Source organism: Lycorma delicatula, chromosome 1 (genome assembly GCF_047948215.1).
Source record: "Lycorma delicatula isolate Av1 chromosome 1, ASM4794821v1, whole genome shotgun sequence".
NCBI classification, from domain to species: Eukaryota; Metazoa; Arthropoda; class Insecta; order Hemiptera; family Fulgoridae; genus Lycorma; species Lycorma delicatula.
The window spans coordinates 179193662-179337840 of record NC_134455.1 but is presented as its reverse complement, the minus strand read 5'-3'; the positions used below and the strand labels follow the sequence as shown (position 1 = coordinate 179337840).

The 144179-nt window shown below is 32.6% G+C and overlaps 1 protein-coding gene across 2 annotated transcripts; it reads left to right on the top strand.

Moving 5' to 3' along the window:
• Nucleotides 1–41614: 41614 nt before the first annotated feature.
• Nucleotides 41615–135119, top strand: LOC142326011 (uncharacterized). 2 transcript variants are annotated; one of them, XM_075368074.1, is made up of 9 exons: nucleotides 41615–41701; nucleotides 44946–45164; nucleotides 75758–76034; nucleotides 103934–104183; nucleotides 111139–111312; nucleotides 116571–116774; nucleotides 119061–119231; nucleotides 126607–126796; nucleotides 133773–135119. In XM_075368074.1, the coding sequence occupies exons 1-9, from the start codon at nucleotides 41699–41701 to the stop codon at nucleotides 134331–134333; spliced, it is 2049 nt and encodes a 682-aa protein (XP_075224189.1). In that variant the 5' UTR covers nucleotides 41615–41698; the 3' UTR covers nucleotides 134334–135119. The 2 variants fall into 2 exon arrangements, with proteins under 2 accessions (XP_075224189.1, XP_075224180.1); XM_075368065.1 differs by lacking the exon at nucleotides 41615–41701 and adding an exon at nucleotides 41756–42120 and having other exon boundaries at nucleotides 133773–135108.
• Nucleotides 135120–144179: the final 9060 nt, after the last annotated feature.

The window sequence follows — 144179 nt, the reverse complement described above, 5'->3', positions numbered from 1 at the left end:
CAGGGTTGCCTGTATCTCAGGAAATGAAAGTGCAAATAAAGCCGTCAGAATGGCAACAAACGAAGAGCATACGGATACAATCCTTATTCGAGTGGCAGACGTCAAAAATTGTCGACCAATATTATCAAAAACACTTGATGTAATGTACGGTGAAGATTAAATACAGATTGAATGCAATCAAGATTACTCCATAAAAGCGATGCAAAACTAACTTGCCCGGAAGATGTGTCGTTGACAAGACTCAGCACCGGTCACCCAAAAATAAATACTGCTTCATATATACCGGCGTAAAAAGAATAATGTGTTTTGTATGTGACAAACCGCTCACTATTAAGTATCTCTTGAAGAGTACAATATATAAAAATTTCCGAAAGAAGTATGGGTTGAGAAATGATATTGGTGCTGTTATGGAAAAAAATAAGACGAAACAATAGTTACTTATCTTCATGTCAGCGGTTTGCGAAACAAAAAAATATTGTTTTCTTTGTTTTAGCAAAACACAGAAACCTTATGCTCAGATGTATAGCAATAGGGTTTTAGGTAGATTTCATAAGAAAGCTACCTACTGTAATGAGTACAATGATTCGACTTCCGGAAAATCTCGATGTCTGCGTATCACATCTCCCAACCACCAGTCAGTTCAAAATTTTATATATATATATATATATATATATATGTTTCATTTTCTTGTGGACACGATAACTGCTGTAATTTTGCGCCAATCACTTTCAAATTGATACATAAAATATAACGACCCAAAATTTCGGTCGAGTTAGTTAATGGGGAAAATCGGACGATGGGGATAGTAATGGGGAGGGTTTCGAAAAAAATATCGCTATAACTTAAAGTAAAATATCGAATTCGTTTAAAGTTTTCTTTGGATAAGGATCTAAAACTTATCTAAGTAAAATTTTTTGAAGGGTACTTTCAAAATTTATTGTATTACGTAACTAAGGGCCGTAAACATTCAAATAAATCTTAAAATTGGTATTGTGATAAAGTAAATAATATCAGTTGACGTAGCCAACTACTACGTTATTGTATATTATGGTGAAAGCTGTTATTAGTGTTTAGGACATTAATTCCAACATTAACTGTTTTTGTTATTGGATGCACTTCTGAAGGAAATACGAATTAAGTTACTCCGGGGCGTTACTACTTTACATAAAAATAATGTATCACACATGTTGTGATACATTAAAGAGTCCACTCTTGATTGGACATCCAATCGGGAAGTTAGAGGCAACCTGTTGGTCGAGGAATTCAAGGCGGTACAGGGCAGACCTGGCAGTTCTATTGCGATCTTGGTTGCAGCGCAGCAAAGTTTAGACAATCTTCTGGATTTTGTCGAGAGTTCCCGCAGCGTCAGTGCAGGAAGAAGCGCAGCATTTGGTCACGGCTACGGCATGTTAGAGGAGTTCTCTCTGCTTTGGCAGACTGTTTTGAAAAGTTGGCCTTCAAGTCCATGGAGGTCAAGATAGTTCAGGTTCCGGCGCCTGCTCCCAAACGCCGAAGCGTTACGCTGACGTTGTGCGGGGCAAGCGTGAAGCTATTCAAACCTCGAAGCAGCCCGAGGTGTTTTTTGTGAAAGGATCTAAAACTAGTAGACAATTCAAGGAAGATTTTCAGGTTACTCTTCGTAGTAACCGGGAAAAACTCAGATTAGGGACAAATTAGGGTCTGGTAGTGGTTGTGAATGACAAGGAGACAGTCAAGTCATCTCGGAGTCTCCTGAGGTAATGAAGCTCGAGGTTAAGTTCGATCCGAAGCGTAAACGTTGGTCCCGGGTCAGTGTCGTAGACAATGACCCGGCGGCGGCTATGCGATGAGGAAGTTCTGACTCTCGTCAGAGAGCAGAACACCGAAATGGATGAGGCGCTGGTCTCTTTAAGAGGTTTGTGTCTGAGGGTAGGTTGTGTGTCAATTTAACGTCCTGTAGGGTTAAGGAGTACGTGGATGTACAAAAGTACTTCAAGTGCTGTCGTTTTGCTACAGAGCCAAATTCTGAAGTATGCGTCGGTCTGCGCGCATTGTGGCGAGGAAGGTCACAATCGTGATGACTGACAGCTGAAAGCAAAGACTCCATCTTGCGTCAACTGTAAAAGGTTGCGCAAACAGTGCACACATTCAGTCAACAGTAAGGACTGTCTGTGGCTGTTGCTTTCGTGCGGTAGAATGGTTTCCAATTCCTTGGATAGTTAGTATCCTTCTTTGAAGCTTGATGTTTTGTACGTAGTGTTAGGAGAATTGGTGTTATGAGTCTCGGGGTTGCTTTTCGCAACGCCCATCAAAATCTGGGTGATTTACCAGGTCAAACGGTTTTAAAATTTTCTGTATTATTGTGGTCCATTCGCTGTTCGATGCGGAGGGCTTTAGGTTCTAGGTTTTTGTGCAATGCCAAATCGCTTCTTTGGCGGCAGTTAGGTGATGATGACTGAGCATTTCTTGTGGGCTGTTGACTGTGATTGCAGGGTCGCCTTTGCGTCGAACTCGAATGGATCTCTGCTTTTAGTTGCGTTAGTTTCAGTCTACGACTCAGTGCGGTAGTTTAATAGTTGTGAGAACTGGTAGAGTTTTTAATTTCCTTGCGGTTTTACCACTGTGCTTCCACTACGGATTATTAACTAGCTTACTTCTCTTAACCTGCGCTGGCGTATGTGGGTATTGTGTGTATGGTTAGTATCCCGGTTGGTTAGGGTTCCGTCTGGGCAGTTGGATTGGCCAGAGGTAGGATTGCTTGGCACCGTGGCTCGGTTAGAGTAGTTTCAAAGGTGGTCGTGCCCGGAGGGGGTGTTTCACTCTCACGGGTATGACTTTTATTGAATTAGCATAGCGTCTTGTTGAGTTTGAGTGCACACTTATTAAGGGACAAATAAATTAAATGTTGGTTGTGATCAATCTAGCTGCAAATCCAAGCGGTCCTCGAGGTTTGAGACTAAAGGTTATACTCAGCTCCTGAACAGATCAGACCTGAGGTTCTCTGGAACTATTTATTCTCACTGTTAGCACTCATTAATATCATTAATTATAACGATATGCCGTCGTGGCAATGAATTTTTGGCTGAATTTGATATGCTGTAGTGGAATGAACATTTTATTGCAATCGTTTTTTAAGGGATTACTTACGGTTGTAGGTGGTGATAGAAGTTGTAGAGTTAGGCGCTGGGTCTTTGATTTTTCACGTATAGCTTTTATCTTAGTTCTTGAGGGCTACGTGGTAGAGTTAGGTGTCTTCTTTGAAGGCAAACTTGACTAGAGCGGAATTTAACGATTTGAACCCCTACGGGGTTGGGGCAGCCGACCCCGTAGGGGGGAGACACCAACCTTGTGACGTTACCGGTAGCAGCATCACCTCCTCCGTTCCGAGCAAATCTGCATCAGTCCGTTGGAGGCCGGACTGATGATTGTGGAATGTGATCAGTTTGAGGGCAAGAAGATGACTTCGGATTAAGTCGCTCATGGCTAAGAACGAAGGGGTTGGTGTAGCGACCAGACACGCTACGAAGCGGGTTTTCTTCTCCCTCGGGTGGGGGGGGGGGATTGAGAAAACCCCGCGTAACTCTCCCACCAAAGCGGCGCTGCGGCCTCACCACTCGCAGGAGCCTATAATGCATAGAGAACGGCATAACGAATATTTATTTCTTTGCCGACAACGCCTGGAGAAGAAGCGGAAAAAGGAGAAGATGGAAGAAGAAAGAAGTTCCCTGGCCGGCTCAACATGGAACCTTCCGGCGGATGCAAACATCCATGCCGGAGCAGCAGGCTTGGCCGGCCCACCCAGAGAGTCGATGGGCGCAGACGCTACGTTCCCGTCCCAGCTTATCGGCCTTCAAGCGGCCGGTGGGCCTATCAGCTGGAGCGGGCTCAGGATGCCTTGGCCGCGCCGACGGAAGACGACTGGCCCAGACTGCCACTGCGGGGATCTGGGGGCCACCACTGCCACACTGTAGTGGAGGAGACCCAACTGCCGCTGAGAGGAAGCTCGGTCAGATTCCAACAGACGAGCCACAACAACCCGACTACGCCTAGCCGACATCGCTGGACCAGCTTCTGGACCCAACAGTCATTCTCAAGGCCACCTCACAAAATACAGAAACGGCTCTTATCAGGGCCATCACTTCAAAAACTTCGCGCGCCAAACACCCTTTTCAGGGCTTTCACAAGGTTTTTAAGGTGTTGTCGACGCCATTCAAAAAAAAAAATTAATTTGTAATTTCTTAGTCACAAAGTTTGTTTTGTAACCAGCAAAAAATTGTTTTTTTATCCCTTCAATACTGCATATGCTCTCCCCTATTACAAATGACAGCATTTTACTCAACATAACATCAGACTAGTGATTTGTAGATAACAGGATAAGTGTTGATATTTTTCAAATCCTTTGCAAGTCACTTGATTAGCTCCAGATTACATTGGAAACTGCATATTTTACAAGTACAAACTGACTAAATACAGACCTGAATCTAGTTAAATCTCACTAGAGAGGTAATATCTTTCTGCAGACATTACTCACCTTCCCTATATTTTATTTGAAAAACGTTTTTTCTAGAAAATGATCAAACTATGGTTTTCTTAATGCTTATAAACATTTCATTTTCTTTTTTACAGTTTAATATATTATCAGTATTCCTCTACAGTCAAAAGACCCCTCGAGTCACAGGGATTCATATTAATTTTAAACTCATCTTCCACTTTATTTACAATCTAATAATATTTAAATATTAAATAAAAAGAAGTGGACCCAGTGTTGACTCTATGGTACTCCTGGTCAGGTGTTATATACTTTTTTTGATATAACACCACTAAATCTTACAAAGAAATACCTCCCAAACAACTATGAGGAAATTTATTCAATTATAGGATATTAAGACTAAGTTTTAACTAGCAACAAGAGATGATGTCGATGATGAGGAGAACCAGGTATCTAAAGTCATCATGGATTGTGCCCTACCATCTGCCACAGAACGCAGCCATGGATCTCAGATTAGTGCCTGGACATGGTGGAAAAACGTAAACAAGCAAAATTGACTAACTATGAATACTATCAGCAATTAAACGAAGATATCTGATGGAAAATGAATATTGGACTTATTGGAATGAGATAGCAAATGACCTTGAAGAAGCCATATCCAAGCACAAATACCACACTCTGTACTGCACACTCAAGTTAAGCGGGAAGAGAAAATCGCCCATCGACAATTACATCGAAAAGTAGATGGATCTTTTGTGCCATCACCAAATGAACAGAAGGAGTTTTTCCAGGAACTCTACAACCACAATCCTCCACAAGGATCTCCCACAGCCCTGCCATAAATTGATTCACCAATGCTATTAAACCATGACCAACCAACGGTTGAAGTTAAAGCAGCAATAAGGTTGTTGAAGAACGGCAAACAAAGCACCTGGAGGGATGAGGTCACAGTTGAGGTGATCAAAGCTGGAGGAGATATTCTGCTTCACTGACTTCACACACTACTTCAGTTGATCTGGCTCACAGAGTATATACCTTCCACCTGGAAGAAAGCAATCATCATACCAATCCATAAAAAGGACAGTCAAGATTGCAAACACTACCACGGCATCAGCCTCCTTTCAATCATTGGCTTAGTGTTCATGAAAGTCATTGAACTGCGACTGCAGAAATATTGTGAAAATATTAAAAATAAAGGACCAAGAATACCTTGTAAGAATGAGAAAGTTTTATCAGAAGTAAATCGTTGGTTCTGAAATTCTTTGCAAAAATGTACATGTCTATTTGTCTTCCAACTAAAGCTAAAATTGAAATGCTACCAAATTTTCTTTGTTTTAGTTTAGGACAAAAATCAATACCTATGGTCTCCCTAAGTATTAAATCATGTTAGAAAAATTGATGAATTAAATGAAGAATTTGGCTTTAAGAGATCAGTCTTACTGGTACCAGTATATATTTGTTTCCTTTGAGGTGGTGAAGAAAACTTCCTCAGATGTTTTTTTTAATCTCAAGTAAAGTCTAATTATACTTGAAAGTTGTCAAACCAACATCATTGTTAACCAGAGGAGCAAAACTCTGACTGAGGAAACTTTTATCAGAGGCCTTTGCTAAAGAAAATGACTTAGGTTTTTTTTTTATCTAAAAGGCACTGAAACCACCTTACTAAATAAATTAACAGATATTTGGAAAGCGAAAAGTCATCACAAAAACCTTCACAGGACCATCAATTGAAATTTTATTTTTCTTCCAGAGGTCAGTCAGTTTACCATTAATTTTAGATACTCATTTGAATATAACATTCACTTACTACTTAAAACAGTGTCATGTAAACTATTCAAAGAACTATAATGACAATCACTGACATATTCAAAATACATTTTTTGTTGTAACTCTCGACCATGGGTATCCTTCAAACCAGAAACTCTTTCACTTATCACAAAAAATTTACTGTATTAACAGCTATCATAAGCAGTTTTATAAATAGCGCTTGTCAAAATATTATTAGTGTAAACATAAAACCTATTACTAAATTAAAAGTAAAAGAAAAGAAAAATATGAAATGAAAAACTTTGTGTGGTTTCAGTTATGTATTTACTGAAGAAGAAAAAATTGATAATTTTATACTTTTGGCTGAAGATGAGATATATTTTATACTTTTGGCTGACAGAGGATAGATAAATATTCACAAAATTTAAAACAGCGCATTATTCAAATCCTTGAACATAAATTAACCAACATCATGTACTAGTCCTCAGAATTAAGTAATAGTTAAGAAATGCAATGCTTAAAAAATTAAATGCATTTTAATTTTGATGAATGTTCCCAAGAGCAATATTGATGAGATATTACAATACTGAAATTAAGAGTTTTTAGGATTTTCTTAGAAAATTAAAATTATTAAATTTTGAGAAAACATATCTGCAATGATCCAAGCATAAACAATTATTAATTAAATATTTATTGACAATATATTTTTTTGCTCTCTTAAGTTGTCAGAAAAAGTAAAAATGCACAAAACCTCTCCATCAAAATGGATATGTAAGGATATTAAATTACAATTAATGGAGATGATTGTTAATAGAAATAATTGAATAATAATATTTTAATTAAAAGAAAAACAAATAATATTTTGGAAAAGTTATGATTTGTGAATTTCAATTCATTTGCCTCTCAAAATGAACTGGATTAAAGATGGTTAATAAAGTTTCTTCATATCACTGATATTTTTCTTTTAACATGCATATGTGCTTTTTCTTTGGGGGACATCTTTACATACTTAAGGAAATAATACTATTTATTTAACAGAAAATACTTTGCAAAAGATTTGAGGAGAATAGCCTTCACCATTGCTCTTTACTAATCTAATGTCTTCAATGGCTGAATAGGGAAAATGACAAGGCATAGAAGAAAAATCTTATCAAATTTTAGGCAGCTGCAGTTGATTACCTGTAGGTGTAGAATACTCAAATGATTCTTGCTTTAAAAACAAAGCCTCATGTAATTTGCTATCATAATGAAATGTAAATATTAATTTTACTATGTAAATTATTTATTTATTACCACTATGTGTGCAATAGATTGTAATATTAGTAATACAATTAAAAAGTATAAATTTTTTTCATTTCATGATCAACTTTTATAAAATTTAAGCCAATGTTCGATGTAAATGTTTCCTAGATAATCATTTACTAAACCTCCTCTTCATAACATTCGTTAATTCTTAATCTAGAACTTTTTTATTATGACCATTTTCAGAATCAGACAATATGGAACTTTGTTGGGTTAACTACTCATATTTTCATTCTGAACACCCTTTACCAGTGGAAATATTTTATATAAAGCTTTTTCATTATATGAATTCTACAAGTAAATGTGCGAAATATTGCTATACCATCAGATCTGATAATGAGATATAACATAGTTATCCATGGTGACATATCAACATTCCACAAACAAATATTTCTAGATAAACCCATTAGAAAAATGAAAAAGTATCAGGCTTTCTCCTATTTCAGGAAGAGACAGCAGTAAAAAAATTTAAAATTTTTAAAAGGCGCAGATTGTGAAATAATGAGAACATTAAACCTAAGCCTCTTGAGTTCACTTCTAGAGCTATATTTTTCTTTGCTATGACTATTCTTAATTACTAGTAGAAATTGCTAATGAAATTTTGTTTTGGGACAATATATTTACTCAGATATTTTGTTCATAAATATTCACAAAAAATGTTATAAATGTTTTAAGAGTAACAAAACACAAGGATAGTAGGGAGGGATCTATTAATCGTAGAATCTTGACAACAGTCCCTTGCTGCTGGGTCTTTCTTATTATCAGGTAGGGATTTGTTTTAATATCTGTTATTATTTGTTTTGTTTATGGATGGAATTGTAAATAACATTCTGATACGGATCGAACTGAAACAATTACTTGAGCTAACCTTGGGAGACTAGCAATGTATTTGCACTTTCTCCTGACACAATTCCCCTCAGTCCATTTACTGAAGGCATGTCTGTGCTAGTGTTTTTCAGTCTATCAGGAATGCACCTGATGAGATCCTAGTCACTGAAAGATACAATGCAATCTCTTCGCCAGAGGTAGTCGCATGTGCTAGCAATGGACTAAAATTGTAAGGTGGAGGAAAGATGGTGGTTGGTGAATTAGGTTTTATAACTCTTCTTCACTCTCACATTCTTCTCTTGCTTTGGCCAGGTCACAGCTGGTCCGGGTTCAATATTGTGAGATGCAATTCCTTTTTTTCTCTTCTTTAGCCTGCCTTTCTGTATTTTTGGTTGTAAATATTTACAGACGATGACCTTAGAAAGAGCTGTGAGTCCTGAAAAGAGCAAATCAAGGAAAAGTGCAGGCCTCTTTGCTTTTCCTTCAGATGGTTGCTATATTAAGAGTAATTTCATTGTTAATTACAATGTAATGAATTATAATGAAAATTTTATGTTTCGTTCATTAATTTTTTTAATAAAGCAAAATAATAACAAGAGTAATTAAACAAATAAATCACAAGGAAAAAAGTAAGCGAGTAGCTCAATGTAGGAGAGATTCTTCTTCAAGAACAAACATCCTCTGACCAGAAATAAATGCTTGCAAATTTTACTGTTTTTGTAGTAAATCAGTTAAATTTTAACCGAAAGGCAATAATATTGTTCATTTAAGTTGAAATAATCTATTTTTTAATGACTGGTGATCTTTATCATGACCTTGTTCTATCACCTACTAGGTATACATAATTATTTTGTGGTATGCCTCACAACAAACTTCTTACAAAGAATTTTTAAAATTCATATAGGTGCCGATTCATATCTGTTAAATAAGAAACATATGGACAGGTTTTTGAATCGCTTAGTTTTTCTGTCACTTCTAGATAGTATATAACCATCAGCTTAATGTATCATACATTGTAGGATAGTTTACAGCCAGTTCAGTTTCCAAAAGAGTATTGGCGCAAAATAGGCTGTTCTAGCCCTCAGTTTAATTTTAGAAGGGAGGTTTATAAGAAATCACTGATTGTGTGATATTTATAAACTTGGATAAAGAATTTGGTAATGTAGAATGAAAAATATTGTTAAAGATTTTTTTTTAAATTTCAACTTAAATGTAGAGTAGAAGAGGTATTTATAAAAAACAAGTAGCAGTTATTATGAAAGCAATAGAGCAACTGCAGGAAAAATTTGTGAAAAAAAGTATTTCATCTGGAAGGTTCTGGGTTCAAATCCAAACTAGGCTTAGCATTTTTCATTAGTAACTGTAAATGATCAGCAAGACATACTCGTAGTTGCTAAAACAAAATAAAAATATGATGTTTGTTGAAGTTATTGTCTTTGGAGAAAAATGCAAAATGAGTTTGAAGAAATATTAAATGACATGGAATTTACGTTAGTAGAGAAATTTATGTTGGAAATAAATAAGATCAAAAAAAAATAATGAAATAAAAATTAAAGAAGAGTAATGTGAAATTACTACTTTGAGGTTGGGGAGTATAATATACGAGAAGAGAGACAATTTTGTTATTTAATCAGTAAAATTACAAAGGCTGTGTATGGTAATGCAAACAATAAAAGCTTACTGTACAACAAGGGGGTTTTTAATTAAAAATGGATGTCTGCTAATATCATACATAAATCTAAAAATTAAAAAGAAATCCTTGACAATATCTGTATAAAGAGTAGTTATTTTATAGTGTAGTAAAAGATGAACAATAGGAAAAAAGCAGAAAGGAAAAGAATAGAGGCATTTAAATTGTTAAATACAGAAGGATGTTGAAAATTAGGTGAGTCAGCAAAATTCAAAATTGACTTTAGAAGAGAAGGCGAGGGGAGAAATTTATGGCAGAATTTTGTAAAGACCAGCTAGGTTAGTGGATCATCCAACTTTAATTAACCTAAAACCATCAATAACAGGTTCTGGTTTAATTAATTGAGGGATGAGGAAGATAAAGGTATAAACCTTTAGGTAAACCTGTAAGTATAAACACCTACATGTAGATGTAGGATGTAATAAATATGTTGAATAAAAGATTAGCACAGAAAAGGGATGGATGGCACTAAAAAAAAAAAAAAAAAAAAAAAATCACTATGAAATTTTTGTTAACACCTCATTTGTAATCAAAGATTTTCTGTAAGAAAAAAAAAAGTTCAATATTATAATTCATATTTTGGCTTATAAATAAGAACACAATTTGCCAGACTAAAATATGAGCAACTTTATAAAATTAACATCCTATGACAAGAAATAAATGCTTTCACATTTAGCTGCTTTTGTAGCAAACTGGCTAAATTGTAACTGAAAGGCAATAAAATATAATTCATTGAAGTTTAAATAATCCATAGAAGGCTATCAAACATATATAACTTACCTACACTGAACAAAATGTAGGTAAACAAAAGTGTCTAACCAAATAGTTACCAACATCCAAAACTGAGTTTTATAAATCTACCCTATAAATAGTCATTATCATTCAATGTCTTTTGCAAGCCAGAAAGAAGACGAAGAAAGTAAAAGAAAAATCTCAAAAAGGTGCACTTGATGATTTTTCTATATTTCATAAAAGATTTCACAGTATTTTTGTTGCCACTTGAGATATATATTTTACACTTTTTAATAGTCGGCATTAAAGGTATAGTATAACTGCCTTTTTACATATATTAACTGAGACCATGTTGGTGATAATACAAGCAATACTGAAAAGGATCCAGGTACACCACTGGAGTAAGGAAGTAATATGAAAGAGTGAATTTTCTACAAATGGTCCAAGTCTATTATCAAGGAATTTAAAGAATAAAATTAAGTACTGAAATCTTTACTCTAAATATTGTACTGGGCCTTATTTAAAACAAATATTCACTCTTAATACTCTTGCTTTCAAAATATAATTTTCTTCACTATGCTAAAGAATTAGAAAAACGTGTCATTCTAGCGTAGTTATTGAATTTTAACATTTTTATTTTAATAATTAGATGAACTTTTTTACTTTTTCTATCATATTCTTTTTTTATCATATGACAAGGGAATAAAACTCAACTGACACAAATGTTAATATTCAAAAACATTTTTTTATACTCTATTCTTACAAAAATTGCTTGCACAGATAAAGAAAATTTCAATACCACGCACGTCTTACACCTGAGTTACATCCCTCATATGTTACACAGTACCCTTACCAAAAATTTGTAATTCAGCACTGTACAAGTATAAATTACTTTCAGACTAAATAATTAGTTATAAGGTATTTCAATGTTAACAGGGGATCAATCCGTTTTTGTTGTTTTCTGTGGTTTTGTATGTTAATTATTGTATTTAATTTAAATATCACTTTTGTTAATAATGCTGTATATAATTTAGTATTTTACATTATATAGATATATATATATTATATTGCATAGTGTATATATTTTAGTTGTATGTAATTTGTATATTCTGTATTAATTAGATGGGGGTAGTGATTATTAAGTTATGTTTGGTTAGGTTATGTTAACAACCACCAGGTTAGTCTAGTGGTGAACGCATCTTCGAAAATCAGCTTATTTGGAAGTCGAGACTTTCAGCGTTCAAGTCCTCGTAAAGTTAGTTATTTTATACAGATTTGTATGCTAGATCGTGGATACCAGTGTTCTTTGGTGGTTGGGTTTCAATTAACCACACATCTCAGGAATAGTCGAACTGAGACTGTACAAGACTATACCACTTCATTTACACTCATAGATATCATCCTCAATAATGCTTACTGAATAATAATAAAAGCAAATTATTTTTAATAGTGTGTTTATTAACTCTTTATTGTTCCGAAACATATTTCAAGTTTGCACTGTAACAAGACTGAAATTTAGAAATAATTTCACAAATTCATTTTCGTTTTTTATTTCTTTTAATTATTTCAGACATAATATTTTTTTTCCAAATTACTAAATAATAAAATCATAACTGAAATGTTAATTGTTTAAAAAGCTTTCTATTTAAACTAAAACTATCAAATCATAAATAGGAATTATAATTATCACATATTTACTTTTTATAATAAAAGTCGAATAAGGAATAATGAAACAATACTGACATTCAATATACAAACAATAATATTGCATTCAATTAAACTATTTAATTGTTTAAACTATTCAAGACAAAATTTAAAAGGATCTTTGTAATAATTTTTCTTTCTCCTATAAAATTTCAGTTTCACACTGAATTGAAATACAGTGAGATATGAATATTGGAACTACGTTAAATTATTTATAACAATTTCAAATTACAATGAAAACTGTTTATAACTTTTAAACTGAAATGATTTGAAATAATTTCAAAATGACTTCAAAGCATTTCAAGACAATCTGGGATAAAAATAATTTCCAGATGACTTTAAAATATATCTGTTCCCATATTTAAATCATTAACTAAATTTATATTGCAATACCTTGAAATATTTTTAATATAATTTAAATTCATCGCTTTGCTACTAAGGATGAGTGAAAAAAAACAGATATGTAAACATTAAAAAAATAAATATGGCGATTCATAATATAAATCCACGATGAAAACTAACAAATAAGACATTCAAGTTTTCACCTGCACAATTGTAGACTAGGTCATAAGACAGCCTTGTTCTACCATGAGACGGCATATATTGTGAATCATCAGGCTGTAAGGAATCTAACTTACTCACCCATGATGCATTTTGTCATTTAATACAGTTAATGTTCAGTTTTTATAACAAAAATCTTATAATAAATTAGTTAATTCAATGGCTTACCATTTTTCCCCCAAAACAGTAACTGAAATTGCTGTTCCTTGTTTGTAATGTTAACCTCTGTCTTTTGTGGTTGTACAGTGTACAGGTTGTTGTGATTATGGCTGTATTTAATAAAGTACAACAAAATATGGAAAATAAGGAAACATTTTCAAAAACATTACACTTTTTTCATTAACAGTTCAGTGGTGTGCCAGACAGAATCAGTTTACTACCAATTAGAGATTACACACAATATTTCTGGCTGGGTATGATAATATAAAACTTAGGTGTTAAAACTAAATGTTATCAGTTTTAAAAGTCTGTTTGAAGTTGCAATACAGAATTTTGCACAGTATTATTACTTAAATGTTGTGCTTCATGTAACAAGTATTTAATTTCTTATAAATCTCAGTCTTTTTCCTTCTATTGTGTTGGGATGCTCCAGTTCAGTGAAGGTTTTAAATGATATTTTAACATAAATAAAATGCACAAAAATAAAAAAAATTAAACACATGGCATTTTGTATGCTTGATAGTTCTTATTGTTGTAATCTTAATCATATGTTAACTTCTTCTTTTTCCTGTTTAGCCTCCGGTAACTACCGTTTAGATAATACTTCAGAGGATGAATGAGGATGAAATGCATGAGTGTAAATGAAGTGTAGTCTTGTACATTCTCAGTTTAATCATATGTTAACTTAATTTTTTCAATCTGTTCTAACCCATTTCTGTATTTTTTTATCACTCTATCTTCTAATCTGATGATGTAAGTTTTAGATATTTTTAAATATTAGCTGATGACCATTACAATAATTATTCTTAGCTGATGTATTTATTACATTAAAAAAAAAGTTGAAAAGTTGTGACCTAAGTCACAAGTTTATTATAAAAATAGAACTATATTTATTTATACTTAAGTAAGGGTTAATAAAAAATGAACACTTTGGTAAGAGATTAATTACAGTATATAACTATGTATAATAATTAAATCTTTATTTTTTTCTCTGAATAGTTACCAAAAAATTAGTGAAAATATATTAGAATTTATTATCAATTTTAGACAAATCTACATTGTCTTTTTGATTTAGCTTAATAATTTTATAGCAACAGTAATAATAAAGTTTGCTGTAACAATAAAACTAATGATTTTTAAAAGTAATTTTTTTTAAATTCCTTCATCTAAATAAAAATAACGTTTACAAAAAACTAAACATTATGTTTCTATAATTATTTTCTGTGCATTCATTCAAATACAAAATGTTCATTGAAATTACACCAGTAACTTGTGTGATGTACGACTCTGCAATATAAATTACTGAAACTAAAGTTATTATGTTAGTAATATAAAGATCCAAACAAAAGGCAGACTGACATAATTCTAGCATATAGCTAGTAAAGCAGAAAGAAAATGAATAGTAGCCTTCAAAATGTGGTATTACAGAAGGATGTTGAAATTTTTGAGAATTGATCAAGTTTGAAATAAAGAAGTCTTGTTAGAAATTTACAGAGATAAAGTAGGTAGATAAATGTAATATTACATTTATATGTAATATATATCACATTTACATAATAGTACAATTTTTATGATTATTTTTTGTTTAATAAATGAAATCGAGCCGGTAAGAGTTTTGTAACAATTTTTTCAATTTTTGTTTATTATATGGAACACTTAAACACTGTTTATTATCTATTATTGTATATCTGTTGTTTATTACATATATTAACATGTATTTTTTTTTAAACAAAATTCTAAATAACAGATTTTGATAACAGAAATGTGTAGTGTCTTACCTTTTTTGATATCAGTATCATTCTGTTAAAAACAGTTTTATTTATATTACAGAAACTTTTGTTTTTTGAGCGGAAGAAATGATAACTGCGAGATTTACCGTATGGTTATAAAATTAGCCATAAAACTTAGTCTAGCTAGAGTTTAATAAATCTAATTTCCCAAAAAAAAAATACACACAAGTATTCGTAAGTAATTAAAATATACTTAAATTGTTACCGTGTCAGCAAGCATTTGTAAAAAAAACATATTTAAAAGTCAAATAAAGTTATTAGTTAATAAATGATAATCCAGTGAATACATCAACCAAAAAAATCAAGAATCATAACAGTATATAAAATTGACCATAAGAACCATCATAACATATAAAAACACCTTCAAGTTTAACTTCTTTTCAGTATTTTCTTTCCCTTTGTAGTAATGATGTGTACTTTTTCTCAACTGCCCAAAAAGGAATGTAATGTTTTTAGGGTGTGTGTATATGTATAATGTATGTTTGTTCCACTGTAGCAGCTCAATGGCCAAACCGATGTTGATGTATGAACCCGCGTTGGAATCCTTACATTACAGGGAGTGTGTCACAGGATATATAAATATGTTTTTTATATATATATGTTTATTAGTAACTAAAGACACAAAACAATTGTATATACGGTTCTAAATGGATAATTGATAGTATTTTCAGTATCAATTTATTTGTGTCAAAATAATTATGTTTTGAGATATGCTATGATGGACCTTGGCTAGTGAATCAAGGTAAGGATGCTGCTACTGGCATGGTGTCTGGGAGATATGCGGCGGTGAGCTCCACGGTGAGGAAGGGTTTGGTGGCGGTTGAGCTTATTGACAGGCTACTCATAAGCATGTATCTCTCCCCGAACTCTGGAATGTACAGGTTCCAAGAGGCTCTCAGTGAGCTGGAGAGAATGGTGAGAGGAATACGGAAACCGGTCCTACCAACCTGCATGCTAAATGCACTGAGCTGGGTGGGATAATGTCCACAGACAGAGGTTATATCCTGGCTGCATTTCTACTGTCATTAGGAATGATGGTTCTTACTAACCAGCCGTCCGGAACTTCGTCGGTTGGAAAGAGGACTCTGTCATAGATTTAACAACTACATCAGACAGACTGGCAGGCAGGGAGGAGAGCTGGACGGTGAGTGACGAGGAGTTTGGCAGTGATCACTGGACGATTATTTTTTGGTCGCTGACGAAAGATCGTGCCACCCAACCCCTCTCCTTAGATGGCAACCCACGGAAGGGCAGCTGCTACGAATAGTAGACACAGAAATAGAGGAAGTGGGAGCAGCCCAGCCTTTAACCCCGGAAGCAGTGACGGAAGCCATCTGGCGAGGTAGCGTCGCGGCTACCCAGACAACGTAGCGCCAACACCTACTGGTGGTCGACCGATATCGCATTCCTGCGTCAGAGCGCCACACGGAGCAGGAGACAACTTATGAGAGCCAAACGAAGAATGGAAGCTAGAGCGGAAGTCAACCAGGAATTAGAAGAAATCTACAGGATGGCTAAAATAGCTCTCAGGGAGGCGATAAGGTCAGCCAAAAAGGAAGAATGGAAATAACTGGTGGGTGACTTGGAGGAAGGCATACCAAATCATTATGAAAAGATTTGGTAAACGCCTCCCCAGGTTGTCAAGAGCGCAATCAATGAGGGCGGTCACGACGCTCTTCACAATCAGGGAAGAAAAGTGGGTGGAGAGGGCTGTGGACCATGCGTTGCGCTTCTCAATGGATGAAATTCAGTGGGCAAACAGAACAATAAACATCCGAAAGAGTCCGAGATCGGACGAAATCCCTGCGGCTCTGGTGAAATGTTTAGTGGAACTTCATCCAGGAACAGTACACGAGCTGATGAATACCGTGCTGGAGAGGGGCGAGTTTCTCCGATGTTTTAGATTAGGGCAGGGAGCATTTTGAGAGGCACGGGGGGTTTCCGCAGGGCTCGGTACTCGGCCCGTTGCTTTGGAATGTGGCATAAAACGGTCTCCTGAGTTTGGTATTGCCGGGACACTCTCAGGTGGTCGCGTAAGCTGACGATCTGCCTTGCTGGTAGCTGGAGACACTGAACGTCAAGTAGAAGTGACTACCAGTGAAGCAGTGGAAAGAGTAAGCACGTGGCTCAACGAGAGAGGGCTCCATTTAGATCCACAAAAAACAGTTATGGTGTCCGTAGTCGGCAGAAGGAGGGTACGAGGTTGAAGGTCCTGGTCGATGGCCATGAGGTGGAGGACTCAAGGAGTGCAAAGTATCTTGGAGTCTGGCTAGATCGATTCATCCTTCATATCCAAAAAAAGCTGAAAAGGCCGGAAAGATCCTGGTTAGAGGTAAGGTGCTCTCGACGAAGAATTGACCGAGGACGAACTAAAGGAGAAAAATTTTTTCGGTCTCCCAATCCAACATGCTGTACGCGGTATGCTGTATCGCATGATATGGTATATGCTGTTCTTCTAATGCCATCGATGGATGGTGGTCAGGAGACTCTCGGGACTCAGTCACATGACTGGAGACTCTGGTGGGTCATTTGCTTCAGGGGAAAAGACAATGGGAAGCTGTTGCAACTTGGGTCATAAGAGTCGTTCGGACGAAGAAAGGGAAGCGCCGATTTGAGACGGAAAATATAATGCAACAGGTCAACCAGGAGCGATTTTAGATATAGTCGATTGTATTTTGTATTTGGCATGGTGTATTTTGTATTTTGTTTGTATCTTCTATTTTGAGTATTGTTGTTAATTGTGTAAACACACAATAACAGGGGTGCCGCAGGAAAGGTGGACGAGGCACCGTTCGTTTTGTGACGGCAAACGTGAAGCAACGGATCAACCAGGTGCCATTTTACACATAGTTGATCTCATTTGTATTTTGTATGCTGCATTTTGTAATTTGTATTTTCTTGTTTATTTTTGTATTTTGTATATTATTGTTAATTGTGTAAATACACAATAAAGCTCAGGATAAGAGCAGAGAGGTGTGTCGAAGAAAAGGTGGAAGAGGCACCGTACGTTTTATGACGGCTAATGTGATGCAACGGGTCAATCAGGAACTAATTAATATATAGTAGATTTCATTTGTATTCTGCATGCTGTATTTTGTATTTAGTATTTGTTATTGCATTTTGCGTTTGGTTGTTAATTGTGTAAACACACAACAAGGGAACCCAGAACATAGGCAGAGAGGGGTGCCGCAGGAGAGGTGTATGAGGTACCGTACGTTTTATATAAAATAAAAAATTGGGATTGGCTAAAAAAATGATGTAGCCAGAGGGGACGAAGTGCGTAACCTTGTAGGGCCAGGGAAGTAGCCTTCTTGTGGAGGATGTCATGGTCTTGACGCACACAAGAGCGACAAGATTGGGTCACTCTGATGAGGCATGGAGAACCCTCAAGGTGTGAGTGGTTGGCACGCGAGGGTCGGGGGGTTTTCATGGGGCATACTCGGACCCCGACGAGTGGTAGGAAAGGGAAGGGTAACCCATTTAGGGAAGGGTATTACGGCATCCAGAAGGGGAGGTTGTAATGTCTCAACGAGCCAAGAGGGACCCCGACGGGAAAGTGTCCGATGGTCGGCCAATGCTGACGGGTGATGGTTAGACATCGCCGCGTCCCATTAGGCCAACCGAGGCAACGTCTTGCAGGCAGTTACCGGTTGACCTAGTGTGGTTAAAAAAAGATTTAAAAAAAATGATCTCCTATGATACTGAATGAATAAATTACGGTAGTAAAATTTATTGATTTATTTTATAATTATTATTACTGTTGCTATTTATTGTTTATAAACAATTAAGAAAAAATCGTATGATTTTTTGACAGGCAGTATTTTCGATCATGTAAGCATGTTTTTTCTTCTTGCTCTTATGAGGGTGTGTATGTATGTATTATGTTTCACCGTAGCAACTCAACGGCCGAACCTATTTAGATGTATTACCCCGCGTTAGAATCCTTACGTTCCCGGGAGTGTCATAGGCTATAAAAATATGTATATACATTTATATATATGTATGTATATCGATAGAAATATATGTAGTAGTGGAGATTTTCTGGTTGTAACACAAACTTTAATGAATGAAAAACTGAACTATGTACTGTGAACCTCAAATCACTGTGTTAGCTGGGTTTGAAGTGAATGATTTAAATTAATCGAATGAGTAAAATTACAAAAATAATAGAATTAAATTTCGTTACATCAACTGGTAATAAACGGGGTGCGTCTGGGCGCTGTTTTTGGAGGTGCAATGGAGTGCTCTTATAACAGCTCTGCAAACAATCGTCCGATTTTCAAAATTCAATACCAATCTAAACTTGCAGATTTCTCAGAGGTTGAGTTCCTCAGAGACTTTACCGTGCGGATCAGACAGCAATTTTCTGGGATCCAAACAACTAATGGTTAAACTCTGGTTAACTGGTTGGAGAATTAAAATTTCTTGCCTGAGATGTCTCGTCTGTCAGTGATTCACCGGTACTGCTTAGAAAGAGCACCCTGAATATCTTGTGCAAAACAAATTCAGCATGTTTGCACCTTGAAATGGTTAAAAAATCAAATAGGTTTTGAGCCAGTACTCTCTTCTTCGTAGTTAGAACCTTTAAAGAGATTTTTCTTATTACTGATTTTTATAAACAATTTTTTATAGTTAGTTATGTTCATTTATGTCCACTTCCTTTATGAATCATGAGACCTTGCCGATGGTGAGGGAGCTTGAGTGCTCATTGATACAGAGTAGCTGGACCGAAGATGCAACCATATCGGAGAGATATCTGTTGAGAGCCAGTCTAAGGAATAATCCCTGAAAGAGGGCAACTGAACCGCGTAGTAAGAAGACACACACCTTGTGACGTTACCCGTCGCCACACCACCCCCTTTGTTCCAAGCTCTGAGGGGGTTTTCCGGAGGTAGTCTTTAACTGATTACATCAATCTTATTACATTTCCAACTGATTAAATCTCCTCTAACTGACTACATCTCAGTCATCAGTCAGGCCTCGGTCGGGATGCCACCGATGTGAATGCCTCGGCAGACATTTACCGATCAACATCACTCAATATTCTGAGTACTGCGCAGTTGAAAGCAATGGAAAACTACAGCTGTCTTTTTCCAAGAAAATGTAGTTCTTGCACTTTCATGTAATAAAGATGGAGGCGCCTTCCCTGGTAAAATATTCTGGAGGTAAACTAGTCCTCCGTTCGGATCTCCGGGTGGAGATTACTAAGGAAGAGCGACCAGATCTATAAAAGTTTGGTAGGTTAGAAAATTTAAAGAGGGGAATTGATAGGTTAAATGTAGATGTAGTGGGAATTAGGGAGGTTCGGTGGGAAGAGGATAACGACTTTTGTTCAGGTGAGTTTAGTATTATTAACTAAGCTTCAAATAAAGGTCAGGCAGGAGTAGTTTTTGTAATGAACAAGAAGATAGGGAAGTGAGTAGAGTATATCAAAAAGCTTAGCGATGGAATCATTATAATAAGAAAAAAATCAAAACCTAAGCTGACAACGATTTTTAACTTTTGTATTTCTACAAGTGCCCATGATGATGATGAGGTAAGCTGAGTGTACGACGAAACTGACGAAGCAATTAAATACAAAAAAGGGGATGGCAATTTAATAATAGTTGGAGATTGGAACGCAGGCATCGGAAAAAGCAAGGAAGGAAATACTGTGGTTTAATACAGGCTGGGCAAAAGGAATGAAAGAGGGGACCGACGTATAGAGTTTTGCACGAAGTATAATTTAGTAATTGCCAACACCAAATTTAAAAATCGTAATAAAAGAATGTACACATGGAAAAAGCCTGGTGATACTCGTCTATTGCAAGGCATATCCAGTAGCAGACATTGATAGCGACCATAATTCAGTGATAATGAAATGTAGATTGGTGTTTAAAAACCTGAAGAAAAGGTGTCAGATGAATGGGTGGAATTTAGAGAGGCTTGAGGAAAAGAAGCTAAGGAACATTTTTGATGAGGATATCGCAAGAGGTGTGAGTAATAAAGATAAGGTAGAAAATATAGAAGAAGAATGGGAGAATGTTAAAAAGGAAATTCTTAAATCAGCAGAAGCGAACTTAGGCGGAACAAAGAAAACTGGTGAAAAAATTATATATATATATGTTATATATTGCAGCTGATCGATTAACGTAGAAAGTATAAGAATGCTAGTGATGAAGAAGGTAAAAAGGAACTATCGACAACTAAGAAATACTATAAACAGGAAGTGCAAATTAGCCAAAGAAAAGTGGGTTAAAGAAAAGTGTTCAGAAGTGGAAACAGAAATGATCATTGCTAAAATAGACGGAACATACGATAAAGTTAAGGAGAATTTTATGGTACATAAATTAAGATGTAATAATGTGTTAAATAAAAATGGTACACTGATTTATAATACGAAAGAAAAGGTCGATAAGTAGGTGAAATATATTGAAGAATTATATGGACGAAATGAATTAGAAACTGGTGTTATAGAGTAAGAAGAGGAAGTCGAAGAGGATGAAAAGGGAGAAGCAATAATGAGATCTGAATTTAAGAGAGCATTAAAATATTTGAATGGCAGATAGGCTCTTGGAATAGACGGAATACCTGCAGAATTACTGTGTAGTGCAGGTGAGGAAGCGATAGATAGATAATACAAATTGTTGTGTAATATTTACGAAAAAGGGAAAATTCCGTCAGACTTCAAAAAGAGTGTTATTGTCATGTTACCAAAGAAAACAAGAGCAGATAAATGTGAAGAATACAGAACAATTAGCTTAATTACTCATTGCATCAAAAATCTTCTGTACAGAAGAATTGAGAGGAGAGTGGAAGAAGTGTTAGGAGAAGACCAGTTTGGTTTCAGGAAAAGTATAGGGACAAGGGAGGCAATTTTAGCGTTCAGATTAATAGTACAAGAAAGATTCAATAAAAACAAACCAACGTAAACGGTATTCATAGACAAAGAAAAGACATTTGATAACGTAGATTGGAATAAAATGTTCAGCATTTTAAAAAAATTAAGGCTCAAGTATAGAGTTAGAAGAAAAACTACTAACATTTACAGGAACTAAACTGCAACTGTAATAATCGAAGAACATAAGAAAGAAACCGTAATAAAAAAGGGAGTCCGGCAAGGATGTTCCCTATCCCGTTACTTTTTAATCTTTACGTAGAACTAGCAGTTAATGATGTTAAAGAACAATTTAGATCCGGAGTAAGAGTACAAGGTGAAAAGATAGAAATGCTACAACATGCTGATAATATAGTAATTCTAGCTGAGAGTAAAAAAAGATTTAGAAGAAACAGTGAATGGCATGGATGAAGTCCAGCGCAAGAACTACCGCATTAAAATAAACAAGAACAAAACGAAAGTAATGAAATGTAGTAGAAATAATATAGATGGACCACTGAATATAAAAATAGGAAGAGAAAAGTTTACGGAGGTAGAAGAATTTTGTTATTTGGGAAGTAGAATTACTAAAGATGGACGAAGCAGGAGCGATATAAAATGCTGTATACCACAGGGGAAACGAGCTTTCAGTCAGAAATATAATTTACACATAAAAAATTCATTTAAACGTCAGGAAAACATTTTTGAAAGTATATGTTTGAAGCGTAGCTTTATATGAAAGTGAAAATTGGACGATCGGAGCACCTGAGAAGAAAAGATTACAAGCTTTTGAAATGTGGTGCTATTGGAGAATGTTAAAAATCAGGTGGGTGGATAAAGTAAAAAATGAAGAGGTTTTGCGGCAAATTGATGAAGAAAGAAGCATTTGGAAAAATATAGTTAAAAGAAAAGACAGAGTTATAGGCCACATATTAAGGCATCCTGCAATAGTGGGCTTTGATATTGGAGGGACAGATAGATGGGAAAAATTGTGTAGGCAGGCAACGTTTGGAATATGTAAAACAAATTGTTAGGGATGTAGGATGTAGGGGGTATACCGTAATGAAACTACTCGCACTAGATAGGGAATCTTGGAGAGCTGCATCAAACTAATAAAATGACTGAAGGCAAAAAAATGATAATTTATAAAGATCTTTAAAAATTCTGTGGATGGAACTTTTAAACCATACGTTGTATCTAATTTAATAGATGAAAATGTATTCTTTAAAATCAACGTTTCTTTTTTTTATGCTAAACGCACGTAATTTTTAAACAACTGGACGGAACACTGGATTTAAAAAAAAAATAATTGTAACATACTGAGCAATATAACTTGGACGATAACGTATAGAGTTTTTCATTTTAATCACGCTAGGCGATTTTCTCGTAAACGCACAATACAAAAAAAATGACGTAAACAAAAGTTATTGGAGGGGCACACCTCATAATGTTTTTGACCTTGAACTTGATCTTGACCGTTATTTGAAGGTTAACACGATTTTCTTCAAATGGAATAATCTTTTTTACCCTACCAATGAAAAGAGCAGAACATTTTACATTGATATATGTGGTATACCTTTTTTTGAAGATCATACGGCTAACCATTAGAGATAGTGTTATACGGTCGTGTAAAGTCATTTTTATGTTTTTTCCCATAGTTTGCGAGATAAATGGCCTGGAATATAAATATGCCAAGAATATTGAATGACTTTCAAAAACCTATAATTCGTATAACACTATCACCCGTAAATATACATATTTAAAAGGCACTTAAAAATACACTTATACTTAAATACACTTATTTAAAATACACTTTTGCTGACGGATTTCTAATCCGGCTTTCCCGCTGACTTTTTGATAAAAACAGTTTTCCAGAAGATCTTGATTAAGTTGAGATGTTGAATTTACATTGTAAAAAAACCAATTTTTTTAAGTTTGAGTGCAGTTTCTTTTGAAATAATAAAGCTGTAAAAATGCGGGTTTTTTACGTCCAGGATTTATTTTTTCAACATTCTTAAAAATGTCCATAGATTCTTCGAAAATTTGTAAAAACTGGTAAACTAAACTCAGCTCTCAGGTTTACATTGGAAGTAAACTCAAAGTTTACATTGAAGTGATACAAGAATAATACAGCCACAATCAAAACACGAAATTTCATTATAGTTTAGCTTTCCAGTAGATCAAAATATTGCTTCTTTTTAGGGCAATCGATGAAGTGCGGAAGGAACGGTTTGGTGTCAGGCGAGAGAGGGACCGATTCTAAACCTTACTTCTTTTACCCACAGATGAGTGAAATATCTGTCTTTCCTTCTCTGTGGTTTTATATTTAAATCAAAATAGAATTTAATGTAGAAATTAATAATGAATTTATACTCTTCATTATCTTACTGAAAAAAACACAAGTTATTACCAATATAAGATTTTACTTTCCCATCTAGCGCTATAGCAGAGCTATAGCTGTAAAAGTATTGTAATCGGCCCAATTTGTGCATACGTGGTTTTCAAAGGATCTTGACATTTTGATACCTAAGGAAATTAAAAAACTGGATGGAAATTTTTCGGATGTTCGTATGTACGTCTGTGTGTTTTGCACTGTAAATTACTTTATATCTCCAGAACTATTGGACCAATTTTGACCAAACTTGTTCAGATTACTTCTCTATATGGGGCATTGATGCCATTACATTTTTAATTTAAAAGGTGAAGGGAGTGAGGCTGTAGAGCTAAGTCACCCTCAGTATCTCGAGATTTCACCTAATTAAGGTCTTATCTTTCTTAGATACATTTGTTAACAATTAAAAAATATTTTTGCAAAAAAACGTTTTTTGCAGAATCGTACCACCACCCCAAAAAAATGCTCTAAACTAGTGGATAAGTGTGTATACTGCGTCAACAATAACCCCTGTAACCACAAGGAGAGCTAATGTAGCATTGATGTGCTAAATTAATTGTGTATGTATGTGTGTGTAAGGCGCGTGACGGGAAAGTCCTACAATTGTGTTGTCAGCTTTCTAAAATGTAAAATAAATGATCCGTAGGACTTTTTTTCAGTTCTTCTACTGTAATGAGGTGAAGAATTAATACTTCCCTTTTTTAATCATTAAGTTTATTTATCCAACTTTAATTACCCAAGGCTGTTTCAAACAATTCCGCTGAAAGAATAAATATAACATTAAATCTGGATAATAATAGCGAAAATGGTATGTAAATTATTTATTTTTTTTTATGTACTTCGGAAGTTGTTAGAAATGAAGTGAAACAAATGAAAACGATTTCATTGGCTATATTTATCAAATAAAATTTATACGATTGTCTTCTTTTCTATTTCTTAAATAGTCACATAACTTGAGACGTGTTTATTGCTTTTTAAGTGACTTCAAAATAAACCTGTATATTAATTACGACGGACTCTGAACTGTGGTGTCGGAATTCACTTCTTTGATGCACCGACTAGCCGGTCACGGCTCGCTTCGCTCGCCCGACGTCTAGCCAGGGGACGGAGCTCCCCGGACCCTTGACGCGTTCGTATCCTCATGTTTATGAGAATATTAAGTATTTTACAAATATTCATTTTAGAAAATAAATAGTGTGTAGAGAATATTTTTCTGAACATTTTTGTGTTTTATGTTTAAAATAGGCTTAAGGAGTAAATAGATACAGAATTTAATATTTTTTAATAGAAATATAATATTTAACGCTAGCCATATTGATAACAGGGAGTTGGCGTGGGGTCGCCGTCTTCTTCGTTTCGTCTTGGGTGTGTTCGTATGAGGTTTTCTTGGTTGCTGGGCCAGTGTTGCTCCTTACTCTGCTGCTATTATTGGAGTAGAGTGGATCACGTGTGCGCCGGGTGGCTGCGCGCAGCCGACTCTCTCCCGCTCACTGGGCAGTCTTAGTTCTTCTTTTCCAAAGTCCGTTGTAACGTACTTTTAAATAATTCGTTAAAGGTTCTTTTTTTTTACAGCTAATTATTAACTAATAATACCTTTCTTTTATTAATAAGTTTGAATAATAAGTATTTAAATAATTAATTTAATGTCAATAAGAATTGTTAACCTTGGATTTAAATTTGATAATAAATTATAAATATTTATTTTACAGTTGTTCAACTTTTTCCGCTAGATGGTAGTGCTTCATTCAAAATAAAAATGTGATCACATACAATAAATAAAAGCACCAACGCACCATGAATTTTTATTGGAGAAATTTTTTTTATTGCGAGTTATCTTATTTTCAGACTAGCCGGCCCGTCTAGCCAGAACTTGGACCTTCGGGGCTCAGGTCAGCCCAGGCGAATCCCGGCCAACTCAGGGGTTGCTTGGTACCTTCCGAGGTCAAGGGGCCTACCCCATTACCCCAGAGTTCATTTTGCTCGCCATTCCCAATTTGCCAGGGGTACCGGCGCCCTGGACACCTGCAGAGCTTGCTTCGGTTGCCATTTCCATTTACCCAGAGGGCTGCCCCCGTGGATCCCCACACAGTACCTTATCCTCATGGTTGAGAAAATAATACTGATAAATAATAATTATAGTATTCAGGCTTTATAGAAACCAGAAAAAAATTACAAAAGATAGAATAATAGTAACTATGGTAACTAAAGTACACACACCTTTGACGACGAAAAATAAGTAAAAGGATTAATTTATTTTTTCCTTAATGAATGAATATCTTTAATTCACAGCTTCACCCTATTGTCGTGTATATTTTTTATGTTAGATCTTTTATGGTTTTTAGTTTTCTTTTTATTCTTTTTGTTATCCGAGAATGGGCCCTTTACACCCATCTCGGACTTTGTTAAATTCTATTCACTTTTGGTTTTATTTTAGATTTTATCTGTGATATTAGTTGTAAGTTTTATTCTTCTTTTAGATTAACTTTATTTTCTTTTATCTTTTAATAAAAAAAAATTCGGGGCGATGATAACGCGCAGGCGTTTTTCGCCCCCCCCCAAAAAAAAAAAATACTTCACCAATCTTGGACGCGAAGAAATAATAAGTATTCTTAATATCTTAAACTTTAAGGAAGCTAGGACTTCGGTCGATGGCTTAAAACCTTCCCTGGGATTACACGAATATATCCTGAAAATTTGAAAATAATCGGTCGTTTGGTTCTCGCGTGGTGCGACAACGAACAAACAGCCAAACTTTATATATATATATATATATAAGAATATTGTCTAGCAAGAAGGATTATGATGAAGTAGCTAAACTTATTTAAACTGTACTACGGAGATAAAAAGAGGTATCGAGGGGGTGAGGGACAGCCCCATGGAGTCGCCGTCCGTCTGGGCTTGCTTGGATGGTCGGCGGTGATTAAGTGGGGGGGCACCGAATCCTCTCGTACACCTAAGAATACTGAGAGAGTAAGAAAATTGGGATAAAAACTGAAAAGACCAAAACCGGCAGGGGAGGGCTTCCTCGGGATGTTTCTTGACGAGAAATTGTAGTTCAAGAAGCACCTTAATTACGTCGCGGAGAAGGCCTGGGTCAATCCTGATCGCCGTGGTCAATCCTGATTTGGGTCTTAATTTTAAGACTATGAGTATCCTATATATTGGCATGTGTTTGGCAATTATGCTATATGCGGCGCCTGTTTAGGCGGATAGGCTAAAATGTAAAAGCTATCGGAATATATTAAGAGCACAACGACTTATATTATTGACTGTAACTGGACATTACCGTACTATTTCGCGGGAGGCAATCTTGGTGATTGCTGGCGTGAAACAGATAGATTTAACTGCCTAAGAAAAGCAGCAGTGTCATCTTGCTAGGAAGTCAGGTAAATTGACTTAAGAAAAAATTCGCGAGATGGAACGGTATGGCAATGCTTTATGGCAGGTCAGATGGGATGAGGCAGAGGGTGGGGGTTATACGCATGATCTCTTCCCAGACGTTGTTGGTTTGGGGGCGCCTGCCCCTTGGGTTCACCCTAACAAGTATGTGACGCAATTTCTTTCTGATCATGGCGGCTTCCGAGACAGACTCCAGCGATTTGGCCTGGTGGATTCAGGTGTTTGTCCAGGTTGTGGACAACTAGATGACACATACCATGTAATTTACGAATGCGCAAAATACGAACTTATACGCTCGGAGACTATTTGTCAGCTCCACATTGGATTTCCGTGAAAATTGGAAAAACCGGGCCGAATGGGTAATCGTTGAAAATGTGATAGGATACTTGCCACGAGAACGGATTGCCGAGGGAATTCAGTGTTTCGCCTGGTCTTTCTTGTGTTCTGGTTTTATTGTTCTTGTGTTATAAGGTTTGATATTTTTGTACTGTTTTGTTATTTAGTTTTACTTCTATTTTTGTTTTGTGTTATAGTTGTGTGTGAACTCAACTTCTAACCTATTGGGTAGGTAGTTGCGTTATTAATTTCAGTTCCTTCATGTTACTCAGTGCTGTTAAAGACTTGACTAAGATGTCTTTTGCTTTAAACAGTTCATTTCCTAGTGGTACACCGATGGGGATATCATATGTGTTATTCGCATCGGTGGTATCCTGACATAGGGAAGAACAAAGTTGAGAGATGCCTTTTGCGATGTTCTGAAGATGACCTAAAGCCCATAAGGGCTAGGTACGAAGGCGGTGGTGTGGCAACCAAAACTGTCACATGGAAGGTGTCTTCCCTTATGGGGTCAGGATGTATTGATTGCATTTTTCCAAATTAAAAGTTATAATTTTCAAAGCACTCTGACTGTAATGAAATCAGTTTGAGAATCCAAAAAGTTTCAAACTGAAAGAAAACTTCATAATGACATGACAAAAATAGCTATGTTTTAGACCATAAAGTAGCCAAAATAGACAAAACCAACAAGATGGACAAATTTCTGAGAGCAGTTAGATGATAGTCTGAATTTTGTTTTATTTTCCCTTAGTTCAGCAGTTCCTCAATTCTCCTTAATTCTTTAACCTAGATTTTAGCAATTATTTATTTTAAATATTTTCTTGTTTTTAATTTTATCTTTGTTGTTTTCATAATTGAATTTTCTTTGAAAAGGATTATTTTTTTCACGAAATCATGTACTGTTTTCTTTTTTCTGTTGATTTACAACAGAGGAATAGATGAAGAATTTTAGTATAAAAATTTTATCAGTTTTTACTACTCAAAAGTATTTAATTTTCAAAGCATGTTTTATTTATTTGAGGAATGATTGTTGGCTTCAGAAAATGAAAATCATTTTACAAGTTATCACAGAAACTTGTTAAAATAGATGAATAATAAGTATTCATCAGATAATGTATTTGATTCAATAGATGAATTAAATACCTAAGTACATGAACAAAACCACAAAAATCTTCCTTCTTAAAATACATGTAAAGTATGATTGAAATTTTAACAATAAAAATAATAAATAAAACTTTTACAGTTTTTCTTTTTGTTTCCTCTTTTTCACTGTCTCACTCAATTATTACAAGGATGTTAAAATTACAGTATTTTTCATATTTGTGTGATGTGGTGGAGATGTCTTTGTCAGTCAAACCTTGTTTCTTCTCTTGTTACTACATTATAAAATCAACCTGAATCTGAGGTGTTTAGGATAAAGCTGTTTTCCTAACTCATTTTAATATCATATAAGTAATAAATATACACTAAATTCTGGTTAATAGGACCACTGGTTTTTCAGGGCAGCTGTTTAATTGGGGCAGTTTTGTAGAAACAGAAAGATATTGGTGTAATCCATGTAAAATTACACCAATTTAATGGCTCAAAATGCTGCTTATAAGGCCTGTTAGTTTGAATGCTTCTTTATTTATTTACTCTACTGAAAAAAAACACAATTCTATTAATGATGTCTAACCATTGTTTAAATGCTGTAAAGAGGATGGTAACTTCTCCTTAACCGCTATGAGAAGAATTTTGTACTGGTCTGCATAGTATGTAATTCTTTCAATTTGTGTGAGAATGATGATGAAAAATCAAAAATATTACTCAAAAACTGGAAGAAGATAATGAGCCCAAAATGAAACATGTATCTACACAATATGTAAAAAATTCATTGACAGACTTCATCAATATCTTACGCAAAAAGGTAGTGGAGAAAGCCCGCTGGCAGAATTCCAAGTCTGTGCCAAATTTGTAGAATGTCAGGTAATGAAAGGAAGACAACAGAGCAAAATTTTTCAAGAAGTTTAACCAATTAAGAAACATTTTCACATAATTTGTATGTTATTTACATAGTATCTTAATATAACTTATACTTTACGTGCTATAACTTATTTACATAATTAGGCAAAACTGCTGCTTTTCTATGAAGTTTTTTTACAAAATTATCAATGTTAATCATCTATAGTTATTACCCAGATCGTTTATGATAATTTTGTTTTATTAATTGATTAATGTTAAATCCAATGGAAGAAACCTTTTAAAATACTCTCTATAATCCTCCATTTACTTATGATTCAACTGATAAGTGCAATGTATTAAAAATAAATTAATTCAAAATAATATTACAAAAAGTATTAATAAGCATAAAAATAATCTACATTATCATTTATTAATAATACCCTAAGTAGTATCACTTCTGATCTAGATAATGGTAGTAAAATAAAAACATTAACATATTAAGTACATAAAATAATAGACAAAAAAAATAACATTAAAAAAAAATTAAAATCTCTAACAAATTACATAATTCAAATTTTTCAAACTTTCTTGAAAAGTCTGATGATAATTAAAATAAAATAAAAAAAGAAGAAATTATTTTAGTAAACATTTTGTTCTTAATTCAAACCATAAATTTTCTAATAGCTATTTTGAATCTATGACATAGGTCATAGAATAGGTAGATATATCAGTTAAAGGATTTAATGAAGATTGTAATATTATTAGATATTAATAATGAAGATGAACTGCCTGATGATAAAGTTATTTTTAATCTATTTAAAAATTAAATTCTTGAATCACTTGAACTTTGTCATAATATATCATCTAAAATAAAACTATTGTTTAAATATTTTATTACCACCTCAAAACAATGATGATGATGATAGTTATGATTCAATTGAAGAACATGAACAAAACAATAATAAAATAAGTAACTCCATAATAAATAAACTAATAAATAACAACCCCAAAAGAACAGAATTATAAGGGTGTATAAGGTCCTTGCCACTTAAAAACATACAATAAATTTCTAAAGAAATGTTGTAAAAAATATCAAAATGGGTGTAAAGAGCTCCCATTTATTTAAAACTTACACTTAATATGAATTTGTCAGTAGGTTACAAAACACTATAAAAAACATCAATAAACAGTCTTCCTGACATTAAACATATCACACACATCTATCACCTAGGTTCTACCTTAGGCCAACCTTTTTTATTTCTTTTTTCTATCCCCCTGGCAGCCTGCATCTCTGAGGTCTCTGAGATGGAATCTTCATCCTTCTCTGACACCATTGATGGTGGTTGAGAAAATGTTTTGCCGCAAGCATCGGATTAAATTAGTCCAAGTGGAGGAGTACATATTATATCCAAGTGACAGGATATGTATATTGGATGGACTCTCCACTGAAGTTTTTGGGGTGGCTGAAATGGTTACCTTCTCACTTGGAGTCCTCTATGCTTTCAGAGGCTCCATAGTTGCTTGCTCAAAGTCTCTTTGTCAGCAATCACCATCTCATTTCCTTCTGATGTCCCTTGACTGAAGGTTCTTTCCATCTGAACTTCAACCTGCATCACATTAGTCCAGATTTCTACATCCTTGTCACATTTTCCTTTACCTTATGATTGAAGGTGTATTTTTGACTTTCTCAGATGTCTACAATATTTACTGGAGACTATCTTTGAAGGTCTTAAAATGTCGTTTGGAGGGGGGGAGATTTCAGTTTTTTGTATATTATTTTCTCAATCATAGCTCTTAGGCTTGGCATAAGGGTTGAGAGCACCTCTTCTACATTAACCTTTGGCAAAGAAGGAATAGCGTTGCTTCTGAATAACTTGATGTAGATCATGGTGTTTGGCTGCTGACAATTTCCTTTCTTCAGGATAACAGACCTTTTACAGTGTTTTCACCTCCTGAATCGCATTTCCGATTTTGTAAACTGGACAGCAGTTGTAGTGCCCTGTAGAATTGATAGAAATAGGAGGATTTCTCTACAGCTCACTTTCATGACTTGCCTCACCACATATGCAGATTTGTCGTCTTTCACATCTGAGTGCAGCGTGTCCAAAGTGTTGGAATTTGAAGCAACACACAGATTGTGATATGAAAGCTCTTTAATCACACCTGGACTTGATAGTTCTTCAGTTATTTTTCTCTTCAGTGCAATTAAGCATATCCCAACAAACAACAACCCCTTGTGATGAATTAAGGATGCTATGTGTTTGAACAAGCATGGGGAACTTAGCAATCTTTTTAATGTAAGAATTTTCTGCATTTGGCCATCATTCATAGTTTCTACATACAGTCCATTAAATGTTTTGCAAATTTCTTTAACAGCTCCATTAACACAGCTAGTAATCTTGCAAGCAATCAAAATGGACTCATTTTAAAGAAGTTACCATTCTCTCTTGTTATAATGAAAATAACTGGGATTGGGTGTACTACTTCATAATAACAGCTGCCATTGACTTCATTTCTAATCTTCATTGAGTCTTTACTTCTTTTCTATTTTGCTTCTGTTGAATCACCTGATTCCAAACAAGGGTGTTTCTATGAACCCATTGCCATGTTTGATTGTTCAAGATTTTGGATGGAAAGTTTATCCCTTCTATAAAAAAGCAAGCTCCTACGGTTGCTCTCCAATCCAGAGGTACTAACCTTGGAGGTCTGACCTGGTACTCCAGAGGAATTGAAGTATGTCCTGAAAAACAGCAGATACACGGTCTCTGCAATGACTCAGGCCCCTATTAAGCTTTCAGTGCTCCCATGCACTGAGATATGGGCATCTTACTACATGCTTACTAAATGATAGAAGGGTCTCTGTCACACCTGCTATCACATCAATTCTGGCCACCACATTACTAGCTCTAAAGATGGTATAAGTCCATATTTAAACTGTTTTATAATATACATTATCTGCAGGTGACCAAAGAGTCCAGTCCTGTAGTGACCTGAAGATGAAAATCAGGTCGGGATCATTATTATGAAGAATTCATTTTTTCAGACATGTTCCAGACATGGGGATTTATTCATTCATTACCATGAATATCATACTACTCCAGATAGAATTATTAGATTCACTACCATGTGAAAGTACCTGCTTCTAATAATAAACAATATAAGCATATTTGTCCTAAAAATGTATACATGTTTACAAATCCATGTTATAAATTTTATGCCAAAAATCAGTACAATTGGTTTACATAATCACTGATGTAAACTAATAGTTGTTATAAAATAACAATAAAAAATAATAAAATAAAAGTTATTTAAAGCCACCATTACAATGCAGAAATGAATTACAGGTATAATACATAAAAAAGTAACTGGTTATAAAAAAAAAACCAGACAACCAAAAATCACAGATTGGGTATTTTGTTACCTAAATACTTTGAAAATCGCTATAATCCAACTACTGAAGAAATGTCACTGATTATACCTTATAACCCAATTGCATGTAAAGATATTGAAGATGAATACCTTGATAAAAAAAAGTTAGATGAACAAATTTACATCAAAATAGAAAGAATTTAAAGAAAACTAAACCATTATACTAATAAACAAGTTCTTTTTTTTAATTATCACACCTTACTTTAGGTTCCAGAGATGAATAAAAATCCATAACAATTTTCTTTGACTTATTACACATGGTATTTAATTGACCTCTATAATAAAATTTAAATGAGAGATGTGACTTCTCTATGGTAATTGTGATATTAGTTGTACTGATTTATAAAAAGTAAGTACACATTTGAATGTAACCATAATAAAGTTAACTGTACTTTACAAACATAAAAACATATTTTTTTCATCAATTTTAACTGAAATATAAATAAGGTAAGTCAATGGGAAAAAACACCATATTACTGAAAAAAAGAAAAGCAAAAAATAAAATAAATAGTATAATCTGTATTCATTTATATTAAATTCAATAAATCCAAAATTTGTAATAATCATCATAATAGTTTATAAAATAAATTATCATAGATTATAATAATCTATTATCATTGTAATAGATCATTTCACAAATCAATAAATTAAATACCACATATCAATTTACCATGCACAAATTCAATAGTAAAATATTTTTGTACATAAACATGATTCAATGCTTATTAAGTTACACATCTGAAAATATTTTTAAATATTATAAGCTTTACTTAAGCAATTTGGCTAAGTAAAGCTTTTGGGTTTAAAGCAATTTGGACTTTTTTTGAATGTTGAAAAAGTTTATTTCTGTTTTTCAATTCTCCTGAAGCACACTGAATAATTTGACACTGTTTATAATGGCTTTGCCATTTTGCAGATTATGAGCTTATGGCTTTAAAGTTCAAGTTGGGTTGTATGTCTTGCATTTCAATCCTTTGAAATCTATTAAAGTATTTTTAAAAATAAATTTAAAATTGTTTTAAAAAGAAAAACTCAGGAACTTTCATTACTGATAAATTTCTGAATGCATTTTCATATGACTAGTAATAATTTAGTTTTTCATCCAATGGACTGTTTTCTTTTAAAGGACAAACATTTTCTTTTGATGTATTACCTCATAATTCAATATTTGGATACTATTTGGGAGTAAATTAATAAAAAATATAACATTCTTTCTTAGCACACAATCTTGGACATGAAAAACATGTAAGTACAATTTTATTCGCATTACTGCCTCATGATAATTTTTTATTAACTGTTTTACCACGAATTGTATCACCAATGTGAAGGTTTATTTTGTAATTTCTACACTAAGAACTAAAATTTAACATAGAAATCAACACCCTTTGTATAATTTAGTTTGTAGTTTCTAGTTATATTGTTTGTAGTTTCATGATTTGTATTCTGACCATCACCACTATCACATGACTTCTTTTAAGTGTTTGGTATTAGTGTAAACTTCTTACTGGACTTGAATTACCATTAATTTGATTTTCTTTCATGGTAATTCGCAATGCTATTTTTCCACCAGATGGAACTTCTTCCAGGAAAACAAATGCAAATCACCCAGGAAAAATAGTAAACGTTTTCTCACCTATGACAGTTTAAATAGTGATGGTGTTCAGTATGAGATGCATTCTTGCACTATTGTCTGCATTAATAGTCTGATTGGTCTGCCTCATCAAACAATTGTATTTACTGTTGAATTTTACTACCCTAATACTGAAGAGCACTGTATATAAAAGAACTTATTTTTATACACTAGATAAAATTTAAAAAAAATTATATACAGGTTACAATTTAGAAAATGCTCAATTTCACTTCAGACACCCACAGATTGATATTTGTTCCGAGCAACTGGAATACATTTATAGTTTCTCTTGAATTCCTAGCCACATAGAAATTCTGAAGTATGAATGAATCAGGGAAGACTATACTGAACTAATTCCATAAACTGTATAATTAATTGCAATTGTGTTTTGTATTATGAATTTTGATTGAAAGCAGTGAGTAATTGGCTGTAACCAGCAATAAGCCTTCAATCATTTTTTTGAGCTATCTTTTAGTTGATTGATTTGGTATAATTCTTCATTTCTATTTTTTATTTTCTAATATTTAGTATAAATATAGTGAAAACATTCTGGAATCTAAACCTAAATTGCTTATATGAAATAATACAGTGTCCCACGAAGAAATAGAGAAACTTTCAGGATGTGTTCTACTGGTAGAAAACAGTTTCTTCGTTACTTCATTGGACATTCTGTATAAAATCAATACCAAATAGTTGTATTATATTTAATTTAATCAAACCAATCATGTCATCGTTAATTGACTTGTTTGATTCTACCACTGTTAATTCTACATGCTTCTCTATTACTAAACGTGGATGCCTTACCTAGGATGCCATGAATGCCCATCAACCTAGTTCATCACTTTATAAGATTCTGCCCAAATTTTTCTCTTCTCCTTAATCATATTGAGATCTCATTTAAAATTTTGTAGACTCACTCAAGTTTCAAGATCCTTCTGTAAAATCACACTTTAAGTTCCTCTATTCCTTTCCTATTAGTTTTCTATTATCCAAGTTTTCACTATCAAGTACAAACATTTTCCAAAATTTTTGTCTAATTCTTTGATCTATATTTGATTCTTGTAAACATTTTTGCAAGAAAGCTTTTCTTTCTTGAGCCATTCTGTTTTTGATGTTTGTCTTACTTCATTCATCCTTTGTAATTACACTACCTAAGCATGAAATTTCTGCCACTGGTATATAGTGTTTTTCTATTTTAATAATTAATTTCTCATCAACCTCCTTTATGTCACATTTCATTCCAATTTTCATTCCAACTCATAATTTGATTCTGTCAAAACCAACATTATTAGGAAATCTTACTTGTCTATTTTTTCTCCTTGTATAATTACAAAATTCTCAAGTTTTTGCTTTGATTCCTGTATTTCTTCTTTAATGTAAAAGTTGACAAGTAATGAGGGCAGACTATTATCTCCTTATCTCAATCCTCTGTGACCTGGAGCTTACCTTTCATTAAATTCTATTCTTATAACTGTCTCCTAACTTCTTATTAAACCTGACCATTTAAACATATACTACATTTCCAGTAATATGCTTTGCCAGAAAGTACTAAAATTTTCAGTAAAAGATCATCAATGTTAGATTATGTGCAAGATTAATGTGTGCAACCCTCATATCAATTGATGCTTCAGTGTCCTCCGTGTGTAACGTTTTTTTTTTAAGAAGTGGAGGAAGCCCATTTATGGTCACCGAAGCAGTGTAGAACTCGCTGACAGGTTCCACAAAATGTTATTAATTGCGTATGTATTCCTGTACACTACTGACTAAACCTCCACCCCTGGCAACCCACCCCTCCTGGAAAGCGCTAAAAGAGCATTACTTCAGGAGGGGAGGTAAATGCACTACACACAATTGATCACCACAAGCAAACATCAAAATCCAACCATCACACTTTCATCACACAAAACACAGTAAAATGCATCAGAATATCAATATGATACCATTCAAACACAAATATACCAGACAGGCACACACATATCACACGGACTTTTACATACTCAAGAATAAACCATGCCAACACACAGACCAAGCCCAAAAGGCGCTCTCAGGTATGCTTAATAACCACACATATGTTCACCACATGCACATGTACTCACCCAACAGACATATACATACACAACTCGCATACTTACCCAAAGCAGCCATCATTCGTTGCTTCGAAGAAGAAAGCACACCCTCAGATACTGGGAGTGGATTATCCACAGCCTCACCATGCCACATGCTTGCAGGGACCCCCGAGGCACTCAGCCACAGATCTATCCAAGCTAGTGCCCTCTATGTCTCCTTCCCCTGCGGAAATCCTCGTATTCGCGAAACTTCACACTCATGCTTTAACATAATCCTTGACAGCCCTCCATTCCTTCTTGCCCTTAACTATTACTTCTAGTGTCTCCTCAGGTCTGAACATATCTGTTTCACCCAGTGTATGTAGCATTTCTGTGTGCTCCACATCAAATCATGTACACTCATAAAATACATGGAGAGAGATCTCTTCTTCATCGCACTGGGGGCATAGGTCTGAGTGGTTCAGCCTGAAACGATGCAAACATGACCGGTAATCACTGTGGCCCGCTAGGAACTGCATGAGCTCATAGCCCAGTAAGCCATATGATCTCCAACACCAGCTCCAGATATCCCCTATGAGACAGTGGATCCAGCTGCCTTTAGTTCCACTGTCCCACCGCTCCTGCCAAATCTGAATAGTTTCCTCAGTGATCTCTTTAATTTTTCTTTTCTTTCCATCTGGTGGCAAATGGCCCAGCTCCTTTATTCTTCTCCGTTGCCCAATCATTAAATTTATTGGTGGGAGTCTCACCAGTACCTCTGCTGCCTCTCAAGAGAGACTGTTCAATATGATGTGATAACCCTCAAGCAGCACCTCCTATGGAGAGCCTCTAACTTCTCCTGATATATGCCATATCTTATGATGCCAGTCCAAATTTTGGCTCCATACACCATTGTCAAGTAGGCCACATCAGCCAGCAGTCTCCTCCACTACTGTGCAGGTCCACCAGTGTTGTGAAGAAGGCCTGAGATTAATTGTACCATCCTCTCCACCTTCTCATAAGCTTGTATATGTGGGCACCAAACCTAAGCCTGGCCAACCAAACTCACAGGTATTATTTTATGGCCGTTTCATATAGATTTCTCTACCTTCCAGTGCTATCTTCAAAGCCGACCTCTTTTTTGCAGTGGAAATCGCCATCACCTACGTCTTCTCAAGAGCCATGATCAATCTCAAACCAGCCATCCAGTTACTGATGACGTAATAGGATTTTTTTATTTTTTCCACCACCTCTCGCCTGGTATTTGCCTCGACCATCAAGGCGATGTCATCAGCGTACCCTGTCAATGTAACCCCTAGTGGTGGACCGAAAAACAGCATCATATGCCGAGTTCCACAGTGTCGGTCCGAGGACCAAACCCTGCGGAATGAGAACTCTCTCTATTAGCTCGTTTTGTGCTTTGCATATTAGCCTGTTCCCTGAGAGGTATGATCTAACCATTCTTCTTAGATATTGTGGAACCCTTAGTTCCTCTAGGGATACCTCAAAATTGCAGAATGCTGAATGGAATTAAAAGCATTCTAACATCCAGTGTTACGAGGACATGCATCATGGCATCACCCTCTCTATGTGTCCTTTTTACTGTATCACATACACCGGCAACCGCGTCAAAGGTGGGCCTTCTCCTGCAAAAACTGAACTGCCTCACAGAGATCCCGCCTGCCTCTTCAATCACTCCAGCAATCCTTTAGTACAACATGCATTCTAGCACTTTTGCCGCAGCATCAATCATTACCAGCAGCTGGAACGAGGTGGGAAGTGCCAGATCCCTCCCAGTTTTGGCACCAGCATCAACTGCTGGCATCTCCAGCATTCCGGGAGCATCCCTTCGTCAATGCAGGCATTATATGTATCCAAGAATGCCTCCAGCTCAGTTTGGGCCCTCTCTGTGTAACTACTACAGAACATTTTGTCACAATACTGTTGAATATGTATGTAATGCTGCATGCATTACAATAGAGATTATGCTATCAAAAATATATACTATTGAATATGTATATAATGCTGCATTACAGTAGAGATTTAAACTACCACAAAGATTTGGTAGTATTTCAGGTGATGTAGCTAAATTTAGCTAAATTTCTTAATTTTTTACAGTTATTGAAGAGTAATCTGATTTAAATTTTTATTTTTTACATTATTGATTTAAATGTACATAACTGTTTATTTAACCAGCCTGGCTGGTATAATGGTTACATTGCCATCATAAATCAGCTGATTTCAAAGTCAAGAGTTCTCAGGTTTGAATCCTGATAAAAAGTAATTGTTTTTATTCAGATTTGAATACTAGATCATAGATGCATGTTTTTTGGTGGTTGGGTTTCAATTAACCACACATCTGAGGTATGGTCGACTTGAGGAGAGGGACAAGACTACACCTTACTCAAAAGTTTGGTCAGTCTTCCCATGCATCCATAATTCTGCAGTCTTTTTTCTTATCATTATCTCTAAATACCTCACTTACTTAACTTCTCTTTGATGTCATGATTATTCATAATTCTGTACTTTAGTCATCTTTGCTATTCATTATTGGATTATCATTTTTGCCACTTTAATTTTTTAGCAATTTATCAAATTCAAAATATGATGAGTCTGAAGAAAATATGTATCATAAATCAGTAAGTATTTTAATGATTAATTATTAATTTATAAATATTTCAGTATATAGAGTGTATAAATAAAATCTGGAGTTTTACGAAACCAAGAACTGTGATTTCATGTCATTTATGAAATGAAATCAATTCAAAATATATTAAAACAAAAATTTATCATCCAACAAAACCCAAAAAATGTTACTTTGTGGACAACTATTGTATGTTACTATTCTGTAAAAATAATACTCTTATCATTAATGGGAACTCTATTCATGCAATTAAAAGGGCTATATGTTTACCTGAGAAGCATAGCTTAATGTATCTGATCTAGTGTAGTTGCAATACATACAGTGACTAATTTTTCTAAATACTAAAACAAAATATTGTTTAAGTATACCTTCTGATATAGATGTAGTTATTTTTCTGCAAGACATTACCATTGAATGGTATGATATTTTAAAAGAGAGATGTCATAAGAATCACAAAGCCCATTTTTAATAAAACTTACAGGATGAATAATTACCAACAGCAACTAAAATCAAAATTTTGTCTTAAAATATTCGTTTGGGATCCTGGTTTCATCTAGACAAAATGGTTTTCTATAACTTATATTCTTAAAATGTACTTTATAAAAAAACAAAAAAAAAAAATGTGTTTTTAACATGTACATATAATGTTAATATAAAAAAATATATATATTTATATTTTTATATATGTATATATATATATATATATATATATATATATATTGTTTCACTGAAATTAATCTTTTTAAGATTCATATTATTCCTCTGTGCTGTTAAATTATTTAAATTCTATTAAATAAACCATCTATTTGAGAATATTGAGATAAGACATATCTTACCTTAATTTTTCATGAAATAACTTTTGTGGGACTCTGTATCCTTAGTCATGATTGAAATAATTCCATTATTGCATAATAAAAATACTGAAATAATAAAATTTGAGACAGTCTTATAAAAAGTGCAAAAGATAGTAGCACTCATGTAAATTAATAATGCAATTTTCATGAATTCCTTGCACCAGAAAGATGGATTTCATCAACTTACTCAAAAGTTTTTTTAGAGAAGTTACCTTGATAATCTCACAGATTTCCTTTGAGAAAAAAAAGGGTGATTTTTTATGTTGCTAATTTAATGGCCTCAAGAGATGACCAACTTTAAAGGGAACACAATTTAATTTTTTTTTTGTTTTAATAACAATTATAGTTTCCAGTTAATGTTTGCAATATTTATTGCAGAAGAATAAATTTTTAAAATTCTAATTTGAAATTGGTGAATCAAATTTTTATAAACTCACTTTGATGAGGTACATTGTTTAGATTCACTATCAGCTTACCTTTTTATAAATTTCTGTATAATCCTGCAGTAATAAGATATTCAGAACTCATGAAGGCAGACATTTTAAATTATGGTTCAAAGTGCGATTGTGAACTGAGTTCAAAAACATATTTCAGTTGAAGAAATTTGTGTTAGTCTGGATAATAATAGTGGCATTAACTGTTATTTTATGATGTCTGTTAGGTTTGAACTTTCTCATCTTTTAAAATTCAAATTTATACATTTTTATCTGTAATTCTCATTCTTGTTTGGTAAATGAGAATTTTTTTTATTATTTTGTTTTATTCTTCCTTCTTTTATGTAATTTGCTAATCCCTTAGCTTCAGTATTTTTACTGTAGTTTCAATAATGTTTTGTATATTCCAATCTTTGTCTTGCTTTACAATTTTACTTTCTATACATAACTTTATCACTGATTTAACTAAACCATAAATCTTAATAATGTTGCAAGCTAAATTTTAATTAATATAGAACTTAAAAATTTATAAATACTTTCCGAAAAAAAATAATTAAAAAGATGTAAACTGCATAGAAAACTACTTTAAAAAATGTAAATAAACTACAGGAACGCCTTCCTTTCACTAGAGTATTACGTAATTTGAATTTATTCCGCGACGAATTCTTCCATCTGTACAAACTGTTGATATTATCCAACATTTTTTGTTTAATTTCTTGCATATAATCTGAAAGTTCATGGTAATTAAAAAATTGTGTTTTGGATAATTTAGTGAATTTTATTCGTATTATTTTTAAAAATGCATAAAGTTTTTAATGGGAATTTTCTCTATTGTGCCACTTTGTTGACAGCCATTTGATAAGTAGCATTGGGTATTCGTGTGCCGTGATGATTGTTTATTAGTAGTTAATTAAGTTAGTGTCGCTTTTCTTGTTGCCGGTCGGAAAAATGTGAATACAACAGGTTATAATAATTATAAACGTGAAAATGATAGAATCGAAAGTAAAGCTTTATAATTATGAGTGCTGAATGGCGTAGTTGGTGTCGTTTATGTGCGGGTTCGCAAGATGTTTGTTTTCCATTGTCTGTTAATGAAGGGTTAAACGCGCCAATTAATATCTTTGAAAAAGCTGAAAAGTATTTGAAATTAAATATTGTAGTAAGTTTGATGATAAAATGTAGATAATATCTGTTTTTTTTTATTGGTAACATACGACTATTTTCAGAGTGAACTCATTTTACAATGCTAATCTTTGGTCGCTAACCATACATGGTTCATTGTGTGACAGGATTTTTATGTTTGATTAATCTCGTTTATAAAATGTTTGTTTTTAGTATACTTGTAATGTGTGTAATCAACCCAGCACATGATGATAATATTGCTGGTCGCGAATGTTGAGTTAAACTTTTTTTTTTTGTAGCTATATTTTATTGTAAAGTTGCTTAGGAAGAGTGGTTATTTTTTAAGAATGATTTGTTGCTTCCTACGTTTGATTTTACAAAATTCATTGTCACATTTTCTGAGCAGATAATTATCTTTACAGTTGTTCAAACTAGTTAATACATAAACATTGATGAATAGTATAGTCAGGGAACTGTATTACAAGATGTTTATCAAATTGAAAGTTATTGGCCGTAGTTCTCTCTTAAGTCATTACGTTATCATAATAAGTTATTAAGTCATCAAGTTATCAAAATATTAATGTTTTAAAATTGAAATAACTTGAATTGGTAATAATATTACCCATGTACATAACATTAATCACCCGCATGGAATGTATTCTACTACTACATATGTAGGGCCTTTGTAAAAGTTTATTTTTAATTTAACACCAATCTTAGTACATACTGGATTCACTGAAAGATCTACCTCTTAAGTTTATACAGTAATATTAATGAAGCAAGGTTTTAGTTAATAGTGGTGAGAGGCTTGCAGCATTAACGTTAGCTGTATGGGAATTTATTCATTTCTGACTTTATTTAATATGACAACATTGAATATTATATTCTGATTTGTGTTTAATTGTTAGCCCTTTTAAATACATTTTCTCTTAGAACTAATGGAATGATTAGTTACATTATTATTTTAACTCCTAAAGTTTTATTACTTTTTATTGTAATTAAAAGAGTCATTGGAAATACTGTGTGAAATATGGTATGTAATTTATAATACATTGTATAATATTCAGTGCTGTCATTAAATATATCAGTCGTTAACATTCATAATAATATCAAAAGTATTGTTGATTACATACATCTTTTGTTGAAAAAATTCTTGTACATTTTTACATGTTCATGTACTATTTAACGTTGTAAAGAAGTTTTGTTTTAACTTCTCTTGCAGAATGCCCTCTGGGCTGGTCTAGTGATGAATTCATCATTGCAAATAAGCTGATTTTCAAAGTCGAGAGTTCTAAGGTTCAAATCTTTGTAAAGGCAGTTACTTTTATACGGATACTAGATTGTGGATACTGGTGTTCTTTGTTGGGTTTCAATTAACCACACATCTCTGGAACGGTCGACCTGAGACTACAAGGCTACACTTCATTTACATTCATACATTTTATCCTCTGAAGTAATACCTTACGGTGGTTCCGGAGGCTAAACAGAAAAAGAAAGAACTTCTGTTGCAGAATTTTTAAAGGCATCAGTGATATTTTCTGTAGTGTTTCACTAGCACTGGCAGCATAAGTTCAGAATAGGTGGTAAACTTAAATTGAATAACTTTTATATTGAAAAATTATATCCATTTTATTTAACATTAATTTTGGTTTGTTGAATTGGAATTTGGAACTGTTTTTATGAAGTGAAATAAGAGGTGAGGTTATATAAGATTGTAGTGAAATATGTCTGCAGTTAAGGAGTAATATAAAAAGTTATGGTAATTTAATAATAAAAACACTAAAAGAAAAAATTTGTTTGTAATAGAAATTAACCTAAATTTTATATTTTTAAATAAATTGTAAATAATATAATATTTTTTACCATTTCACTGAGTGTGAGACATTTAGATGAACCATTTTTTTATAATTATTATGTATGTTACATGAATTCAGGGTGTAATTTTTGTTATACTTTGGATAAAACAGAAAGGAGCTGAATTTAAATATAAAATATAAATCTATTTACAGATACATTTTATTAGATCTAATTTTCATGTTTTGCTTAAAAATAAACTTGCATGTAAAAATAGAACAATTTTATTAGTTTTTGCACACCTATAATAAATATTTTTCAGTGGAATTCTGTTGTGATTACATTCAGTATTGAAAGTAGAAATAAACATTATCATTGTAAACTGGTTACAAAATTTATGAGAAATTTACTGATGCAATGGGAATTTTTAACCAGTGGCCAATAGAACATGCTTACTGTTTGTAATCTGATCTGAATACTACTGTATAATTGTGAAAAATACTGTACAATGCTGTATTTTAGCTATTAAAAAAACAAAACAAACTGTTCGTCATGTATCTGTTGTGTTGTAAGCAATATGTTAAGAAATATAATTCATGTTATTATGCATTATATTTTTAAATATTCTTTTATTTGAGCTGTTGTCACAGTTCCTTCATAGTTTACAAACATAAACGTTTTTGTATGTAAGCTCAGCTTGTGTAGTAGTTAACTTAATAAATTTCAATGACTACATGGGAAAATGACTCTGCGAATCATCTTCACTTTAATTACAGATAAAAATTGGCCTGCTGAATTTGTCAGTGGTTTTTGACATTTCATTCATGTTTCATTTCCTTAAATATTAAAGAATTCTATTTTCCTTAGATGCTCCAGAAATCATAACCATTACGTTATTTTAGTATAGTTTATCACTTTATCCACAGTCTGTTTTATGTCTGTATGATTCTACTTACAGCATTTTTTTCTATATAAATATATTTTTTTTTGTAACTAAAGTAAGATGCTATTAGCAGTTAACCTTTTAATTTGTTTTTGTGTTTATATAGTTTTTTTTTTTTATTGCAGGTAAATGGTGAATATGCTGACAGTTTGCCGAACTCTGTTTGCAGTGGTTGTGTTCATTATTTACAAGAGATAGATGAATTTGCTGCCAAGTGTGCTCGAGTACAGGAATTGTTTTACAGCTTAGCTTTAAAGCTTGATGATAAAGTTACTGAATTTGGACATTTACTTATAAACAATTCAGATGATATAATGAAGAATCAAGAAAGTGTAAAATTAGATGTAAGTTTAATGTATATATCAGTACTAATTTCTTTTCTATAATTTTAATATACCATTAGCTTGTTAAATTTTTTATATGCTTATTTTTTGTGTTGTGCATTGTTACATTTAAGATGTATAGTGTATGTTTTAAAACTAATAAGAATTCACTTTTATGCAAAAAAAGTACAAATTATCAGGAATAATGCAGTCTTAATTTAATTATCATATTTACAAAACAGAATTATTTATGGAATTTGTAGATTGTTTTTTGTATTCTTAACAGACTTCAAAAAAGGAGGTACCTGTATATTTTTTTATGTTTGCGCATAACTTTTTCCGTATTAATCTGATTGAAATCTTGTTGCAATCGATGCAGCTGCTTTTTGTAGGTGGTACCATGGTGTTGAAAAAATTTTTAGATACAAAAAATCAGTGAAAATTGACAAAAAAAAACTTTTTTTACCGCCCGGCAAGTAGGTAGGGAGGAATCCTGACATTCTTTATGTATGCATCACATTAGATGATGTTATATGGTCTTCTGTAGGGTAGGTAATGTGAAATTCTGTGCAAGATATGTAGCACCATTAATAAAATTGTCAAAATCAATATATCTCATCTTAAATTTTTCAGACCCAATATACATTATATACCAGGGATGGCCAACAAGTCGACCGCGGTCGACCGCAAAGGCTTTAAAAGTAGCCCGCGAAGCCAAAGTTGAACAATTTGTTCTAACTTAAATAAATGATTGAAATTCTTAATTCTATAATTTAATCTTACAATAATAAATTATTTGTGAAACATACACATACTGTTTATATTTATCCTGATAAGATAAACAATGTAATAATACTGAACGCGCTCTGTCGGCGCTAGTTGGTAGCTGTGTGGCCGTGTGTCTCAACTTGTTTTTTCTCTGTAGCGAACATAGACAGGGCGCATATCAGTATCAGTGTGTGTTAGAGAGTTAGATAGTAAAGTGACAGCCAGTGAAGTGACAGTCAGTGATAGCGAACAGAAGTAAGTATGTTAGTTATTGTTTTAAATATTCCGTAATAATATCTTTAGTAGGTAAATTCTAAAATAATATTTAACCCTATTATTTTAGAATGAATAATCCAAGTACAAGCAGGAAAAAACGTATCATTATCACAGTGAATGGGAAGAAGATTATTTCTTTACTATGATGAAAGATAAATGTATCTGTTTTATTTGCAATGCAACAGTAGCTTTGTCTAAGAAAGAAAACGTTAAAAGACATTATCTAACAAATCATAAAAATTACGAAGAAGATTATCCACGTGGCACTGCGTTAAGAAAAACAAAAGTGCAACAACTGAAGGCACAAATAACTGCACAACAAAATAGTTTTTTAAAATACAATACAAATTCGAAGACAGCTACGATTGCTTCATTCAAAGTTGCTGAAACTTTGATTAAACACAACAAACCGTTTCAAGATGGGGAAATATGGAAAGAGGCATTCATTAAAGCTGGAGAAGAATTGTTTCAGAATTTTAAAAATAAATCTGAAATAATGACATTAATCAAAAATATGTCGTTATCGCGAAATACAGTTATGCATAGAACAGAAGGAATGAGCCGAAATCTTGAAGACATTTTACATGAAAACATTAATAAATGCGTTGTATTATCACTGCAGTTTGACGAATCTACGGACTATATCGGTACTGCACAATTATGTGTTTTTATTCGAATGGTTTTCGATGATATGTTGGTTACAGAAGAATTATTAACTATTATTCCAATGCATGATCGCACAAGAGGTCAAGATATCTTTGATTTATTTAAAAATTATATTGCACGAACAAATTTTCCAATCTGCAAGTTGGTATCAATAACCACTGACGGGTCTCCAGCAATGATTGGCAACAAAAGTGGCTTCGTTGCTTTGTGTAAAGGTGATTATGACATTCCAAATTTTATTGACTATCATTGTATCATACATACTCAAATATTATGTTCAAAAGTGTTAAAATTCAATCATGTTATGGATGTTGCGTTTAAAATTGTAAATTCCATAAGATCTAAAAGTTTGTCACGTCGTCAGTTTCGCGCTTTGCTGAATGAATGCGGTGAAGAACACAATGAACTGTTACTTCATACTGATGTAAGATGGTTAAGTCATGCTACATTTTTAGCAAGATTTAGAGAACTTCTGCCACAAATAACCTCATATTTACAATCTAAAGGTGATTCATATCCGCAATTAAATGATCAAGAATGGCTTCTCGATCTTGCTTTTTTCTGTGATGTTACTGAAAAATTAAACCAATTAAATCAGCAACTACAGGGTAAAGGTAAAACAATAATACATATGATTAGCATTTTGAAGTCATTTAAGGAAAAATTAAATATGCTTGCAATGCAACTAAAGCGTCGTGATTTAAAACACTATCAAAATCTGGCAGATGAATCTAAAAATAACAAGGCTGTTGCTTACGACAAATATGCTGATGTTATTGGAATGCTTCTAAATGAATTTGATAGAAGATTTCTCAAACTAAGTGAACTTAGATATTGCCTGTTTTTTATCTTACCCATTTAATGACATCGACGTTGAAAGTCTTGCACAGAATACTACAAATATAGCAGAATTAGAAGAAGAAATACTAAATGTTAAATGCGATATAAATCTAAAATCAATGGTTTCAGATAGCAATTTTTGGAAACTAATAAGCAAAGATAAATATCCAAATATTTGGACAATTGTTGCTCGTTTCAATGCCTTCTTTGGCTCCACATATTTATGTGAATCTGAATTTTCTTATATGAATGCGATCAAAACAAAACAGCGATCGCAAATAACGGATCTACATTTAGAGTCATGCTTAAGAATTGCTTTAAGTTCATATGAGCCAAATTTTGAGAAACTTGCTGCTCTTATGCAATGCCAAGTTTCATCCAAATAAAAATTGTATGCTTAAAATTTGTTTTGTTCATATTTATTTCTTGACATTGTTTTTTTTTAAATTTTAATTAATATTGTTGGAATTCATAAAATAAAAAATATGTTTTGTTCGTATTTATTTCTTAACATTGTATTTTTAAAAATTTTAATAAATATTGTTTGAATTCATAAAATAAAAAATATATCGTAGGCTTAGATTGTAAACCTGCTAACTCATATTCAGCATATTTTGCACAACTTTCTTAAAACGCATAAATTTTTTGTTTGTCACGTGATTTCAATTAAATAGGTGCATAATAGCAGTGTTTCATAGCCAATGTAAGGTGTTTTTCTGTTTCTAATAGTGTGAAAATGTAATTTTTGACCAAAAGTGGAAGTTTGCAATTTAAATCGGCGATATAATGACTTCTTTAATTATCTTCTAAAATTTTAAAATTATTTGCCCATATCCATAGTCGCCCGCAGACTATATTTTATGGAAAAAGTAGCCCCTAAAAGCTAAATGTTTGGCCACACCTGCTATATACAGTATACAGCGTCAGTAGGGACAGTGGAAATCTTATAATTCTATAGATGTGCATCACATACAGGGTCTTTATGTTAGTTCCTTTTTCAAAAAAATGATTATGATAAAAAGTATTATTGCATGAAAACAGAAAAAAATGTTTTGTATCACCTTAAACTGTACCTCTTTCTATATTGTTTTTAATAGTTTCAATTTACTTAAAGAAAACCTGTAGAAATGGTGGTAAATTCTGCCCAAAAACTTTGAACTTGTAACTTTCATTAAAGGTAAATGCCCATGCAAAGAGTTGCTAGTACAGGGTGATTTTTTAGTCCTGTTACCCAATTTTAAATGTAATTTAAGAAAGGAAAATTTAGGTGGAATAAAAAATGTATTTGTTACTTACAAAAGAGATTTAATAAAAAGCTATTACTTACATAATTGTTAAAGAATTGTCAAAATGCCCACCTCTTGCGATTATACATTCACAGACTCTTTTCAGCATATTAGCAGAAACCTTTTTTAAGAGTTGCATTGGAAATATTCGTGATTAAGTCTGTAATATTGAGTTTAAGTTCATCAATAGTGTGAGGATTGCTTTTGAAGGCCTCACAGACTTAATATAGCCCCACAAAAAGTAGTCAGGAGATGTGAGGTCTGGGGACCTTGGAGGTCATAAGCCCTTGCTTATTATTCGATCATCTAAGAACTCTTGCAGAAAATCCATGGTTTCTCGAGACGTGTGGCATATAGCGCCGTCTTGCTGAAACCAGCAATACCGTTCTTGAGGTTCCAGGAGGGACACAAATTGGCCCACAGTATTCCTATATACTTCACTATTTACTGTCTGTTCGAAGAATATGAGTCCAACTACACAATGACTAGATATTGCACACCACACACCAATTTTTTCAGGGTGCAAAGATTTGTCTTGTAAAGCGTTAGGATTTTCAACCGCCAAAATTCGACAGTTTTGACTGTTCACATAACCATCGAGATGGATCCAAGCTTTATCACTAAAGAACACTGTGTTTAAAAATTCCATTCCATTATCATTTACGAGAGACCTAAACCAACGGCAATATTGCAATCGTTTGTTTAAATCTGGAGGCTGAAGCTCTTGGACTAATCGTACGTGATACGGATACAATTAAAATTTTTAGCAGCTTTCTGAACACTTGAATATGACAAACCAACTTGCGTGAAGAATTGAGCAATCTTGTTTTCACATTCTCTAAAATGTCATCTGTCAAGCGAGTTGGTTAACCACTACGTTTTCTGTCGCAAACACTACCTGTTTCTCAAAATCGGTTTGCTAGCCTAGAAATTGACATTTTTTCTGGTGGAGGAACACCAACAAATTTAATTTGAAATGATTCTTTTACACTCGCGTATGATTTCATAGCAAAATTTTCTTCAAGAATGAAAACTCGTTCTATGTTAAAAGACATTCTGTTCGTAACATGACCGGAAATGACACAAAAGTTTACACAGTTCAAGGAGAATCAACTCACATTGCTGTATCTATACCGCTTGAGTAGCGCTACCAACTTTGTGTCACAAAACAAAATTTTGCTTTCTTAGAAAAAAAATACCAGACATTAGCAATTGGGTAACAGGACTAAAAAATCACTCTGTACAAACATTTGAATTAATGCCTGATATATAAGTAAATATAATATGATTAGTATAATATAAACAGAATACAACAAATAATAACAATAATGCTAAAAAAAAATATTTTGATGTCTAATAATACAAATAAATTTTACTTCGTATCAAATAACATAAATAAAGATTTGGCAGTGTTCTTATTTAATTAAATTAAACAAAGTAAAAATTAATAAGAATTCTTTTTCTTTCTTTCCTTCCTCCTACTTTAAATAATTAAAAAAAAATCACATTATTTATAACATTTTTTCATATTTTAATTCCAACATCTTCCTTTTTACCTGTAGATCCTTGTAATCCATTATATAAAGAGATACAAAAATAAAATACAAAGTAAAGAAAAAGAAGTATCTAAACTGTAGCTAACAGTAGTAACAAAATAAAAATCCTTTTACTGCAGTTGAATATATAATATTAACAAAAATCACTCAATCTTCTTACATTCTTTAAACCTATTTAATTAATAATGTAATAAATAATGTAACCTACTTACTGTATTAATGTAATAAAACCATATTGCTTCTGTGGAGAATAATAAAAAAGCAACTTTCCATTAAAATAAAAAGTACTGCTATCTATCTATTCATCTCTTCATTAAAAACTTTCAAAGTTTTATACATTTAACTTATTGATAAAGTTTTAACAATTATTTTTTTAAAATTAAATTACAAAACTAATAAAGTTAAACTAACTAATAACTAATAAAGTTATTAAATTATAAAACTTGTAATAACAATATCAGTGTCAGTATTCCCAGTAACATTACACTTCTTAAAATAATACTTTCTGGTATGTTTGTAAATAAGCCAGTAAAATATTATTATATGAGCTAGATCCTCATTTTCATTCAAGTTGAATAGTACGATATCGGATTAACAAAAATATTAGAAATATAATCCTTAAAACATAACTTCCTACAATACGCAAATAAGCAAATACTTCTACAATAAGTAATACTACAATAAGCAAATAATTCGGCTATAAAGAAAGACATATGAATAAAAAAAAAATCATGTGCATAATTCCTTGAAGAGTAATCTTGCTATTTACTGGATTAAACCTAGAAATGGACTGACTGCAAGTCCTAATCAATCAGTTGCTACTGCACCAGTGTTAACATTGTCTTGATGTCACATGGTATTTCACATCTTTTAACAGAAATACCAATAATGTTCTTCAATCCCATAACCTGTGAAACATAGTTAATCTTGCAAATATTACCCGCGTGCTTCTTACCTTGGAATTCAAAGCAAGCAGTATATCATAGCAGATATGATTTGTGTGTGGGTCCATTTGTAGAATCTTACTAAGTCAATCCAAAGTTAACTTATAAACAGCAATCAGCATTTGGAGATTAATTATCTCCTAATGATCAGCATTTGGAGATCACTGCTCTCAAAATGATCAGCATTTGGAGATCCAAAATATTAATATTTTGAATTTTCCAGATTAGCGTGTAAGAAGTTAAAATTGATCACTATTCCATTAGAATTTTTATTTTCTGGTTTAAATTACTTATTTAAATTTGGTGACTCAAGAATCCACTCTCAGAAAGATCAGTATTACAAATATTTATTTATTAACGGTAAAAATTGTTTACAATTTAATTTTGTAAATATGGCACTGTTCGTAAATTATAATTAAAATATAATATTGAAATCACCTTACCGATCAATTAGTATATTTCCTCTAACATTTTCAGCTATTCAGCCATCTTCAGGAGGATAATTCTTTATATAAATTAATATTAAAAAAAAAACAAAATTAAATTAATATTAAAAAAAATTAATATTAAAATAAAGTATAAATAAAATTTAAGAAATAGTCATAACAACTGATCGCGTCAATAAAGTAAAAATAACGTGTGTTTTGTAAGTATGTCACTGTTATGATTATTGTGGAGTGGGGAAAGGTAGTCAAGTTAGCCAACCTAAAAATTGTTGTTCATCAATTGCTTGTACAAAAAAATATCATCCTCGAATCGAATCTGTTTATTAATTAATTTATTATTATTACATATGTGAAATTTCTCAAGATTACTAGTGTTATAAAATTATTGGAATAATCAATACTTCAATACATTTGTACTTCAATAAATTTATTGGGATCATATTTATATTTAGTTTCCAATATATGTCTTGCAAGGTTTAACAATCTTTATAGCGCTTCGTTATACAATTGATGTGTTCTTTGGCTGTGATAGAAAATGAAAGATTAGTCATACTGATATACTCCAAGTGGCAATCCTAACATTTTAAGCTGTATATGGCTTCTTTATCTAAATTGTTTGTTGTTGGATTTAAAATTTCAGTTGGATTCTTGTTATTTATAAAATTTACGATTTTATTATGTGTAGTATATGTTGTTTTTAAATTGAATGATTTATAAATTTTGTCAAAGTTTGTGTAATATGGACAGAATTTTATCTTTATGTATTCTTTTTTTAAATCATTATGAGGTAGTTTTATATTTTCTCTTATATCTAATTTATTCTTTATTTTAAAATGTAATTTGTTTATTAACCATTATTGTATCTGTTTAATGTTGCCATGTACTTAATAATATTCAATTTGGTGTTTCATTTTAGTGTGTTATGCTTAACATATTTAATTTCTTTATAGATTAAAGAATTAAAAGTAGCCATCTTTTAGTTCCATAGATGAAGTGATTTAGACTGTATAATCGTATCTTGTTGGGTTGGTTTTCTGTAGATGTTGATATCCAATTTATTATTAGTAAAATTCATATTAATTGTTGTCCAAATAATTAATACTATTATTGATTTTGTAACTCATGGTAAATTTAATATTTTCGTCCAGTATGTTGATCTTATTAAGTATTATATTTTCTTCAATATTAATTTGTTGGTTAAAAATGATTAAAATATCATCCACATATCTTTTATATAAAATAGTATGGTGTTTATTAATTATTGCAGGTAATATGGTGTTTTCATTATTATTCATGAAAATATCTGCCATGATGGCAGAAAGAGGTGATCCCATAGCAATTAAAACTGTTACAACTATTAAACCTATTATGTAATAACTATTATAATATAATTGTAACTATTAAAACTATGCCTTGATTGTAATTATTTCAAATTTAATAATAAATTCTAATAACAAGAAAAAGGATTTGCTATGTGGCAGTTTTGGTCATCACGCCATTCTCTCTGTAGCTAGCCCTTATGGGCTTTACCAGAGGTCATCTTCAGAACCCCAGCAAAAGGCATCTCTCAGCCTTGTCGTGCCTCAATCAGAATGCCACATGTGATATTTCCATTTGTGTACTACTAGGAAATGAACTATTTAAAACAAAATACATCTGTGTTGAGTCTAACAAGACTGAGTAACATGAATGAACTGAAATTAAAAATGCCACTATGTACTTGATAGGTTAGAAGTTGAGTTCAACATGCATAACATAACGGTTAAATAAGAAATTAAAATAAAACTAAATAAACAAAACAGTACAAAAGCATCAAACCTTACAACAAGAGAACAGAACCGAGACACAGTAAAGACCAGGCGGAACCCTAAATTCCCATGGCAATCCGTTCTCATGCCAGGTACCCGATGAAATTTTCAACGCTTACCCATTTGGCCTGATTTTCCAATTCTCATTGAGATCTAATTTCGTGCTGATAAATAGTCTCTGTGCGCATTCGTAATATTTTGCACATTTATAAATTACGTGGTATGTGTCATCCAGTTGTCCATGATATGGCCACACACCTGAATGCACCAGGCCAAATTGCTGGAGTCTGTCTTGGAAGGCGCTATGACCAGAAAGAAAATACGTCCTCGTTAGGGAGAATTCAAGGGGTGCCCTGCAAACCAACAACATCTGGGAAGAGATCATGCGATAATGCCCACCCTCACCTCATCTCATCTGGCCTGCCATAAATCATTGCCATGCCGTTCTATCCTGCTAATTTTATTTGAAGTCAATTCACCTGACTTCTTAGCAACATAATGCTGCTGCTTTTCTGATGCAATTAAATCTATCAGTTTCTCGCCTGCAATGCCTCCCGTGAGTATCTATTGCCTCCCGTGAGTTAGTATGGTAATCTTCCATTAACGTTAACAATTTAAGGCGTTGAGCTCTTAATAATATATATCTATTGGTTTTAAATTTTAGCCTGTCTGCCCAAACAGGCACTGCATATAGCATAATTGCCTTGTATACACCCTTATACAGGATATTCAGTCTTAAAATTAAGACCCCAATCAGGATTGACCACTCGTCGAATACCAAATGTCAGGCATGTAAATTCTCTGTGATGTAATTAAGGTGTATCTTAAACTACAATTTCTTATCAAGAAACACCCTGAGATACTTTTGAACTTGAACATATTTAATATGAAGACCTGACATTGAAACATGAACCTGACGTCTCATTGCCAAACAGCCTTTAAGAAGAATCATTGTAGTCTTCTGTAGGCTGAACATCATCTTATGTTGATGACCCAACAACTCGAGTTGTGGGGTCATCAACACTTGTATACTGCATCCCTGAGTGGCTTGGAACTCAACCTGTCTCTGTGAGCTTTCTTCGACCAGCAGGAGATCATCATCGGCATAAGCCACGATGAGACACCCACCAGACAATTTCAGCCACAGAGAGGAATCAAACTCTACCACCTACAACATTGGACTCGCATGCTTTTTCCCTCAGGGCACACGCTGCCCTGAGGAAAACCCTCAGACAGCATCTTGCCTACCTCAAACTCACCCTTGCAAAGCAGCACATCCCGATGCCTGAAGTAACCTTGCATAACTTGCAGTTCACTATCAACGCATTGTCTCTTCTGTAATTGATAAATAACAGAAGGCCACTACGGGTTATTGAATGCACCAGAGATGTCCAGGAAAATTCCCAGTACATATTCCTCCTTGCTAGCTCTTACTGCACTAATCTTGTAGAGTATGGTGTTCTCGGTACCCTTTCTGGGGTGAAATTCGTACTGATTTTCCATCAATAAGCTTTATGAAATCAGTCTCTCATTTATACGCAGGTACTGAACCTTTTTGAAAACCTTAACCAATAACTGGCAGTAATTTGAAGGCCCTATACGATGAAGTAACAACGGGATCCTTGTTGCCTTCTTTAAACAACAATTTAACAATACCAGTCTTCCAACATACTGGAAAGTATCCTCCAAACAGTATTTTATTAAACATGCATGTCATTGTTTTCACACTAACCTCAATCGAGTGAACAAGGAGCTCTGCCATTGTTCCATCGAAACCTGGGGCATTGCCCTTGCCCCTACCTAAACTGCAGATAACTTGATGCACTTCAGTATCAGTAATCTCCAAGGACACTACATCCCTGCTAAACTGAGCAATCTCACGCCACACCTGCAGATGGTTGTGGTTTCTCCAGCTTCAGAGTCATCAAGTAAATCAACAGTAAATCGTCAAGTAATTTGTGTAAGATCTCAGACATTTCTGAAATTATGCCAAACCGGGTCAAGAGGGCAGACAGAAGAACGTCCTTGCGTTGTTTGTGTCCCAATAACCAATAGACGACTCCCCAGGGATCCTTGCTCCCTTGATCATGCATAAAGGAACGCCAGGAATCCCTCTTTGCCACCTGAACTTATTGCCGTCAACTAAAAATATCGAGATCTCTTTATTCAGTTACAAGAACTGCCCATTGTTCTGTAGCTCTCTCGAAGCTCTCTGTAAATGATTGACAGCATGTTTCGAAGCTGATAATTCCCTGCTCCAACTTGGAGCAAGCCTCTCGATCAGAATTCTGGGGAATTGAATTTTCAGTGGCGTCAATAATGGCCGCTGATAGACTCACTGTCAGATCCTCTAAATTCAGAACCTTCAGACTCCGATCCAGAACTCAAAGCCTGGCCGAAAGAAAATCAACAAATTTTTTGCAGTTCACATGCTTGTGCAGAAACGACCCTGCTGAACCGGAACATTACATTGGTAGCACTCACCCAAACCGCCAGCAATCTCATAAAGAATCAATTGATCGCTTGAGCAATCTTCAGGTTACTGGAAGTAACCTTCCACTTACAAACAATTATATTTGCTATTTTATCAACCAGATTATTATGAAAAGTTAATTTTTTATGTTTCTTTGATTTTAATTTTTTCTTTTGTAAATTTATAAATTTTTTTGGACAATTAAGTAACTTACAGACTTGCAATGTAAATAATTTTCTATCAGAATGAAACAAATTATTATTTCTAAATCTATATGTAACAGAAAGAAATTTACTTGAAAACATTTAAATCACAGCTGCAGTTGCCTTAATAGCCAGACAAAAATTGTCCTATGAAAAGTCCAAAGAACTTAAATTGAAATGAATTTCAAGCTAATAGATTCTCCTATTAATATTCAGAGCACTAACAAATTAGTTTTTCAGATTTATATTCAATTTCAAAATACGTACATAAGGACCTTTAATAAAAAACTACCACTGACATTGGAACTCCAGAATAAGACTGGCTTGAAAATGAAAAAGTACTAAGTACAACAAACATAAAAAATTAAAATCAACTTAAAAATGAATTATTATAAAATATAAAAAGAATGTTTAAAAGTTAAAGTAATGTTTAAATAAATGAAATTATTATTAAATCTATCTTTTTTGTTTTGAATTTTTTAATTGATACCAAATTTATGTTTAGTAGGTTGTTAGTTTATTTTTAATTCTGTGCTGGCTTAAAAAAAGTCAAAATGTAAAGACAAACTGAAAAAAAAAAAATATTTTTTTATAGTTAAATGAAGATTTTTGAAGTTAGTGTATTTTTACAAAGAAAAAAAATTCATAACAGTCATAGATAGTAGTTTGATATGGGCAAAATCAAATCAGATTATTATTCACTTACTGTGTTTTACAAAGTTATAAGTTTTCTTATGGTATTTTATGATGTCAGTTAGCTAAGCATTATCTAACTGGAGTTCGGCTGTTTGTTTTTGGCAACTCAATTTTAGACAGACTTCCAGCCCGAGGCTTTATACAAAGTTAATTTAAGGCAATCGTTAGAGGTTAGCAGTAGTAGCGTGTGTTGTCTTCCCAAATCAGTTGATTTGGAAGTTGGGAGTTCCAGCGTTCTAGTCCTAGTAGTAGCATTTGTACATTATTTCGTAACTGGGTTCGTACCACCAACATTATTGCTTATACAGTCAGCACAAGAAGTTAGATGCAAATTACCATGTAATTGTCTTGTTTAAATATGTTTCCTAAAAAATCAACCATACTCCATAAAACTCTTGGTAGTCAAGCTAGAGAAATAGTGACCAATGCATATGAGTTTATGAAGAAAGCAGCAGGTGTCAGAAGATTTGTAATACATGTAAACAAAGTTCGTGAATGCGTTTCACAATCCACTATATTTCAAAACGATCCATTTGTAGAATAATAAAAGAATCAAAAGAAATTTGTGAAAACACAAATACATCTTTTAATATTCCAGGTAAAAAACACAACATACCAAAACAAATAACAGACATTGACGACTTCAACAAATGCGTAATCAGATGTACAGTAAATCATTTTTACATTGAACAAAAGTTGTACCCACTTTAAAAAAAATCTGTTACCAAATTTAGGAGAATTTATTAATTTTCAGGGAGGGAAAACTAGTCCTAATAAGATTTTGAAAGAACTGGATTTAATTGGGTGTAAACAAAAAATAACTATAAAATTTTAATTGAAACACATGACATACAATTAAAACGCATGCAATACTTAACTCATTTACAACAATACCACTGAGAAAATAGACGTATTATTTACACTGTCAAGTTCATAGTAACCACCACACTGGACCAAAAACTGACACGACAACTCACCTGAAGGTTTTACCACTACTATATCAAAGGGCCAGAAACTAATTATAATCCATGCAGGGAGTATAGATGCTTTTGTTCCAAATGCGTTGTTATTATGAGTCAAATCAGACCACTGGTGATTATTATGATATTATGAATTTTGATAGTTATAAACGATGGTTAAAGAAAAGATTCATTCCAAATCACCTAAAAGTTTTGTTGTAATGGATAATGCTGTTTATCATAACAAAGAAATTAACAAAGCTCCTACATTATCATGTACAAAAACTGTAATTAAAGAATGGTTGACAAAAATGAAAATACTATTTTCACAAGACATTGAAAAATGAATTGTATGATTTGGTACAACTTCATGAATCGAGGCATAAAACATTTCAAATAGATTGGTTGCTGGCAGAAAAGGGCATACTGCGCTAAGACTGCCACCGTACCACCCTAATCCAATCCTGATTGAATTAATTTGGTCTGATTTAAAATCTTGGGTTGGAAGAGGAAATGTTACTTTTAACACTAATGATGTGGCTTGTTTACGCGAAGAAAAGTTTAGAATAATATCTAAAGAACAATGGGAATTGAAGTGTAATCATGTCATAACAATTGAAAATGATTATATATAAATAAAAGGCCTGCTAGATAATGTAATTAACAGTGTTTGTGTGAATTTACAAGAGGCTAGTGATAATGAGAATCCAATACTGTTAATTTGGAGGATGAAAATGAACAAATGTCAGGAGTTGAAATGATCACCAACAGTGATTGATCGACTTAGGCTCTATTTGTTCTATAAAAAAATATTATGTGACACCACATGACTACGCCTAAATTAAATTATATGTACACATTTTTTGCTGCACTTCATTTAAACTTATTTCGTTTGAAAGTGAGATATGATCCTCCAGTTCTTTAATAAAGTGAATAGTTACACAGTTGCAAAAATATTAGTTTTTATTAACATCAAATATTTATACAATTATTAATTCAACAATCTTACCTGAAATATTAGGATAGAGTAAAAGTCCCTTTATTACCCTTTAAATAAATCCAAGTCTTATATCTAATTAGTATAAGGTACCTAAGATCCATATTACTGTTGCTAACAAGGGGAAGACACAGGCTTTGGGACACCGATTTGAACCACATTGTGTGTGTGATTACTACACTGTTTACATGTCATCACAAAATACTAACATGCAGTATTCAAATATATAAGAAAAATGGCCCTAAATTTTCCTTAGCATTTTATATTAGTTTATATATTAATTTTGTTTCACGTTGCTCGAGTAAGATATGTGGTATAAGTTAAAACGTGTTGGATCCGTAACCATGCACACATTGGTTTGAATCCAACTTCATATACATATATATTTTTTTAAATTTAAATATATTGATTTATTAATAATTATTAACCTCTGATTGTACAAATTTTTGAATTAAAATGAAAAGTATATAAAATTTTATTTTATTAATAACTTTTGATTTTTTTTTTCATATTTTTTTTTTGTTATTGAATTATTATTTAATGTTAAAACTTTTTTTACAATCGGAGGTTAAAATTATTTATAAATAATTTAAATTAAAAAAAAAAGTTAAAAAAATATATGTATATGAAGTCGGATTTGAACTGATGTGCTTCCCCTTGTAAGATTCAAATATTTCATTAATTAAAATTTTATTTGACTGACTCTGGAACGAATGAAAATATAACCAGTTATATATCATTGAAAATTCTCAACAAAGGCTTATTACTGCAGTTAAGAAAAGGTACATAATCCAAAATTTTAAAATTGAAACCCCCTGTGTACACATTTTTGGTCCAGTCAATTAAAATCAAAAGGGGAGGTGCACAATTAGATGTTACAACAGTCTTAGTACAAAATTTCAACATTCTACGGCTAATCATTTTTGAGTTTGGTTAGATACGTACGTACAGATGTCACGCCAAAACTAGTCAAGATGGGTTCAGGGATGGTCAAAATTGGTATTTCCATTGAAATCTGAAAACCAAAATTTTTCATGATTACAATACTTTATTTACTTCGTACAAGGAAGTAAAAATGGGATGTTCATAAAATTACCAATTTTTAAATTGCTGCTGTACACCATCGCACTATGTGACATTAAATCATTAAATTTAATCATTTTGCTGTTGTACGATATGTTTTTATAACTGTGGCTTTTGAGTGTTGAAACGTTAGTGTGATGTAGGATGCCGTAAAAGGTAAGAAACTAAATTCCATTACTTTGTTAATTACATAAGTAATTTATTACTAGGTCTCCAAAAAAGTATTTTTATTTTCTAGTCAAAGGAATAGCATAATTTTTTTGTCACAGGATATATGAAACCCCTAGTAAATGAAACTGGAGAAGCTCTTGTGACTATAACTGTACCATCTCTGTAGTTTTTGTCCATGGTGAAAACCCATGCGTACTCCTCGTTTTGAGGAGGTAATTTTTATGATTTACTCAGCTATGCCAATAATAAATGGCCGAACTCTACTAGGAAACCAATAGTAGAAAATAGGCAGTGTACTTTTTTCTCAAGATCAATGTTACTGATTATTGGCATTATTGTTTTTAGTGGATTAAACAAATTATTAAACAACTGCTTAAGACAGATATGTTAGTTTCACTTTTATAAGAATATTTTGAAATTCCTTTTTGTATTACTATAAATAGGATGTGCACCAGTGGCGGCTCACATATAGGCACTGTGGAACTGCAGAACCCCATATTTCCACTGGATATTATCAATAACATTTAATATAATGTGTCTTTTTTTCTTTATATTTGTACTATATTTAATCCTTAAGCTTATTGTCAGGAGTTAACCTCCCAGTTTATAAAAAAGATACAGAAATCTTTGTATGGAACTGTGCATTTCACAGTTCTAGCAGCATGGTGTTTGGCAATTGTGTGCATGTGCACATAGGAAGCTGTATGTGAGGCTGCAAGGGAAAGAGAGCACTGTTGCTCCTGCAGTGCCGACCGTGGCATGCTGGTGTAAGGTAGTTTTTTTTACTCTGCGTGTGTCTGAAATGTACCTTGTTCGTCCCTTGTCTAGTTTAGTTGGTGGAAGGAATATGAAAATGGTTTAGTTGTTTTTTCAGTAGTGATCAGAAGATGGTGGAAAGCAAGGGATCTTTGATTGCTAAATATGTCCCAAAAATACACTGGAAGGGCGAAATAGAAGATAATTAGTAAAGGCTAATTGTGTATTTTTTCTCTACATAGTATTTTTAATTAAGCACCATTGGACTATAGTGTTTTTAAGTGAATATTTTATTAAGCTCTTTTCTAATAATATTAAAAAATATTACCTGTATTGATATGTTATTATTTATTAGGTTAAACTGAATGCGGTTTTTAAGCATAATGGGCTTAAAAACCGTGTACCATGTTCTTGAATGTGAGAGTGTAGAATTGGATTATTATCCTGCTTCCAGCTATTCTATTAAATTCATTTTTTTGTTCTTTTATTTTAAAGAAAACTTTAACCTTGGCCTTGATAAGGCCCAGAAAAAGATTTTCTGGAGCAGCACCCACTAATTTTAACTATGAGCTGCCACTGATATGCATGGTCTGATTGTTAATCCGTACAACAAATCTTATTTCATGTAAGAAAAGAACCTTCATTCAAAACACCTAAAGTATTTTGTGTGAAAATTATCTCAAATTTTATGTTATTTAATTTTTTAACTCTGAAATTTTTTTCTAAAAATTATACTCTGAGAATCCAATAAAACTTCTTCAGTACATCCCCCTGTTTGAAATTTCATAAAAACCACGATTAATGTAATAAAAAATTGTACTTGTTTTTAGCAGACTAAAAAAAAATATTATATGTGTTATTGAATAAAAATTAACCCATTTTTTTAATTGGGGGTTATTTTGTTAGTTTTAAAAGTTTTAATTCTTCTGACTATTGTTGATTAATATTTCACACAGAATTCATTGTCCAATTTGAGTGCTTGTTTTGAATAATTGGGTTGCTCCTCTGCTCGTATTCCTTAAGGATGAGTAAGGAAGAATCCCTTCAACTGCAATTTACTAAGTGTTAACCCAGCCTTTCCAGTCTCATTTCAGTCATTTAGAGGTTGTTAATCAGAATAATGCAATATATATTATTTACTAATAAATTGTAATAGTAATCATACTGTTTTACTTAAGAAACATATTTTAAAATAAGAAAACAACCTGCAATAGTAATTTTGTGTGAGAATTACTGATAAAAATGAACTATTTGTGCATACAGTATAAAAAAAAAAGAAAATTTGTGCTAAGTCTAATGAATTGGGAAAAATTCATAAAGAAAAATTGAGAATTATCTTTTTATTTTAATAAATTTTTTTTTTTTAATTCTAATTTTACTTTATTTTACATGATTTAGTTTTATCATATTTAAAATATGGATAGGCTGGAAAAAATACTGTTCCTTGAAAAAAAAATGATTAAAAAACTGTTTCAAATTAAAGGTGAGAAACATGTGTTATAAAAATAAAAAAAAGAATGCAGAGAATAACATCAGGTACTATAAGTTTGGAGGTAAAAATCTGTAAAATGTGACAATATAACTTTTATATATTTTATATATATATATATTCAATAAATGTTTGAAACCACTTGAAATTGTTAATTTTTGTAGCTTTAATTGATTATTTAAGTTTTGAACATCCTTGTTTTATAAGGTAATTTTGAGGGCTATGTTGCTCTTAAAACTACTGTTTTAGAAATTGAGAAGGAAATTTATAAGTTGATTTCTAGGAGATTACAGCAGCCCGTTTTTATCATCATCAGTTTTGATTACTAGCATAGAAGGGTAATAAGTAAAATAAGGATGAGTAAGGAAGAATCCCTTCAACTGCAATTTACTAAGTGTTAACCCAGCCTTTCCAGTCTCATTTCAGTCATTTAGAGGTTGTTAATCAGAATAATGCAATATATATTATTTACTAATAAATTGTAATAGTAATCATACTGTTTTTTTTTTTTTTTTTTTTTTTTTTTTTTTTTTTTTTTTTTTTTTTTTTTTTTTTTAGCTGATTTTTTTAGGAACTATTATGCTCTTATACACCCTTCAATGGTGTGATACCATTGTTATGGAAGTGATTGTGCAGATATTTTATTCTACATTTATTCAACGCGCAGGTCTCAGGAAACATATTCCAAAGTAATTCGTTGTCTTATAAGAATTTTTTTTATATTGCTATTATTTTCTATTTAAGAATTCTTTTTCAGACATGTTCTAAAATTAAAACATGTTGTAGTGAAAAGTTAATTTTACATAACTGTAGAACAAAGCACATTAAAAACTTTTGTCAAAACTTAAAATACCTATTTTAAAAATTTTGTATAATCAGTGTTCTGTAAAATTAAAAGTTAAAATCATTTATTTTGCATATGCGTAATCTTTTCCTTAATATGAAATAAGAGCATGGGGTGGTGCTTTTGATACACACTTTAATAAAATATCTATAATACAAAAGAGTATAATTAAAGCAGCATTGGTAGACAAAGATTTTATCCCGGCAAGAAATTTTTTTTATGTGTTCATTGTTATGACCATTAAACAACTCTTAAGTATATATAAATGAAAATAAGACTCATGTTTAATGCTCATAATACCTCATACAATTTATGACCTTTTTGTAACTATGTTATTTCTCACACTGATTTAACTTTCTCAAAAGTCAACTTTCTTAAATCGTAACAATTTAATAAATCTTCTTCCACAGCAATTCATTGAAAAAAAGACCAATTCTCTTAAACAAATTGTAGAATGGGTTGAATGTAGCAATATTTTCATAACAGTATAACCCCTGGCAAGCTTGTATTTATTCGAACAGATAATAATTTTATACACTTGTACTAATATAATATTTATATAAATATTATAAGTACTATTTGTTTATATTATTGGTATAATATTTATGTTTATGACTTCATCCATTTCCATGATTGTATTACATAAAAATGGATAATCACTTCTTTTCATTGTACTTCATCTAAACAAGGGAAGTACAACTTGGGGGTCGCGGTGATATGAAAGGGGGTTGAGAAATTAGCCTGCAGCTTTACACATAGATAATATTGAAATCATTTCATGAGAAAAAAATCATTTGTTATAAACATTTTAATTATAAAATGTACTCATAAATATGAGTACACATGTAAAGAAAATAAATTAATGAGCTGGATGCATTTATTTTTCATTTAAAAGTTTCTTCAAATGTGGAGTTATGTTAGAAACACATAAAAGCAAATTGTTTTCAATTGATGAAAGACGATTCCTATATTTAGTCTTTAGCCCAACCATAGATGAAAAACCCTTTTCACAGAGGTAAGACGTGGCGATAGGGATTTGTATTTTCAATGCTTGTGTGATTAAATTTCTCTATTCACATTGATGAGCAAGCCAAAACTTATCTAAATCTTCAGATGTAAATTTTGGTTGTAATGTTTTATCGGCAGATATTTATATGAGCTGGTTGTGAATTTCAACTGGTAACTTAGCACCAGCAACAATGTTTTCATTAAATGGATTCAGTACCTATGTCTTGAGAAATAATTTTTATCTTCCAGGAAATACCCTGTCAACTGAATTTTTAGTTCACGCAAATCCATCTTCATGCTGTCCAAACTGTGGTGAATAATAGTTTTTTCTCCATGGATAATAGTGTCTTCTCCATCCAAATTTTTCTCAATGTAATCTGAAGTGAGGGGAAACATATCACAATTTTTGCTTTGAAGGTGAATAATCCAGATATTAATACTTGTGAATGTTTTGTAATGAAAGCATGAGCTTTGTCTGTCATTAATAAAATGTTTCTACGATATCCTTGTGAATTCATATTTATGTTGTTTAAATGCGAAAATACATCAGCTAAGTAAGCCAATAGCAACATATACTTATTATTCTGTAAAAACATTGAGAATGGTGTTTGTTTATCGTGGAAAAATATTATTAATTTATCTTGCAATTCCAATAACCTCTCTTTTTCTGTTTAGCCTTTGGAACCATCGTAAGCTATTACTTATGTAATACGGGTGATAGGTATGCATGTAAATGAATTGTAATCTTATACAGTCTCAAGTCGACCATTCCTGAGATGAGGTGTGTGGTTAATTGGAACCCAACCACCAAAGAATACCAGTACCTACGATCTACTATTCAAATCCGTACAAAAGTAAATTGTCTTTACTAGGATTTGAACCTTAGAACTCTTGACTTCAAAATCAGCTAATTTGCGATGACGAGTTCACCACTACACCAACCCGGTGGGTTGGAATATTAACCGGGTTAATACTTTCTCCTGTGATAACCATCTGACTTCTGTTTAGAAAAGAAGATTTTTTTTTCACCCATTTCATAGTTTAGCAAACAACCTATTTTGTAATGGTTAACTTTTAATAAAATTAATCATTTTTACAAATTTACAAAGAATTTATTTGAGATTTTTCAGCATATTTTTTGTGGGAAGAGCATGTCTGTGTAGAAAGCAGTGCATCCATTCCGCACGTGATCCTGCTTGGTCCACTTTGTTACTATGATCCTCTTGGTATAAGATGATCTTTTAATTTTTTCATAAAAACACTGTTTTTTCCTGTTATCGTCTTTGCATCGTCACTACATACTGTAATACATTTTGTCCAATCTATGCTAGTTTTTATTAGCTTCATAAAAAATATCTAAAAGATATTGCCCGGTAGCGTGATCAGGTATTTATTTATAAAACAACATATTCTTTGTTTGAACTGTCTCATATCACATTCTCATATCTCACAAAACATAAGAACTGATAAATGTTTGCTACATGTGTTGATTCATCAAAATGAATAGTAAAAATTTCATTTGCTGAATTATCTGATCGCAAGCATTGGCAACCATGTCATCGATTTGCCTTGATACTGTGCTGTTAGTTAGGGGAATCTTTTTCAATTTTTTTGCTTCTTCTACGCCTTTTAAAACACTGACCATGTCAATTGCAGCAGGCAGTATGAGATTTTCTGTGATTGTATGGGGTTTGGACATCATAGCTACTCTAAATGTTACTAGATAAGATGATTCAAGTGTACTTTATCAGTATGGCTTGATTACAAATAGAAGCTTGTTGATTTTTCAACGTATGTAATTCTATTTTGAAAAATTTCAAGGGTTTGCTTTTATGATCTGGATCACTGGTGTTGGCCAGTGAAGCGGAATATGTCTTGGGGATCTTCCTACGCATTTCTGGTGCATTTAAAAATCTGTAGTGGCTCTCTGCCATTGCAATCACAGAGACTAGGATTTAACAAAAATGAACTGTAGGTGTTGAAAAGTTATTCACTCATCAGGCAGCCATGAAGTTGGAGGACACTGTCGAAGGGTTGTTCCTAAGGCAGTGTGTTGGGTCCTCTCTTGTGGGTGGCGGAGTTAGACTCTCTTCTGTGGCTGAGGTTGCCTAGTGGGTATCTTGTGGCCTATGCAAAGACGGCTCCTGCTGGTTGAAGGATACTTGCAGAGGGAGCTTGAGCTCAGGGCCACTCGTGCATGCAGGGAGGATGCTTGATCTGTGGGTTCATCAAAAGATGACTCAGCCAGAAAAAAAATCACAATGATGCTCCTCAAAGGCCGTATGGCGGTGAGTCAACAAGTTGAGTATCGATGTCAGGATGTAGAATAAAGTATACTCAGGTTCAGAAGTACCTCAGAATGTATCTTGATAAGAAATTTGAATTCAAGAGGAAAAGGCCTGTAGTGTTGCCTTTTTTGGTATCCGATGTGTGGTCAATCTGATTGGAGTCTCAGTTTTAGACCCTAAGCATTTTGCACAAGGGGGTGTGCAAAGCAATTATGTTGTATGCTACGCCAATTTGGGTGGATAAGATAAAATTCCGTAGTTATAGAGATATATTATTGAGAGCCCAACGATTATTACTGTTGATGGTAATGGGTAGTTACTGATTGGTTTCACAGGAGACAGTCTTGTTAATTGTGAGAATGAAACCGCCTCATGGGTTCCCTTAACAGTATGTAACTCAGTTTCTTACTGGTCATGAGACGTTCAGGGGTAGACTGGCTGGATTTAGGTCTGTGCCTGCAGTGTTGGGTGCAGGATGATGCCTTCCATGAGTTGTATGACTGCGCCAAATATGATCTGGAGTACACCACAGTAATTTGTCGACTGGATACCATCAGAGCAATGCTTGACAGACAAAACTGGAAGGACTGGGCTGAATGGTCAGTGATTACAGAATTTCTGCACTATTTGGCTAGGGAACAGATTGGGAAGGGAATCTAGGATGCTGCTTGGTCTTGTTCCTGTGAACTTTGTTTGTTATGATTTCTTGTTAGTGTTTTTTTGTTGTTTTTTAGTGTTATATTGTTTTGGTTGTTTTGTTATTAGTCTTATTTTTGTGTTTTTTCACGTTTGTGTCACATGTTGAACTCACTTTACCTTTCGGGTAGGTAATTGATTCAGTTCCTTTGACGACTATAGTTTTCAGTCTTGTTTGAGACTAGAGATGTTTAGATATGTTTTTTTATTTTTAGTAGTAGTTACACCAATGGGGATGTCGTTTCTGGCATTCGCATCAGTGGCATCCTGGGTAGAGTTGACTGAGAGATGTCATATGCTGAGGTTTATAGGATGACCTCTTGTAAAAATCCCATCAGTGATAGAGGGGGTGGTTGGAGGGTCTTCCCCTCAGGGATCAGGATGTCATTGTATAATCTTGTCTTTTTACCAATACATTCATTGGATAAATTTTTCTAAACTAGGTACCCTTTTTTTTACTTGAACTATCATTATTGGTACTCAAGCTTTTTCTTTGTCAGCAGCACCCACACTGTTAAAGAGAATATTTTTAATATTACTTTATTTCTTAGTATATCATGGCAAATAAATAAATAAAATAAGGACATATGGAAGAACATTTGAATAATATGCATGTTATTTTTTATTTGCATGTAAGAAAGAAATTTATTACTGCACCTACGAGTGTACGTACCCGGCAGTTATTACAGCTTTTAAACATTGATATACCTTCTATTTTTCCATCTTACCCCTATTTATATCCTCTGTGGAGAATCAACCTTATAAATTTTATTTTTGATCTTGCAAGAAACAATGAACACCAGCTATCATCTTTCAGCAAAGTTTTCACCATATTTTCTCCAAAATAAACCCAGATGCAGTAGTATGTACAGATGGATCAAAACAGAATGATACCGTTGGATGTGCATTTATTCATAATAGCAGAACCTATATGGTTGGTCTACCTAATATTACAAGTATATCTACTGCTGAACTGTACGCTATCGATAAGGCTTTGAATATTGTTAACCCAAAATACCGTAATATCCTTATTTGTAGTGCACTGCAAGCTTCAAAGATTTTTACTTTAGACATCCTTTGATCACTGAAATTTATAATGTAATCATTGAGTTAAACCATCGAAACACACAAGTGAGTTTCTGTTGGATTCCTAGCCACATGGAAATTTCAGGTAATGAACGTGCAGATTCCGCTGCTAAAGACGCATGTAATCAACCTCCCTTCACCACTCGTATTAATACTTCTGACTTTATTAATTGTATAAAACAGTCTCTTCAAGCAATGTGGCAAGGTAACTGGATGGCTATAGTTGATAATGGCGCATTAAGGATTCTGTGTTGCCATGGGACTCCTCATGCAGAAAAATTCTTCGTGAGGAAATGGTCTTTGCTGATTGCGATTAGGACATACCAGAATCACACATGAGTACTTCATGTCAGCACAGACACACCACTATGTGTACGATGCAACTGCTGCTTCACTGTGCGCCACATCCTTGTGGATTGCATATGTTAAATTACAAAATATTACTTATTACATATTAAATATGTTAAATTTACAATGCAGCCGTGCATTGTAAATTTAAATTGCCCAGGAAAATTCGTCAAATCCTGGGCAATGATAAAAAAGGTTTGGACCGGATATTTTATTTCTTTTATGTGTTAATATTTTACATACTTTTTAATAATGTTGTTTTTTTTTATTGCTAGGATTTTCAAGTTAAATTTCTATTCTTTCTGTTTGAAAAGGAACCCTTTACACTCTCCTCTCGGAGTTCGTTAGATTTATGTTATTTTTATTTTAGTTTTGTATATTTATTTTTAAAGTCAATTTTAAGACTCATATTCCTCTGTATTATTACACAAATGTAAATAAATAACTTGATCCACCAAGTATAGAATAAAATTAAATTAGGTAGGATGACACTTAACCTTAATATTAACTAGTAATACATTACTATATTATATTACAGTAATATAATATTGGCTAGCCAAACAACACACACATATTCATTCTTTTTTAACATATTTTCCATTTTAACTTTTAATTAATATTTTTATTGTTTGAAGACATTTTTATATATGGAATTTTTAACTTTTAATTTTGATTTTAAATCTTAAATTTAAAAGGAAAAATTTTTTTAATTTTAAATCCATTTTGACTTGAATTCATTTTAAAGTTTATTTTCAAAGTTTTAACAAATTTTGTTTTATTGCATTTATCAAGATTTTATTTTTTTAATGTTGTGTATTTATAATATGTTATTTTACATGAACAATTAAAAGATTGGATCAACTGAAGATGCGAGAAAATTGTGAAGTACTTTTGTGTATGTAATGATATAAGGTACGTGTCATCCTACCTAATTTAATGTTATTCTGTACTTGGTGGATCAAGTTATTTGCATATGTATTCAGTTTTAGCATATTTGTATCAGTTATTATTATTTTATATTCTCTTTTATATAAATTTTATTTTTTATTTTAATATATAATTTATTTATTAAGTTTTCATTACATCCAATATAAATTACAAAATATTTAATGAAATATTTATATCTTTTGAATTAAAAATTGCATGTACAACAAATAATAAAATAATTAACTATATAAATAACAGAGATCCTACTAGAATAATAAAACTTAACAATAAATTTAATTTAGATCAACAGGGTGCATATAGTTTAAAATGTGCAAATTGTGATTTGGAATATATCAGGATGACAAATTTATCTTTTTCGCTCAGAATTAAAGAACATATTAATTGTATAAAAAAGAGAAATAAAGAACAATCCAATTTTGCTGGGTATATCTTAGAAAATAATCATAATTCAAACCCAGATAATTTTTTGAATATTCCAATAACTATCGTAAAACAAATATTATTGAAAAATATTACGTAGACGTAAATAATAAAAATTTGATAAATGAATAAACAAAATTTGATGATGATGTATTATTTAAACAAATATTAAACAATAATATTGATTCTTAGGTTGGTTATACTGATTCTTACTAATAAACATAACAATTAAGAGCTTCATACTGACATGACAGACAACGTCTACATTATTTTTACATTTTAACAATCAGTTGTTGTATTTATAATTGTTTTTAAAAAATTCAAAATTCATCTAATATATTAATTTGTGAAGGAAGTAATTATAATCCCTAACACATAAATGTTCCTGGTTGATTAATATCTGAAAGTATTCAGACATAATATTAAAAATAGTTGGTAAGTGGAAATTATTACATAATTAATTTATGTCAATACCAATGGGCCATGATTAATTATAAAATTAATATATATAGTTGTTTTTTCTTTAAATTTTATTTATTTTCAAGATTTTATCTGTGATAGTAGTTATATTGTAGTAGTTTAGCTGTGATAGTAGTTGTATGTTTTTGTGTTTAATATTTTAAAGTTTTTTATTTTGTTTTTGTTTTTAATATTTTAGTTTAAGTTTTAATTTTGTTGATAATATCTAGTTTTTATTTTGTTTTTTATTAGATTTTATATTTTTAAGGCGAGGATAATGTTAAAACGTTTTCACAAAAAAAAAAGAAAGAAATTTCAAGTTACCTACACTATAACGGTTATTTACATTTTTGTCCCTGCTAAGAGTAACTGTTCACTTATGAATGCAGTTATTCCACAAGTTCCTATAATCTTTATGTGGATCCAGTGAGTCTCTGGCCAAAATCCACACCATTGTGAGGAAAAAAATGAAGGAAAGGATCGAGTAGAGAGAAGATAATCTGTCAGTAAAAAAAAAAAAGTAAAACAAACCCATTGGAAGGAGTGATTCAAGGTCCTTTGGACTTTTCTTTTTTTTTCTGTTTAGCCTCCGGTAACTACCGTTTAGATAATTCTTCTGAGGATGATATGTATGAGTATAAATGAAGTGTAGTCTTGTACATTCTCAGTTCGACCATTCCTGAGATGCGTGGTTAATTGAAACCCACCAAAGAACACCGGTATCCACGATCTAGTATTCAAATCCATGTAAAAATAACTGGCTTTACTAGGACTTGAACGCTGTAACTCTCGACTTCCAAGGTCGTTTGGACTGAGATTCCTTAACTTAACTGTAATTCATTGTTAGATTTTTAACTTCTAGGAATTAGAAATACCATATTAGTGATCAATTAGTTTGCATTGACTGGGTTAAATAGAGGGTGAATGGACTGTTTTTTCTTCAGTTATGAAAAACCAACCTAAACAGGCTTCTCTAAGAAAAACCTTGATTCATCTTTAGAATTGCATGTGGAAAGATCTGTTGAAGAGATGGAGCTGTAACTCATTGAAACAAAACTAAATAATTTTAATTCTTTTAATGCCTTCATTACTATACATAGAGAAAATGCTATATGTAAAGGAAATCCTTTACCTATAGTAAATGAAGGTGTGGTGATATATATATATATTCGTGTATATGTAGAAAAAACATTTTAAACTATAATATTAAAAAATAATAGACTTATAACATTATAATAAAAAATGGTATTATATATATATATATATATATATATATAGGGACAAGCCCAAAAAAACTTGATTCAGCAAATAGAAGAAAGTTCCAAGAAAACTAATTTCCGAGACTATTATAAAATTTTTGGTCAGGCTCTTCAAAGATATGAACCACCCACCCTTATGCTGAGAGGAAAAAAAGGAAATATGGCCCACACCAATAAAGAAAATGCTGAAATTTTGGCAGAAACCTTCAATAGACTCCTCAACTGTGACGACCCCCCAGAGCTTTTTGAGATTGACACTGAAACTCCAGTTAAAACTTCACCAGTAAATATCAACCCGCCAACAATTCAAGAAGTTCTCGCAGCCTTAAATGAAATAAAAAACTACAAAGCAAGCGGAGAAGACCAGCTTTTCGCAGAACTCTGGAAACACTCATCAGTTTATTCAGTCAAAACTTCCCTACATCTATGCCTCGTGAAAATATGGAACGAAGAAAAACTTCCAGAACACTGGACCACAGCCCTCATCCATCCACTACATAAAAAAGGGGATAAAATTAATCCTGAAAACTACAGAGGCATATCTCTCCCGGATTGCACATACAAAATCCTGTCGAGAATCATATACAACCGATGCAAAGACCAACTTGAACTGGAACTTGGGGAATACCAAGGGGGATTTAGGCCATGGAGAGGTTGCCCGGAGCAAATAATATCCCTAAAACTTATGATGGACTTATATAAAAGACGGAAAAAACAACTAATAATCACCTTCGTCGACTTTAAAAGGGCCTATGATTGTATACACCGACCATCCATGCTGAATATTCTGAGAAACCTGGGCCTTCACCCTAAACTCGTAAACATGATAAAATTAACTTTAACCAATACCCAGTCCAGAGTGAAATTCAGAGGTGAACTCTCTCAACCCTTCTACATAAAAACTGGATTGAGGCAAGGAGACGGCCTCTCACCACTCCTTTTTAACTGCGCCCTTGAATTTGTCATGAGAAAATGGTATGAAATAAATCCCAAAAATATAAAAATGGGTACTAAGAAAAACTCCATCACACTAAATTGCCTAGGATTTGCAGATGACCTCGCTCTTTTAGGAAATAATATTCAAGAAGCCAAAACACAAATCATGAGCCTTCAAAACCTAGCACAAAAGATAGGGCTTCATATCTCTTTCGAAAAAACTGAACTAATGGCCATAGATCCTCTGGTAATAGAGCACATTACGGTAAACAATCAGAAAATTAAAATAGTAAAACAATTTAAATATCTAGGGGAAATAATAACTTATAATTTAAATGAAAAAGTGACATGGCAAAACAGGACAAATAAAATGATTAAATCCCAAAAATTAACTTGGTCAACATATAACAAAAAATGCCTTTCTGCTAAAACAAAACTTAAACATTATAAAACTGTAGTACAGCCAGAAGTCACCTATGGAAGCGAGACCCTTTTCAAAATCACTCAGAAAAACCGAATTGAAAAAATTCTGAAAATAGAGAGGAGAATTGTCAGAACGTGTATCAATAAAAAACACCAAAAAGAAGGCCAATGGTGGATTGTGCCAAATGAGGTGGTGTATCGAGAAATAGAGCCTGTTACTGATACTATGCGGAAAAAAAGAATCTCTTTCTTTGGTCATCTCATAAGGACACCGGAAACAAGACTGTCAAGAAATATCATTGAAAAGCTCTGGTTCCAAAAGCTAGAAGTAGGATGGATCAAAGAAATTAGAGAAGATATGAAAGAATTGGGAATTTCCCTGACTGACCTACAGAATAAAACTGGAAAAATTACAAAGCTAAAAGATAAAAGCATTAGATTTAAACAAAAGACAGACAAACGACAAAATACAATGAAGAGGGTGTTTACGGATGAAGAAAAGAAAGCAAGATCTGAACGGATGAAGAAATACTGGGCAGCTCGAAAGAGTAAAATAACACGCTTTTCTCAGAAAAGATCCAACTAAAATTGACTTAAGTGGTCCCATGTTGGCCGTAAAAGCATAATAATAATAATAATATATATATATATGTATATTCTAAAAGCATAAGCAAAATTCAGTACAGAATCAATAAGAGCCCTTACCTTATCTTATTATTTTTATTTTTTTTCTATGTATCAAAAGCACTTTCAAGGAAATTCCTCATCATCAGTTGATTAAAATTAAAAATTAATTACACATTAAAACATTAATAAAACACTAACATTAATATTATTACAGATGTGACATAATAAATATAATCAAACAGTTTTTTTTATATGTTTGCAGCCAGCCACTAAATGACAGTGCTGTATTTAGTGGCTGGCCACAAACATGTTTAAAAAATTAAAAGTTTAAATATTTTTAATTATTTTAATTAATTATTTGACTGCATATATTTTGTCACACGTGTAATATTAATGTTAGTGTTTTATTAATATTTTAATGTGCAATTAATTTTTAATTTTAATCAACTGATGATGAAAAATTTCCTCAAAAGCGCTTTTGATATATAGAAAAGAAAAAAAAAACAAAAAATAGTAAAATAAGGTAAAAGCTCTTATTGATTCTGTACTTTGGTGGATTGTGCTGAATTTTGTTTATGCTTTTAAAATTAATTAGTACAGAGGAATATACGGACAAAAAAAGAATTTACTTTACTTAATTAATCATATATATAAAATGTATGAAGTTTTTAAGGTATCTGACCTTTTTTACTGCAGTAACTAGTAAAAGCACGGGGAGGGGGTCCATCGTGAAATGTGATCGTGACTTGTATTGATTGTATATGTTTCACTGTTTTGCTGCTTAGCAGCCATGAAACTAAAACATGTAAGTGGTGCATATCATTTTTTTTATTGCCAGTCAGAATGACTGAATGGTTTGAGCAGAGAATCTGCATTGAATTTTTTCAGAAACAGTTCATGCAAGTAGCGACAATAAGGAAGATTCAAACAGCTTTTGGTAACCAAGCTATGGGTTTTACACAAATTAAGGAGTGCTATTGCAATTACCAAGATGGTGAACATCTGTCATTAAATTCAGTGGTTCTTTTCAACAATCTGTTCAAATTTTCAAAAGAATGTCATTTTTAAATATCTGTTGTGAAACTCTTTACTACCGTCAAAAAAAAATTGCAGTTTCTGGGATCAGTGATATCATTTTTGTTAAGTCCCACTTACACAAACAATCAGAAATGACCTGATGTTTGATGCGAGTAAATATAAAAGTCAACGTTTTTTATATAAGGTAACTGCATATTTTGTAGATTTGTTTATGAAAATTAAAGACATCGTATGTACCAAAAAGTTTGTAAAAAACATATTTTTCTCCTTTTTCCTGATAAAGTAAATGATGCAATGTGTTTGTTGCTTTAAAATTAAACAAGTCCTCCATAAAATAATGTAAAAAAAATAGATTTATGTATATATATATATATATTTTTTTTTTTTTTTTAATAAAATTACCAAATAGCTTAAACTTGAGTTTATTTTTTTCATTAACCGAACTATTATATTATTTTTGCTAAAATTATTCATTTTCATATTTGCAAAGTATAAGTTTTTACCCTTGGAGAGTGAATTAGGAGTTAAAATCCTAAATATTCTTAGGCGATATTTTAGGTGATTAGTATTATAATTTGTGATGAATTCCAACATTAAAATCTTAACATGGTAAAATTTGTGTTTTGAACCTGGGAATTGGCTTTTTCTACCAGAGTACCAATGAACCGGTTAAAGTTATTGCATATGTACAATCCAATATTACCGATTAATTTTATTAATAATTAGCGTAACTTTTGATCTATTTTGAAAAATGTAACATAAAATTATAATTATCTATTGCTTAATAATTTGTTGTTGTTGATAATTTTACTTGTAGAATGATTCAACAGTGTACGGGAAGAAATATGAAACTGTACCGATTGATCAGTTTGAAAATGAAGATAAAGTGAGACGGGGTGTTTGCAAAAGAAAAGGGAAAACCAGTTTAAATGGCCGGAACAGAAAACGTGGCAGACCAAGAAAATGTGATAGAATAGTGCCACGTATTCGGATACGTGCGGTTCAGCAACCTGTTTGTAATAATATATCATCAGATATTGTACCAGATAATGAAGAATCACACGATAATGAAGTTGGAAGTGATGTCAAATCAGGTAAATTCTTGTTTTAATCTTTTCAATACACACACACACACACCTGATTCTGTTTTTACATGGTGGATGTGTTGCTTAGAACACAGTGAGTAAAAAACTGTGAAAAAATGCAGCAAAATGAAAAATGGGAGATAGGTTTCACTGTATAAAAATCAATCCAGGATATCAAAAATAAAATTCATTGTTTTTGTAGCAACTAAATCATAACAAATGTTAAAAAAGTTAACATTTGACTCCTGTTCTTTAATCTGCTTATAAAATTGTAAGGCCATCTGCTTGATAATGTTACCTTCTATGAGGATTCTTTTGCGCATTTACTTCTATCTATATTATTAGATCCTTTTCTATTTTTTTTTTTAATAAAAATTTCCTGTGTATGTTGATGATATAGAACTCACTTTTGCCCTAGAAGACGCTAATTGTTTTATAGCAGCTTCACTTTTTTAATGGTTTCATTATTGATTGTTTTCAGATCAAACTCCTTACTCACAGATGTTGAACCATGTTCATTTTTAAGATGGTCCAAAATTTATATCTTTGCCTCCAATGAAATTGTTTTTATTTTTTGTATTGGCATTTTTGTATTTAGAGCTAATTTATGTCAAGAATATGTTAGAGAAAACACATCATCACACCAATCACGCTCAGAGTTTTCAATATCGGACCAAATCGAAACAACTGACTGAACTGTACTCTGGAGACCATGGCTTCCTACCCCACTTTAACTACCTTCCCATCCAACTTACCTGTCTGCGCACACTGAATGAAGTGTGTATGTATGTGTAAGGGGGGAAGTATGTAATTCCAAGGGCGAATTTTACTGTTTCACATTTTTGAAGTGCTGCCAGACCCCGAAAACAAAAAAATTGGTCTCCTAACTTTTTGCATCTTAGTCAAAATAGTGTTAAAAAATCTGTGTAAAAGCAAAACTTAGTTTTATATATATATATATATATATATATATATATATATATATATATATAAGTTTTTATTACATTAAAAATATGTATTTTAGATATCATGGTTATTAGCAACCTGGCTATAGACACGTCAGTGTTAAAAACAGCTTATAGCCACTCTGATGAATAAAAAGCATTCAATGTCTGTCCTACTGTGAAAATAGAGGTGTGAATGTTTTACTCTGAATGAAATATATCCAACCCAAAAAATGCAGGTAAGATATTCAGCCCTAAAAATGACTTGTTCTCTGTTTGGTATGGGCGATCTAATGAACATTATTAGTTTCTGAAAAAGTAACTCTTAAAAGTTACTTTCAAAAATTATTGTAGTAATAAATTACTATCTAATGTTATATGGTTAAGTAAGTATAAATGCTTTAGAAATGAATTATCAGGTTTTCATAGTGTATGCATATTATGCGTGCTATATCTGTAACTATTATAGGCAACTTAACATGAGATAAAATTGCTCTGAGTAATGGCTTAACCATTCTCAAGATTAATAACAAACCTGCAAAATTTGGGTTATGGAATGTTTTAATAATTGAAATTATTAAAGTTATTAAACTTTTAATAATTGAGATCTATGTATTTTTTATTGCTGAATCAAAGAATAATCTTCATTTTTTCCCATCATGTCAGAGTTTTTCACAAATCGCAAATTTCAAAATTTGTAAAAAGTTGAAAAATTGCAAAAATGTGATACTATAAAATAGACATAAAACTTTTTTTTGTTATAATAGTTAGTATAATATATTCACTTTTTTTTTGGTTTGTACTATGCATTCTTATAGCTAAACAGTTAAGTGGTCTGAAGACAGTGGGGGGTGGTTGAAAGTGATGATGGTGGGACAGTTTGTGACAAGACTTAACAAGCTGTAACATGTTTATTGGCAGCTATCCATGCCACTCATGCACTGTGCAATTATATCAGTGCTATTTCAACCATCAGCATGTGTAAATAGAGTTTTTTCCATTCTCATTGTTCAAACACATTTTTGTTAATTGAAAATATATTTTTAGGCCACAAAGCAAAATTTCAGTTTTCAAAATGGCTTCAAGTAGCTACAAAAATTCTGCAAATTCTTTTTGTTACATTTGTGGGGTTTAATGTTGGGAAGGCAAAAAAAAATGTAACAAGTTACGTTCGACAATTGTACTGATCCTATACCTCACCTATTTGATAGTGAAAGTAGGAGATCAAGAAAAAACTTGGGCACCCCACTATTTTTGCTATACATGTGTTGAAGGATTTAGATATTGGTCCAAGGTTGAACAAGAAGCGTTCGGATTTGGAGTTTCAACAGTGTGGCAAGAGCCATAAATCACAGGAATGATTGTAACTTTTGTTCGACTGGTGTTTATGGTTTCAATTTGAAGAATAAAAAAAAAATTGTCTCTAAATATACCATCTGCTTTACGCCTGGTTCCGCAAGGTTCAGAAAATTTACCTGAAATAGATGGTTCCACAAGTGATTTAGATGAAGATAACATCCAGGAGTACAAACCCCAGAGATAGTTGTGCACCAGAGCTTTATTCACAGTCTGAACTAAACAATTTGGTTTGAGACTTACGTCTGACCAAAGAAAATTCAGAATTGCTTGGCTTGAGGCTTAAAGAGAAGAACCTGCTATCAGCTGGCACCTCATTTTTCTGGTTCAGGTACAGAGAAAAGGATTTTCTTCATATATTTGTCCAAAAGAAGCCATTGTCCTTCCCAATGGGAATACGTATCTGTCAATACCCATCAGACATTCTGTCCATTTAAAAGAGGGTTATGATAATTTTGAATTTGTTTTTGATAAAATTAAATACAACAATCATAAGTGGATTATATAAGTGTAATAACACTTGTGGATTATGATTATTATAATCATAAGTGGTCAGGAAATTTGCGATTTGCGAAAAATCCTGACATTGTGGAAAAAAGTGAAGGTTATTTTCAGATTCAGCTCTAAAAAATAAATAAGAATCAATTATCAAAAACTAAAAAACACAACCATTAAAAAACTAAAACAAAACCAAGGCTTGTAATAATATTTATCCCTTGCCAAACTTAGTAAGGGAAGTGAGAAATGAAATGGTTTCTTGTTGGCTTCTTCACTGAGTCAGATATATTGTTCCATATTATTTAACAAGCACACTGAAGTTTGCAGGGTTAGTTCTACAAGTTACATGTCTACTTTTTCAATGCAGTGAATGATTGCATTGAAGGTCAAGTAAGATGAACTATTGGGGAGAGCTACTTATGATAAAGCTCACTTAGTTTCTTCTACTGGTAAATTAATATTGGAAAGTGCGATAACATTTTTCTTAAGCGCGGGTGTGTATATGTGTGCATGTGTGTGTGGAGCATGTGTGTGTTATATTGTGATATTAATTTAGTGATGTTTTCATTCTCTTAATTCTCTTATCTTTTACTTGTAAAATAAAAATCTTTTCTTTTTTCTTGTTATTTATGAGATGAATAGAAAATTAATTTTTTACTTAATTTTTGCTTTAGATATTTTTTCTGGAAATATTCTCTTTTCTTATCTAAATAAATTATTACATTACTATTCAGCTTTTTTATTAATTAAAAATAATTAATTTATTCAGTACAAATTGAAAATCTAAATTCAGAATGGTTTCACAATTTTAAAGCAAATGGTAAAATGTATTTTTCATCATCCTGTCTTTTTTCATCATGACAGGATGATGGAAAAGACATTTACCTATGTCATGACATTTTATATCATGACTTCATACCTATAAGATACTTTTCCTTGTCATATCTATATCATGAGCTTGCTCATGATATATATCATATCTATACCATGCTCATGTTTTACATGCCTAATGCATTTTCTACAAACCAAAAATACCCTTTGTAAGCAACCCAAAAATGTGATTTACTTGAATTTTTAACTTCTAATAATAAAAGATGTTATTTTTTATTTATTTATTTAATTTTATTTATTTATTTGCCACATTTTACAATTATTAAATTACAATAATTAACAAATTATTATAAGAAAGAAAATAATATTAAAAATAATTTCTTTGATAATATGTTGCTAGCAAAGCAAAGGAAGGTTAAGTGCCAGCAATGATTATAGTTCAAATAACAAAAAAAGAAAAGCAAAAAAAAAGTACTACAGCTAATTCAGTTATTGTTTAGATGAATTACAATAAGGAGATTATTTATCCATTTTTATACAGTAAATCATGTGAATGGATGATGTCATAAACATAAATATTATATCAATAATATAAATAAATAATTACTGTTATCTCTGTGATTGCATACAGCTTGCTACAGGTTAATTAAAATAGTGTTGAGAAAATTTTGTTGCATATAACTTATTCCACAATTTGTTTAACAAGAGAAATGGAATTTTTTTTAATGAATTGCTCTGGAATAAGATTTATTAAATTTACAAATGTAAGAAAATTGTCTTCTGCAGACAGTTAAATCATTGTGAGGAACAATATAGTTAAAGGTTGTAAATTGAGCCAGCCTCCGCGGTGTGAGTGGTAGCACTCGGCCTTTCACCCGAAGGTTCTGGGTTCAACATTTTTCACATGCGTTACAAAACATTCATCTCATCCTCTGCGGAATGAATTGCTTGACTGCGGACCCGGAGGTAAAACAAACCAAAAAAAAAGGTTGTAAATTGAATGTAGTATTATGAGTATTAAATTTTGTCTTATTTTCATTTATATAGTGTGTACAATCAATATAAAAGCTTGTGTTGGAGAAGGTTGAAACTACATTACTACCAAACCTGACAATATTTATATCAATCTAGTAGGACAACAACAATAATAATCATTCTTTTTTTTATGCATGTTTAATTTATTAAACCATTTTCAGGTTTTGTCAGTTATAACTCATTATTACATAATTGGTATTAATAATTCAATAAATAAAGATTGCAAAAACAAGAATTTTAATTTAGGTGTATTTTTAAACTAAAAAAATCTTAACTAGTGTTAAGATTTAATTTACATTGGATCCGTAATTATAATAAATTAGATGAACATTATTATTGTACAATTATTTTTTGTACAATATTTAGAATTTTTAGATTGTTTCTTTTGTGTGAAATTTGCATTATATGTCCAGTTCCTGTGCAAGTTCACTGTCTTCATCGGAACAGTCACTTTCACTATCACTGTCCAGATGTATCATAAATGTATTTGTTATTTTGTCCATTAGTGGTTCCATCTTCAAATTTTTTCATATGTTCGCAATATGGTTTCCAATCATCCTTATTCATTTCATTCATTTTTTCCTCAGCTAATTTTTTAATGTTGGACATTAGAAATTTTGTGTTATATTACTGTCAACATATCTTTTCAGAGCCGACCATACCATCTCGATCAGATTTAAATCAGGATGGTAAGGTAGAAGTTGCAGAAATTGATTCCTGAGTTTTTTAATGTCTCATCAAAATGGTATTTTATTTTTGAATTTCTGTGTGATTTAATTTTATCATACACTTGTGGTTTTAACATTGCTTTATTAAACTGATTATTGTTCTTTTCTAATCAATTAATCATGCCTGTTTTCCTATCTAGAATTTGAATATTTCTCTAGAGGTGAATTGTAGTGTGGTGCATTATTGATAAAAAGCACTGACTGGAGGGAGGAAGACCAGGAATTAGTTTTTTACATGCCCACTTCATGAAATTATTGTTGATGATGATGCTGTTGTCATGATAGTAACTGCTTTCTGAACTTCTTTCTCTAGTTAACATAGTGTTCAGAATGAACTCCATTTCTCCCTCAGCATGGATTATGATTAACCTTTATTAATTGGCACTTTTACTCTCCTTCACCGCTGTCATCCAATCACAATTTTGTCGTTGATGGAAAGTTAAAATGTACAATTCGTCCAAATAAACAACTGAAGAATTTTCTTCTAAGCTGTCATTTTTCTTAAATATTATATCCTCTTCTACCAGATGGCTTCTTTCTCAGTCAAACGTTTCCTATTGTTATCAGTTTTATACCACTTAAAACCCCCCTCTTTCACAATAGCTACAAGTGTAGTTCTAGAACCTTTAAATTTAATACTCTTTTGTTGAAGTTCTTCATGTAATTTATTTAATGTTGGCAGTGGATTATATTTTGCATGAAACTTGTTAATTTTTTGGCTTACTACGCCTTGATCAAAACAGCCTAATCCACTAACTGGTTTTGAACATTGTTTATATTTTTTGGTTTGCTGAATGAGTATGACTGCAATTTAGATTTAAGAAGATCCTGCTTTACGGAGTTTTTGAACTTGTGATCTTGAAATCCCTAAAGCTGCAATGTTTATTTCTTTACATTTTTGAACCATTTTAAATGTTTGTCATCTAATTTTCCTAACTATAGCTTTTTTCTTCATAATATTGTATACATTATTCATGAGCTTGACTATGGAGATTTTTATTCTTAACTATGGATTCAATTCTGCCATTGCAAAAAAAATTCACCTACAGAAAATTAAAAAACATACGAATTCATTAATACACACAAATATTTTGATAACCTTTATTCATATAAAGAGATCATTCATTTTATGACTCGTTTGATGGAGGGAGTGTAATAATAATCTGTTAGTAAATAATGTGAAGTATTTGTTTTTGTGCTTTATGCACTAAAAAGTATTTATATGTATGTTAATATTTTTAAAGAAATTGTTGTCTGAAATTAAAAAGAATAGTTGAACACACTGTATTGTAGAATACTTGATTTCTGAATGAGTCTCATGTTATGAGAAAAGAGTAATATAATGCCCTGTCCAGTGACTGTCTACCTTGTGCAAATAAACTTTTATTTTCATTGTATGCACTATATATAAAATATTTTAGATAAGTTGTTGAATGAGCATAACATTGAACTCGTTAAAAAGTTTTTTGCTGGAATAAAATCTTGGTCTATCAAGTAATTATATCCTTTTTTATTATAAAAATATTCTTTTATAGTTATAGTATTACAATTATACTCTTCTTTTTTTTTCTGTTGATACCTTTACATGATAGAAGTTTTTTGTTACAGTAATCCAATTTAGTTATTTTAACTCATTAAAGAGAATTTCTAGTTTAATTATATATTTCTTTAATTGTCATATTAAAAGGTTGATTTTTAAGAGTTTTATGCATCTAGTTTCCTTATTGAGTTAATTAAACCAAAAGTTATCCACATTTTTAAACGTTTGTTTTTATTAGAGACATGGTTTTTATATGGTTTAATAATCTATTTGTAAAAGATGTTATAGCCGATTCTAAATTTGAAATAACATCATTCAAGTAGGCTAAGTCTTCCCATTTTTTCAGATTTTAATTGGTTATAGTGTATAGTTTATTTTTTCGATGAAAGACTTTGTTGGTAGGCTCTTAAGGACTGAATCTGCACATCTAATATGTAGAGCAGCACAAAAATGATCAGCAACATTTGTTTTAAGTATCGACCCATAATGTTTTCTGACTGAAAGTTAATATTTTTTAAGAATATATGGTCAGTACATGTATTGTCATTTATTCTAGTTGTTTTATTTATATAAGATTCTAGACCATTTAACTGCATTAAACTAAGGTATTTATCAGAAACTTTCCCACCCTGATTGATGAAATAGTCAGGTCTTCTGTCAGAACTGTGTCTTAATTTATATTTATACTTTGTAAGTAACTATCTAAACTATTTATTAAAGTTTAAACTGCAGTAGGAGACCTGTATCTATCAAGGAGAATCAAAGAGATAAGCATTTGACCTTTCTAGTTTTAAAATGTTAAAATTGCTTCTTTTAATTCATAATCAACTTTATCTATTCTAATGTTATCTCTAATAAACACACATAGATCATTATATTTATTTAAGTATTATTGATAACTGAAAAGCCATCTAAATTATAATTAAATTCATTATCATCTATAACCCACATTTCTCTTAATATTATTACATCAAATATAATTGAGCAGTTTTATAATATATATATATACAGATTGATCAAAATTTTTATTAATACTACGTACATTGAACTGGAGAATGTTAAAAAATTTACATGTATGTATGTTTTAGTACATAGTCATCAGGTTTAAAGTCGAATATATTATTAATTTCTAGTGTCATAACATTCTAAATGAATTACTTCATGAAAATTATTAGTATAAAAACTAATTCTAAATTTAAGAAAAGGAAAGAAAAGAATAAATTTTTACAAAAATGAATCCTTTTTGTTTAGTTCTTAAATAAATAATAAATGTGTTTTACACTCATGTTTTGTACACTCGCCTATTCAATGCTCATAGTTTTTTTTACACTTGCCTATTTAGCACTCGCATTTTGCACTTTCATGTTTATTGTGCTTACATTTTGATGAACATTTTTTACATGCTTGCGTTTTCAGCGGTTGTGTTTTTAGTGCTTGCATTTTAGATGCGTAACATGTTTTTTATCTACAAAAAATACCCTTTGTATGCAATCCAAAAGTCATTTACTTAAATTTTTAACTATCTAATAATAAAAGAAGTTTTTACAAAAATGGATTTTTTCGTTCTGCCTAAATAAATAATAAAAGTGTTAGTGTTTTCTGACTGATAGTTCATATTTTTTAAATGTAAACTGTGAGGGAACATGATCCGCACTTATTACTTGGTGCATTTCCAAAAACTTCTTTGAAAGTTGCCAAGACTCATTGTAATCTCATCAGATAATAGTGATTTGCCTCGAAGTCAGTCACGCAGATGGGTGGTTTAGAAAGTGGACTGGATCGGATTCAAGGATTCCTTCAGGCATTATGACAAGATTGGTAGTGTGATCCACCTACTTGCCAAGTTTATACACCAAATTCCCAATAGTATGAATGAATTTATCCCTTTAACATCTGGAAAGTCAAGATAGCCTTAATTGAAATATAATTTAAGTTGAAGACCGACGACAGACATGCTCTGTGCCTACCACAACACAAGGGCTGTTTGCCGTTTTTTCAACGTGATAAACGAAAATTTTGGCTGAATTACGTGAATCCGTTTCTAGGACAACACTGTTGTCTAGAGAAAGGTTCAAACCATGTGTGGATCGGTAGTCACCGCAGCCAATTGGACTGCAAAGTGGCAGAAACCTAGTTCTTTGCACCATTCTGAGTTATTGAGATATAAGTTGCAGGTACAAAATATCTGTTGGAGATTGGAGATTCACAAAATGAATTAAACACATCCTTTTCAAATAATGAGCTAAGGTATTCTTTAAATGAATCATGTGACACTTCCACAGGAAATGATAATATCAGGCTCAGTATGTTATCTCATCTCCTGGATACTGGATTATGACATATTTTGTTAATTTACAATAAAATATTCTCTGACCAGGTGATTTTTGGTCAGAGGCACTGGTGATCCCCATTCTGAAATCTGGTAAAGATAAATCACACCCCACAATATTGTCCTATCTTCTTGACTAGTATCCTGGGAAAGGTGATGGAATAAGTGGTAAACTATTGTTTAGTGTAATGTGTTGAAAGAAACACCCCAATAGCCCCAGAACAATGGGGTTTCGGTCGGGGTAGATTGTCTATTGATCATGAAATTATCCTAGAAGCTGCTATTCAAAATGCCTTTTATTTCACCAACGTCTGGTTGCTGTATTCTTTGATTTGCAAATACATATGACATGGCATAGAGGAGAGGATTCCTAAATAAAATTCATGAATGAATGGGGTATACAAGGAAATTTTCTCGCATTTATCAGAGGTTTCTTCAGTAATTAGTCCTTCCGAGTTCAAGGTGGAATGACGGTATTTGAAAGTTTTACATTAGAAAACTGAGTACCTCAGGGAAGTGTTGTAAGTGTTACTTTTTTTGCCGTAGCCATAAATAGTACAACAAACTGCATGTGAAAACCCGTTTCTTTATTTGTAGGTGATTTTTCTATTTACATTGCATGTAGAACGTTAACGACTAGTGAGAGGCTGCTTCATTCATAATACAATAACTTGCTTACAATCATGATGTAAATCTACTGGATTCGTATTTTCCCCCCAAAAAAAAGGTGCATGTACTTTTCCCGGTTGAGGGAACATGTTGACCCTCAACTGTATTTACATGGTGAACCAGTTGTGGCATGCATGCGGGTTAGATATCTTGGAATGTGGTTAGACCAACTAACATGGGTAACATATTTGAAGGAGCTGAAGGTGAAATGTAGAAACATGTTAGACATGCTGAGAGTTCTCTCCAGTACATGTTGGGGAGCTGTTCATATGTGGATGTTGTGCTTCTACTGAATGAGCTCTGGTCTGTTCCCACTTAGAGACTGAGGCTGCATAGTTATTTGTCAGCACAGGTCATCACTCTAAAGATGCTTGAAGCAGCCCATTCATTCATCCGTCTTGCCATGTGTGAATTTCACTTAAGTCCTGTGGTAAGTCTGCTGGTGGGCAGTGGTGAGGCATTTCTTTGGAATAGATGGAAGCAAATGATGTGCTCCTATGTGGCTTGGATTAAAGCTCAAACAACTCATCCAATCTTTGATGTGATATTCTCCAACCATCATGTTAATTGATACCAGGAACAGCCAAGATCTACTGCTCTGCTATGCATCACAGCTCAGCACCTTTCCTCAGCTCTATATATTCAATTACCTCCAGTCCTTACTGTTGCTCCATATTATTTCCCCCCTTGATGGGCTTCTCTCGTTAATTGCTGCTTATATCTTTGTCAGTATAATAAAAAGAACACAAATCCAGTTAGTTTGCAAAAAAGATTTTTTTATAATATAACCAGCATGAATCCTGATTTCTACTGTTTATATGGATGGTTCTAAAAATGTTAATTCTGTTGGTTGTGATTTTGTGTTTGGCAATAGAACGTACATGTTTGGCCTCCCCAGCATGGCCAGTATTTTTGTTGTGCAGCAGTTTGCTATTAATAAGGCCTTAAGTATAATTAGCCCAACATTTCGATATGTACTTGTTTGCTTGAATTCCATGAGTGCCTTACAGGTGATCAGTGATGTGTACTCCAGACATCCTGTTTGTGAAATTCAATGTGTTATTTTGCAGATGACTAAACATAATACAGCTCGGAGCTTCTGGTGGATCCCGAGCCATATTGGAATTTCAGGCTGATAATATGGCAAAAGAGGCTTGTTTCCATCCTTCTTTGACGAATCACGTTGTTTCAAAAAATATTGTCTGTTCTCTGAAGAGGGTGGTTCATGATGAGTGAGAAAGTGAATGGGATGCTATTATTAACAATAAATTTCATAGAATTAAGAATACTGTATCTGTGTGGAGCTCCTCTTGCAGAAGTAACTGTCACGAGGGAGGAGGTTATTATTTTTCATTTCCGAATATGGCACACTAGGCTTACTCATGGATATCTGATGATGCAAACAGATGCACCCGTTTGTGCATGCTGTGACTGCCAACTAACAATGAACCACTTTCTTACGGATTGTATCTGTTGTGCGTCACAAGTTCAAACTAGAAGCCAACATGTGAAGTATGTTGGAAAAAAGTGCAATGATATTATTTTATATCTTGTGATTTTTAAAGGCCGTGCATCTTGATTTGAAAATTTTGTTGTACAGTCCTTATCATCCGTGTATATCATTTGGTGTATGCTGGATGTTAATTTTGTTCATAGAAGTTTCCTTTTTTAGTACATCACGGAATCCTACCATCTATGGAAAGCCAATTTTATTTTCTTAATTAATATTATTAATGTGATATATCTTTTTGTTTTTAACTCTCTTTTAGTATATGTTACAGCCATTTTCCTTTTAAGATGTAATTTTACATTGCTGGCTTTTAGTTTAATTAATTTTTAATTGTAAATTTTTAAAATTTATTTATTTACTCCAAATATATTGTGTCCAGGCAGTGATCATGTGGATGCATTTTTAATCCAGAAAAACCAAAACAAAAGTGGGACTTTTTGTCTGGTCACTTTATATATAATAATCAAGATATAATAATCATATATAATAATCAAGAATAACATGGTTAAGAGAAAGTATAATAAAAAATTGTATCAACTTGTATAACTGTGAATGAAAAAAATAAATTGCATAGGATTTACAGGTGTTGAATGCTTTTTTGGAGATGAAGTGTAAGAAAAAAAAAATTCAGCTTGTTATTTCAAAATTAGAAGATCTTGTTGAAGATTACTGTTGAAAAGTAAATGTATAAAAAAAATAATAAGTATAGGAGACAATAAACCAATGAATATCTACACAGAAGAAGGAAAACTTAACTATTAAAGCACGATTCTTTTGTATCTTGTTAACTGATGACTATAAACAAAGTAAAAACAAGAATAGAGGCTACCAAAGTGTTTAATAGAAAGAAACAAGTATTATACAGATAATTGGTGTTAATAAAAATTTCTTAAGAATTGTTTTGATTACATTCTGTATGGGAATAAAATCGTATAGAAATGCAGAGGTATTTAAAATACAGGTATGGAAGAGATTGATGTTTTCCTGGCCACACAATGAGGTGTCGTTATCAGCGACACAAAATTACCAAAGTAAATGATTCAAAATTAAAATTTATTTTAAAAATTAAAACGATTGAAAAAGCCTATGAGGAATGTTAGGATCGAAATAAAACAAAAATAAAAACAATATTAAAAATCTAGCATGAAACAATAAAATTGCCGAACATCCAAAGACAGAAACATGAAAGTTTTAATCAAATGTTTGAATCCAGATGCACGGCCTTAAGAAATCGTAATACATTAGATAACATTGATAGCATTGTTATCTAAGATCTTTCATGTGTTAGGCCCTAGTTTAAACCTCCGACACAATGCATCATTTAAACAGACACAGTCCATCAGTACATCAGTCTGAGTCATCAGATATCCGTAAGTGAGCCTTGTATGCCCTATTTGTAAATGGCAAATAATAACTTCCTCATGGTGACACAGTGCACTTAACTGGGCAAAATGTATTGTTGTTGATAGCATGCCATTCACTTAGCCAATTATCATGAACTACCCTCTTCAGAAAACAGACAAGATTGTTCAAAAGAACATGATTAGTGAAAGAGGGCTGCAACAGGCCTCTTTTCTACATGATCAGTGTGTTCATTGCCTGAAGTTGCATTTTGACTAGGGATCCAACAAAGCTCACAGTTGTGTCATGCTGAGTCTTTTCAGAGATAACAGACAAGGGTGTCTGAAGTACATGTCACAAATCATATGCCAGGAACTCATGGAATCTGAACAGACAAGTACGTGTCAGAATGTTGTGCAAAGTATATTTAAGGCCTTGTTAATAGTGTACAACCCCACGGTAAAAACACTGGTGATGCTGGGAAGGCCAAAGATGTATTGGCAACTGCAAAAGCACAACCTATAGAATTGTTGTGTCTAGAGATTATAAATGTTATAATTGCATCTGGGTTCACTATTTACAACATTTACAGTGTTTAAACATTTTTCTTATAAGATAACCGGATTTGTGTTCTTTTTTGATATCAACTGAAAATAAGGCAATAATTCACAAGTGAGGGCTGCTGAGGGTGATAATAACGTTCAGTAACAGAAGGATCTAGAGGTAATAGTATATTTAGAGACAAGTAAAGCCGATGAGCAATAGACCCTGGCAGGGTCCTTGATGGTCTTCTGTGGTCAACAACTGTTCTAGCAATCATCAGATGATACATTTGAAACAGCAGATGAGCTGCGTGATAGCCATGAGGAACACTTTCCTGTTTACCAGGGGTGCTTCCTGCATAAGAAGGCGAACTGGCCGAAATTCTTCTCTTTGTTGGAGTCGAGACTGGAGATTTTTTCTTGAGAGCTTGACAGCCTGCCATTAGGTGTCCTGGCAGAAAATTTCATTTCTGCAATGATGGCGGTGGCTGAAGCTGCCATTCCTAGAGGCGCTGGCTGGGAATGTATGTCGGGTTGGTGGTCTCGAAATCTGACAGCAATGAAACAGTGTGTGGATTGACTCAGAAGGGCTGCTCAAAGAGAGGGTGATCCTGATCGGTGTGTGGCTTTAACTGCGTATTACCGCAGAAGGAGGGCTAGGTAATTTCATAGCATTAGGTCCTCCAGGCATAATTCCTGTTGCTCCTTCATTCAGGAGCAAGGGAATAGAGACCCTTGGGGTGTTGTGTATAGAGCCCTTGGACATAAGCGCAGGAAAGATGTCCTCTAGTCAGCTTTGTCAACCTGCGAGGGTGTGGTAATTGATAAGGATCATATCCTTAATATTTTTCTAAATGATTTGTTCCCGGATGCCACTATGGTGGGTGAGGTTTCATAACACCAGCATGTCAGGCGGAAAGTCGCAATTATCGAGACCGACTTACAATCTTCTGAGATCACCAAGGCAGAGGTGTGCCAGGTGATCTGTAGTATGGCACGGATATGATTGTATCACAGTGGAGCTCCTCGTCCGAGCACTTCCAGTAGTACTTGGTCCTCTATCTAGAATATATAATAGGTTACTCTTCGTCGGCCACTTTCTGGCATGTTGGAAGCATGGAGACTTGGTGTTGTTCAGAGGTGGTGGCAAAGATCCTACTGTTAGTTCTTTTTACCGTCCACCAACGCTCTTGCCTGCGATTGTTAGATCTTTGAGAAGGTCCTATATTTGCGTATTAATATTAGATTGGCCACTAATCATTTGCTACTGGATAACCAGTAAGGTTTCCGACTGGAAAGGCACACTGAAGATGCCATACTGAAAGTTAAGGATATAGCTTCCTCTAATCCATGTAAATATGTAATAGGGGTTTTTCTGGACATAACCGGGACATTTAACAACTTACGGTGGCACTCTGCCCTGTTTCAGATGCTGAAGCGTAAGTGTACACTAAATGAATTAGAAGTACTCTCAAGTTATTTCAGCCATTGGACTGTTTCCCTGTGTGATGGCAGCTTGGAGGTTTATAAGACCTTAACTAAAGAATGCCCTCAAGCCAGTCCCCTTCTTTGGATCACAGAATTTGAGTTGTGTTTAAGGTTGTCATGTCGTTGCTTATGCTGACGACGCGCTGCTACTGATTGAGGGGGATTCACATGACGAGGTAGAGTTCCGAGCTGCTCGTGCTTGTGAGACACTATGGAGTCTCCAACATAAGATGATTTTCAGCCCAGAGAAAACCACAATGATGTTGCTTAAAGGCCGATTGGCTGCTACCCGATGAATCTGGGTGGCAGGTCTCCCCATTTGGTACGTTACAACTCGAAAATACCTGGGTGTTATCCTTGATGAGAATTTTTGGTTCAAGGAACACCTACAATATGTAGCAAAAAAGGCTGCTGATGCTTTTTACACAATCCATAGAGTCATTCATCCCGATTGGGGGTTGAATTACCGTACCATGCATATCCTTTACAAAGGTGTCAGTGAAGCTATTATGCTGTATGCTGTACCTGTCTGGCCTCACCGCATGGTTTTTAGGTATTGCTCAGACATTTTGCTGCGGCCCAGTGACTCCTCTTGCTGGCTGTTATAGGCAGTTATATAACAGTCTCGCGGGAGGCAGTCTGTGTTACTGGAGTCAAACCAATAGATATCTTAGCTAACGAGCGTAAGGAACGCTACATTTCCAAGGTAAATAACTTATTTAAGTGAGAACGAAAGCAGGAGATTGAAGACTGGGGCCTTGCATCTTGGCAGGTAAGGTGGGACGAATCCTCTACAGGTCGCTATATGCATGTTATATTCTCCATAGTGTCTGATTCAAGTGCGATTAGATGAGTCTCCCCCAATTGGCATATTTCAGAATTTCTCTCGAGGCATCGTGCCTTTTGGGCAAGTTTCGTGTAGTGGATTCAAGTCAAAGCCCGGACTGTGGGACTGATGATACAGTGGACCACGTCCTTTACATCTGTCCCTGATACGAGGTCAGATGTTCATGAGCTGTTAGGGAACTTGAGAGAATACATTCCTTTCTGGATCTCTGTATTAACTGGATGATCTGCGAGGAGTGGTCAATAGTGGCTGATTTTCTTCGTGCCATTGTGGTGTGTAGGCCTGCAGAGGGAGTTTAATTGAGGTACTCAATCGTGGTAGGATCCTGGGTGGCTAGGGTTCTGGACTAGGCATTGGATTGGTTAGAGGTAAGTGCATTGGTATCGTGCCATGGTTATATTGGTGTTATGATTTGATGTGGTGCAGCCGCGCTACCGGGGTTTGGTAGCACGTGCGACTAGAGGTTTGGCTTTGTTCAGCTGGTGGCGTTCCGGTTGTGACTTGGAAATGCCACACAAGAGACTTCATGATGGGACCGGGTAGAGGTGCAGTATTTGTCCCTGGCTCCTGTGCAGACCGGAATGAAGTTATGTTCCCCTTGTTAGGTGACCTAACAAAAAAAAAAAAAAATTGGCCAACTTATTTGGGTTTAGGTCTGAATTTCTATGTTGTGTAAAACATTATTTTGATTGATATGAGTGTAGTACTGATTTAACCTTAACTTGTTTGTTTTCTGAGGTATTCACAATCATAAACAGTGCTGCCAAATCTGGACTAGGTGTGGGGTTCGGGCTTCTGCATTTTCGATCAGTTAGTTTGAGGAATCATGTTAGGTTGGATGTGAAGATGTCCATTTGAGGCATATATGATGGCGAAATTTGATTTATATTTTACTGATGCAAATGTCTGCCGAGGCATTTACATTGCATCCTGACCAAGGCCTGGCTGATGACTGTGGGATGTTGTCAGTTAGACGGTCTAAAGATGACCACTGGTAAAACTCCTCAGGGCTCGGAATGAAGGGGGTGGTGTGGCGACCGCTAACATCATAAGGTGGGTGTTTTCTCCCTATGGGGTTGGGTTGTGCTTTAACAGGAGCTACATAGGAGCATATCATTTGTTTCCATCTATTCCTGAGAGATAGCTCACCATTGTCCACTAGTAGACTTAACATGTTGCTTGAGCGAAACACACTTGTAGAGAGGCAGATAAATGAATGATCGACTGCATTGAGCATCTTTAGAGTGATAGCTCATATGAATGAATAAGCCACGCACCCATAGTTTAAGGGGGTATGGACCGGAGTTCTAGAAGTACAACATGCATACTTGATCATGCACGTAATGAGTATTAATAAGAACTTTAGCATGTCTAGGATTTTTAAACATTTTACCATGAGCTCCTTTAAATGTGTTACCCACATTAGTCATTGACCATATCACATTCTTAAAAATGTAACCCGCATTCATGCTTCAACTGGTTCACCATGAAGAAACAGATGATTGTCAACATGTTCCCTCAAGCATGAAAAGCAAATACATTTTGTTTTCTTTGGAGAAACATGAATCCAGTTGTTTTACATCACAATTCTAAACGTGTTATTGTGTTTTGATGCAGCCTCTCATCAGTAGCTGAAGTTCTACATGCTGCATAAATAGAAAAATCATCTATGAATAAAGAACACATAATAAGTTTTTGATTGCAGTTTGTTATATATAGTATTTATGGTTATGACAAACAAAGTAACACTTCCATGTAGTATACCATTTTCTAGTGTGAAGTTTTTGTATACCATCGTTCCAACTCGAATTCAGAAATACCAACTATTTATGAACCTCCGATAAATGCAAGATTTCCTTGTATCTCCCGTTCATGCACTTTATTTAGGATTCTTCTCCTCCAAGCTACGTCATATACTATTTTGCATGTCAAAAGATACAGTAACAAGGTGAAAGCAAAGTAGGAAGGTGTTTTGAATGACAGATTTAAGAGAAACTACGTATCAATCTACCTTGGCAAAAATCGTATTGTTTGGGGGCAATTAAGGAATTTCTTTCAAGGTACCACACTACACATTGGTTTACCATTCATTTCATCAACTTGCACAGAGTACTGGTTAAGGAGATAGGATGATACTTAAGAGGCATGATTTATCTTTAAGAGGTTTCAGAAGGTGATGGTGAAACTATATGCTGCAGAAGAGTATCGTAAGGGAAGGAGATGTCGAAGGGTGCTGGGTTGGACAAGCTTGCGGCTGAGCACCTTGGGGGGGTGTCTTCTGAGCATATGGAGGTCACCTTGGTGGATAAAGCCATGGGCATTCTGTTCGTGGTGCCGATGACATCTCTCACTGTTACATCAATGAAAGATAGTCTCCGTTTGGTAAGTACTGTATGTTGATAGTATTGTTGTATGTTTCTTGTAGATATATTGCGTTTTGTGAGTTTTGTCTGTGTAATGTGTGTGTGTGTGTGTTTTGGTTGTTGATCGTTTTGGCTTAATTTGTTGTTTGTGTGTAATTTTTAGTTTCGTTCTGTGGTGCTTGCAGTGACTGAGTGTGCATGCGCGTTTGTGTGTGCACGGGCATTTCCCCCTTCATGAAGTAATGCCACATAAGTAGTTTCCAAGAGGTTAGCCAGGGATGGAGATTTAGTAGTTGGTATTGTGCATTAACACATACCCACTTAACACCTTGTGGAACCTCTTAGCGAGCCCAACACTGCCTTGGTGCTTGTAAATGGGGTTGTTCCACCTCTTTAACAAAAAAAAGAAAAACGTATTTGGGGTGTGCGACAAAATTCTAAACCTGATATCATTTCTAGGGAAGAGTCAGGTGAATTATTCAAGGCACACCTTAGCTCATCAAAAGAAAAAGGTATATTTTAATTCATTTCGCTCGTCTCCAATCACGAACAGAATATTTTCTACCGACTACTTATACTTCATAAACTCATGACAGTAAGATAATGTGAGCGAAACTGACCTAAATGAGTTTTCAAACGTGATTGCCACATTAATTGACGTGGTAATGAGAACATCGTTGTTTCATCCACTGATCCGATTGGACTTTTCGTGATCCACATATGGTTTGAACTTTTCTCTATGCAACAGACGATAGTGTTGACTGTGAAATGGATTTGACATAATCCAGCCATGATTTCTGTTTTGCAGACTGAAACACTCTGTAGCAAACAGCTGTTGCAATTGCCACAGCAAACTTGCAGAGCAATTCAGTCACAGGTCTTCGATTAAAACTACAGGAAGCTCTGCGATGCTCCCTTAATGCGCGCCTGCATCCTTTATCCCACCAAGGAACAGCATGCTGTCTTTGATTTTCAGATGTTAAAGGGATGAATTCATTTGCACTATCAAGAATTAGGTGTGTAAACTTGGCAAGTGTGTGGATCATGCACCACTCTAGTCATATTTGCCAAAGAAATTCTTGTATCTGATCCAGTCTGATTTGCCTCAGAGACAGTCATGCAGGTGGTATCCACCTGCATGACTGGCTTTGAGGCAAATCGCTACTACCAACTGAGATGACAACCGGTATGTGATCGCTTCCAAAGAAGTTTTTGAAATACCTTAGCTAAGACGTGGATTTAAGGTTGTTGAACATAAGCACAAATTGATGCTTGAAAATGTACCTAATGAAGATGACATAAATCCATCGTTCAATAAGCAGAGATCTAAGTTGATCAACTGCGTCAGTTGATCTGCCTCGGGAAGAACATGATGGATGAGCCTCATGAATAGTGGTTGGCACTGAAATCACCAATTGTTAGGCAAGGTAAAAGGATCTGTGAAAACAGACTGGACAGACTTACTGGTATCGGAATTTGGAGGAAGATGCAAGTTGCAGATATTCATTTTGTATAGCACCAGTATCTTTACTGACACTGCAGGGATGTTTGTCAGCAACGGAATACAGGCAGCTATTACAATTTCCTTCAGGAAAACAGTTCTCTGTTTGATGGTTACATCTTTCACAGACATATCCATGAAAGGACATTATCCTGGGGATGCAGGTGAGTTTTCTGCAGACAGCATGAAATGATTTTTTCCTTTATTAGGATTTCAATATCCTCATTGCAAGAATGGACACCACAAACATTCCATTGATTAATATTTATAGCCATAGGAAATACTTTTTTGCAAAAAATCTTTAAGGAAAGCTCTTCAATAAGATTTTCCATAGTTGCTTGTTGCATCTCCAAATGTCTGTCTGTATGAATCTACTGCTTATATTCTGTTAAATCCTCCAAGTCATAATCTTTAAGTTTATTGAATAAATATGACTCCAATCCAGTTTTTCCAGGACACTGTTCACAATGTTGTAGCATGCAATCCTTAGATTCTAAGCTGCAGGCAGTTTTCTCAATCAATACCTTGTAGTCATCCTTGATGGATATTGCAGCTATAATGATCTTAACATTCTGATATTATGTGTGCAGTAAGCCATCAACATCTCTTTTAAATTGCTCAGAAGTAGACGTTTCTGCATGTCTACCAGTGATCGTTTCATTTTCACCATTGATCCTTACTGAAACAAAATCTTTCTTTCCTGGACAGATTTGGGAAAATTCATCATCTTCAAAAAATTTGAGGACCCATTGTTTAATATCATCTTTCAGTTTTTTCCTTCTTTTTTTTTTTCTGGTGTCGCCAAAGTCCAACTTCAGATTTGAACTTCCTGGCCTGCTTCACCATTGAAACCTGGAGTTCATCAGCCTTTGTTTCTTTGAAACCTTTGTTTCTCATTGAAACCTGGAGTTCATCAGCTATTTTCTCAATACTCCAGCTATTGGGTGCCAATGTTAAAATCTGAATTTGTGGGCAAGCTTAGATCAAGTTTGGCTTTGAGCTCTTCAATCAGGATATTTAAATCTTTACATGCTTAACACTGCTTACTCTTTAATGTTAAAGAGTAAGTTTACTGCATTACATCAGTAACACTCAAACCAGCAGCAGCTGCTGCTGTAGTAGCAATAGCATCTTGTGCTCTTCTTACCTTCTGCTTCAGGTAGCCTTTTGAAACTCGTTTGCTGACATATTTAAGCTTCAAAGGAGAGATTCCAAGTGGTGATGGAGTTATCTATTCCTCCAGAAGCCTCTAGCATTTCCACATCACTAGATTCTGATTCTGGTTGATCATCCTTTGGCTGAATCTCTGTTTGAGCCAGTTCTTGCCTATATCATGGGCATAACTTTTGACCTGGTTTGAAGCCATAAACCGTTAAAGCTTTTAATCAGTCATCAGAATCAATATCAATAGGCCACAATCCTTTTCTGGCTTTGTGTGACTCTTTCAAATAGATTACAGCAGTCCCTCTAAAGGAATTCAAACTTTGTCAGCAAAACAGCTTTATGGTAGGAACATATGTCAGCATCTTCATTAACGTTAATTCCAGATTGTCGCTGTAAATTTTTTTGTCCATTGCTGATAGATCTTTCACAGGCAACAAAAAAGCTTTTCCATAATTAAACGTTAAAAACTTGTACCATTCAGAGCCTTCAGGCTTGCCAAAATGACAGGGGCCAAGAACTTCATTCATTTTAAAACAATTCAAAACACAGTTGGAGATAACAATAAATGTCATAACTGATTATAGAAGGTATTCACTAACAACTATGCTAATTCATGAAAAGTTGATGTTATACCCTTCAAAATAAAGAACATTCTAGAATGTTCTAGAACAAATGGAGTTCACCAGAAAAATTTCTAGAATGTTTTGGGGGAGTGGAATTTTCTAGAACTTTTTATTTTGTTCTGTAGAATAGAGTTTTCTTGAAAATTTTAGAAAATGGATTTTATCAGATCAATCTTGAAAGTTCAATAGTCCCAAATTTCCTGGAACACAGCAAATTTTATCGAGATATAAATTTTAGAATACTCTTTAAAAAAAATATAATAATATTCTGCAGCATTGAATGTTTTTCCACCTTAAGTTGTTTTAATTAACTAGAAATGACCACATATTAAAAATCTGCCAAATGCAAAAGATTAATTGTCTTTGAAAAGCTTTCTTACCTACTATAATGAAGTTCAAAAAACAAAATGCATGGATTTTGTTGTTTAAAAGCTGCCCTTTCCACCTATTATAAAACTAACAAAATTTGAGAAGGTATAGCTGAGATATAAGCCTTCAAAAATGGACCAAAAATCATAATAAAAACTTTTTGACCAAATTTGGTGATGGATTTCTGACAAAAGATTCCAATTGTTTTGAAACTGCAGGATACTACACATAATTTTATTCCCTTTATCAGATTACAAATTCTCATTCCAATTTAAGAATTAGATAAGAAAATATATAAGCTCTAACTTTGACTTCCAAAGTGTTAAGACAAATTTTTTGACTGAATTTCAGCTAATATATCTCAAAACCAGGTTCCAAAAGAAACTTCTGACCAATATATTCAGATGTAGCGTACAAAGTTAACCAACAGTACCAAAATTTGATTCTGTATCTTTATTATTACCATCAACATTATTAGTCAAAGATAACAATTTTTACATGTGTCCGCAAACTAGAATTAAGTACTCCTTTTTCAAAAGGCCACAAAAAATCAGCTGTCGCAAATAAAAAGCTACAGTTTGGTAAAATGGTATTTCGACAATGGGAAACTTCTACCAAAAATTTGATGATATTTGGAGATCGTCAACTGGGGATGATTTTCAAAACTGGACGGACCACTAGACATGGATTGACCCTGTAGAAACTTCGAGATGGTAGGAGACCATCTCTAAGTTCCTTCCAAACTTGGAAGTCTTGGAGGATACAGATGTCGTACCAGGTGATGACATTTTAATAGATCTCCACAGGAAACTTGGCTGTTTGCTGCAGCAGGAACAGCAACTACCAGTCTTAATGACTGATGTGGATTTAGACAAACCACCATCAGTAACTTTGAAAGTACTCAATGCTGTAAGGGACTGCAACCGTAAGGGACTTTACTTGTTCTGACAAACTTCTGGCAATTTGGTTAATTCTTTACACGATCCGCATCCTTCGCTTTCTGAATGTTGTTTGAGACATCCTGTACAAAACTAATGCCAGTTTGTACAGGATTCCTCATGCTGACCAATTTTCTGTATTCTTGACATGCCAAAGGAAAAACACTTTCTGCTTAGCATTGATTTTCAAAATGACTTTTTCTTCTTTATAAATGGAGACCTTGTTAATTCTGAGACCTTGTTGAGTGTGAACCCTTACAATTTATACATTTTTCTACTTCAGCGCATGTGATGTCATCATGGCCAATATAGCTGCAACAAGCACAAACCTGTTCCTTTGTGCAACCAATTTTGGTGTGACCAAAACACCAAAATGGGATTTGGGATTTGGTTACGTATGGTCGTACACGAACAGAAAGATAACCAATTTTTATATGGTCAGGAATGGTTGGACTAGAAAAGGTTAGATCTAGCGAGGATGTTGTTACATCAGCACCATTGTTTCTTCTCATAATCCTCTGCACAGATGTGACTGACTGAAAATTGAAAATTCTTCTGCAATTTCATGGAACTCAATGTCAGCCAAGTCACAACAATAGATTACTGAAATTAGGTGTCATATGTGACTCAACTGTCACTCCATCCTTCTCTTTACACTTATTATAATATAAGGGCTACGAGTTTTCGACACTGTTCTTCATTATAGACTTCAATCTGGAGGGTGCCACTCCTAAGTTTTTTACAGATTTTGAAGAACCTCAACCTGTGATGATGATGCTGTTATTGATGAGGAAGGAGAAACCTTAGCAAAGCATCTACTTTCCTCTTTATTTATACATCAGCACTAAGAATCTTACACAAGATAATTTAACCTCTTCTGTAACATTACTTGTCATTTTATCATTGGCTAGATCTTTGGCTGATAATGTTGGTTGAAATTTCTTCAAACTCTGCAGTTTGTTGGTTTTTTCAAGTGGACCAACAGCCACTGAAAGATTATTGTTTGGGACTATCGTACGGTTCCCACAAATACCACTGAGTTAACAGACCACTCCAGCAGACTGTGCATACTGGAGCTACATGGGTTCGTGCAACTGGGTTCACCCTGGTGCCCAGAGGACACCATTTGAAACTCAGAACTATCCACCCATCGGCACGATAGTTTCCACCTTTGCTTATGGTTGTATTTCATAAGATGTCACAACACTACCAAGTGTTAAGTGTAAGAAGAAGTAATATAAGATGTTGATGTGTAAGGATTGTAAATTGTGTAGTGTACCTGGTGTTGTGTATGTGTACCATGTAAAGAGTTAAGAAGCTCAGTGTGTAAGAGGAAGAAAAGCTGCTGAGGCTAGGGCCATGGGGATACCAACCCCCAAAGTCTTAAAGATTAAAATTCCCCATTGAGGGGGAATAGATTGAACAAGATTAAATGGGGAGAGTGAAATATGAAAAAGTAACTAACAGTGAAATAAAAGCTTAATCACTACTCAAAATAGGTATTCTGTGTTAAATACCAGTAATACATCAATACAGAAGAAGGGTTGAGTAAAACTATGACAACAGTAGAAAATGTTTAGTCAAATAAAACTGGAAAATTTGATTTTATTACTTCACTATATAAATTATACATTACACAGTTTATAAAAATGCTTCATCGTCATTTTTTTTAGGTAAAATTATGTAATCTATGAATTTCAACTTTTGCACACCTATATTTTTCATTTCGAGCTATAATTAACAAAAAATAAAGAAAAAGCCTTGGTTTAAAAAAAAAAAAAAAATACTACTCTTTATCTGACCCTCGTATGTTTTGAAAAGTTACTACTTTTTACCTTCTTTAAATTATGAGAAGCCTCTGTACTGTAATTCCAAACTTGCATTTCATAATAGATTTTGTTGGGAAATTATATATATTAAAAACTAGAAAATTTAAAAATCAATAAAACAATACTACGTTAATCACAAACTCATAAACAAATTTGGAATCTGATTTTACAGGACCAGATAAGTACCATCATAGAATCACATAGATTTTAAACAGCCATTATTTCTATGGACCTCACTTCTGAATTTACATAAATAATTAAACTTCTGTAATATTTAAATTTTTCTTTTTCAAAATGAATCCAATTTTCAGATAAACAGAAGTACCATAATTAATCAAATTTTATGATATTCTAATGTATTTCAACCTATCATTATTTAGTAATTCTTGAAGAATTATATAACAAGTTTTTTTGGTGGTATTTTAAAGTACTTTTTTTAAACATTCATTACTCATTGAGGACTAATGAATCATTATGCGTCATATTGAACTTTACCAAGGGCTGATGACATGTTGATGCATCAAATGTCACATATTTTGTACTGCTGTTATTTAAGCTCAGCTAGCTGACTTGGTTATTTTATATTGTGCTGTCACTCGGAAAGATTTTTTCAATGCTATTGTTAAAATAGTCCATGGATATCTCACCCTGGGAATTTTTTACTTTTTTTTCGAAGTATTCATTTGGTCTTTGTGATTTTTTAAAGTTAATTTTTTTTTATTTTTTATAAAAAAAAGAATATTAAAATAATATAAATATAGACTGTTATTTTGACCTTGTTGATCAGATGTGGCCTAAAAAAATAATTAACTGAATGAAAAGTGTTCATACTCTATGTAAACTGTATAAATGGAAGACAAGTCTAGTATTAATATTTTTTTTTTTTTTTTGCTGAATTATTTTCTTGATAAAAATTTTTCTTCCAACATAAAAAAAACTTCTATATAAATTATATGATACAAAGGTAAACTGTAAAAAATGTAGTTAATGACAGGTGATGTGATAATGAGTCATACAGGTATCTTTTATGAACATATAGTCAGGCCTAATGAAATGCTTGTTTTCCTGCATCGCACTGAACGTGTATTACTGAAGTACCTAATTAATCATGTTTATTACTGAATTGTTTTCTAATTCCATTTATATATTTTTAAAGTAACAGATGTCATTGTATGAGATTAATATGTAGTACATTAATATGCTCAGTCATGAAGTAATTTCTGACATAAAAAACATTTTGTAGCTATACCCAATATTGGTTTGATAAAAATTATTTTTAAATTGTATATACTCATAATTATTACAAAATGAGAAAATACAATTTATATGGCAAGCAAGGTTAATCCCTATTATACCAAAGTATGCCTGTATTATTGGCCTTGCCATTATTAGGAATAGTATAATAAGAGAGTTAAAAATATTTATAAAAAGGAACAATTATGCTCCAAAATATACTTTACAGAGTTAATGTAAAAAATACATTTTTTTTTCTTGGCTGATGAGGAGGTGTGTCAGTTTTTTCATTGGCAATAAATGAATTTCTCCCGTGCCTCCTCAAAAACATACTAATCATACATAAATGTACATACTAATCATACTCTTCTGGTGATCAGAATGTTTCTCCGCAGGAGAGCCTTCCCGTCCCTATTATACCTGATCCAGACATACAGTTACGCGTCCTCCCATGCACACCTCGAGGGTTCCCCATGCAATCATTGGCGAGCTCCGACCCACCCACTCTTGAGCGTGAGTATGCCTGAACACTCTAGGCATAGAGGCTGCCTCCCTGACCACTACACACATCAAGATGGACTTGTACCTGTCCTCGATCACCCACGCATTCCTATGACCCCTCATTACGTGTTGCGCCATGTCTCCCTCGGCATCAGCGATAGAGCACCGCTTACAATATTCCCCCACTCCATGTCCAACAGTATATCCGGCAACATATTCCAACAACAACATGAGCAAAGACACATAATACAATCGTAAATTCCTAATCTAACAAAGTACATTAACAACTACAAAAATGAAACACATTTTGACGCCTCTGATGACATCGAGGGCCATGTGCACGTCAAGGGGGTTCCTCCTCCCTCTTCGCTGTTAGTACAAGACGAGCCACTCTTATCTACCTCCCTCCATCCAATCTCACTCTGGAGCATGTGTCTGACAACGTTATCTGGTGTTACAGCCACCGAAATTTGACGTCTCTCGTTCTCCCACCTGACACAGTCGAACCAGGTGTGTTCGGCTGTGTCAGCTGTTGCACAGCACCTTGAACCCGCCGTTCTCCTCCTCTTGAAGCGATGCACATAGCTATCAAAGTCCCCATGGCTCGAAAGTAGTTGAGTGAGGCAGTATCCAACTTCATGCTTACGTTCCACCCAAGCACTCACGTCCGGAATCAGACACATAGTCAGTCCACTGTCCTACCTGGCTCGCCTCCCACCGCTGCTGCCAGATGGCCATGATCTGCACCCTTGCATTCTCTATGCTTACACATTCAAACCGCAAGCATCATTCCTCCACCAATAGTTCTATTGGCATTCCTGCAATGATGCAGATTGCATCATAGGAGACTGTCCTGTAGGCACATGACACCCGCAGAAGCAGCCTCCTATGAGTGGCCTCCAGCTTCCTCCTGTACTTTTGAACCGCCACTGCCCTTTTCCATGCAGGGGCCACATACAATAAGACTGATGTCACTGTTGCAGTTATGACTCGTTGACATTTCTCTCGTGGCCCTACTGTGTTCGCCACCATCAGCCTCGAGATAGCCCTTATCTGTTCTGCCTTCTTTATTGCTTCCTCGACATGAGATCCGAATGAACGGAGCTTGTCCATCCAGACCTCGAGGTATTTGGCCCTCAAGACTTGGCTTATCTCTGCACCATCGATGGTGAAGCGCATCTTCCTTAGTTGGCGTCAACCTGCAAGCACCAGCACCTCCAACTTTTCTGGTCCTATTTGCAGACTGTGAGTCACCATCCATTGGTGCACCATTGCCAAGGCAAGTTTTCCCTTGCCTCTTATCCCTTCATCCCTTCATTTTATACTTAGACCTTCATTTTATACTGTAGAAGCAGAACATTACTTTAACTGAGTCATAGTAAAATACTTCTCATGAATGGACTCTCTTCTGACAGGGTCTGAACACCATAGGTGTGTGCCCCGAAGTTTGCTTTGCATTTTTATTAGAGTTACATCCTTATGTATACATTGTAAACATAATAGTGGATGTTTTAGCATTTACTTGATTGTGTTTCTTCAGTTAATGTTATTTTTTAATTGATGTAATGAGATGTTCTTCTGTAACATGATTCAGTTATTTTTATTCTTTAGCATTCAGCTTGATCATAACTTAATGATTTGGGTAAAAATTAAATAAATGGTTGCTGTCTGTATCAATTACTTTTTTTTTAAATGAATTATTTAAATATGTTATTATTAATTGTGTTAGGGAATGAACAGAGTGTATTAGTTGGTGCTGCAAAAAGGAAATCAAAAGTTCCACAGAATGTGATTCCTAATAGAATTATACAAAATGATAGATGTTGTGAGAGTGACAAAAGCAAAGAAGAAGAGAGTGAAGATTTTGTCGAGGTCATTGGTAATGAAAAAGAAGTTTCTGCAGATGGTAAAGAAGAAGCTACAGTACTTAAAAAACTAAGAAAATCAGAGTTAAAAGCACTTGTTCCTTCACTTTATCAGTAAGTATTGTTCAACAAGTCTATTAAATATAAACTTTATATTAAAAAAATTAAGATTAAGAATAATCTTAACTAATTCATACTAATTAATAATTCATCATAGAAATAAACTAATTCATCATAGAAATGATGAATTAGTTTACCATTTTTTAAATGTCAGTATAGGGGAAATGAGTATTTAATGAAATACTTTTATTTATTTTAGATGAATATTTTGTTGCAGCAAGCACTGAAGAAGTCTGTAGATTCCTGATGCTTCTCTGCATGCAGGAATGGTAACTCATTGCTTATATTACTTAAATCTGAGGCCAAATTGTGTAATTTAACAGATTTTGATTGTATCATTTTATAATTAAGCATTATTTCATCAGCTAATCTTTTTATTATTTCTTAAAAATGTTATGCATAATAATTAGCTTTCTTAATGATCGCAGAGAGTATTTCTGCATTTACAGTAAAGTGTTTAATATCTAAGTGCATTTGAAATCTGAGTGTGTAATAAAATTACTACTACTATTTAAAAGGAAAGCTAATCTTTTTTTTTTCTTTTTATTGTAGAGTCAGTTCTGGAAGCAAATTTCTTGTTCTTTTTGATGGACAAACCATAGGAAAGCTCTTAATTTAGTTATTCATATTCAGTGGATTTAATTTTTTCATCTATATTTTTCAGAAACTCTTAATTATGTGTTCTTTTTAATAACAGCTCAAATTCAGTGTTCTTTCAATTGAAATAGTATCATTTTGTGTAAAATTAAAAAATTTATTTCAAATTAAAAATTAACTACAATAATGTTGTTATAAAACCAAAAATAGTATAAAAAAATATATGAGTAATGGGTATTGAGGGTGGGGCTTAATAAGTCTGATAGAGGCACTTCACTCGTTAGACCTGTTATGCAGCAACCCAGTGGGAAATATCCCTCTGAGATTGTTAAAATTTTTTTTTGTCCTCAGTCATTTGACTGGTTTGCAGCTCCATGATTCACGATCTAGTGCTAGTTGTGTCATTTTGGTATACCCCCTACATCCTACATCCCTAACCATTTGTTTTATATATTCCAAACGTTGCCTGCCTGCACATTTTTTTCCTTCTACCTGTCCCTCCAGTATTAAAGCGACTATTCCAGGATGTCTTAATATGTGGCCTATAAGTCTTTCTTTACTTTTAACTATATTTTTCCAAATGCTTCTTTCTTCATCGATTTACCACAACATCTCTTCATTTGTCATTTTATCCACCCATCTGATTTTAACATTCTCCTATAGTACCACATTTCAAAAGCTTCTAATCATTTCTTCTCAGGTACTCCGATTGTCCAAGTTTCACTACCATGTAAAGCGACGCTCCAAACATATACTTTCAAAAATCTTTTCCTGACATTTAAACTAATTTTTGATGTAAACAAATTATATTTCTGACAGAAAGTTCGTTTCGCCTGTGCTATTCGGCATTTTATGTCACTCCTGCTTCATCCATCTTTAGTAATTCTACTTCCCAAATAACAAAATTCTTCTCCCTCCATAACCTTTCTCTTCCTATTTTCACGTTAAGTGGTACATTATTTCTACTTCATTTCATTACGTTCATTTTGTTCTTGTTTATTTTCATGCGGTAGTTCTTGCGTAGGACTTCATCCATGCCGTTCATTGTTTCTTCTAAATCCTTTTTACTCTCGGCTAGAATTACTATATCATCAGCAAATCATAGCATCTTTATCTTTTCACTGTTACTCCAGATCTAAATTGTTCTTTAACATCATTAACTGCTAGTTCCATGTAAAGATTAAAAAGTAACGGAGATAGGGAACATCCTTGTCGGACTCCCTTTCTTATTACGGCTTCTTTCTTATGTTCTTCAATTATTACTGTTGCTGTTTAGTTCCTGTACATGTTAGCAATTGTTCTTCTATCTCTGTATTTGAACCCTAATTTTTTTTAAATGCTGAACATTTTATTCCAGTCTACGTTATCGAATGCCTTTTCTAGGACTATAAATGGCAAGTATGTTGGATTGTTTTTCTTTAATGTTAAAATTTAGCTTACCAATTCTCCCATCAGGTACCAAAGTTTCACTGGCTCTTCTGCCCTAGCATCACCAGCATGAAGAAATTAGCAGTTAGATCTGTGTTCTCACAATAAGGTAATGGGAAAAAAGAGAATCAGTGTAAGGGAAACAGATTGGGGTGAAAAAGAATGAACTACCCATCAGAATAAGTCGGAAATTTTTATCTTGGTCAGGATTATGTGGATAAATGTTAGATTGTTTTACAGGAAATCAATACACGTGCCCATGATCACACACACACACACACACACACACACAGACATATACTTGCAGATAGGCAGCCAGGTGCTGAGTGGCTGATTCAAAATAAACTAAATGGTTTTAATAAAATGATTTACTACATAAATCAGTGAGTGAATGCACTGATTAATGTGCATTATATAGAGTACAGAGAGTAACATATATAAAATATAATTTAACTACCCAAATCAAATCGGTTCACAACAGTATTGTGTAAAATTTATTTTCTATAAACTTTCATTTTGTATCTTTATAAAATATTATTCAGTGATTAATAATTATACATTTACTTCCTTTGAGGAAACTTGTTCAGTTTTCAGTTTTATAATGTAAACAAATGAATTGTAGGTGTATTTGTAAATTTAGTTCAAAGACATTTTATTTATTTAATTTTTACATTTATTGTAAATTAGAACTGCATTTTAACATTTTATCTTGAACTGATTGGCTTTGGTTTTTCTAATGTAGAATTCTATTGATATTTTTAGTAAACTAATTCCATGTCTATAATAAAACATATTGTGAATATATTGTTTAAAACAAGAAACTTGAAATTAGCTTGTAAGCCTAAGTTAGCCTATAGGTAGCCTTGTAAGTTTAATTAGAAACACATATCTTATCAGTAAAAAAAAAAAATCAGCTAAAAAAAAACATTCATTTTGTACGTATAATTACAAATTTTTAACTTTCATTATATTTGTCACTATTGTCAGTTTCACTGAAATAAAAGGTTAAACTTTACAATTTTTCAGATTATATTTTAACTCTTATATCAATTCCGGCACATTTATTTCTTGCTTAAAAGCTCTTTGATTTGTGACATTCTGCTTTGAATATTTCTGTACTTAATGTAATTTTTATTATGTAAATAACAATATTGGTGTAATAGTATTATGTAAATAACAAAATTCTGTTCTGTAAATAACATATTTTTGGTCCCTTGTATTCTTCTATTTTAATATTTAATTCCTCATAAATTCCCCTTTCAGTTGCATTTCAATTACTCTTGATTTTTTACAGATTGAGTTGTCCCTTAGTAGTATTTACAGACACCTTTAAATTAAATTATTGTATTTTTTGTTAGAAATCTTGTAGATTTTTATTGTTTAGTGCTTGTAGTTTATATTAATATAATAGAAAAAAATTGAAGAAAGTTTTTCTGATGTTTTTTCTCATTTCCAATTTTGATTTATATAATACTGTATGTATATTTAAATTTTATTAAATAAACCACCTAGTAAAGAATATTGAATTGAGACATATCTTATTTTAATTTTTCATGAAATTACTTTTGCAGGATCCTGCAAAATGTTTTAGATTTTTATTATGCAGTAACGGAATTATTTCACTCACTCTTCTATTCCAAGCTCTGATGCCTTGTGAATGGCTCATATTGAAAGCACCATGTTTCATTGCCAGTTAAAATTGTTGACATGGAGTCTGGATCCATATCAGCTGTTTTTTTTCATATCATTACAGTGTTCCACTCTGTAATTTTTTTGATCGACAGGTAGTGTGTGCAGTGCAAAGTGAGCACAGACCTTTTGTTTTCCTAAATTTTCTTTTAAAATAAGATGGACAGTGGATTTTGGAATACCAGTGAGCTCTTCAATGAGTCTCACAGATGCACAATGATAATTTCTAAGAATTTCAGCCACTTTTTGAACATTTTCCTCAGTTTGAACTGTTATTGATGGACTTGACCGTGAATCATCTTCAGTGCTATTTCTGCCGTCACAAAATCTTGCAAACCACTTGAAAATGTTCATATGGCTCATTGCATGACTACCATAAACAGTCTGAATAATTTCAAAAGTTTCTGTAGCACTTTTACCTAACTTATAATAAAATTTAATATTAGAGCATTGGTCCAGGTGTTGGTTTTTTGACTGACACTCGAAATGTAATCTCATTACAACTAAACAAAAGATGCTAGCACCTTGACATTTTTATGGTAAAAAGCTCGAATATGTCATCATGTAACAAACATATTCATTCATTCAGAGATGGTACTGCTAGTTGCACAAAGACTCAGTCATTCACCTTTTCTATTGGGCAGTTTATATATATATATTTCATCAAAATATTGGCCTATGCAGATTCCTTATTATTACTAAGATTGATTTTCTTAAATTTCAGCAAGATTTGATTTGGCACTAAATTTTAAATAGAGGTATTATTAGAAGATCCTATGACATTTTCTTGTCCAAATTTGCTAACAGTTTTCCGTACTTTCATTACCGTGTTAACATAAGTTATTTATTTATCATTCATCCTTTTTTTCTATGACATATATTTCATAATTATTGTCAGTTCAGAATTAAGCATTTAAATTACCTTAATCATCAGCCCTAATTTTGTTTTGTATTCTTCTCGCTGTGTGCTCTGAAGGTTTATTTTACCCTTCATAATTTCTTCTGTTATAAAAAAGAAATCTAGAGGCCTCTTGTAGTTAATTTTAATTGAAACTATTTTATTCTAATCTGTATTTTTTTTGTAATGTATAGAATTTATAACACTAGAATGTTTTATTTAATCATTTGGGAGAACTCTGTGCTATTTGTTAATTTTTGAACAGCACATTCAAAATGATTTCCTCAACCATCAGTATTTATTTTTTGATCATATTGAAATATACATGATACAAACTGGAAAGGTAAAGTCTGAATAGCAGTTTTTAATTTAAAAGTTTTCAGTTTAGTTTTTAACTCCATCCAAAGAACAGTGTTTTTATTGAAAATTTTCTTCTAACTATCCCTACAGATAAAAGTCACATGCAAATAAATCAGGTCAACTTGGTGGTCATCAGTTTAGATATTTGGAACTGCTCTGTTGGCATAATTTTTAAACACACTTCCTAGGTGTTACATATTGTGTTTCACAAAATTTAGCTTCCATTTAAACACACTTCCTAGGTGTTACATATGGTGTTTCACAAAATTTAGCTTCCAATTTCTATGTACTGTTCTTTGCTTGAAGGATATCATAAGAAATTTGTTGGCACTTGTACGTTTTAATGGAGTATTGTATTAACATATAAGCCTTAACTACAGCAATCATATTTGCAGATAATACAGCATTTTAGAAATAATTTTTTTAAAAAAATGTTCTGTTAACCTCTTGTACAATTTACCAGACTTATTAAAATTAAAAAAAATAATAATTTTTAATGTTTCATGGTCTGTAATTGTAAATTCTAACAAGTTTTATAAATACTTTGATTTAAATTATCTTGCTACTTCTTTCTTTCTGCCTAACAAAATGTTTCAAGAGTAAGCTTCCATCATCCGGTGTAAATATATTAGTCCATTATTGTAGGTTGAATGATGGTGAGATGTTGAAATATGCAAATTATCACAAAACACACTGAAACATGCGATTGACAAGTAGACAGTGGGAGACATATGAATACCTTACAGACTGATTCTGGACCCCCGAAGATGGTTGGATCATAATCACGGAAAACTGGTGTATAAGCTGATCCAGTTTCTTGCCAGTTACCATTTTTTTAAAACATACTTGTGTGTACAAATGCTGAGACCCTCTGCAGAATCTGACTATTATGAGGAGTATGAGGAGGAGGTACTGCAGAAAATATTGTGTTCTTGTGCGATCAGTTTCTGCAGAAATCAAAAAGGGAAGCATGCTTGAGATATTCTATATGCCTATATCAGTTAACATGTTGGGGATTATGCTGTAGACTGAATTGGCTTGGCATGCGGTGTCCATAATGTTAGTAAAGAGATCATCCATATGAAGATGACAAAGGAAGTGCAGGTGGTGAATAATTCTCCCAGATTCTCCCTTGGGGTTGTGTTCATATTAAAGCAGGTCTGATTCAAGATGGAGTAGATAAAAAAAAATTGTGTAGCCTCTTTGGGTATGTTTCACTTGATAAACAAATTTGTTATTTGGTTGATCCTAGGAAGAAGAAATAAAATTTATGGTTATTTGCTTCAAAATACCAAACATGTAGATATTTATTGCTACTGAAAACTACAGTGCTTTTGTCGATTCTTGCCCATTGCTCAAGAACATTATTATCAATTATGTAGTTATCTAGATTTTTTGAAACATTGTTATTATAGAGGTTTGTTAAGCATTTTAGTTTCTAGATATTGCTTTTGTAACTTTTGTTATTTATTCTTCAAGTAGAAAATGCTTCTTGAAGGGTTACAATTTATGAAGAGATTTTGTGTGATAAATGCAATGACAGCTAAGTGCTGTATCAAGATACCTTGAACAATGAGAAGAATGTTGGACTAGCTGTGATAAGAATAAAACTCTTTATAAGTCAAGAACTAAAGCTGAATGTGCCTGTTTTAATGCCCCTTGGTCAATATGTTTTTAAGAGAGCTTAATGTCCAGCTGTTAGTACGTTTTTATTAATAAACATCAGCACACAACTGTTTTCTTTTTCTGTTTTGTCATAGACTTGTTTCTTTTCTAGTTTGTCTTTAGCTTAAAACTTAATCATTTAATTTCATCGTTCCATTACTGCACTATTGTAAAAGCTCTGTGCATGTCTGTTTTGGCTTACATAATGCTGATGTTTTTAGTTTTACATTGACACCTTTTCAGTAAATGCTTAATATATTATTTATTTAAGATTTTTTTTTATTGTTTTAAATTAATTATAATTTGTTTTAGTTTCAAATGCCATATTTGTGAATATGTTTGTAAGAACTGGAATTCTCTTCGGACACATTGTAAAGACCTTCACAGGGAAATTGCTCAATTAACATGCGATTGTGGCAAAACTTTGTCAACACGTGCAGCAATTATAGAACATCGAGCTCGTCATACTGATAGTAATGTATACAAGTAAGCTGTACAGATTTGTTTATGTTGTTAGATAATTCCTTTCATAATCAAAATAAGTTAATGATCCTTCACCATTTGATTGTTGTACTGTGATTATTTAAGTATTAAGTGTCATTAATGAAAAAGCTTGTGTTAGGAGTTATATCTTATGAATTGCTTGATAGAAAAACAATTAGTTTTATATTATATTGAGTGTTGATCTTTTATGTGAGTCAATCTATATAGAAAAACCAGTGCCTCAGAAATGAGGCAAATTATGTATTTTTGGCTGCTTTCCTGAAATGCAATATCAGTACTCTCTGTTACTTCACAAGAAGTTTTATTAAAAAATGAGTGTTTTTATAAAAAAAATATATGTTCAACAAAAGAATCTAATGCACTAGCTGTGCTGAAATAACATTTTTAAAAGTGGCTGTCATATTGAAACTGAACATTGAAAAATTATTTTTCTAATTCTTATGCCTTACATGAAACTTTCCCTTTCGTGTAGGTATACTTAATTATTAATTTTTAATACAGTTTTTTAAGAAAGTTAGAGAATTTTGAAATTGGATAATACCAAGAAAACAAATGAAAAATAAGGTATCTTTCATATGAAATTTCCTTATTTCTTACATGGTTAGGTAGCTACATATTATGATATTATGAACCTATGCTGAATATAACTCGTGTAACTTATGTTGAATATATTATATGTCTGATAAGAAAATTAATTTTTTCTTTTTTGGTTCAAAGGATTAAATTATATTTTAAAATTAAAATAATTTTATAGCAAGCTTATATTGTGATTGTTGTTTATTTTTGTTTATAGTTGATTAGTAGTACATAAAACTGATCCCTACAGTTAGTGATCTTTAATGTACCCTCTGACAAACCTTGCTTATACTTTTTTTTTGCATTAAGGATGATCAGAGACTTTGACTCTAGAATGCTAGATGACCTGCATTTTTCATTGCCAATAACAATTGAATTAAGAAATTCACTATTAATTCTTAGTTGAATACATAAAATAATGATTTTACTCTGTAATTGTGTATGTGGTCTTCCTTTAAAATGAGCAGTATCCAACACACAAATTATTTTGTAGCCTAAATTTTTATGGACACTTCTATAAAGAATTGATCTCTAGAGCAGTTCTTTGTAGAGGTTTTTAAACTTCGGGAAAAATCAGTTTCAAATCCAAGGTATTGACTTCATGATGTGGTGATCAAAAGCCACGTGCAATGTTTTCCCAAAACAGTTTTTGTATATTTCTTTCATTCATTAGTTAACTTCTTAAACAGCAACCAGTGGCTATGAATCAGTCTTTGGTACCTCATTTTGAAAGTTCATACATTATGTCTTTTTGAATTTGACAGTTAATGGTTTGAATGCTACCACTGGACTGATCTGGCTTGTATGCCAGGTAAGTCTGCTTAGAGGTTGCCAGATATGAAATCCACTTGGACCACACGCCCATTTGTATTGAGCTCTAACCAGGTTACATAAAAAAATAGATCCTTATGTTAGAGAGAATCTTACATAATCTTATTCAATATATTTTACCTATCAATTCATATCACTCATCTCTTTCTTTTATCATCGTTTCATTTTTTGCACCTTAATTATTCATTCATGAACAGTTAACATTAGTTTAAATTTTGTAAATTATGGTATTTATTTTCTACTAAGCTTTTTCTGAGAGAGCTATCTGAAACCCAGGTAAATTTTATATTACTTTTACTTTAAAAACTAAAATAATTTTTTAAAAGAATAAAAATATTGAAAAAGTATAACATTTTTGAAGTGAGTCAGTCCATTTCAAATCAGCCAATATAACATTAAATCATTGCTGATAAAATTTATTTTTTGTCAGTCTTATCATATTCAGAGAGTTGAAAATGGGGTTTTAGGATGGTTTGTATTTTTTTGAGTTTGGTATTGGTGAATTGGCCAAAAGAGCAGCGTAACTTCATAAGTTTAATCATACTTATATTATACTTCTACAATATAACTTAAGGTATATTATGTTTTATCACTTATTTGTTATTATCTTATTAAACAAGTTAAATATAAATAATTATTTTTTAAATTTTATTTTATTTAGGATGCATTATATAAAAACTATCTTTTTCATATTTACCAAACTTTTATCATGTAACATTTTAATATAAAAAGATACATTTGTATATGAAAGAACATTTGTTTCAAAGATGAATTTTTTTAATTTTAAATAAAATTGAAATATTCTTGTGAAATTAGATATAAATATTCTTGTAACATATTTCTGTAAGGCTTAACCTGCAGTCAAATTAAGATTTCTCAGTAATTTTTAAAGTAATATGAATTAAACCAAAGTATAATTCTTTGTGTGTGCTATATAGTTTTCAGTATATAACAATCATTGACTTGATAAGAATAAATTACAACATTAAATAATACGTAGTTATAATAAATATTTTGCTAAGATGTGAAAAATTCATTGTTTTAATAGTTTTTATGAAACTTGACTTTTATTCCAAATTTGTAGAGATCAAGCTGTATTTATTACTCTAGGCTTTTGTCTGAATACATAGCCCTCACCTTGATACTTCCCCTCCTTTGCTCAGAGCTCAGGGCTGCTGTTCTCTGATTCAATAATTTTCTGGTACAGAACTGATAGTGTTATAATAGTGTTTTCTTCAAAATGTAGAGTTTTGTGGGGGGGGGGGGGAGTTCACTTTTTCAAGGTAGTGTTTCAAATAAGCAATTTAATTGAATATGAACAATTTTTAGAATTCAGGGTAATTAAAAAATTTGAAAATATTATTATTAATTGAAATTGATATTGTCAGTATTTAGAATAAATGTAATAGATCATATTTTTGGTGAAACCTGTAGAGCTTATTATAAATTCATTAAAATGCTATTAGAAATGGTTTAAGAGGGATCCTTTTTATCTTGTACATTAACCTAAAATTATTACTATTGACTTGATTTCATTTTTGCTCTTCATCTAATGAAAAAAAAATTTTTACTGAAGAAAGGAGAGGAGAGACTTATGTAGATTTTATATAAGAAGCGGTTCAAATTTAGCCATTGTAGACAGTCTTTGTGAATCTTTACATTTAAACAACAGTTTCTAAAATAGTAAAATTAAGTAAGAGGCAACATCAGTCAGCCATAAAAATAGAATTAGAATCATACTTTAATGAAAGTATAAACCTAGATGTAAATTAGAAAAATGAAACTGCTTCAAAAACGTTGATATGAAAATGTAATCGAAAGTTTGACAGAAAAATTTCTGATACCTAGCAAAGAAAAGAGAAGGCAGTCACTAGCTTTTTATCAAAGTCTTGGTCTATATAGAAAATCTCTAAAAAATTTAAGAGAATATTTAGTAAAATTAACTATTTTAATAAAAACATAAACCTAACACTTTGACCTACCAAAAAGGATAAGTAAATGTAATGGATTTTGCCGGGATGGCAAAAACTGGATACATTATGCTCTGTAAAAAAGACTGTGTATCATTAACTACAAAAATATACAAACAAAAGAGACTGATTATATTTATTTCAAATGGATTGTAAAATATATCTGATCATAATCAGAAATAATCATGATCATGAAATTGGTCTGTCTACTTTCCATGGTTTAGGCCTAAGTGGTGGTTAACTTGCTGGTGCATCTTGAACACAATGTATGTGCGAGCAAATACCATCAGAATGTGAAACTAATGATTTGAGGGATCAAAACTTGGACTTATGTTTGTCATATTGAAAATAATGAATATATTTTAGTTATGTATTATTTTAATATATTTTTGTATATTTAGTTTTATTTAATTTTTTTTTTTTCATTTTACTTAATGTTTTCGAGTTTTAATACTTTTATTTCAATATTTAAAAAAAGTTAATGTAGAAAGGAAAGATAAGTTTTTTTTTAATTCAGTGGTTTTATCTCATTCATATCACTTATCCATGTCATCTGTAACAGCACTATCTGATGTCTAAGATCCATTGATGCTATCATCAGGTTTAAAATAATACATTACAATGATAACGAGAGCACTCTCTCATTATCATTGTTAGCTATTGTAAATGTTTTCGTTTGTACATCAGCATCTCTATCTGTCTCATAAAAAATAATTCTATTCTATTTTTTTTTTAAACAGAAAACATGAAAATATTCAGCTGGCACTTAAAAAATGTTTTTCCTCAACCACTTCTGTTATTGTAATTTTCTTTATTGCTCGTATATTGCAGTTTTTCATACTTTGTTGAAGTGGCACTCTACATATTAGGCCTTATTAGTCACACTAATTTAGACAGTTTTTGTTTTTTGCACTTTGAATTTGGCACTTAGTGACATTTTTCATTATAGTAGCATAGTTGATTATCAAAACAGTATTAGATTTGTATTAACTGACTTTGTTTTCAGTCATTTTTCATGCAGTGTTGCCAGTGTACACCATATCAGCAGTGTAACACCGTATCATTGACTTGTGGATACAGATTTTTTTATCAGGTTGATTGATCAATCCTACCATATTTTTTACATATGTTATGATTGTTTGACTCATCTGTAAATGTAATTGGTCTTCCTTCTCCTTTGTAAATTTTATTTTCTTTTTAAATAATTAACTTGTTTGAACTTCATATCTTACAGTATTTTTCTATCTAAATTTTCCTATTATTTTTTGCCAAGTATGTAAATTTTGCACAGTATTTCTTAATGTCTATCATTAAAAGTTATTACTGTTAAAAGTCTTAATTTTTTGTAAGTTTTTTCCAAGCATATGAAGTTTTCATTTTCTCCATTTTTATGTGATTCTGTTGTAAGCAGCAGATACGCTGCCAAAGATCTCCTATGTGAGCTTAAATTTCTGAACATTAAAATTTCTGGATTTTCTTTGGTTACTTTGTAGTAAACAGTCATTATTATAAATTAGCTTTAACTTATTAGAACCACCCAGTTCTCCTAATCAGTGTTAATTCTTGGCTGAGACTTTGTGAAGAGAACCATGAGTGAGAAATATCAGATAAAAAAATTGTTGAATTGATTGAAAAATATTGTGTATAAAACATGAAAACAAAGTACTCAAAATAAACAACATGAGTAAAATAAAAAACCAACTGGCTTCTTGCTATCTACAGCATCCTGTCATGGTATTATTCTTTCCACTGTACTAATAACAGTGCCAATACTACTTCAGATTCCCCAGGTAGAGAACTGTGCATGTATGTGTTTAGACTTTAGCTTTAGACTTTAGACTTTAGCTTCTTTGTTTTTCCTAGGTGTGATAAGTGTGAGAAAACATTCCATCGTAAATCGCTATTAACTATCCATGTTATGTCACATGTTCCTAAAGAAGAACAACCTTTTGTATGTTGTAAATGTGCTCGCAGGTTTCATTGCGAAGCTCTTCTTAGAAATCATGAGCGGGTACATTTACCAAAAGAAGAACGTCTTATATTTCCATGTCGTCTTTGCCAAAAAATGTAAGTTGATTTTAATTAAAAATAATTTTTTTTTTGTATCAGTTTTTATGCAATAAATTTTAATAAGTGAAGAACTGATTTCATATCTAGTAGGATTGTTCATGCACATCTATTAGTACCAAATAATAAACATGTAATTCATTAGTAGATGTTTGCCGACTTCAGTACATCCATATTAATTGGATACTCCATGAAAAATATTGCAATAAAAATAGATAGTTATAAGGACTTTTCAGATACTTTGTTAAGGTGTTGGATAAAAATAGTTCTAAATTTCATTATTTGAAGGAAGCTTTTCTGAAGTTGGTGGTGCTAAAATCAAGGAAATAATAGCTTTCATTAAAAATGGAAAATTTGAAGATCTGTTTTGAGCCAAATCGAAAAATTAGCTTGGGTATATTTAAAAAATCTTATGAAAACTATTTTAGGAAAGTAAAGTCTTGAACTGCTGTGAGATCATAGATAAACTGTTAATAGTGTTTGGGTTGTCATATGGTCCTCAAAATTCATTTCTTGGATTCCACCTGGATTTATTCCTAGATAAACTTTGTGCTTCTAATAACAAGCATGTGAAGTGTTTCAATTTAGATAATCAATGCCATGAGAAAGACTTACAAGGGACAGACTTACAGTGCAAGACTGCTTGCAGATTACTGTTGGTTATTAAATATGGTTGGTAATCTTCAGTTAATACTATATAACTAGGAAAGTAGCAACCATCACTCTTGGAGTAAGATGAGATATATATATATATATGTAAATACACAGTAGGTCTGAAAAGTTCCCGAACTAAATTTCTGTAGTTGATATAAGTAGCACCATCTCTTGGACAACTTAGGTACTATGTAGTACAATGTCTTGATGAGTGTGTGTACAAAATTTCCTCTCATTTTGTCACTCCAGTCCCAAGTTATATTTGGCCGCATACATTGTGTTCATCTGTTTTTGTGCGAGCTCGTGACATGGAACAGAGAAGCACGATAAAATATTGTGTTCGATTTCAAAAATCTTTCATTATACTTATTCTATGATACAGTGATACAGCAAGCATTCAGTGATGAAGCTCCATCTCGTACTACAACATACATGGGGTGAAAGCGGTTTAAAGATGGTGGAAAGTCGTTGAATAATGATGATGAAGCGGGAGGTCGTCAGCAGCTGTTCACAACGAAAATGGTGCGAAAGAGCACACGCTTCTCCTTGAACAACCTCATCTTACTCTTCAGTCCATAGCAGAAGAACTAAACATTGATAAAGTCACAGTATGTACAATTCTAACCGAAAAAATGAATCACTGTAAGGTGTGTTCACGTTCCGTTTCACACTCCTTGACCGAAGAGCAAAAACAGGCGCATCTTTCTTGCACTCAAGACTTTGTTGAAACTGCCCAATAGTAACCTGAATTCTTTTCAAACAGTTGTAACTGGGGATGAAAGCTGGTGCTTCATGTATGATCTGCAAATTAAGCATCAATTCGCTGCTTGGTTGAGTCCTGGAGGACGAAGACCGGCGAAAGTCAGGCAGCAAAAATCAAGAGTGAAAACAATGTTCATTGTATTCTTCAACTCAAATGGCCTGATTCATGATGAATTTGTCCCAAGTGGTCAAACCATGAATTTTAAATTCTATTTGGAAGTAATGAAATGCCTGATGTGTTGTATTCGTTGAATCTGGCCCAAGTACCGGGATCCAGGCAGTTGGACTCTCTTGCACGACAATTCCCTGGCACATATGACAGCAGTTTTAACACTTTATTACACTGCAGATCAAATCACTGTCTTATCCCACACCCAACTTGGCTCCAGCAGACTATGTTTTATTTCTGAAATTCAAGTTGAAAATAAAAGGCCTCTTTTTTGACAACAATTCCGGCCATCCAAAGGGCTTGCACCAAGCAGTTGAAGGTGATCCCACAAAGTGATTTCTCCAGAGTGTTTGATAGGCTCTACCGGCACTGCAACAAGTGCATAACTAGAGAAGGATTCTGTATAGAGGGTTGAAGTGAGTAAATCCGTTTATCTTTAAATCTGTATTTTTATTTAATTTAGTTTGAGAACTTTCCAGACATATTGTGTATCTACTTCTTTTTCATATTCAAGTTGTATGTCACAAAAAACACCATTGGTGATATAGAAAAACTATTTACGTATCTGAATTCAGAATCATAGTTTCTATTAGGATCAGGTAGGTATCTTGCCTATTGTGCTAAATTAAAAAAAATTATTTTTTTTTTCCTTAATGTTATTTACAATTCTGAATAAGTTAATTGTTGCATTATTATTACAGGTTTAGTAGTAAATCAGCTGTTTCTACTCATATGAAAGCAGTTCATTTGCGTGAACGTCCATTTGTTTGTGATCAGTGTGGTCATAGTTTCACTTCAAAGGGAATATTACAAGAACACCTTACAATACATAGTGATGATGCTCCATGGAATTGCTCAAAATGTAACAAAAAGTATGTTATATTTTTATTTATTAATTTTTTGGTTTGTTCTATTTTAATTTGAGAATAACAAAAAAAATAAGTTAACATTTGAAGATGTTGAAATATTAATTCAATTACATAGGTGTAACCATAGTGGGGCACTTGCCCTCCTCTGGCTCATTTAGTCAAACGAAAAATTATAGGTCAATGTCAGTAGGTTATAATAGTATTGCAAAGCAAGAAAGTATGTTTGAATCATGGCGGGAGCGCTGTATGGTAAACGAGTGGGGAACTGGCAGTTCAAGGTCTTGATGGTCTTTGGTAAAACTCAAAGATTATATATTGTTTGAAGTTGGATTTAGTAGGAAAGCTCTAATACCTTCTGTTCCCTATTTAAGTGCTGCAATCAGTGTGAGTGGGTCAGTTGAGTGATTTGACGCATTTGAGTTTGTTCAAACCGCAATTACATAACAGTAGCAATCTAAAATGGATATCAGAACTCTTTTTAGCACTAAAGAAATGTATGTATATTATTTTCATTTGAGTCAATTAGTTGCAAAACCATCTAATTAAAGCAACCTAAAATGTTCCAGAAATGCGATGACTTGTTTTTTTTATTTGTAATAATAGAGATCTAGATGTTGTCTTTATTATTAAAATTTTAAGAAAAATCATACAATAAAAAATAAGGAAATATTAACAAGAATACCATACTCCAATAACTTTAAATAATGATTGAAAATTGTAATTAGCTATTTTTGTAGCAGTTTTGCTTAATTAGGTGGCTTTGAATTTTGAAATGGCTGATTGCAAATAATAAAATAAATTTGTAGAAAATACTAAAGGTTTATTAAAAAATACTAACGTTCAGTAATAAAAAAAATTAAAAGTTTGATAGCTAATAAATAGTAAATGGTTCAAAATTCGTAATAGTGCACTTTTTGTTGTGATTAAGCTCAATCACTACAAAAGTTATGTTAAACACAACACAATCTTGACACAAAAATTTCTAACCTCAAATCAGAGCTATGTTGATTCACATTAATTTCATTCTGTACACAGCCACAGCCTGTTAGATTTGACCATTCCACCAATCTCTTTATGCTTTTTTCTACTTATTCCACCAATCTCTTTATGCTTTTTTCTACTTATTCCACTAGGACACTTGTGTAGAAATGAAAAATATTTACTTTTGTAAATTTGAAAAAAATGACAATTAGATGGTTTTGAAACTTATATTTAGGTTCAGAACATTTTTCGTGAACAATAAAATTATTACTGATTTTCAAAATGCAGTAACTTTATAAAAATTATTGTATAGAGACGATAAAAAAACATTTTTAAGCTTGGAATTTCTAGAAGAGAGATTCTTCAGAAACTTAAATTCTCCGTTGCTTTAATTTTTTTGAGAAGTGTAGATATTAGTTATTTATTTTCTTTTAGGGAGACATAAGAGAAAGCAACCAGATAAAAATAGTAGTGAAAGTGTTAGTGGCGAAGAAGGAAAATTGAAGCATAATGTTAGTGAAAAATCAAACAGATCTTCGCTAACATGTGGTCTGGTGCACAGGTTCAAACACATTTTGGTAATGATGTGGATTACTGGCTTGGACGTTTGTTTAGTATGATCTCATCTCAAAAATGGAAGTTTTAAAAAAATGTTGTGTCGTAAACTCCAAGTTATGACTTTACTAAAGATACTGTAAAATTAAAAAGAAAAGTCAAATGCAGCTGGTTGGTGAATTATGTTCCTTGGCTGGCATATTCCAAGAAATTAAAGGGTGCATTGTGCATTTACTGTGGGTTGTTTCCACCTAGAATGATGTGCATGGTGTTTTGGGTTCTTTCATAGTGAGACTCTTTACTCACTATAAAGACATGCACGAATTTGCAAAATCTAACACATCATCTCAGTGGCACAAATTGGTGGCTCCAAAATGTTTTGTTGAAAATCTACCCCTTGATGTACAGGTGATTTCTGTCCACCAACAAGAAAATTGTTGCATCAGTAATTTCGACTGATGTTTTGTAATTCATATGACCTACCTTTGAGGGGCAAAGAAAATCATGAAAGTGTTTTTGAAGCCTTGATCAAACTCAAAATTGATACTGGTGACCACATTTTAAAAGAGCATATAGAAAAGGGCACAAAAAATGCCACCTACTTGTCACTGCAGATTCAAAATGAAACAATTGGTCTATGTGATGATGTCATTAGAGATGACATCACTGCGCTGACATAAAGAAAGCATGTGCTTACAGTATCCTGGCAGATGAAAGCAGTGTCATATCAGGGAAAGAGCAACTTTCCATTGGGGTTATATTTTTTAATGAGGAAAAGATGATGATTCATGAGGAATTTCAAGGTTTTGAAGAGTTGACTGACAATGCAGAATCTGTAGCAACTGCAATTAACAGCTTTTTAGAAAAGGTAGGACTTGATCCAGAAAAGTGCATTGGACAACGATATGATGGGTGCTCCAGTATAGCAAGAAAGGTTGGTGGTGTGCAGAAAATTATTCGAGAAAAGTATTGAGAGCATTATACTATCACTATGCTAGTCACACACTGAAATTAGTCGTAAACCGCTTAAACAAAATATCAGTGATATTAAATATCGTCTGTGCAATAAAAGGAATAATAAGATTAGCCTTTAATTAGTAAGATTAGATTAAATGAGAATCAGCCCTTCGTCAAAATGCATACCAAATATACCAATGCTCTGTGAAACCCGTTGGTCTCAAAAATATAAAAATTTGTCACATTCAAGAAATAGTATATGTAAATCGTTACGGCGCTTGAAAATTTATCAACAGACCGTAACAATGCAACAAGGAAAGCTGCTTTTCAAATGCATTGCACTGATGCAAAATCAGAATTCATTGTTAGTGTTTGTCTCATGGCAAAATATTCAGCACTCCTGCAATCGGTGGTAAATGCTCTTCAGTCAGCAAGTGTGGAGTTACTTCTGTGTGCAAATCACATAAAAAAATCACTGACATTATGAGAAAACACTGTGGAAATGCAGTTGTTGAAAGTGAAAGTGTTATATCAGAGGCTGAAACAATCGCAGACAGATTTCAATATGCCGCCAGTCATAAATCAGCAGAAACATCGTGTGAATCCGCCAGCACAGACTCCTAGCAAGTTTGGAGATCACCAATTATTCCATACCTATATTCATTAATAATGTCTCTGGAGCAGTGTTTTTCTGAGAACTTGCCTGCATTCTTATTGCTTACATTGCGCCCTCACATAATGCTTGATAAGAAGTATGAGGATTTTTAAAAAACTACAAGTTTTTGTAGTTACTACAATATGAATGATTTACTCGGTAAAGCTGAACTGTGATACAACCAACGGAAAGGAAAAAATGTACCAAATGCTGAACTGAAGGAGATAGAAGTAGCTGTACCAGTTAAAGAAACCCAATTGTTGTACCCATCCATAAAATGGGCGCTATTTATCTCACTTGCATAGCCCTGCACAACATGCAACGGCTGAAGGATATCAAAAGATCCCTCAGCATTTTACGCAGGGTGAAAACATGGTTATGGTCAATAATGAGAAAATCAGCTTGTAGGTCTTAGTATGATGAGTGTACTTAAAAAAAGGGTTCTGAAAGCTAAAAATAAATTTGAGAAAGAAATTTTGTCAAGATTTAGCCAGAACTCTTGTAAGCTAGTTCTAAAATAAGATTTAGATAGGTTCGAATAGCATTGCAACTAATTACTTTTAGCGTTTTCAAATGTTCAAATAAAACCTTTTTTTAACATTTTATTTTTGTCCCCCCTGGAGAAAATTGCAGCTACGCCTATTTCAATTTTATATATATATATATAAATATAAATCATCACTATTGTATAGATATATGTTATCAAAGAACTGAGTACAGCGCATTTGAACAATTCAGAATTTATAAATGTATGAAATTTAGTTAAAATACTTCAAATGTATGAATACAGTACAGATCAGATATACTAAATTCTATTGTTTCTATTTCTTGACAGATGCCAGTCTCAGTATTATCGCAACATAACTGAATGTTGAATCTTAATATTTCAAAAATAGCTCCAAAAAGATCCTTTTTAAAAAATTATCCTTCCCTCTTTCACACTAACCAAAAATAATTTCATATTAAATAAATAAATGTTTCAGTTTTAAAATAAGTAAAAACTATCTATATGGGATAAAATTAAAAAAAGGAATAATGAATGTTTATTTGAGCTTGGTATATAGAGCTATCATATAATACTGATATTGAAAGAAGTATTTTCAAGTTAAACTTTATGAGACGTTACATTAATACAGGGTGTGAATTACAAATGATTCATCAAATAATGATCATTATTTAAATAGTAGTATACATAAAATTATGAATGATACATGAAAATGAACAGAAACTGTCCAAGTTTCAGATTAGGTTTAAAGTGGTCGCCGACAAGTAGCAGCACAAGCTCAGTTTCTAAAATGGCGTCTATGCAACAGAAAGCATTCTATGTCTAGTAGAGAAATGTTTAACCGTTGTTACCGTACAGAATTAATTCTGGAGATGGTTTGAAACAGAACCACCAGGCCACCAAAGTATTCTAAGATGGTGTCGATAGTTTACAGACACTGGTTCTTTGTGCAAAGGCAAAAGTACCAGATGCCCAAGCATTTCAAATGAAACTGTGGAGAGAATCAGGGCAAGTTCCATTTGTAGCCCAAAGAAGTCAACTCAACACGCTAGTTGTGAACTCTATATTTTGCAGCCAACTGTCTGGAATATTTTGCAAATTTGATTACGACTGAAATGTACTAAAGTAATTACAAAAGTTACAAATGACACAAATTTTGTAATGGCATACAGGAAGTTATGGAGGATGACGATTTTGCTAACTGGTGTTTAGTGATGAGGCGACATTTCACTTGAATGGAAAGGTTAATCATCATAACATCAGGATATTGGGTACTGAACAGCTCAGTTCTGTAGAACGTGAACATAATTCCCCAAAACTTAATTTTGGTGCAATTCTAAAACAAAGGTGTACTGACCATTGAACAGGTAGGTATTTTATACCTCGATATGTGCAGTTGTGATTGTTTCCTCAATTGAAAGCCAACTCCAGTAACTTTATATTCCTAAAAGATGGGGCTTCGGCTCACTGGCATGCTGAATTACAAGACTTCCTGAATGAATTTCTGTGCTGTGCTGGATCGGGCGATGTGCATCTGCACATCGCTCGATAGATAGTGCTTTCTATCTTAAAATGGCTTTCTAGATCTCCTGATCTTAACGGTTTGTAATTTTTCCTTTGGGAATACTTTAAAGACTGTTTACGTGCTACAACTCCCAATAACTTTGGTTGAGCTACACAAACGCATTACAGCTGCACTTATGACCATGAATAGAAATATATTACGTGTGTGTGATTTGAACTGGACTACCACATAGATATCTGTCGTGTGACAAATAGAGGCCATATTGAATATTTATGAAGATATGGCTGAAACTTAGACAGTTTCTGTTTATTTTCATGTATTATTCATAATTTTATGTGTACTGCTTTTTTGAATGCAGACTTTTAAAATCCAATGAATTATTTGTAATTATCCTGTACATGAAAGAAGATAAAGAAAAATGAAACAAAGAACTAAATTTGTTAATAAAAATAGCTAAATAGTTACAGTTTTAATTTCACGAATGTAAGTAAGAACCATGATAAGTACAATAATCTAACAATGTTACAAAAGAAAATAATTAATTTATACTCCCATTAAAGTTTTCTTTTTATATAGAGAGATTTTTTTTATATTTTTAAAAAGTTTTAAAATCATTAAATAGAAATGGTACTGAAAGATATAAATTTGTAGCCTTTAAACATAGTAAAAACGTAAAAGAGGTTAAAATAAAAACAACATTAATAAAAGAAACCACGCAAGTAATAAATGATCATTGTAATATTTATTAAGTCTCAGCTGTAGCCAATGTTCAAGTATTTATTTTTTTAAAAGTAATTATCAAATTTTCAGAATGCTTAATTAAAATTAAACATACTATCACCAATATAGACAGTAATTTTTAAAAATTGTACATTAATAAATTTTTTATACTAAATTAATTATGGGAATGATGGTGTATTTCACTGTTATTTATTTTGACAATTGTTATATAGCAAGTAGTTAATTAATTAATTTTGATCTGTTAATTTTTATATAATGATTATCTGATATGCAAATATTATAAAATATTTTTAAAATATATGTATGAGTAAACCATTCCTTCATTTTGTTTTGGTGGTTTCATTGTTCTCTGTGAAATTCACATAAATAAAGTGTGAATAGATTATTATTGTTCCGATGCTTTTGTCCCTGCTTTTATATAACAGAATGTACTATCGTGTATTATTGAACATTATGAGAAGCAATTTAATAAATTTAGATGAGTTTGTTTAAAATTCTCTTGTAGTTTTCATTACAAAAAAGAAGAAAAACCTTTAGTGCTTTTATAAAAATTTGAAGTAAACATTTGACTTTGTCAACCAGAATGGGTTAACCAGAATATTGGAAAGAATATCTATTACACTACATATTTTACACAGTATATATTGCTTAATGATTTATCTTTAAATATTTTATGATAGAATTTTATGAATGTTTTAGAATAGAGAGAACCACTTTAATGAATCATTTGATTTTAACTGAAATAAATTTTGTATAAATATTAAGTTATAAAAAATTTAATTCAGTACAAATTACTTTATTGAATTTTTGTGTAGTTTGCTTGAATATTAGCATTTTGTCATAATAACAGGTATGGTGTATAGAAAATGAAAATTGCAAGATGTATTTTATTTTTAGATGGGTAATTTATTTTAAGGTATATTTTATAATTAAATGGGTGATTAATTTTAACATGTATTTTTATATTTAGAATATAAAATAAATTGCATTAATTACAGACAAAAATCAAATAAAAAATGCATTTTATTACTTTTTTTTTATGTTGAGTGTTTAAAAATAAGAAAAATGAATCTGTTTGCTATTAAAATGTAATTTTTTTTCAAATATAAAATTATTGAGGAAAAAATTCTATACTTTTTTTAATAATATATAATTAAACTTGGACACTGATAAATGGGACAAATATATTTGGAAAAAAATGTGCAAAACTTAAAAAAACATACAACTAAAAACATTAAAAAAGAATCTTTGATCGAAAAATAGTACATTTATAGAAAAAAAATTGCAAGGCAATGCTCAAATGATTTTCAAATTTGAGTTTCAGTTAGAAACTCTAATTTACTAAATTAGAGTTTGTAATTGTACATTTTTTTTAAAGATAATTTTTAAAAATTAAAATATTTTATCCATGGAGTTATTATTTATTTAAAAGTTTAGTAATATTACATTTTTTTTTTAGATTTAAAACAAAATATAGATTAAAAATACATATGGATACGCATCGTGAGACACCATACCAGTGTCCTAAATGTCCAGTGCTGCTATCTACAAGGCGAACATTACGCATGCATCTAGTTGTTCACAGAGATACTAAAGCTTATCAGTGTCCAACTTGCGGTAAAGCATTTCGCCGTGCTAAGGATCTTAAGGTATTTCATCTTATTGTCTATGTATTTTATTAAGTAATTTAGAAATAATTGTGATTTGTAAGCAACTTACAATTTTGGGATCTTTAATTTTATGATCCTAAATCTTTCTGGTGCTCTACAGAGAAATCAGTGTATGTGTGTTTTGTTACCACATATATACCTAACTTAATACTAGCAGGCGGGCAACGGTAGCAGCTCAGATGTCAGCGGGAGCACAGTATACATATGCATTGGTACAAGCGTCACTCCTGCTGCGCAGATGATTGCACAGTTCTTCCACCATAGTGGTGCTGCGGCCCCACCACTCTCAGACTCCAATAAAAAAGCATGCACGAGAGTGAATTTTTAATTTATCATCGACCACCGCCTGGAGAAGACCAAGAAGAAGAAGATGGAAGAAGACAGAAGACGTTCCCTGGCCGGCTCAATGTGGGATCTCCTGGCAGATGCCAATATCCCCACTAGAGCAGCAGGCCTGGCTGGCCTGCCAAAGGAGCCGCTGGAGCCCGTTCCAGCTCGCCAGGCTTCAATCGCCCTGGCTCGCAGACTCAGCAGCAGGAGCGGTCCAGCATGGGATCCCTTGGGGAGAACCACACCGATGAAAGATGACTGACGCCACCCGATTCTGCAGGGCTCTGGAGGTCACCACTGCCATGCTGTAGTGGGGACCCAACTGCCGCTGAGGGGAAGCCCGGTCTAATTTCAATGGATGAGCCATAACTTCTTGACTGCAGCCAAGTCGACTTCACCGGAGACCAGCTTCGGGATCCAACAGCTCTTCTCAAACAACAAAAATGGCCCTTTTCAGGGCTACCATAAGGTTATTAATTACAATGAGCCATCAAAACCAATTGACAAGAACAGCCCTTCTCAGGGCTACTACAAGGTTATTAAGTTCCACATGCCGTTGAAGCCATTCGGCAACAAGTGGCACCCAACATGGGGTTAAGATCATGTGGATGAGAAGACTAGATATAGCCACGCATCTGCTGACCACATGTTAGCTGAAAGCTAACATGTGCAACACAAGGCGACCAACAACCTTGTGTGTTACAACACACAAGGTGACCAACAACATTGTCTACCTGGTTGCAGGCATCCATGCTGCATTTCTGCTGGTGATAATGGCAATCTTCAGTGGCCTACCACATGAGGACCCAGAACTCTTTCGCTCTTGTTTGCAAACTTAGCTATAAGAACAGAGAGTGCCTGTTGAGCAATGGGCCGAGTACGCCGAATGGCAGCTGAAAGGAGATGCTCTGTTCTGGGCCAGGTAATAAAAAGGCCTACAACTTGATTGGTCCGAGTTCATTGACTGATTTCAGCATTAATATAAGTGCCCGCAGACTACTGCCAAGCTCTGGTCTCAACGTTATGGACAAATGCAAGGAGCTAATGCATTGGCGGAGCTTTTCCTGTTGCAGAACAGGAAACTCATTCACTGACTAGCTCGCGGTAGTGAAGTTTTCATCCTACCAGCAGCTCAGACCCCAGATTTGACTATCACTGTGAGTGGCAACCATCCATGATATTGATGACGTGCTGCATTGGGTCATCATCATTAAAGCAGACGTAGTGGAGATCCAAGCTGCATTGTTAAAGAGTACTCATGAAATCTGCGTTAGTTCTGGGCAGAACTCGCTGAATTGTAGGTGAGTTTCAACCGGATACTTCTGTGGCTAGAACAAATGACAAGACAACTTGACATAGAAGCAGCTTGACTCTGTGTTGTCATTACTGCCCAGAGCGCTATTTTCACAGTGACTGCCCAATAAGGAAGTCGCAGCAGGGAAACGAGTAAGGGTCCTGGCTGTGGAGCCAACTGGGGCCTTCAATCAACTAGGCTTGGACATCCCTAGAATCACTGTCAAAGCAGCGGGATGAATTACAAAAGCAGCCATAGATTCTGCGGCCAACTTCAGCTTTGGAAGAGCTGTTCTGTTACCGTGGCAAGCCAGTTCCAACACAGACGTCAAGATAGATCTGGCATTGAATTCTACTTCCTGCCATAGCACAGGAGTGGTGCAAATAGAGCTTCTCTGTGGCGACACAAAAATTCCCACAACGCTTCTGCTAGTTCTGGGGCTTCAGGAAGAAATCGCTCACTTTTTTTAGGAACGGTAGAAGTTGATCAAAGATCATTCATTTCTTGACAATATACTTGTTGCTGTACCATCCAGATGCATGTTTGTAATGAATCTTGAATGTCTGCAGTATTAAGATTTCTTGTTTTCTTCTTTTTATTACGACAATTATAAATAAATCTCTTGCATAGGGCAACTACTCATGTTAATCTAGAAATACTTGAAAACTTACAAACTAAATCGTCATTTGGTGGAAAAACACATGTCAAACTAGTTTCCGTTTGTTGTACTTCTGGAATATCTTGAACATCATAACTGTCTGAATTAGGCCAAGAACTGGAGGGTAAATACAATCAGATTGGTCCACACCACCAGATGCCTTTATCTAAACTCTCTGGATTGGAACCTCTGGAAATGAGATCAGCAGGATTGTCTGACGAAGCTACATGTTTCCAGTCATTGATGTCTGTTAGATCTTGAATCTGCGAAACTCGATTCGCAACGAACGTTTTCCACTTCGATGCAGGAGCTGAGATCCAGCTAAGCAGATTTTGGAGTCCATCCAAAGATGAACCCTTTCAATCGACAAATTCAGGATTGGTAATGTTTTTCGTAATAATTTTGACAACAGTAAAGCGCCACACAACTCTAACTGTGGTATGCTGACAGTTTTAACTGGTGCGACACGAGATTTCGAGAAAAGTAGTTGAACTAAAATCTCTCCCTCAGAATTGACAGAATGCAAATACAGACAAGCACCAAATGCATGTTGTGATGTATCGCAGAAACCGTGAACTGCAATATCTATAGGATTATTGATAATAACTCTTCTATTTATTTTAATATCATCAATTAAAGAAAGTTGTGAAACCAAAACATGCCATTTCTGGAGCAATGATGATGGTAAGTTATCATCCCAACCAATACCACTAAGCCACAATCGTTGCAAAAATATTTTGTAAGAGATTACAATAGGACTGATTAAACCAATTGGATCATAAATGGAAGCTACTGTAGACACTACTTCTCTTTTTGTTACTATTTCTTTAGATGGTGGAATTTTAGAAGAAATAGAAAGCACATCTGGTTGCGGAAACCACTTAAAGCCTAAAGTTTGAATGCTATCTTTTTTCTCAAGCTGAATTGATGTTTTTGTATTTACAAGTTCTTGAGGTAATGAATTTAAAAGTGATTTATGATTAGAACTCCATTTTCTCAGTTGAAATCCACCAGACCTTAACAACTCTATTAACTCTTATTGGATAGCAGCCAGAGCTGTGTTGATGTCATTAGCTCCAGAAACTAAATCATCTACAAAGAAATCACGACATAAAATTCTGGCTGCAGTTGGGTACGTGTGTTTTTCTTCTCCTGCTAAATGTTATAGGTACCTTGTAGCCAAGAATGGAGCTGAGGCAGTGCCATAAGTAACCGTTTGAAACTCATAGCATTGAATTTGATCAGTTGGTGAATCCCGCCAAAGAATTTAAGTTGCAATCGTCTGAATGAATTTTGATTTGGCGGTACATTTTCTCAATGTCTGCTGTAAACGCAACGGCATGGGTTCTAAATCTTACCATAATCGAAAATAAGTCTTGCTGTACAGTAGGACCAACCATTAGGATGTCATTAAGAGAAGTTCCCGTGGATGTTTTAGCTGAACCATCAAAAACTACCCGAAGTTTAGTTGTGGTACTATTTTGCTTAAAAACGGCATGATGAGGAAGGTAGAACTGTTGTTTACAATCATTACCTTGAAGAGGCACTGGCTTCATGTGACCGAGTTCCTTATATTCTTGAAGAAATTTTGAGTATTCCAGACGAAGTGAATGATTCCTTTAAAGCCTTTTCTCTAACGCTTGAAATCGCAAACTTGCTTGATCAAATGAGTCTCCTAAAGGTAAATGATCTGGCTTTAGAGGAAGTCTGACGATAAGACAACCTGAAGAATCTCGGGTTGTTGTGTTCCAATAATACTGTTCACACTCGTCTTGTTCCTTAGCCTTGGGTAGAACAACCAACTCTTCTAATTCCCAAAATTGTTTGAGCTGTTGTTGAAGTTGATCATTTGTTAATGTTAAACATGTGGTTTGAGGACTTGAAGAGGTATTTTTCTGATGGATATGTTCCTGATAGAATCCATCCTAATTCAGTTTCAAAGATAACTGGAAACCCACCTGGTCTTACCCTTTAATCACATTTCATTATTTTGAAATATAGCTCAGCGCCTATTAACATGTCAGTATTTCCTGGTTTATAAAATTCTGGATCAGATAATTTTAAATTCGAAGGCAGATTCAATGATTTGTAGTTGATAACATTGCATGGCATATTGCTAGTTATTTGTGGTAACATTAAACAAGAAATATTTGCACTAAAATCGTTATAAGTAGAAAATAATTGTACGTCTACACTATAATTTATTTTAGTAGGAGTATTATTTATACCCATAATTAGAACTGTCTGATGAATTTTTCTTAAACCTAAACATTCAACACAGTTTTCAGTAATGAAGTTTGATTGGCTAGCTGAATCTAATAGTAATCTACATGGTTGTAATCTTCCTTGACTATCTTGGACCTTAACAATCGCTGTAGAAAGAAGAATATTCGATTGCACTCTTGATTTGAGCGAACAATATGTGTTAGAAGAGCTATGATGTGAAGCTGGACGTCTTACGAACAATTAGAAATTTTCTGGTTTAAATCTGAATCATTATTGCTATTAGAATTAAACGAATTATTTTGTGAACTTATATGTAATGAGGTGTGATGTTTGCCCTTGCAAATTTGACAGCCTCCAGAGGAACAATTGCTTACTAAATGACCTGATCTAAGACAATTGTAACATAACTTGTTATCCTTAACAAACTTAAATTTATCAGAAACACTTAAATTACCAAACTTCGAACACTTGTATAAAGTGTGAGGTTGATTGCAACATTTACATACTTTGGAATTAGTAGCAACATATGAGTTAGAATGTCGAACAGGTTTATATTTTTGCCGTTCATACACTGTTTTTTGTTTATTACTGCTTGAAGAGGTTAAAGCCTCCAAGGCTTGACATTTATTTTCCTAAAATTCAAAAAGATCTTTGAGAGATGGAAAATCTTGTGTAGAATTTTTTAATTCCCATTCTCGTTTGGTTTTTGCATCTAATCTATCTATATACAGTTGACTTGAAATTACTTCATGAATTGGTGTTTGAATATTTAGAACATTGAGAGCATTAAAATTACTAATCGCCGTATTGATGAACTGACGCAATTCGTTGGCGTCTTCCTTACTAACTAACGTAATATTAATTATTTCTCTAACATGAGCCGATGCAATCAATCTGTTGTTTTCGTATCGGTCTTGTAACAATTTCCAAGCAACCGGGTAATTAGCATCAGTAACAGCTAAGTTTTTTATTAATTGAGCTGCTTCATGTGTCAGTGTAGAATTCAGATAGTAGAATTTCTGAATTGGACTAACGTCTTTATTGTCATGAACCAATACCTTGAATGCATCTGCATAAGGCATCCAATTTTCGTACGTACCGTTAAAACGAGGTAAATTGATCGTTGGTAATTTTACTGAAGGTTTATTTTCGTTAATAATGCAAGATTGATGTGAGTTGAAGTGCTGGATTTCTGAATCTGATGTTTCCTTTAAATATTCTTCCATTTGCGCCCTAATTTCATAATAATTGTCTTCAAAATCTAACCTATCTTCTAAATGCGTATCGTAATTTTTCTCATCCTGTACTTCTAGCAAACTCTGTATTTTATTAAAATTATCTAAAATATTTGGCATTGCATCATATCTAACTTTAATATTACTTTTTGGTGTCTCATTATTACATTTATCGACAAATGTTTTTATGCGTGTTAATTGAGCCTTACATACTCCTAGTTGTTTTTTCAAACTTGTAATTTCTACTTCAAGAGACATAATGATAATTCTTATAGATATAATTATTAATGTAAATTAAAGATTTATAGGAAAATAAGAAATTAATAGTTATTAAAAATATAGACGATATAGATGGAATTAATCAGTAAGAAATAATAATGTGAATAATAAAGGAATCAAATGTAGGATTAGTGAATGTAAATCTATATCATAGATAGGAACGTAACTAAGGAGCTGATAATTCGCAATTTGTTATTACTTATCTGAAACAAATAAGATAAGCGACTGGCAGCAGGTAGCCTGACTTGAAGGTCACGACAAAATGGCTGTTTACTTAGCACCAAGGTCGATGTCTGCATTCCAAGTCGAATTAAACGGGCACTGCGAAGACTGTCTCTTAATTACTGTATTACACATGGATATTAACTGCACTTCTTATAGACATTATTACGAAACTATATTATACGATTTATTACGATCTATATTATACTATATATTACGATATATTATATGCTAACTATGTTCTGCACACAAAAAATATCCGGCCCGAGAAGAGGCAGAGAAGAAATATCACTCCAATGAGCTCGAATGTTTTGCCCTGGTGGGCAATCAAATGCTATCGACCATACCTCAAAGACTGAACTTTCATCCTCAGAATGGACAACAAGGCTTTGACATGGCTAAGGCAGGCCGCCGGGCAGAAAACAAAATATGCTTGCTGGGCCTTATTGGTTCAAAGTTTCAAGTTTGCATTAGAGCGCTGTCCTGGCCGGGAGAATGAACTACCAAATCTGTTGTCAAGAGAACCGGCAGAAGAAGAAAATATTACATTGCTTTCTGACAGTATTCAAAAATGAATTTATCATAGTTGTATGTTCCAGCTTTGTTTTTCATTATTTATAAAATAAGTTGTACTCTGCAGTCACTTGATATTTACTAAAAGTTTTGTTTATCAGTACATTTTTTATATTTATTTATTTTTTTTTTTTACAGAATCATAATAACCTTCATACTGGTCGACGACCTTATACTTGCCCATTTTGTTCAAGAACATTCGCAAATGGATCAAATTGTCGATCGCATAAACGTCGTATGCATCCTGAAGAATTAAGAATATTAGAATCTTCAAATGCAGTTATTGAAAATGGACAAACATCTGTGACTGAAGGAGAAATAAATGTGAATGAAAATGTTGGTACTGTCTGTGATAAAAAAGATGTAAATGGTGTTACAAGTTTTAATATGGAATATGTCCCTCAAATATCTGAACCTGAGCAGAGAAAAAATGATTTTCCAGTGACACCAGTGTTTAGTTGTGCTTCATCATTTTTGTCCTTCACCGCAGCAAGTGATCGAAGATATTCACCTGTAAAACAGTCAACTGGTTTATTACGTTCCAGTTTTAATCATCATTTTACAATGGATCCAGTTGGTTCAAATTATTCACCATGCCACGATCAAGATATATCATCTTCAGCTGTTCCTGCTTTCCCTGGTAATCCGTATATTCATCATCAGTCACTTATATTTAATCGAGGTATAGAGCCATCATGAATTAGTCATATGTTGGGAATATTTCCGATATTATCATTTGAATACTATGTATTTATATTATTTGTAATTAAAGTTTATTAGAAAAAAAATTGAAATATATTTTTTATAAATATTTTTATAATGTAAGATAATTTTTTGAATATTTATTTTTAATTCTTTGTTCTCTTTATACTAGAATTGTTTACAAAATAAAAGGTTTTTATTTACTTGCAATGATAAGTATGGAGTAACTACTGAATACATTGTGGGTAAGATATATAAAATCTCTGATTACTGTCATTTATAAGGGTTGTATTAGTAGAAAACTAATTTTTATAAATTCTAAATTATGTTTAAAAAATTATTTCATTTTAATCTTATTACTTAAAAGTTTAGAGATGCAGCTAAAACAATTCATACTTGTTAATTTAAAAAAGTTATTGCTTTTATGTGAAGCCTTTATACTGCAGTGTTGTAGCAGAATATGAAATCTACTGTCTGCACTGTAGATTTTCGTATTATTTCAATAAATCATTTATTAATTTTTATGTGTTATTTGTATATAACTAACAGAGATGAATTTCATCAGAAATCTATTGTCTTAAAATACAATTTTTCTGAAACAAGCATTTTTACATATTTCTTATTAATATGTATGAACTAATTACTTCATAAAGGTTTATTTTGAGTATCTGGAAAGAATGGTAATATATAAAATTAGTATAAACTAGAAAAAAGTATGAACTCGGTAGATTTTCATTCTAAATTTGCTAAAAACCAACATTGTATAATTACTTTACTAAGTAATTTACTGTTTTGAGGAATTTTAAGACATATATCAAATTAATGTTAAGAAACATTTTAAAATTATTTATTGTTAATTTTTTCTTGGCAGAATAATTACAACAGAAAGTCTGTAAATAGTATTAGAAATATTGTACTTATCCCAATATTTATTTTTCCTCAACTGTTATTTTCATTTACATTGGTAAATTAAAATTGGTATTAAAATTTTATAACTGTGAAAAGAAAAGTGACACAAGGTATAAAATCATCAAAGAGAAAAAGATTTTAACTTACAATCATTGAAGTTCAGGTGATCTAGATTTGCTCTGTGTACATCAATGCAGCAACTTTTTACCTGACTTACTTAGCCAAGAGATTTAAGATTGATGAAGGATACTTACCTCCTATCCACTGTTTCAAGCGGATTTTACTATATTTTTTTATTGATGATACTTTTTCTGTTTTACTGTATCATTAATAGATACAGTGTAAATATTTTGTTTCACAAAGCCTTTGAAGTTCTAAAGAGGTTGGATCAAAAAGAAAGTAGAAGGTCATTACTTCCACATATCTATTCCAATCCATCATCAAAGAAATATCTCAATTATGAGATTTTAAAATGTTTGCATAGTGTGGAGGACTAGCATCCTGTTTAAAGATGATCATCTCCTGTTTAAGGAAATTTAAACAGTTTAAGCAAGTCTAATTAATTGTGAGATGTCGCACGAGGTTGAAAAAATGTGTTACATTTACAGAGTCTCTCTTACTTTATATTTTTAAAAGGTTTTGCATTTTCTTTTTTATTATATTTCTATTTCTGTCATCAGATCTTCCTGGTATGTAAATAAAATATAAATGCAGTTTTATAATGTTTCATCTAACACGTTGAGTGTTAGATGAAACAGTGCCAAAGGTGCCTCACCACCTGCTAGCACTATGCAGGTGCTCTGTGCAAAGCTTCGTTTATAGCAGTCATAGTTGTTTGGTTATACAGTTAAGCTTTATTTCTTTTCATGATGTGTTTATAGAGAACATGTATTTGTACTTGGTCCAAGTTTTTTTCTTATTTGAGTATGGCTGATGATCAAATTGCAGTTCCAAAGAGAAACACATTTATTGGCACAAAAAGTTATGAAAGATAATGAACTAAAAGTAATGAAAGATGTGATGGATTAATATTATCAGTGACATTGAATACATAAATCCTGAAGAACTTATTAGTGATGATAATAATAATAATGAAACAGTTTATCGTGAAATAAATAAAAATAAAAAGCAGTCAAAAGAAAAACCGAGAATTATGTGGACTAACTGACCACCTGTGACTTAAAGAAAATCGACTTTACTATTCTGATTTATTTCATAATATACCGAATTGAGGTAAGCATGTAGATTTTTTTTAATCTATTTGCAGATTATGAGTTTTTTTATCTTATTTTAAACAAGATAAACTTTAAACGTTATGCTATTAATTTAAAAAACTAAATTTCTAAGTCTAACAAATCAAGATCCTCAAATTCTCATATATTATCTTGGAAAGAATTAAAGGGAACACTTGCAATGAAGAACTTTTTTTGTTGCAATTAAATACTAACGAGGGATGAAGCAATACTTCATGTATGAAGTCTTCTACTTCATAAGGAATTAATAGATTGAATTGTTTAAAGGATTATTGGCTTACTCATTGGCTGTACAAGATATGTTGTTTCCATAATTATGCAGAGGGAAATAATACATGTCAATTCTGAGATACCTTCATTTGTCAGATTACTAACAGGAGAAGTTATAACTGACTGTATAAAATAACAAAAATGATAAATAATAAATAAATTGTATTAATAACAAAATTAGTGCACTGTATTATCCTAAAAAAGAATTGTGCATTTTTGTATCAATGACTTTATGGCATAGTTGATTGATTTTTTGTTAATATATATAAAAAACAAAAAGTATAAATATGATATCAAACTTTATTTACTGATCAAATCTTATGAAACAATTCTTCTCAAAGTATCCATCTATACTTGCATTTTAGATGATGTGGGTGGACAGGGCCATGCTGCTAACGTTATTTTACATCTGATACAAGAAAAATTAATGTCCAGACACTTAATTTGCATGGATCATTTTTATAATTCATTTCATCTATCAAAAAAATTGTAAGAAATGGGTACATATACAACTGGTACTTTTCGAAAAAACCAAAAAGATAAACCTATAAATGTTGCTGAGGCAAAACTTAAGTCTGGGTAATCTATATGTCAATATTCAGAAACTGTAGGAATCTGTAAGTGGCACGACAAAAGAGACATCATGTACTTATCCACTGAATTCAAAAACAAACGTAGAAAAGACCAAAAGTAGAAAAGATCAAAAGAAAATTAAACCAAAGCCTACAGCAGTGTATAATAAATATATGTATAATACACAGATAATCAAGATCAGATGTTATACTATAACAGTTTCATATTATTGAAATGATGTTACTAAATTTTTTCAAAATTTATTGTAAGTACTAAAATACCAAAATTCCTTTTCATGATATCCAACTCGCGGTAGTAGAGGTTTTCCCTTGAAAGTTCATCATGAGTGGAATAGTGCCTGGTCAAATTGTTCAAGGAGTTATTTCATTAGCAGATGTTAAGATAGTGAAAAACAAGGTCTCAAGGTCAAGAAAAAATACAATCAATGTGCTAAAAATGGCTACTGGAAAGATATAATATACTATTGTAAGACATATTCTGATCTTCCTGGTTTGTGTTTGAATGTTATGAACCATACCACACATAAAAGTGTTAGGCCTAGGCCTAAAGTCTGTTTTTAATATTTTTTGATATGAACATTTAAAAAAAATGTTTCTACATTCTGTGCATCAGTTTTTAAGTGTAATGGCCTGTTTCATTCATAACGTTAAAATTTTTAAAAATATGTTTTATTGTGGAATCTCTTATTTTTCCTTTAGTTTGAGTTTTTAATTTTAGGCTTATTTTCCTTATAAAATAAATGCACTGAATAAGTAAAAAATTTGTATCAATACAGATAAACCAACACTGTAAAGAAACAATACTTGTATTTTATTACCTCAACAAGATTGGTGCCACAGAGACGTCCACTGGTCCTATAACTAATGTTTTCATTTAAGGAAGCAAAGAGGTGTTTCTGAAAAATTATCACTAAAAATATAAAATATGTTATTCTTTATTCATAAATGTAGGTTACATTCATATTTAAATCAAAATAAGAAAAATACACAAGTTAAGTTTTTTGAAGAGTATGATAATTATCCCATGGTACTGAATGTGTTAAGCAAATATTTTTAGATATAGAGTGTTTCAACAATTATTTCTTAAAAATACATCAAATTGGAATGCTATAATTTTTGCACCTTATTTATTTAACTAAAAATAGTTAAAGTTGAATGATGTATACTCAAAGGGTGACACTGCTTCTAGATTACTTGCATGAAACAGATCTCTCATATTGTATAATTATTTTTTTTTGGGATTCCGTAGTATAACAATTTTTTTAAAATATTTTTTCCATTATATCAAATTTGTTATAAAACTTACTCTCAGCCACTCCACAAAGTACAGAATTAAAGAACATTCTTACCTTACATTTTTTTCATTAAAGCGCTTTCGGGCGTAGCCTTTTTTTTTTTTTTTTTACACAGTAGATAACATGATACGTTAAAATTTATAGAACAAGTATTTTTTCAGTCAATAATAAAATTTTTTTTTAATTTAAAACTTTATATTAAAATTTCCTTTAACGTGCTATCTATATGTTAATACAGTGCTGTACTATGTTTGAGAACATTACTCTATTAACATAGATAGCATGTTAAAGGAAATTTTAATATAAAGTTTTAAATTTAAAAAAAAAAGAAGTTTATTATTGATTGAACATTTGTTCTATAAATTTTATCATATCATTTTATCTATTGTTTAAATGTAAAAATGTAAAATTTATAAGAAAAAGCATTAATGAAGATGGGCTTATGCCTGAAAGCGCTTTAATGAAAAAGAAAGTAAGAATGTTCTTTAATTCTGTACTTTGTGGAGTGGCTGAAAAGTTTTGTCTTATACGAGGGCTATTCAGAAAGTAAGGAACGTTTTGAAATTTTAAAAAACCAAGTACAAGAAAAACTTTTTATTATATATATATGTGAAAGAGAGATTAAAATTACTACTTTTCAACATAATCACCATACAAATTCAGGCACTTATCATAGCGGTGGACAAGCTTTGAAATTCCTGTGTCATAGAATTCTGCCGCCTGTAATCTCAACCACTCAGTGACGCACCCATCTTGCACAAAATTTGTGGTAGCCTAGCTTCTGTGAAACAATTTCAAACAATAAAGTCCGTGAAACTTGTGGGAAACATAGAGAAAGCTCAGTTATTGTGAAACGGCGGTTTTCACAAATCTTTTCGTCAACTTTGGGGACCAGATCGTCAGTCACAATGCTCGGACGTCCACTCTTCTCTTTATCATGAACGTTTGTTCGGCCATTTTTAAACTGAATGCACAACTTCCTAACAGAACTTTCACTCATTATATTGTTTCTGTACACTTCACACAGTTCTCGATGAATTTCTATTGGTTTTAAGTTTTTTGCCAACAAAAACGAATCGCAGATCGCACCTCACAACTGGCGTGATTTTCGATTGTAGCACACATTTCAAATTTGTATATAAAACAAAAAACGGGGCAGTGCAGAGATGTTCCCGTTGTCACGGCTGGACGCTGACTGAGGTGCCGAGCATGAGCACACCAATATATACACGATTAGGTGGAAACGTTCCTTACTTTCTGAATAGCCCTCGTATAATTAGCTATATTTCACTTACAGAGGAGATGTGAACTATAAAAAATTTAATTTAATAAATTAATATACTTACATATTATTATGTTACTGAAATTAAACTTTTTAAGATTCATATTATTCCCCTGAACTGTAAAATTGCATTTTTAATTGTGTTAATATAAACGCATCTAGTACAAAATATTGAGATAAGATATATGTTAAATTTCATTGTGAAAGTACTTTGTGGGATCCTGCAAAATGTTTTAGATTTTTATTATGCTATAATGTAATTATTTCATTCATGAGTGATTATGCAGGGCCCTGTGAAAGTACTTTCATGATAAAATTAAGGTTAAATATGTCTTTTCTCTGTATTTTGTAGTGTAGGTTGTTTATTTATATTAATCGAATTTTAAGTATGTAAAATTTTCAATTTTTCCGTTAAGTTACATTGTCTAAGGATGCAAATTTCATTATTAGTTTGTATAATAACAATCAAACATTCTTGATTTTTTCTTTTTTTACATTGGATTTATAGGTTGTTGTTACAAGGCAGTGCACAATGTGTTAATGGTATAACAATTTGTCCAGAGGCTAACATCTGTGTGCAGACCAGTTTGAAAGAGTTAAATGGCTTTAATAAACATTCATTATACAGTATTACAGCTTACTATAATAGATTGTTTTTATAAGAAAAAAAATACTTGATTAACATGGCTAAACTAATGCAAATCAAAAAAAGAAAATACTGTTAGCTTTCTTTCATTTCAACTACTTTACTGATGGGTTGATCTATATCAAAACTGTTAATGTGTAATATTATTTTTACTGTGGTACAATTAACCTTTTTTATGAGTTTTCCTGCTATTGTTACTTGTCAATAGTTTTCTCATTTACTAAAAACAGTATTAATAGAAGCCTGTTTCTCTGGAGCAAAATAAGTAGCTAGCTGAACTGAAAATTGGAAAAAACAATTGTACTTAAAAAATATATTATGTTTTGTTTTCAATTAAATAAATTCTTGTAATTGGATATATTAGGTAAATTGTTTCCAGGTATCTTAATATATTTCATGTATATTTGTTATTATTATAATTTTTATTTATTTACATTAAGTAAATATTTAGTTTAGTAAGCTTGTAATGAGTTTGAAAAGAATTGTAAATTATTAAAAAATACTTATATCTCATCTATTTAAAATAATGACTATAAGAACAACAATTTTTTTTTACTGGAACGTAATAAAATTATACTGTAATCAATTATAGTTTGATTTCATCTAATATTATTTTTTGTCGTTTAAAACAAACTTGCAGATAAAAGCTAATGTATAGCACAAAAAAAAAAAATTGCAGAGTTATTACAAACCGCTTGGTGGAAAATATTTAGTTTTGCATACATAGACTTGCTATTTTCTACATTATTTTTATGTTTAAATGTATTTGATGAAAACCTGTAGAAAATACCAAAAAGTATGTGTAACAGCAATCTCATTTTGTTTCTTTTTTATAGTACAATTTCATCATTGCTTAATTTTCTAAAGAGATTTTTTAAAATAATGTTTTAGTTTATTTACGAACAATATTTTACCTTTTGAAGTATTTCACATTTTTTCAGATGATTAGTTTCAGTTGACCAATAAAAAGTTACTTTTGGCTTCCAATAAAGGTACAACTTTCTTTTTTCACAGAGTTGTTTGTTCCAGCTATGATAGGGTGTGAATGTTGCTTTACACTCTTTGCCCCAAGATTTTTTTATGGCTGTGATATATGTAAAGCATTTGAGATATAAAAGTCACCAGTGAAGAGTTGCTTTTTGCTTTTTATTGTAATAATATTCATTATAGTCACTCAGTCTTTATGGCGAACAGAATGGACACATGTTCATTATCATTTGGACGTTGTTTTGTTTGGCTGGAGATACTTTATGGATGTAATATGCAGTTGTGTTGTGACATGCAGCTGTGTATTTGGTTGAGTGAAGAAGGCAATAGATAACTATTTTAACACTTTACTGATTCTATGGCATGGTATATGTTATTCTTCAGATTCATGTTATATTCTGCGATTCATATCAAGTTGGCTACAATCATTGTGGTTGTGGCACTTAATATACATTAGTTAAAAATGGGATGGAAAGATGGCTATGAAGGGAAGGAAAATTTTCTTTTAAAATTGTTTGAAATCTGATGTACTAGAAAAAATAGTACAGTTGTTTTACATTGAACAGCTAGCTGTACATGGAAGAATAAAGTAGTCCTATACTCTATTCTATGGTTATGTGAAGTGACTTTATTCTTACAAACAACTCTATTGAAATGGTAACTTGAGACCCTTTCCAAGCAGCAGTTACCCACATATTAGCCACAATCACCGTGGAGCACTCTTATCCAGGATAGAAACAGCTCACTATAATTAAAAAGCTTGTATGTTTAGGTTGATATGGTATAACAAAACTTGTTTACTTTTATTTCTGGAAATTAGAAGCCATTCAAGAACAGGTGAACTTCTTTAAGAAAAATCTTGATCCCTGTATTTTTCTGGTATGTTCAATTTTTGAGTTGAATTATGAACTATTTAGTCACAACCAACTGTTGATGCCAAGTAGTGAAACATAAGTATGTACAGTTTCTAGTGAATAATAACGTGCTTCTGCTTGAAGGAAAGTGTGGGTCCATGGTATAATGGTTATACCTTCCCAAAAACATGTACTGTGGCCTTTCCAAGAACATATATAAATGTAATCTCATTGTGGATGAGAAATGAATCACTAACATTTTTTTTAATGATGACACTAGATTCAGTTTCTTTACTTTTTTCAGTAAGTTGTATAAATTATGTTACTGTTATTTCACTGTTATGTTACTGTTATTTTGTACTGTTATTATGTTACTTACCTAATTCATATTTAAATCTCTAATTAGTTTTAATAATGTGCTTCCAGCTGTTGCTACATGATTATTGTTATAATTTCTGCTATTTATGTTTTAATTATGTTATTTAAACAGATCAAAACTTGTGTGTGTGTTGTATATATATATATTACCATTTTAATTTCCAATGACTAGTTTGATACACTTGCTTTGATACAAAACCAGTTTTGGTTTTGTATTTAAATTTATTAGAGATTGATAACTGAAGTTTTTTTTCTTAAATTTGTGTTTATGATCCAAATCAATTAAAATGCAAGCAAAATTTAATTAAGTCATAACCAATCTTAATATACCTTAATTTTGGTTAACTAATGTTATTAATTACAACCAGTGCCAAAACCATGTTAAGATATAATCAGTGAAGTATAATCATTAAATTTACTTGGATTTAAAGCTTTTTATGTTAAATAAAGAGTGTACTGTCTATGATTTGCTGTAGTTAACAAATCTGAATAATGCTTATTATGATTTTAATATTAAATAATGCATTACATAACAATTAAACAACAGAAATTAGATTTAAAAAAGTTCCTTGGGAGTTAAGTTTGAAAATATAATTAATAACCCTTATATTAAATATTAAAGGAAAATATGCTGGTATGGTGTATTTAACTATTGTAATAAAAGCCTCCAATGTTAAAACATGTGCATTCTTATCCACTAATTGCTGTGGCAGCAACTGATTATTGAATAGATTTAGTGAGAAAAAGGTTAAAGCATCTGAATATAAAATTTTAAAAGCCATGTGATTAACTAAGTTACATTTTACTTTGGCGTGCTTTTTTTTTGTATTTCAGATTTTGTACTTCACCTTATAGCTTTACTACGTTTATCTGTAAATAATTCTTTCTATTTTAGTATGATTTTCATTAAAATTTGTAACAGTCGTTCTCTACATTAAATGGCTTCTTTAGATAAAAAAGAAGCCATATTCTTTTACAGATTTAAAAAAAATAAATTAAACAATTCACAGAGATATTTTATGTAACACACTTAGAAAATTATCTAAGTGCTTTTGACATTATATAAAGTTTGATTGCATCCTTTTATTCTCATAACTACAAGATAATTTAGACAATTTCTTGTCGATGAGATTTTTGTATTGTTTGTTAGTCTTTAAAGTATATTTTATAAATGTTTTTTATTGGTCTAAATTAATTGATCCATTTCTTACAACATTATATTTAGTGGAGATTACTTTTATTTTAATGTAATTTAATAATTCTACTTTTTCTTTAATGTGCCAAGAACTGATTTAAGTTTTTTAATTTTTGTGTATACTTTTGTTAATAAATACAAAACAATGTTACTTTGCATTAATTATAAATATATTGTACCT

Bases quoted from the DNA above. Each gene is read 5' to 3' on its own strand.
- LOC142326011 (XM_075368065.1), top strand. From the start codon at position 41,980: ATGAGTGCTGAATGGCGTAGTTGGTGTCGTTTATGTGCGGGTTCGCAA. The intron at 111,313-116,570 runs GTAAGCTGTACA...TGTTTTTCCTAG, and splicing joins ACTGATAGTAATGTATACAA to GTGTGATAAGTGTGAGAAAA. The intron at 126,797-133,772 runs GTATTTCATCTT...TTTTTTTTACAG, and splicing joins GCCGTGCTAAGGATCTTAAG to AATCATAATAACCTTCATAC.